At 34.1% G+C, this 144,179-nt stretch overlaps 7 protein-coding genes across 22 annotated transcripts in view; 3 read left to right on the top strand and 4 right to left on the bottom strand.

Moving 5' to 3' along the window:
• The window catches only part of LOC131945106 (ciliogenesis and planar polarity effector 2), a 5,402-nt gene extending 586 nt beyond the window's left edge, over positions 1-4,816 (bottom strand). Inside the window, exons 1-6 of one of the 2 annotated variants that reach the window (XR_009387109.1) lie at positions 4,729-4,816; positions 3,511-3,630; positions 3,233-3,385; positions 2,460-2,584; positions 2,117-2,253; positions 794-1,784 (exon numbers count right to left, since the gene is read on the bottom strand). Coding sequence is in view for 1 of the 2 variants with exons in the window: in XM_059306109.1 (XP_059162092.1) it covers positions 1,586-1,784; positions 2,117-2,253; positions 2,460-2,584; positions 3,233-3,385; positions 3,511-3,619 (723 nt within the window). In the remaining variant the exon portion in view is untranslated. Of the gene's footprint in view, positions 1-428; positions 1,785-2,116; positions 2,254-2,459; positions 2,585-3,232; positions 3,386-3,510; positions 3,631-4,728 lie in introns of those variants that run through there. The other variant, XM_059306109.1, reaches the window with a different exon arrangement.
• A 2,939-nt stretch (positions 4,817-7,755) lies between these two features.
• On the top strand, positions 7,756-43,472 carry LOC131945116 (uncharacterized). Its single transcript, XM_059306116.1, is given in 26 exon segments — positions 7,756-7,881; positions 8,259-8,316; positions 8,729-8,902; positions 9,480-9,616; positions 9,923-10,142; positions 10,856-11,032; positions 14,200-14,379; positions 15,522-16,034; positions 16,852-17,016; positions 17,603-17,655; positions 17,657-17,773; positions 21,688-21,831; positions 22,566-22,752; positions 23,141-23,274; positions 24,938-25,075; positions 25,601-25,763; positions 26,030-26,152; positions 26,320-26,558; positions 27,296-27,599; positions 29,012-29,166; positions 29,684-29,816; positions 37,209-37,307; positions 37,414-37,537; positions 37,849-37,923; positions 39,786-39,916; positions 40,074-43,472. Coding segments are annotated over 26 exon segments (7,455 nt in total). The 3' UTR covers positions 43,460-43,472.
• A 178-nt stretch (positions 43,473-43,650) lies between these two features.
• LOC131945102 (zinc finger HIT domain-containing protein 2) lies at positions 43,651-47,485 on the bottom strand. Its single transcript, XM_059306090.1, has 11 exons — positions 47,376-47,485; positions 46,829-46,978; positions 46,536-46,609; positions 46,181-46,225; positions 45,938-46,062; positions 45,490-45,594; positions 45,187-45,303; positions 44,826-44,918; positions 44,334-44,505; positions 44,091-44,243; positions 43,651-43,917 (listed from the first exon to the last, which is right to left on the bottom strand). Exons 1-11 carry the CDS (start codon positions 47,474-47,476, stop codon positions 43,790-43,792), a joined length of 1,263 nt encoding a protein of 420 aa, XP_059162073.1. The 5' UTR covers positions 47,477-47,485; the 3' UTR covers positions 43,651-43,789.
• A 14,381-nt stretch (positions 47,486-61,866) lies between these two features.
• On the top strand, positions 61,867-101,843 carry LOC131945103 (calcium-activated potassium channel slowpoke). Of its 10 annotated transcripts, none has more exons than XR_009387108.1 (28): positions 61,867-61,987; positions 63,368-63,991; positions 64,312-64,370; positions 64,584-64,686; positions 65,072-65,183; positions 74,112-74,263; positions 74,553-74,723; positions 74,866-74,957; positions 75,315-75,425; positions 75,715-75,820; positions 76,132-76,284; positions 76,490-76,645; positions 76,942-77,054; positions 77,163-77,321; positions 77,470-77,546; positions 78,505-78,540; positions 81,330-81,377; positions 81,855-81,939; positions 82,796-82,939; positions 89,423-89,555; positions 89,771-89,995; positions 90,269-90,467; positions 90,658-90,741; positions 91,026-91,156; positions 91,496-91,690; positions 91,824-91,991; positions 94,195-94,303; positions 97,571-97,683. XR_009387108.1 is itself a non-coding variant. In XM_059306095.1 (28 exons), the coding sequence occupies exons 2-28, from the start codon at positions 63,686-63,688 to the stop codon at positions 97,673-97,675; spliced, it is 3,354 nt and encodes a 1,117-aa protein (XP_059162078.1). In that variant the 5' UTR covers positions 61,867-61,987; positions 63,368-63,685; the 3' UTR covers positions 97,676-101,843. The 10 variants fall into 10 exon arrangements, 9 of the variants coding, with proteins under 9 accessions (XP_059162078.1, XP_059162076.1, XP_059162080.1 ...); XM_059306095.1 differs by lacking the exons at positions 82,796-82,939; positions 94,195-94,303 and adding exons at positions 83,614-83,646; positions 86,674-86,715 and having other exon boundaries at positions 97,571-101,843; XM_059306093.1 differs by lacking the exons at positions 78,505-78,540; positions 94,195-94,303 and adding an exon at positions 80,710-80,739 and having other exon boundaries at positions 97,571-101,843.
• On the bottom strand, positions 101,685-112,211 carry LOC131945104 (transmembrane protein 184B). 6 transcript variants are annotated; one of them, XM_059306106.1, is made up of 11 exons: positions 112,103-112,121; positions 110,870-111,137; positions 110,348-110,513; positions 110,099-110,189; positions 109,711-109,786; positions 109,465-109,556; positions 109,148-109,317; positions 108,554-108,825; positions 108,031-108,362; positions 107,346-107,401; positions 101,685-101,808 (listed from the first exon to the last, which is right to left on the bottom strand). In XM_059306106.1, the coding sequence occupies exons 2-10, from the start codon at positions 111,083-111,085 to the stop codon at positions 107,380-107,382; spliced, it is 1,437 nt and encodes a 478-aa protein (XP_059162089.1). In that variant the 5' UTR covers positions 111,086-111,137; positions 112,103-112,121; the 3' UTR covers positions 101,685-101,808; positions 107,346-107,379. The 6 variants fall into 6 exon arrangements, with proteins under 6 accessions (XP_059162089.1, XP_059162086.1, XP_059162087.1 ...); XM_059306103.1 differs by lacking the exons at positions 101,685-101,808; positions 112,103-112,121 and adding an exon at positions 112,166-112,211 and having other exon boundaries at positions 102,520-107,401; XM_059306104.1 differs by lacking the exons at positions 101,685-101,808; positions 112,103-112,121 and adding an exon at positions 112,166-112,211 and having other exon boundaries at positions 102,520-107,401; positions 110,870-111,134.
• A 291-nt stretch (positions 112,212-112,502) lies between these two features.
• On the top strand, positions 112,503-129,119 carry LOC131945097 (von Willebrand factor A domain-containing protein 3A). Its single transcript, XM_059306085.1, has 33 exons — positions 112,503-112,704; positions 114,336-114,488; positions 114,795-114,927; positions 115,222-115,349; positions 115,522-115,611; positions 115,925-115,979; positions 116,232-116,333; positions 116,477-116,583; positions 116,798-116,923; positions 117,301-117,409; positions 117,503-117,568; positions 117,795-117,926; positions 118,026-118,164; positions 118,551-118,654; positions 119,063-119,238; positions 119,577-119,696; positions 119,842-119,916; positions 120,153-120,247; positions 121,167-121,412; positions 121,781-121,899; positions 122,105-122,269; positions 122,362-122,452; positions 122,622-122,741; positions 122,891-122,988; positions 123,105-123,226; positions 123,621-123,763; positions 123,989-124,133; positions 124,258-124,402; positions 124,981-125,132; positions 125,312-125,438; positions 125,626-125,723; positions 126,032-126,090; positions 127,928-129,119. The coding sequence occupies exons 1-33, from the start codon at positions 112,631-112,633 to the stop codon at positions 127,981-127,983; spliced, it is 3,870 nt and encodes a 1,289-aa protein (XP_059162068.1). The 5' UTR covers positions 112,503-112,630; the 3' UTR covers positions 127,984-129,119.
• Positions 129,120-129,601: 482 nt separating this feature from the next.
• On the bottom strand, positions 129,602-134,682 carry LOC131945098 (dynein axonemal assembly factor 5). The gene is made up of 12 exons (XM_059306086.1): positions 134,040-134,682; positions 133,717-133,793; positions 133,372-133,537; positions 133,141-133,227; positions 132,730-132,962; positions 132,138-132,365; positions 131,885-132,010; positions 131,505-131,673; positions 130,999-131,297; positions 130,693-130,860; positions 130,228-130,408; positions 129,602-130,077 (listed from the first exon to the last, which is right to left on the bottom strand). Exons 1-12 carry the CDS (start codon positions 134,668-134,670, stop codon positions 129,929-129,931), a joined length of 2,514 nt encoding a protein of 837 aa, XP_059162069.1. The 5' UTR covers positions 134,671-134,682; the 3' UTR covers positions 129,602-129,928.
• Between the last annotated feature and the right edge of the window lie 9,497 nt (positions 134,683-144,179).

The raw sequence follows: 144,179 nt of genomic DNA, 5'->3' as shown, positions 1-144,179 counted from the left end.
ACGTCCCTGTACCACAGTTAGCTAGCCTCTTCTTTCAACACGTCCCTGTACCACAGTTAGCTAGCCTCTTCTTTCAACACGTCCCTGTACCACAGTTAGCTAGCCTCTTCTTTCAACACATCCCTATACCACAGCCTATGGTAGCCTCTTCTTTCAACACATCCCTGAACCACAGTTAGCTAGCCTCTTCTTTCAACACATCCCTGTACCACAGTTAGCTAGCCTCTTCTTTCAACACATCCCTGTACCACAGTTAGCTAGCCTCTTCTTTCAACACATCTCTGTACCCCAGTTAGCTAGCCTCTTCTTTCAACACATCCCTGTACCACAGTTAGCTAGCCTCTTCTTTCAACACATCCCTGTACCACAGTTAGCTAGCCTCTTCTTTCAACACATCCCTGTACCACAGTTAGCTAGCCTCTTCTTTCAACACATCCCTGAACCACAGTTAGCTAGCCTCTTCTTTCAACACGTCCCTGTACCACAGTTAGCTAGCCTCTTCTTTCAACACATCCCTGTACCACAGTTAGCTAGCCTCTTCTTTCAACACATCCCTGTACCACAGTTAGCTAGCCTCTTCTTTCAACACATCCCTGTACCCCAGTTAGCTAGCCTCTTCTTTCAACACATCCCTGTACCACAGTTAGCTAGCCTCTTCTTTCAACACATCCCTGTACCACAGCCTCTCACAGATCTAGTTAGCTAGCCTCTTCTTTCAACACATCCCTGTACCACAGCCTTCCACACATCTAGTTAGCTAGCCTCTTCTTTCAACACATCCCTGTACCACAACCTCTCACACATCTAGTTAGCTAGCCTCTTCTTTCAACACATTCCTGTACCACAGTTAGCTAGCCTCTTCTTTCAACACATTCCTGTACCACAGTTAGCTAGCCTCTTCTTTCAACACATTCCTGTACCACAGTTAGCTAGCCTCTTCTTTCAACACATTCCTGTACCACAGTTAGGTAGCCTCTTCTTTCATCACATTCCTGTACCACAGTTAGCTAGCCTCTTCTTTCAACACATTTCTGTACCACAGTTAGCTAGCCTCTTCTTTCAACACATTCCTGTACCACAGTTAGGTAGCCTCTTCTTTCATCACATTCCTGTACCACAGTCTCTGGTAGCCTCTTCTTTCAACACATCCCTGTACCACAGTCTCTCACACATCTAGTTAGCTAGCCTCTTCTTTCAACACATCCCTGTACCACAGTTAGCTAGCCTCTTCTTTCAACACATTCCTGTACCACAGTTAGGTAGCCTCTTCTTTCATCACATTCCTGTACCACAGTCTCTGGTAGCCTCTTCTTTCAACACATCCCTGTACCACAGTCTCTCACACATCTAGTTAGCTAGCCTCTTCTTTCAACACATCCCTGTACCACAGTTAGCTAGCCTCTTCTTTCAACACGTCCCTGTACCACAGTTAGCTAGCCTCTTCTTTCAACACATCCCTGTACCACAGTTAGCTAGCCTCTTCTTTCAACACGTCCCTGTACCACAGTTAGCTAGCCTCTTCTTTCAACACATCCCTGTACCACAGTTAGCTAGCCTCTTCTTTCAACACGTCCCTGTACCACAGTTAGCTAGCCTCTTCTTTCAACACGTCCCTGTACCACAGCCTCTCACAGACACAATTTAAAACAGGGATGATGTCAGTCAGTCCTGATGTGGACTCCTGCGATGGGTTGTTGCTGATCTTTAGAACCGGCATCTGCCACCTGGATTCAAACTCTCGCAGTTCTCGTTGGCTTACTTCACTGTGTGCATACTGGTCAAATATGAACAGCGTTAAGGGAAGATTTATAAAAATGTTATCTTATAATCAATAGGCCTTTATATTTTTAATATGTTGAATTTAGATTGTACCAACTGAAACAAAACAATTAAAGGTGATAGCATTGGTCATAGGATGTCAAATTAAAGTAAATGTAAATAGTAAATTAAATTCTCACATAACAACACACCAATTTTAAAACATTTTAAAATCAAAAGTTGATTTTTATGCAACATAGTAACCCAGCAAACAATACACAAATTATAAAAAAATAGGTTTAATGCATTTATTTAGTAATAGCAATATTCAGTTCATAAACATTTTGTTAAAGGATACTTAGTACCAATGACAATTTTTGCCAATTTGTCATTGAGATCTGTCAGTCGAGAAATCAAGTGAGGAATTTCTTCCCAACTGCCTTTGTCAACAAATGAAAACAAAAATAGAATGCCATCAACATCACTCTTGCATGCCTAGAAATTAAACAACAATTAAAAATAAAAAACTATGTCACAGTTGCCATAATGTTTTTATGATTTAAATTCTTTTACAATTATTTGTTTAATTTAATTTTTAAAAGGCTGATGTTATTATGGTAACAAAAAACAAGGAAACTTACAGATAAAATGTGATCAAATTGGAAACTTACAGGTAAAATGTGATCAAATAGGAAACTTACAGGTAAAATGTGATCAAATTTTTTGACAGCCAGCTCTCCTGTATCCCACAGTGCCAAATTCATCAGAACAATTTTGTTAAGGTGAGCAATTTTCACTGGCCAGTACATCCTTGTCACCTGTATACCTGGTTGATTCGCAAGTGTTGGGGCAGAAATTTAGAACAGTGATGTGCATACCACAAAACTCCAAAATAAAAAGACCAAAAGGTAGACTAGGCTCTAGTAGATTGAAGATGTGGAGACAGACCTACAACAGCTGGGAGTCAGGACATGAAATAGGAAGACAGTAGACAAGTCTGAGTGGAAGAAGGTGGTGTAGCAGGACAAAGCACTACATGTGCTGTAGAGCCACAGGAAAGGAATAGATGGATTGCGATGTAAAACATTTGAATTAGTATTATTTAAGTTGAAAATTTCATCTTGGTAACAGAAGTGATAAAATATAACCAATTGTTATACACATATTTAAAAATAAATAAAAATTTGAATTAGTATTATTTAAGATGAAAATTTCATCTTGGTAACAGAAGTGATAAAATATAACCAATTGTTATACACATATTTAAAAATAAATAAAAATTTGAATTAGTATTATTTAAGATGAAAATTTCATCTTGGTAACAGAAGCGATAAAATATAACCAATTGTTATACATTTATTTAAAAATAAATGTACCAAATTTGGAGTAGAAATGGTCATAGTTAGTTTAAAATAAATTCACGTTAGGGGTTAGGATTTAGCTTTCAATAATAAATTGTATAGGTTTATATTACCGGCTGTCTCACAGTGTACACTGGGTATGGGGTGGCCAGATAACTTGGCTATTGTGCTAGTCTTCCCAACACTGCTCTTCCCAACAACAACAAGCTTGTAGCTAGCATCTTCAACTGAAGAACTTGAAGGAAATGCTGGGCGTTCCAGTAACCCTGTTGAAATTTATCTACAGTACTCAGAAACGACAAACCTTTTAAAATATAATTATTAAATTATAAATTGTTACAATTTTTTATTACAGGCTGTTGAGAATAATTATTTGAAATAAATGGTTTACCATATGGTTTTAGGTGAAGGCCATTGACGGAAGAGAGGGATCGGAGAATTTCTGAACCTTCAGTTGTTTGTAGCCAGTCCTCTATCAGCAGACGAGAAGGTTTGAACATTTTTCTTTAACCTAAATAAAAAAAACCAGGAGTTTTTGAGTGGGTGTAGTGTATATGTATTGTTAAGCCTAGGTATTGTTTTTAGTTATTCAAGAGTTCAAGTCAGACCTACAATTTTGTAATGTACTGCTTCATTATTTTTAAATATTTAAAACATGTTTTTTTGGTAAGGCTTACTTTTTAGGCCCATATACATATATTATAATATAAAGGCTAATTAAATATAACTATAGTCTATAGTAGGCCTATATAGTACTATATACTTATAAATTTTATATAGGCCCTACAATCTATAGGCTTACAATCTATCATTATAATTATAATTACTAAATTAGATCTACAAGTAGGTTTATAATTGAAGCATAATACTATTAATACCACACATCCATTTTAATAATGTTTGTGAATAACTAATAGAATCATTACATAGAGTGAGTGCTTCTGTAAGTACTAGATCTAGTAAGTTTACTATAATAATTTAGGCTAAAAGTGATCAATATTATGGAGAAATCAATTTGAAATAGTTACTGGAATTAAATAAGCTTACTGTAGGCCTACTAATTTAATTACATTATTAATTAATAATTATATAATTACACAATAATTAGGCATATAGGCCTAGGCCTAATTATATTTATTTGGCCTAGCCTATATTATTATATTATATTTAACAATAATATTATAATATTAATAGGAAATACTAGGAAAATAGTTACTTTATTAATTTAATAGTTTAATTAGGCCTAATAGTATTTAATACTGAATCTAGTCTAGATCTAGATAATCTAGAAAAATAGCTTACTTACAATTTACATGCTTAGTACAAGTTAGTAGGCCTAGCCTAGTTAGTTCTAGTTACTCTAGTACTTAGCCCTATATTGAATTATATATTGACTTAAAGTTAAAAGTTATAACACAACAGTTGTAGTCTGCCTACTCCTACGGACCTACAGAACTGAAACTGCAGGTACAGTACAACTTGACTTAGACGAGACTCTTGTCTTAGAGTCAGTGAAGTTCAGTATGGAGTATGACCGTCCTGTAACTTATTAACTAGTTAATTAAGTTGATTCTAATAGATCCATCCCCCCCCCCTCGACTTTACTTACTGAGTATTTATTTGATATCATAATCAAAATGCTATCGTTGTTACCAACAAGAGCATAAGTTTAGACTTAATTTTGACTCAAAATTTAGAGAGCAGTCTCAGTCACTGTTTTTTTTTAAACACAAACATTCGATAAAGGTGGGTAAGAATGAAAAATAAATATTTTAATTACCACTACAGTTGCGTCCCATGAACCTTGTTCGCGCATAGTCCAATGCAACTTCGGTGTAATATTTAAGATCACATAGATCTAGAATTTAATTATGCATAAAATAAAAAGACTTTTGGCAGATTTTACTAATCAGTTCATTGGCAAAACACATGTCAGACCGCACCCCCAACTTGAAGGACACTACACGATTCGCGCAATTACAATTCACACTTTTCGTTTCGTCCAATTAGTGGACAATAATTTTTCTCAAAAGTCATGCGATTTGGTTTTCTTTATACTAAAACCTAAATAATGCGTAACAAGCTTTTATTAGCATACTGAAAAAAAAAGTCTTAGTGTCCTGACCCTCTAGTCAAGTTTGAAATAAATCTGCTGGGTACATGTAGTTGAAATTTTGCTCTCAAAAGACAAGAGGGCAAAAAAATTGAACGAAGGATCAAGTTAAATTCAAGTTTATAAAACAAAAACTTAAAAATCGAATTTCACAAATCGTCACAAACATCCGATCCGACTCCTGGATGCGTGAACAGTTAAACGTATGTGATGTTAAAAGAGGGTAGGATAATGTATGCTATTTAGGCGCCTGTTTACTGTTTAATTGGAATTCACAGTTTATAAATATATAGTCCTAATCAACTCTGTTATTAAATGTCATTAAATCCAGTCTGGGGCTGTGTAACTAATTGCACACTAAATGTCGAACCGCGGTTGTCTACAGTCATTCAGCACTTTTATAAAACGCCAATGTTTTTAAAATCCCACAAATAGTCCATGTTTATGTGGTGACGTCTGTGCACTAATCTACTTGATCATGTTTTATATTCACAGATTCAATTGTTTTTTCCATGTAATATTTGTAATCAGATGTTTTATATGCACGGCCGATGATCAGAATAAAGAAGGTACACACTAATTTAAAACATGTTTTTAATTGGTGCAGTTGTATTATTTAGATCTAGGTCAGGTTCTAAAAGCCTTTTAATAAAGTATTTTAAAGTAAATGGACTCTGGTCCAAAACTTAAATTATTAAAACGATGCTGGTTATATCTTTAATATTAAAATCTTAGAAAATGCCATTATAATATCAGTGTTTCTACCAGGCATCTCTTCGGGGGGGGGGGGGGGGGGGGGGAGGGGAGAGAGAAAGTCTACCGCCCCCACCCCCCGTACGAAATAGAATTTATAAATATATACTTTGAACAGTGTCTGACCCCCCCCCCCCTGGAAATTTAGTGTCCGCTTCCCCCCAGTGTTTCTTCCAGACTTTTTTCTCCGGGGGGGGGGGGGGGGGGGGCACTTGAAGTTTTCGGGGGGGGGGGGGGGCGGTAGACTGTTAAAAGTATATATTTTCTATATAAATTATATAAATTTCATTTCGTTCGGGGGGGGGGGCGGTAAAAAAAATTCTTTCAGAGTACCACGTAAAATAGTTATCAACCTCCTATGCTTAGTTTATCAAACATAAGTCGTTCTAGCCCTTTAGCTACTGAGGTTACTCATATATATATATATATATATATATATATATATATATATATATATATATATATATATATATATATATAGTTCCACCCCTAAGTACACAAATAAACAATAAGAAAAGAACATTGTATATAAATTATCATTAAGCGTACAGATTTGCACACTATAACTTTTGCTAGGCCTACCTTCCCCCACAAATTTTGAGCAAAGCTCCTAGCCACCCTTAAATCTGCCAGTCAAAGAACTTCTTCTTCTTCTTCTTATGCGGAAACCGGCTCAGAAGGGGGACTTCCATTAGCCAGGCAGGCCTCAATGTAGTAAGCCCCGGCCCCCGTTAAAGGGCCAGGGCTCCCCACACATTGGTCGCTAAAACCGCGGTTTTCTCACCAGGCTTTTCTTCCCCTCCCACCAGACGCAGGACGTCGTCCCACCGCCTGGTACCCGGCTTGATCGTGGGGGGCATCTCATCAGATCGAAAAACCTCTAGCGGCTGTTATCTGCCCCCGGCCGTCCCGCATCCACTTAACGTGGGTTTGGTCGGACCAACGACATTATTCCGAAACCTCGTCAGGCCGCCGCTTCAAGTCAAAAGCGATATCTGACTCTTTTTGTTCCCGACTGTCTTGCACCTCTCCTCCCCCACGCTGTTCTGTGGGGGACTTGGGAGACCGACGTGTCAGGCTCTTCAGAAAAAGCTGGAACCTGGACGCACACAACAGTTCCACCGACCAGAGCGAAAATCCTCTAGCTGCTGTTCACTCCACCAGCCATCCCGCTTCCTCTGTGGGACGGCCCCCCAGCCACCCCCCGAGGATTTGGTCCGACTGGCAGAGTTCGTCCGAAGCCGTGTGAGGGCCGCAGCTTTAAGTTAAACCGTCTGGTTAGGATCGCGAACAGACCCTTTTTAATTCCTAGCAGTCATGCATCTCTCCACCACCTCGCTATTTGGGACGATAACGGAGATTCACCTGTCCAATGCGGGCAGATCTCCTGGTCCCAATATGGGGGTTTTGGGAGTCCGACATACCAGGCTCTTCGGACCGGCATCCAAGCATCAACCAGGGGACGCTGGCTGACACGGATGCACAGACTAAAACCCCTAGCTGCCGTTCGCTACCCGGGTAGGGCACCCGTCCGTGGCCACGAGGAGACCGCAGCATTAGGTCAACATGTCTGCCATGGGGACGTCGGCCCCTTTCGTTCCCAGTTCCTGTTCACCCACACACTCCCAAAGCCCAAAAGCCTGGCTGCAGGGATCCGAGGACACCGGGCGGCACGGACAGTCAAAGAACTATGACCCCCCCCCCCCACCCCCTATACTTACAGTGGAGGAGCAGCTGATGAACTTGATGAGATCGCAGCTGACCGCCGTAATGCCAGAGGACAGGAACTCGTTCATTGACCTCTGTATCGTCAAGCACGAGGAGTGCTCCGAGGACCAGTTTAACGGCAGACGAACTATTTTTACCTGGCGACCTGGGCTGGTCCAGTCAGCTAAAGTAATTTTTTTTTTTTTTTTTTTGTGTAAGCGCAACTAAAAATTTTCGGTAAAAGCTGATTAATAGCTTGCAATGTTAACAGTTTGTTTACTGATGTTCTGTTATTTCTCTTATACTACTTGACTGATGAATGCGATGCAAAAAAATAAATTTATGTATTTCATCATATTTTTTTTTGGGGGGGGGCTAATTTAATTTAAATATCAAGCTTTTTATTTGGTCCAATTTGTATTTCAAATTAAAAAACGACTAAAATTTGCTTAGCTGAATTTTTATTCCAAGACTTTTATTTGGTAGTGATTAAATTGTTTTGATGTAAAATTGTATACGTATAATTTGGTACAAAAAAGCTTCAAATTTTTTTCTCCACATTTTAGGATCGATTCTGGAGAACTTACAGTTGTGTTTTTCACCAAAAATTAAACCAGTGTCCAAGTAAGACATGTGTCTGCTGTTAATTATAGGGAAGAAATATGTTTGCTGTTTATTGTATGAAGAAAGATATCTGCTGTTAACTGTAGGAAGAAATATGTCTGCTGTTAATTATAGGGAAGAAATATGTCTGTTTTTAATTGTAGGAAGAAATATGTCTGCTGTTAACTTTAGGAAGAAATATTTCTGTTTATTGTAGAAAGAAAAATGTCTGATGTTAATTTGTAGAAACAAATATGGATGCTGTGAACAGTTGTAAAAATTATATTTTGCACAGATACATCTATTGTTAGCTTGATAATAAATAAAAAGAGTAATTGGAAATGGTGTAAAGTGCATAGCAAGTACAGATTAGAATGTAAGCATTACACAATATACAAGCTATGTGATGGATGTTCTGTGATGTGGTCAACAGTTGATGGTGGGTGGACCGAGTGGACGGGGTGGTCAGTGTGTAAGGCTGATTGTGAGGACAAGGGCACTCAGCTCAGGACACGCGCGTGTGAAAACCCCAAACCTGCTTTTGGCGGGAATTCTTGTGACGGATTCAAACTTCAGAACAGGACCTGCGTTGGTCTGTGTAAAACAAGTAAGTTGAATGTTGGTCTGTGTAAGGTGAACGTTGGTCTATGTAAGCTGAATTTTGGTCTATGTAAAGTGAACGTTGGTCTATGTAAGGTGAACGTTGGTCTATGACAAATGTAAGCTGAACGTTGGTCTAAGTAAGGTGAACGTTGGTCTAAGTAAGGTGAACGTTGGTCTAAGTAAGGTGAACGTTGGTCTAAGTAAGGTGAACGTTGGTCTAAGTAAGGTGAACGTTGGTCTAAGTAAGGTGAACGTTGGTCTAAGTAAGGTGAACGTTGGTCTATATAAGCTGAACGTTGGTCTATGTAAGCTGAACGTTGGTCTATGTAAGGTGATGTAAGGTGAACGTTGGTCTGTGTAAGCTGAACGTTGGTCTATGTAAGGTGAACGTTAGTCTATGTAAGGAACGCTGGTCTATGTAAGGTGAATGTTGATCTATGTAAGGTGAACGTTGATCTATGTAGAACAAATAAGGCTTGGAATACAATTTATTTTGCCTCGCATTTAGGCTTTCTATAACCAACCGAATAAATTATCAAAAAAAATACATTCTACTGAGCCGTGCTATAATTTCTCGCTAGAATCTGATGGTCAGTTAGAGGCCGAGGAGTACATCACACAAATTCATGACGTGTTCCCGGACCTCCGCGGCATATGTTTTGATAAACATTGCATCTACGATGAAGTTTCTAAGATGATCAAAGATAAAAACAAAGTTGTAAGTCCAACAAAAATATAGACCTATATATTTACTTAAGATTAAAAGTAGAGACTTTTTTTTTCATAACAAAACGTCTTATTTGAATTCGAATTCTTTTTTATCATAGTAATTGTCTTTTAGCTTTGGCATACTGATCAGTTTTATTGTTCAGTAGTTTCAGTCATATACTTAAAGATCTACGAGTAGCTCTACAATCAGTTCTTGGCAGTTAAAAACTATTATTAATGTAGAACACGACCATAGACGAATGTTGCTGTTTTTTTGTAGGCTACTTAATGACTCGAAATCGTATTGTATTTCTAGGACAGGTACTGGTCAAGTATTAGCTGTGTCAAATATGGTGGGGCGTGTCCAGTCAACGGGGGGTGGAGCCCGTGGGGGGAGTGGCTGGAGTGTTCGGTGCAGTGTGGCAACGGGGAGAGAATTCGCATGCGGAAGTGCGACAACCCGTCGACAAAAAACGGCGGGATTCACTGCCAGGGTGACTGGTATGAGAAGACTCAATGTGTGGCCAGATTTTGTCGTAAGTTCATGTCATACAAAAATATTTGATGGATTTTTTTAATTATTTATGTTTTAAAACTTTGTATTAACTACGAATACGAAATGAAATAAGAACAATGTTTGTCAGTTGCCTAATAGATCGGATGAGGGCCCATGGACATAAAAAGACTGGGGACCCTACCACAGGGATGTACGAAGGTTTTTATAGAGAAAGGGGGGTGGGGGGTTGTCCAGATAAAGCGCATAGCCGTTTTTCGCTTCGACGTAAAAGAAATAAAAGTTCATTTTGAACTACATAATTACATAATGTAATGGAACACAAAATGTAGCACAAAATAACACATCACACACAACAAATATAAAACACAACAAATACTCGTCACAAAAAAATCACATCCGATTTTTAAACTCAAGAGGTCCCTGTACCTGGGGGACCGTGGACTAAAGTCCACCTTGGTTACATGGTTGTTACGTCACTGATGTTGGGGACGGGTTGGGTCCCTTCAGCATTGGTTCGTCTTTTAGCTACTTATTACCCAAATAAGTCATCATTTTTGCCCATAAGGAAATTTCGAAATAATTTTACAGAATTTTAAAGATAAAACACTATGTATTATTCTCTCCTACTAGTATTAAGCACTTATAACCAAATTAGATTCTGTTATCATAAATACGCTGGCTTAATTTTACACCAATCACAAGATATATAACAGCTTTTATTGATAATTACAGATCCTGACCCCGGACTCTCTGATTGGTCAGAATACTCGCCGTGTTCTGAGACGTGTGGCAAGTTCGGCATCAAAAGCTCCACCAGATATTGTCTGGAACAAAAGTTGTGTACGGTTGGAAACTCCGAGGTCAGCTCGGTCGTCCGGAGCGTGCCCTGCTACGGCGGGGAGTGTCCAGGTACACACAACACAGCAGCTCTTGGAGTTCAGTGTTTCTTCCAGACTTTTTTCTCCGGAGGGGGGGGGGAGGGTACTAGAAATTTTCGGGGGGGGGGGGGGACGGACTAAAATTTTAGGGTGGGGGGCGGGTGGACACTGTCAAAAGTATATATTTTCTATATAAATTCCATTTCGTTCGGGGGGATGCCTGGAAGAGATGCCTGGAAGAAACACTGAATAAGTTATATGGTGCTAGACTCTAAGGCAGTGGTTCTTAACCTTTTTGAAGGTACCAAACCCCACCAGTTTCATATGCGCATTCAAAGAACACTTTTCAAGACATGTGACGAAGCTTATTTTTCGTACATTAATTGGACAAACATTAGGACAAAGCTAACGATCGTTTGAATATTTTTTTACGTTAGGGGTGTGGGTGGGTGTGGAACTTTGTGGCGTCATGTTACTGGGGATCAGGGCTTATTCGGACAATATAGTGGGGGAGGGTAAAACATCTGTTAAACTTGCCGTTTTATAAACGACCATTAATCCACTGAGAAAATAAATAGACGTATTTCCGATTTTACACAAATCAAGTTGTGTTGATTGCAGGCAGAGCCGGCGTTAGGGGTACGCGGGGCCTATGGCCAACCATCCGCGCGGGGCCTTATATTTTTTCATTGGTGTATAATTAAATAAAACTGTACAGTGAGGCGTTTTTTTTCTTCTCAACGCGAATTAATATTTATAACGATATATATGGTATTTTAAGCTGTTTATCGATGTCGTATTAACATTAAGACACTGATTAACAAATAATTTGTTTACTTAGAAGTGCTTTTGAAACGTCGCTTGTTTCTGTTAAGGCTTTTTGTTTGAAAAGCAAAAAATAAAACAGATATAAGTTTTAGACACGCATTAAAGAGATGATGAACGTCAGCTTCAAACCTGATTTTTTTTACATTACTGTTTATTTATAAAAAAAACTTACCAGTACGTTCACAAACGAAGATCTACTTTTCTTGCCTTTCGTGAGGAAAATTCCAAGCGCCTGCTTGTGTTTTATCAAATTCTTCTCTTAAATTGCGTTTCCTCGCTTTTGATGCACCTGATTCATACTTGCGAAATCTATCTCTGTCTCTTGTAGCCATGGTGTAGAGGAAAAATGGTGAAATCACTTTGAAGCCAAACTCTAAAAAAAATCAGTTCTGGTACCACGTTACTGGATCTCTGACCGCAGCCATTCAAGAGAAGGTGCGTGTTTATAGAGCGCCCGCGTATTACATTACAGATTAAGACCGCGTTCTCACAAGAAAAGGTCCGTGTCTATAATTAGAAAGCGAACCATGTGACAGCCAGCTTCATGTTATTTACGAGTTTCGCGATGGCATGCTCGGACTGCCGGTAATTTAGACGTTTTAGAAATCAGGAGAACTTTACCATAAAACAGTCTCGGCCCGATGTATGAAACAGTATAGACTTTATAATTTGTTTAGTGTGCCTACACTATTTTAAACAAGAATCACTATGGCCTTAACTATTATACTGAATATACCTACACAGAGACGTAGCGAGGGGGGTGCGGACCATTTAGGGGGTGACACCAAGGCAAAAAATAGCAAAATATATAGAGAAAAACTTGAGGGGGGTGCAAATCGAAAGTTTGAGGGGGGCGGGGTGCAAATCGAAAACTTAAGGGGGGGGGGGTGCAAATCGAAAGTTTGAGGAGGGGGGTGCAAATCGAAAGTTTGAGGGGGGTGGGTGCAAATCGAAAATTTGAAAGTTTTTTCCCGGGAAGGGTCTCTACGCCTCTGGGGGGGGGGTGAAACCATTAAGTGCCGCACCGGGTGACACCCGACCTCGCTACGCCCCTGTCCCTACAATTACTTAAAATAAACATGTGCCCTTCAAAAATATAAAAATAAATACAAGTATAATGTATTTAAAGATGACCTGACAATATATAAAATAAATATGAACATTATTACTGTATGGGTGCATATCAAACCTATCGTGGTGAACATGCATAACTACACAAAAGATGCCCATACAGTGTATAAATTATGATTTTAGGGATAAATACTCTGGATTTCCGGGGCATGTCCCCATCCGCCCCCCCCCCCTCCTCCTCTGCAAGCCATCATCAGGTCACTGACTGTTTACTACAGGCACCCCCGCCTGCTCACTAAAAAAAAGCGTCTTCAACGGTCCGCAAACAATAGGGTATCTTTTTACGTTTTTCCCGATTTTACCTCCAATGTCAGGTCGGGGGCTAATTCGCGACCGCCATCTCCAGTCACCTCAGGACAATAGCGAGTCGACCGTGCCAGCGATGTGTGACACTAATGTCTTTCTTTAGAATAACGGTCTGTCCCAGTCCATGTAGAGCAGGGGTCTCCAAACTTTTCAGTCTGAGGGCCGCATTAACTATTAAATTTCAGTTCGGGGGCCAGTTTCTTCCAGGCATGTCATGACTTTCTGAGCAAGTTCCTCAGCCAACTCCAACAAACGTTTTTTTTCCGTGGACAAAAAGATCTCCGCGGGCCGGATGAGAGGGCCTCGCGGGCCGCATCCGGCCCGCGGGCCGTAGTTTGGAGACCCCTGATGTAGAGGATAACTCACTAACATCAGCCGTGGCCTCAGTTTTAACATCCAACAATTTCGGCCATGTAGTTGGGTTTTTTTTTTTAAATTTAATTCAGCAAAGATTATTTAAGTTTACAAAAACTAATTCAGGCAACAATGGCGTTGCTGAAGCGCGGGGCCCCTTCAAGCGCGGGGCCTGGTGCGACCGCCCCGTTTGCCACCCCCTAACGCCGGCTCTGATTGCAGGGGGGGGGGGAGTAAAAGTAAAGCTCCCTTTTCGAATATGATGCCCCATGGGGCAAGTGAAGTAGAGTTCACCTGTTTCTATGAACTCGGCATACGAATGGATAGTGTAGTCAGCACTTTGCCCAGCCGCCTTTACTTTCCCTAAAATGAGTTAGGTACCCATCAGAGCTGGGTGGACTAGGGACGTTCTACTGACTTGAACCCGGATTCGAACGCGAGACTTTCGGTATAGCAGTCTAGCGCTCTATCGATAAGCCACGCTGTCTCATGAATGGGGGGGGGGAGGTGGTGGAGGTAATTGGTGGAGGGTCATCGTAATGAGTGTTTAACTGAAGACAACTGTTTACAACTGAGCAGCAAAGGGCGGCTGGAGCAAATGGCTGGAGTGGACGGACTGCTCGGCCAACTGCGGGCTGGGCCGTAAGGTCAGGAGACGAGAGTGTAACTCCCCCTACCCCAACGGCGGAGAGGACTGCATGGGTCCCAGGCTCCAGTCTGTCACGTGTGATGGCAGCTTGTGCATCCAACTTCCAGAAGGTACAAGTCTCGTCTGTTGGTTTTTATGTAGGGAATCATAGTGTGTCTTACTTTTCCAGCCACATCAAGCCAACAGATATAAGTCTCGTCTTGTTGGTATTGATGTAGGGAATCATAGTGTGCCTCACTATCCTAGCTACATCAAGCCAACAGATACAAGTCTCGTCTTGTTGGTTTTTATCTAGGCAATCATGGTGTGTCTCACTTTCCTAGCTACATCAAGCCAACAGATGCATGTCTCGCTTTGTTGGTTTTTATCTAGGGAATCATAGTGTGTCTTATGGCTTCACTTTCCTAGCTACATCAAGCCAACAAAATCTCAATGTTCCTAATGGCTTTCCCAACTACACCAAACAAATCAATCATAGAAAACAATCAAATGAGAAAGAAAGAAGTGTCGAAGTAAAATACCCCTTCGAACCTTAAGTTCCTGTTTCAGTGACCACGACATGTGAAGGGATAGTGTGGTCAGTGTTACGGATCATTGTGAGGTCAGATTAGATTTAGAATAGGTTAGACTAGTCTAGAACTAGGGGAGAGTGCGTGTGTGAGTTGAGTTCACCCTACTGTGTAGTAACGCCGGTGTGTTTATGTATTATTATCCCAAGGTCGAATGCGGGTATAAAAACGCGAGTGAACGCGCTTTTACTTTCCCAATGTGGGCCAGGTATCCGCCAGAGCAAGGTAGAATCTATGAAGTCGTGTGAAATCCAGACCGAAATCCGAACTCGAACCTTTGGGTTAGCAGTCGAACGAAAGGTAGCACCTATACAATGTTGTCTACGGAGCGAAGGAATCATGTCAAACTAGCTATCTTGCTCCTCCAACCATTGATGTCTTAATGTTGAGCTTCAGCATTTCTTTCAAAATTAAATTATTTTTTAAAATTGTTTTTGCGTATTTTCTATATTAACTATTTATTAACGGCCAATTAGAAAAAAAATGCTACCATGCCTACCATATAAAATAGTTTCTTTTCAATAAAAAAAATGTTCGTAAGGTAAAGTTTCACTACAACAATAAAGTTAATAGCTAGGGTTAACACAAAGCTTTAGGGACTTTCCATCACTTGTGTTCTAAATATTATTTAGTTACATTTTTTATTGTTTCGTGACTAACATTCCGATTTAAATTTTTATAAGGACTAGAAGGAGCAGATGGAGACGAAACTCTACGCAAACGTCGATCACTGAACGACGACATGGCTGGTGTCCCAAGTTTTGGCTTACCTAGAATCAATATGGCGATGTCCCACGTTAGACAAACTGACTCACAGACGCGGGAGTCGGATTTTATGTACGAAATGTGCAAGAAGTCAGCCGCGGAGGGGACAGTGCAGATTTGGAAAGATTGTTTCCAATTTTCAAACAGTCAGAAAAAAAGATTTGACAACAGATCGAAATCCATCGTACAATACAAGCGCAGCAAAAGAAAAACTGCGATAGCCCAGTCTCCTACTGATCAAAAGAGACTAGCCAATCAGAACTCTGTTAACAAAAATTGGCCACTAGTTGTTTACCAGGATAAATCTAACACGCCGTTCCATAGGTTCAGCAATGAAGCCATGAGCTACTATCTGTCGAGACACCGCAGGCAAGCTGAGGAACCCAAGGATAAAAACGTAAGGACCACTGTACACAACTTTGTGTGCACGAGTGCTCAATGATGTTCTACTGTGTAATAAACTGACCTTGAACTTAGGGTTTCTTTAATCTATTTTTCTCAGGGAACGGGGGGGGGGGGGGGGTAGGTGCACTTAAAATTTCCGGGGCCGGCGGTGGATGGGGCGGACACTAAATAAAAATAAAGTATATATTTTCTAAATTTTATTTTTCTGTTTCTTCCGAGGGAGCCCCCCCCCCCCTTTCCCAAACCATAGAGATGCCTGCATAAAATTCTGCTCGAACTAGCGGTCTAAACATGCGCTTAATTTAAATGATAAATTGAAACTAGATTTGCATAGAATATTATTTTTGTTTGCTTCTAATATAGTAATATTTTTTATTATAATAATTCGAATAGTTGACTTGTGGCGTTCTCTTCTACTCGGTTGTCCCATGTCTTTAAAATGTTTGGGCGTGTGCACCATTGGGCGATTCCATGTCTTTAGTGTTGGGGTTGTACTATACAATGGTTGTATAAATTTGACTTTGAGCACTTCATTTTTTTTTACTACAATTTGTCTTGGAAATAGCAACCACAACACAACTATGTTAATGTTTTCAAAAGATTTTTTTTTTAATTTGGTGGGTGGGGGGGGGGGTGTTGAAGTGTGACGCCGTTTTAGGGGAGGATCTGACATTTTGTAAAAACGGGGGTGGGGGGGTGATAGAGTAAAATATCCCCAAAAAAAAGCTTAACTTTATTAAGGGAAGAACCCCCGTATCTTAATTATTGTCTAAAATAATGAATAAAACTACAGACTATGAAGCTTGTTTGTTTGTTATACACACTTTACTACATGTCCGGCAGGTTACCGGGACGCCGAAGATCCGTTCAACTTCCCCTTTAACCCCGACATGGAGAACCTGTACATCCGGTGGTCCCCGTGGACCCTGTGTACGGCCTCGTGTGGAGGGGGGGACGAGACACAGGAAGCGGCAGTGCAAGGACACAAAGTCCGTGTGTCGAGGGGAGGTGAAAAGTACACAGTTTTGTAATACGGAGCCGTGTGCAGGGTCAGTTAAGTGAAGTAGCGTCAAAGATTCTTTTTTTTTGGGGTACGTTAGTCTTCGGGATCAGTAGCTTCTCATAGTGGATGGCCGGGGTAGGGTCCGCACGTTTGTCATCATTGGGGGGGGGGGGGGGGGGAGACGCAATAATTTCTGTCAAAAAATGTTTTATCCAGTAAGATTAATTAAATAGCGGGGGGGGGGGGGGGGGGAGTTGTGATTAAATTGTTAAATGGGGGTGGGGTGACACCCCCTGTTACCATACAGGGTGATACTCGCCTAAGTGACGCCATTGTTTCGGACATTAAGTCTTTCTTCCTATCCTCGCCCACATTGAAATATTATATTCAGTGTTTGGTTATAATTTTTTAAAATTTCTATTTAAAACTTTTGGGAAAAAAACAACGAACTACAACAAGACAATTGGTGACATGTTCCCGGTATAATCTTACTTAAGTTTTCAAAAGCGCGCAATTTTCACAGTATGTATCATTGCAAATCACTACCTATACAGAGCACACGACTTATAAAATAACAACTTCCGTTTTCAGTTGAAGGCGGGTGGGGGGCGTGGCAGAGCTGGACGCCCTGCAGCGTGACATGTGGGACGGGGCAACTCCGAGAGGTACCGGGCGTGTGACAGCCCGTTACCTGCCTTTGGGGGGAGCTGCGCGGGCTTCAACTCCCCAGTCACAGACAATGCACAAACCCAAAGTGTCCAGGTAAGTCATGAAATCAGATGTATCTCGGGTAACTATTATAGTAAACTCGCATACTATTTCGAGCTTAGAGTAGATTTAATTTATTACTAGAATACCCGTCATCCGTTGGATAACTGTGGGTTTCGGGGGTCATCCATCAAAAAAACATCACGTCTGTCACTCAGAGGCATAGCGAACCCTTCCCGGCGCCCGGGGACCAAAGTTTTCGATTTGAACCCCCCCCCCCCCCCCCCCTCAAACTTTTGATGTGCAACCCCCCCCCCCCACTCAAACTTTCGATTTGAACCCCCCCTCAACCTATCAATTTAATTTTTTCCAAACCATTTTTGGCGCCCCAACATATGCCCCCCCCCCTTCCCCCTCCCCACCCCCCGCCTCCCCTTCCCCCCCCACCACCCCCCGCCTTCCCCCCCCCCACCACCCCCCGCCTCCCCTCCCCTACCGTCCCCCCCCCCCCCCTCCTCGGTACCGCTACTGCAGTGTCACTTATCGTCACAAAAAACAGACCCCACATTCAAATATATGTTTTTTATCTTTTAAAAACACCGAAAACACCGATTTCGGACTATCCCCTTCATAAACTGACGTCACAGGTGACCCTACTCAACTCTACTTCACCTGCCCAGTGTCCTGCCAAGTCTCAGACAACATGTTTTTATCGTTTAAAAAAACAATTCCAGCCGAGCATGTATCTGACCACACTATCCTTTCATATGCTTAGGACAAAGAAACAGATGAACTCTACTTCACCTGCCCTGTATCTTGCCAAGTTCAGATAGGCAACGTTATCATTCACATCTAAAAAAAAAAATTGAAAAAAAAAATTTCATTGACATATTGGTCTAGAACCCGTGGCCTCCCTGCATGAGAGCTGACTACGCTACCATTTTAGCTATTTACTCGTGACGTCACAAGTGAATTTTTATACTATACTATGTGTCTCCTTATGCAACTTGATTTACGCGTATAGATTCTAGATCTAGATCTAAAAATAAGTCTAGTAGTACTAACTTTCAAATTAAATTTTATCTTAAATAAGCCAAACAAAGATTTATATAAAATAATTAAGGCCTGAAATAGATTCTAGATGTAGAATTTACATTGAATCTAGTGACCTACATCTAGGCTAGATTTCCTTCGATAGCTGATCTTTAGATCTAGAGAAATTTATCGTAAAACTAAATGAAAAAGACAGTTGAAAATTGATATAAGTGTTGGAACGTAATAAATACAGCAAACGGACGTATTGTTAAAGTTATGACCGACAGAAAATTAGATTTAGAACGCGTTAAACTTTTGAATGGGAACACAATTTTCTTCAATAGACGCCGCCATTTTATTGTACTAAAGAGTAAACAAAAACCTGTGACGTCACGGTCCCGCCGAGTCTAGTGGCTTTTCAAATATTTTTAAAAAAAATGGGTTATTCTGCATAGGAATAAATCAATAAATTAATTAACGTCTTTAAATAAATTTGTGATCAACAGTCTGTCTGCATTAAAAAATTATTCTCTACCTGCATACCATTTTACAGCTTTCCAGATAGAGTCGAACATATCACAATTTTCGATCAGGCAAACAAATAAATATTCAAACATGTAAACAAAGTTGACTTTTAGTAGTATATAGACTAGAATACCCGTCATCCGTTGGATAACTGTGGGCTTCGGGGGTCATCCATCAAAAAACATCACGTCTGTCACTCAGAGGCATAGCGACCCTTCCCGGCGCCCGGGGACAAACTTTTCGATTTGAACCCCCCCCCCTCAACCTTTCAATTTATTTTTCCAAACCATTTTAGCGCCCCAACATATGTCCCCCCCCCTTCCCCCCCCCCGCCTCCCCTCCCCCCCCCCCCCCCCCCCCGCCTCCCCTCCCCTCCTGCCCCCCTCCTCGCTACGCTACTGCAGTGTCACTTATCGTCACAAAAACAGACCCCACATTCAAAAATATGTTTATCTTTTAAAAACACCGAAAACAACGATTTCGGACTATCCCTTCATATACTGACGTCACAGGTGACCTACTCAACTCTACTTCACCTGCCCAGTGTCCCGCCAAGTCTCAGACAACAAAAACTATTCCAGCCGAGCATGTCTCTGACCACACTATCCCTTAATTTGCTTAGGACAAAGAAACAGATGAACCCTACTTCACCTGCCCTGTGCCCCGCGAGGTCCTGATAGTCAACCTTATCATTCACATATAGGGCTTAAGAAAAAATAATTGAAAACGTAAAAAAAAAAAAAGTTCTATTAATGTTTATGACACTGACTTTAAAATTTAGCCTTCATTCTCCAAAGCAAATTTTAAAATGCTTTTCTGGCATATCTAGCCCTGGCCACCTATACAATGTTTAAATAATGTGAACACCCGCCATTTTGTTCGTGGTAAACATGGCCTAAAAATGATCGGCAGACATGCGTCCGGTCCGTACGCCATATTGTTGTTAGCAGCCGACCACGCCTCCAAGCTAGTGAGTAATCCTACTTTATCTAGATATAGAACGTAGATAACAAAAAAAGCCCATGTATTCTCGAATTAGATGATCATTGAAGCTAAACAAAGATTTATATAAAATAATTAAGGCCCGAAATAGATTCTAGATGTAGAATTTACATTAATCTAGATCTAGAATTTACATTGAGTCTAGTGACCTAGATCTAGATCTAGATCTAGGCCCTAGGCTAGATTCTAGATTCATAACTTTCCTTCGACAGCAGATCTTTAGATCTAGAGAAATTTATTGTAAAACTAAATGAAAAAGACAGTTGAAAATTGGTATAAGTGTTGGAACGTAATAAATACAGCAAACGGACGTATTGTTAAAGTTAAAGCCGACAGAAAATTAGCTTTAGAACGCGTTAAACATTGGAATGGGAACACAATCTTCTTCGATAGGCCGCCATTATCGATGTAAAAAAATAAACACATCATGTGACGTCACTGTTTCCGTCGAGTCTAGTGGCTTTTCAAATATTTTTTAAAAAAATGGGTTATTCTGCGTAGGAATAAATCAATAAATTAATTAACGTCTTTAAATAAATTTGTGATCAACAGTCTGTCTGCATTAAAAAAATATTCTCTACCTGCATACCATTTTACAGCTTTCCAGATAGAGTCGAACATATCACAATTTTCGATCAGGCAAACAAATAAATATTCAAACATGTAAACAAAGTTGAGTTTTAGTAGTATATAGATAGATATAAAAGTTCGAAGCAAATATGAAGAGATTAACTGAAAATTACATCGAATTATTATAAAATTAGCCAGTGGCGTAGCCAGGAATTGGTCATGGGATGGGTTCAAACATTTTTCCATATGTATACAATCATATATATATATATATATATATATATATATATATATATATATATATATATATATATATATATATATATATATATATATATATATATATATATATATATATATATATATGGGTCCATGGGAGGGGTTATAACCCCCTAACCCCCCTTGCCTACGCCACTGAAATTAGCATTCGTCTGCTAACCCGAAAGTCCCTAGTTCCGGTCCCAGGGTAGAGGTGTTGGACGTCCCTGAGTCCACCCAACTCTAATGGGAACCTGCCGTATAATAGAGAAAGTAAAGGCGGCTCGACGTAGTGCTGACCAAACTATTCCTTCATATGCCGAGGTTACAGAAACATATAAACTCTACTTAATCTACCCTGTGGGCCGCCAGGTCCGAAAGGAAACTTTAGTCTTACTATAGAATAAAGCACTGAAGCCAACAGGGATGTCTTGGGAGATGACAAAATTAATAGCCGGGGATAGGAAGAAATGGAAGGAAATGGTGGAGGCCCTATGTTCAATAAGGAGCAAAGAGGACTAAGTCAAGTCATAGAATAAAGCACACTGTATCAAACTTAACATTTTTTCTGTACACAGAAGGCTATTGGATATGGAGCGACTGGTCACTGTGGTCAGGTTGTACTAAAACGTGTGGGGGCGGCACAAGGAGCAGGACTAGCGGCGTCCAGGCGTTGTTTAGCCGGTCAGAATCAAAGTTATGTAACCCTCTACCTTGTCCAGGTGAGTTGTAAAGCTATGTAACCCTCTACCTTGTCCAGGTGAGTTGTAAAGCTATGTAACCCTTTACCCAGGTGAGTTGTAAAGCTATGTAACCCTCTACCTTGTCCAGGTGAGTTGTAAAGCTATGTAACCCTTTACCTTGCCCAGGTGAGTTGTAAAGCTATGTAACCCTTTACCTTTTCCAGATGAGTTGTAAAGCTATGTAACCCTCTACCTTGTCCAGGTGAGTTGTAAAGCTATGTAACCCTCTACCTTGTCCAGGTGAGTTGTAAAGCTAAGTAACCATTTACCTTGCCCAGGTGAGTTGTAAAGCTATGTAACCCTCTACCTTGTCCAGGTAAGTTGTAAAGCTATGTAACCCTCTACCTTGTCCAGGTGAGTTGTAAAGCTATGTAACCCTTTACCTTTCCCAGGTGAGTTGTAAAGCTATGTAATCCTTTAGCTATGTAACCCTCTACCTTATCCAGGTGAGTTGTAAAGCTATGTAACCATGTAACCCTTTAGGGGTAGGGAATTGGTGTTGTTAGCTTATAAGCTGTTTATTATTTATATATTTTTCACACACACGCGCGTATACACATACACATAAACAGCCATCCACCCCCACCCCCCTCCACACACACACACACACACATATATATATATATATATATATATATATATATATATATATATATATATATATATATATATATATATATATATATATATATATATATATATATATATATATATATTTGAAACGTGTAGAGAATGGCTTGTGGGCCATATGGGGAGGATGGTCTCAGTGTTCTGAGCCGTGTGGAATCGGCAACACCGTACGGGACCGCACGTGTACCGACCCGGCACCTATATACGGCGGGGAGCCATGCGACGGTCAGGGGTCGGAGGTACAAACCTGTTATGGGGGACCTTGTCTAGGTAAGTCAGGGATGGGGGCTTGGTAGAAGGGACCTTGTTTAAGCCAGGGATGGGGGCTTGGTAGAAGGGACCTTGTCTAGGTAAGTCAGGGATGGGCTTGGTAGAAGGGACCTTGTCTAGGTTAGTCAGGGATGGTTTTTTTTTTATATTGGTTGTTGTCTAAGTTAGTCTGGGGTTGGGGTTTTTGTAAAAGGGATTCTTTTTAAATATTTTATTATGTTTTTTTTTAATATGGAACGTCTTGATTAGTCAGAGATTGAGTTTTGGTAGACTTTTTTATTTAGAAGCGATTTACATAATTTACATTTCTTGGTTTTTGTACATTTTTTGTTAATAGTAATCATCATCTCCTATCTTTTGTCGCTAAAAGTCTAAAACATTTTTACAGATGAAGATGACTACGGCATTCATCTAAAAGGAGTTGGCTACCTCAGATACCCGGAGAAGGGGGTCCCCACGGGATTCTTCATGACCTTTCTACGATTTAGACCTTTGAAACTGACTGGAACGCTGTTCCACCATGTAAATGTTGTGCTGAAATTTAGATCTACTACAGCATCGTTTGTCTGTGTCTAGTGCTAATTAGAGGCGCGAGGTGTTACAGAAGTGTTTTATCTACTTGAATAAACAAGTTAATTAAAAAGTCTAGTGACAATTTTAGCGCAATTTCCTTATGTTATCTAAAAATAGCTCTGTCGTAGCGTAAATCAAGAGCAGGGTTAGTAAAACCATTGGTTAGTTATTAAAACGTTTTTTATTAAATAAACCTAACTACTAACTAAACTAAGCACCTTGAAATCAAGAGCAGGGTTATTAAAACCATTGGTTAGTTGAACTTGATTATCAACATGATAATCATTAAGATGATAGATCTCTACTTCCGGCATGTATATACAACCACACCACACGCGTCATCACGTTCAATAGATGCGTCATCGCGTTCCATGGCTGCGCCATCACGTTCAGTAGGCGCGCAAGTTAATTAAAAAAGTCTAGTGACATTTATGCGCAATGTCCTTATGTTATCTAAAAATAGCTCTGACGTATAATGATGGGGTGCGTTCAAGCTAGAAGAGCGATCGGTTTGTAGGTGTTTATGTAATTTTAAAATTTGTGACCGAACGAGAGGATATTTTTGAAAACTTTCTTCGGCAATATTGTTCTAAATTATGGCAGGAATCGATTGGTACATGTTTCAAGTCGCTAAGTGGTCTGGTTGCCGAGATATGGGCAAAAAACTGCATTTTTTCGAGGTTTTTTGGCTTTTACGGGAAATACATGAAAGAAACCCGGAATTTTTATGGCCTATGCTCATTCTCGTAACTTGCTTAACATAATTGCTTTTGGAACTAGTCATCGATATTGCTTCGTTGAGGAGGAGATACGACTTAAAGCCCGGACACACATTCATCCATCCATCCATTCCCAGAAATGACGAGTTAATAAACGCAATTCTCCAGAATGGAAATTGCGCTAAAAAATTAATATAAAGAAAGAAATAAGTAATTTTAAATTTAAAAACTAACATTTTATTTCCGGAACCTCGATTTGAAAACAATATTTACGAAGTGTTACCCATCGTCTGATGCTTTCATTTCAAGCAGTCTTTGTGTGTTTTTTGACCACTAATGCTTCTATTCCGGTTAGACCCAAATGATTTAGCTATACTAATATACTAATATAGGCCCGAAATATATGAAAAGAATGTAGACCTCATTATGTGTGAGGCAGTATGTTGGAGGAAACGCCCGGATGTTCTTGTAATGGATTCTTTTCTCCGGAAGGGGGGGGGGGGGGCGAGAATAGTTTAACTATATATTTTCTAGATTACATAAAGTTTGGAAACTGTTGATCTATAACGCTTTTTAAAATTAAATCTTTATTAAAACGTTTTTACACTCAAACAAAATACCCATTTATATCCTCCGATACCTATTGAAATAAATTATTATTAGCTAAACATTGTTTCTAGCACCATTACCTCAATCCGAACTTTTGTTTGTTTTCCAATGTAGACCTGAATCTAATTATATTCCTGAAGCTAACTCTAATTTAACTAACTGAACCGAAGCTTATTCCTGACTCTACTAATAATCGTTATTTTTTTTTAAAGATCCTTAAGTATAGACCTATTTTTTAATTTTTTTTAAAAATAATCTTCAATCCTGATCTGTTTGTCTTTCAGTCTAAACAGTGTAACAAGGGCCTCACTGAGTGCTCCATGAGCATCATGCTCACAATGACCAAAGGCATCTTAGAACTTACTGCCAGGATTTCCTCACAGAAAGACACCATCAAGATGCAGTACACTGACAGTGTAGAGGTAAATGCTAAACTTAAGCTCAAGTAGAGGTTCATGGTACTTAACTAGTAATCGTGAGTTCAAGTACTAGTTACTGGTAAACTTGCGGTAAAGTAGAGGTAACTGGTAAACTTAAGCTCAATTAGAGATTCATGGTAGACGTACTAAACTAGTAATCTTGAGGTAAAATACAAGTAACTCGAAAACTTGGAATAAAGTAAAAGTAACTAGTAAACTAATGGTAAAGTAGAGGTAACTGGTAAACGTGAGGTAAAGTAAAAGTAACTCGTAAACTTGAGGTAAAGTACAAATAACTGGTAAACTTGAGGTAAAGTAGAGGTAACTGATAAACTTGAGGTAAAGTAGAGGCGACTGTTAACTAGTTGATCTGAGCAACTTTGTTATCGTCGGCTAAGCAATCGCCTAATTGCCAATATAGAATGTGTGAGTTAACCAAGCTTCAATATTAACTATTGTAGTGTATATGTATGTTTGTATATCTATGTATGCTCTACCGTGCATAATGCAGACAACCAATTTCTACAGAAAGATAAGTGGCATGATGTGATCGTCTTGGTAACGGAAAACTGGGTTGAGATGAGAGTAAACGAAGGCCACAGAATTGAGATGAAATTCCCGCCCAAGAAAAAACACACCTTCAACTTTGATGGCGAATTTACTGTTGGAAACAACCGACTCATATCCGATGGTATTTTGTGTATTTATTTACATGTATTATGGGTGCAATTTGTCAAAACGGCACGTTAGGAAAAATAGGTTTAAATAATAGATCATAGGCTATCACCATTTTTTTTATACTTGTCTCTATGCTATTAACATAAAAATTTAGAGATAATTGATATCAAAATATAATGTCTAATACCATAAATTAAACATAGTTTGGTTAACAAAAAAAGTAATTTTAAAAATTGTAAATGAGAAATGTTTTGTTATTTTGAGGATATAACTTTTCAGGGTTTAATGGGAAGATAGCAGCATTGAGAAAAAACTTCAAGATTTTGTTGATGTTCAACATGAAGTCATGGGCTGGATATGGGGTGCCCAGTGCCATTCACAAGGTTAAAAAAATACAACTCAGTAAGCATATTTGAGGGGGCGCACACTGTTTGAAGTATATATCTTGTATCTAAATTCTATTTAGTTCGGGTAAGGTGGACGGGCTTCGATGATCGAGCGATGCCCTCACCCTCCTGGAAGAAATGCTTGAAAAAAAACTCTGATTACAAATACTCATTGATTTACAGAAACGACAGTGCGACACCCAGATTTTAACGGCATCTACTACTCACACCTGTTCTTCCGTGAGACCCACTACCTGCACGTGACCGTCAGCTTCCTCATCACCGGCACCAAAGGCCTGCTGCTCTTCAACGGCGGGAGGCTGGCTGTGTCCTTCGTCAGCGTGGCCATCCTCGACGGGTCCCTCCAGTTCTGCATGAGCTGTGGCTCCAAAAGCGTCTGCCGTAAGGGCTATGAGTTAAAGGTGAACTCAACAGTAGAGGCATGGTCGGGTCGCTGAAGCTCATAGCTGCTAAACCGTAAAGTCCCGAGTTTGAAACCCCGGGGCAGATGAGGTTATGTAGCTGGGGACAGCAGCCAATCTAAGAGAGAAAACTCCAAAATCAAACAACTGCTGCCTTGTAGATTGTGGATGGAAAAATCCAAAAAGAAAAGCAGGCTGAAATTGGAGTCAACGGTCTATACGGCACTTAATAGATTGACACGTAATACTTAATTGTGATGAAGGAAATTGCGTCCAACGTTACCGTTAAGAACTTAGAAAAGAAAAAGAGGCATTTGGAGACAGGAAATGTGCTCAGTATAAACAAAATCATTTTATTTAACTTCAGTGGTGTGTTTATGTACATATAAGTTATTAGTGCCACATATAGTTCTATAGATAACATACATGTTCTTAAGACACAAGAACATGGAATAATACAGAGTTTTAAAAGGTACATTTTTAAAACCAATTGTCGCCACTGGCTTTGTGTCTCCCTCACCTGTCACTTTTGTATGGGCCTCCTACCGCAGCCATTGTTAATTACTTTATTTTACAATCGGGAGGGGCATTGCTATCCCAAACTCTTATCCTTTATCCCGACAAGGGGCATGCAGGTCGTCAAGGCTTTCCATGGGTATTCCGGGGCTAACTCCACCCTCATAGTATTTCCCAAAAGCCCGCAATGTTCAAATGTAGGAACCATGTTCTTTTTATAGACAGGACAGTGGTACCTGCTACAAGTCGTCGCGAAGGAAGGTGAAGGCCAAATACGGCTCAACGAAGGAGATGCCCTGCAAATCATGTGCCAAGCGGGCGAGAAATACCAGCCCCGCAACTCGCTGTACGTAGGGGGCGCTGGTTCAAAGGACTGGGGAGTGATCATTGAACTAACGAAGAACAATTCATTATATTTCGGGGTCATTGACATGATGACTGTCAACGGCTTGCTCGTGACTTACAAGATGGCGACTCTGCTTGACTTTACTGGCATGGTTAACTCCCTTGGATACAGTCTATCAGGTTTGTGAATACAAGTTGAGTTAACCCGTCGTCTGCTTCCTCCGTCTGCGACACTGAGTGACAGGAATGTGTGCCTACATCAAGTCAAATACTAGCTTGAAGAATGTCTATAGGGCTGGTAAGTAGGTCACCAACCAGTTCTACGGCTCAATAAAACCTGCATGAGCCATAGAACTGGTTGGTGACCTAATTACCAGCCCTATTGACGGCAGAGGCGCCACTAGGTCGGGTGACACCTTGTGCGGGAACTCAGTATGTCCAGTGTTTCTTCCAGACTTTTTTCTCCGGGGGGGATGGTGTACATTTTCCGGAGGGGGGGGACACACTAGTAAAAGTATATATTTACTATATATATTCCATCTCGGTAGACTTTCTCGGGGGGGGGGGGGGGGGGGGGGCTCACCTTCTCCCTCCCCCCCCCCCGAAGATATGCCTGGAAGAAACTCTGAGTATGTCACCCTCCACCGTCAACAATTTACTAAAACTATGGGCTGTATTTCTGTCAACCCTACTCCCCTCACAGTTATCATACATACATTTTTACTAACTGGATAAAAAAGCAGAATTTCTCATTAAAATTAGCTTTTTTCTTTTTATTCACCCCTTGTTGAAATGTTATCAGCCGGGCAGTTCCGCGCCTTGTGATTCTATGGTTTAATCATTTTGCGTGACGGGGGTATACAGAAATGACAAAACCAGTGGCGTAGGCAAGGGGGGTTAGGGGGTTATAACCCCTCCCATGGACTCACACCCCTATATATATATATATATATATATATATATATATATATATATATATATATATATATATATATATATATATATATATATATATGTGTGTGTGATTGTATACATATGGAAAACTATTTGAACCCCTCCCATGACCGATTCCTGGACAAAACTATCCAATATTTTTAAAAATCAGATTATGTGAGGGTGGTATTGAGAAACGACAAAACTATCCAATAATTATTTTATTATTTTGCGTGACGGAGGTGTACAGAAATGACAAAAGTATCCCATAATTATTTAATCAGATTACGTGACGGAGGTATACAGAAATGGAAAAACTATCCAATAATTGTTTAATCAGTTTACGCACCGGAGGTATTTCGTGACCGAGGTGTACAAAAATGACAAAACTATTTTATAGAAATGACAAAAGTATTAAATAATTATTCAATCTGATTATGTGACAGAAGTATACAGAAATGACAAAAGTATCCTACATTTTAAAAAATCAGATTACGTGACCGAGGTATACAGAAATGACAAAACTATCCAACAATTATGAAATCAGATTATGTGACGGAGGTATACAGAAATGACAAAACTATCCATCAATTATGTAATCAGATTATGTGACGGATGTATACAGAAATGACAAAACTATCCAATAACTGTTTAATCAGATTACGTGACCGAGGTGTACAGAAATGACAAAAGTATAGCAAGCCTGCAGTGCGGAGTGCCAGATAAAATAAAAAATGTCCACAAGGTCCGGATTGTCTGGTTGGAGAGTATGCGAAGACTGGTGCCAAGTGAGGGGGTGGAGATTATTGATGTGGTAAGTTTACATGTCTATTTGTTGGTTTATTTGTGTTTGTGTGCATCTTTTCTCGTATAAGGCTATCCTTATTCCTTAGTCAGAGGGTATGGACATTGGGGTCATTAGGAAGGGCGACACTGGGCACGGTAGTCTATAGTGTCACTCCCCCCTCTCCGCCCACCGCTATGTATATGGTGTACTAAAACTATACGGAATTTTGTGTCAATCCCCCTCTCCCCCCCCCGATGGTGTAATTCTATGCCTAATTATGTATATAACCTTATTGAGCTATTTAACTTTTAACCCCCCCCCCCCCCCTGCCATCTTGCGCTACTTGGCATGTGCCTAATAATTTTAATATCTTAAAATTGGTGTGTTATATTTCTAAGCAATCATGGTGATGAAAACGTTGGCATATGTTTTTTTTTAAATCAGTAATAGCGCCCTTGATACGTATCTATCTATAGTCATTGTTATCAAATCTCAAATACCAGTCCCATGTCCGATTTGCTTGAAATAATTTGAATTTTAACAGGAATCCAGCAAACAATATGTAAGCAAAGTAAACCTGCATCCCGCACACACCAGCGAAGGCGTGTACGCGTGTCTATTGAGTCAAGATGGGTCGCTCTCTGTTCTGCACGTTTTCCTCGTGTTTCGTACACAAGGTGAGTAAAAAAATATATTTTTTTAAACAAAACAAAATAATCTAATCCGTTTTTAATTAATGAAACTGCAGCTATATAATATTCAGTGTTTTTAGAAAGAATTTTGAATTGTACATCCTAACTAGAAATATAAAAATCTATATAGGTCTTCTCAAGCATAAGTCTTGGTTTACGATTTTCTTCACTAATTACCAGTGGCGGAACTAGAAAAAAAAGGCCCCCCCGCAGAATTTTTTTTTGGGCCCCTATATATATATATATATATATATATATATATATATATATATATATATATATATATATATATATATATATATATATATATATATATATATATATATATGGAAAACAAAGGTCGCACTAAATTTTTAAAAAAAAATGTATCCGGATCCCGAATAAATCAGAGGTTTTCCAACACACGAGCTGGCCCCATTCAGTTTTCCATGTGAGAAGCACGGACTCTCTAAATCTAGTACAACACTCCAAACTGACGCCGGTTTTTATGAGGCTTTCATCAAAACGTTACCAACCGTGTGCCCTGTTTTCCAGAAGTTGAATTAAATGTTAACAGTGTCGGCAGTTCATTTCTTGGATCTTAGGGCGCGGGTTTGTCCACACTACCAACTAGACACGCCAAGGCATGCTGTAAGTCCTTCGGCGACGACCCAGGTGTCAGGGGAGTCACGGGGCTCTTGGAGCTACCGGTTACATTACTGCACGGGTGATGGGTGCAACACATTGTTTCTTCCGGCAGAGCTCCCCCTCCCCCACCCCTCCTCCGAAAACAGTCTACCTAGGAAGAAACATTGGTGCGACACCTAATTAGATTTAGTCATCGAGTGTTGTAGCGAGACTTATTCCTAGTGTTGTGGGAACTTTTAAACGACTGTCTGTGGGGGGCCAACTTGCTCATATGTGATGCGCTCAGGATGACACTGACGCCGGTTGTATTCAAGTAGTAACCTCATCCGTTTATGCAGGATCACGGGGCGCTAAATCACATATTTCCGTTAGGAGTCCCCACTCCAATATGTACAAATGTTAGGCCTATGACAGAAACTTTTGCGGGGCTGTACTCAACAGCTTCCCAAGTTTTCATGGCGATTGGGTGAATGATGCAGTAATGCAAAATAGACAGAAAAATGTTTTTCACATGTACAACTGTATGTGGCCAGGTCACGCGTTGGATAACCTTCTGATTTAGGGGAGGGGGGGGGGGGGACTAACAAAAAGCCAGACCCTCACACACCCCCACCTCAATGACGTCATTTATAAATAGTAATTGACTATTAATAATGTTCAATTAATTCTAAACGTAATTAATTTCTAAATAATTATATAAAAATAATCTTACCTGCCCTGTTTTGTGAATTAGATGTGCCTAATACTATGAAAGTAAATTAATATCTGTTGACTAGATCTAGATCTAGATCTAGTGCTGTCTAGTGTCTGACAAAATGTGCTGAAGTGTTGAATCGTACGGTTAGGAAGTAGTTCATAAACGATACATTTATCTCCTCGATACTTGTGAGGTTGAGAAAGAGGGGTGGGATAGGGGTCGGCTCGGGAAAAAAACTTGAAAGCGACATCAAAACGCCTTGATCTATGTACGTCAGCATCGCCCATTGTAAAACTTACTCAGGGGAGATTATTCCAAGTATAGACTTTAAAAGTTTACTATGATATTTCTCGTAAAAGCAAAAACAAGTAACCGTATATAAAACTGAAGTTTCTAGTATAGTATTATATTATTTTTTTATTATTTGTAGGATGCAAGATACAAATTCAACCACTATCACAAACACATTAACATTGAAAAATGTACAAAGGATTTCGGGTCCCTTACCAATGCCGCCCGCAAAGACGAAAGCCCACTTCATATGTAGCGGCTTTTCGTGCTATGGACTTTGTTGTTTTTTAAAAAGAATTTTGCCGACGACAGCGTGTGTTTGATTGTAGGGAAATAGAACTCGGCCTTGACAATGGTTAAAAAATACAACTATAAATAACTGTTTAAAATATGTAAAAAAATTCGACAATTTTTGAACCCCCTTTTTGGTCCCCATCCCCTGCCTAATCCGCGACAGTACACTTTGGAGGATCGGTTAAACAGTTACGTCCTCTATTTAGCTATTAAAGAGGTGGGGGGCAACGAGTCAAAGAAGTCATTCAAATTTGAAGAGTTGCCTATATTTTACACTGTAGTTTGTGTAATGGATTTTATCTGTTGCGGAAGAGCGTGGTATAGTGACTGTAAAATAAAGATAATCGTACCGCAGCTAGTGTTTTTCTTTTACAAACCAAATATTAAGGCAAAAATGCACGAAAATTAAATTCAAAATTTTTTTAAAAAATATTAATTTTGGTCAGCCGTGGGCCCCTAAACGGCCTGCCCCCCCCCCCCCCCCCCCGCGCATTGCGGGGTCTGGCGGGACTGTAGTTCCGTCGCTGTTCATCAGGTAAATGAACAACTACTGACTAGTGTCTTAAACTAAATGTGCAGGAGTGGTCAGTTTACAGTTCAGTAGTTCATAGACGGTTCGTTAATCTATGCATTACATCTTATTGTAAGATTAAGGGTGTGGTGAGGGGTAGAGGTGAAGGGTAGGGGTGAGAGGGGGCAGGGGAGAGAGTTGGGAAGGTTCATTGGAAGGGGACAAGAAAGCGCCGATGAACATCTACATTAATAGTGCCGACTTTTTCCGGTCGTCTAGAAGACCAGGATAGTCGCCGCAACATTTCCCCAGCCCGATTTCAAAGCGTGCCGGCACAGTCAAATTTCAGATGCTTCGCTGAAGGGAGATAACTTAAACTTTTACAAGTTTATTGATACAGTTGTTAAAGTAAAAATGAACGCAATTATAAATGTACGAGATCGAAATAAATAATTATATTTTTTGTAGAATTCAGGCCAGTAGTTTAAACACACAATCATAGATATGTATTTTAATAATGTAAACAATATAACAATGCTTTTTTGTTCTCCTAGTCGACGCCACTAAAAAGAACGGTAGGCTGCGTCTTTGAAGTTGACTTTATGTCTGGCGGTCTCTCGAGCTATAGTCTGTGCATTTTTATCAAAGACGTTTGCCGACTATCGTGTTTGTTTGTAACTGTAGAAGAAAGATAACTCGACCTCCACCTAATTTATTTTTTTTTTTTTATTTTTTTTTTAAAATAATTTAGCCAGGATTTTTGGGCCCCCAATCGGTCTGGGCCCCACCGCATTGCGGGGTCTGGCGGCACTGTAGTTCCGCCCCTGCTAATTACCCTTTGTAAACGTCCCTTCGGGATTTGTCGCAGTCGGGAAGACATCCATTTAGTCATGTCACATTTGGGAAATCTTCCATTCGGGCAGACATCGATTTAGTCAGGTGTCACACTTGGGCGGAGGCGTATCGAGGGGGGGGGGGGGGGGGCAAGGGGGGGACGGACATATGTCCCCGGGCGCCGACCTTAGGGGGCGCCAAAATGTGTTGGAAAAACAAATTGAAAGTTTGAGGGGGGGATGCAAATCGAAAGTTTGACGTGGGGGGTGCAAATCGGAGGTTGAGGGGGGTGCAAATCGAAAGTTTGAGGGGGGGGGGGGGTTCAAATCGAAAGTTTGTCCCCGGGCGCTGGGAAGGGTCGCTATGCCTCTGCACTTGGGCAAACGTCCATTCGGGCTAACGCTGTTTGGACAAGTGTCTTTCGGGCAATTTTTTTGGAGGGTTTGAGTCTTTTATCCACTTTAGAGCGATGAATCTGAACTTGTTTCCTGAATTCGGAATAAATATTTTGATGCGACAGTCAAGAAATTATATATAGAAGGTAGTGCAACAAACTGATTTAAAAACAAAGATACCAGATAAGCAAAAAGTCGTGAAGAGTTAGCTTTTATAAGAGATTATTTGCGAAATCTTCGTGAAAAAGTTGAAAATCTGCTATATTCCTGGCAAATTTATTATATATGAGCAGGGGTTTTGGCATGTATATTTTTTGTGCAATAACGCAGAAAATAGAATGATGTGCTCAGATTCATCATTTTTTTGGCACAATACAACTACAACACATGAGCTTCGTAAGTTTTGCTAAATAATTTTAAAGGATGTTGGAAAGAAGTGGGACAACGTGGTCAAATGAAAGACTGCAAACCGAAAGTCGCGAGTTCGAATCCGGGTTCAAGTCCATAGAACGTCCCTGAGTCCACCCAACTCTGATGGGTGCCTGACTTACGTCAGGGGAAGGGGTCGTCCATAAATGACGTCACACTTGTAGGGGGGAGGGGGGGTCTGTAATTTTGTGACGGTGTTTGATGAGGAAAGGGGGGGGGGGTTAATGGTGCGACGTCACACTTTTGCATTATAAAAAAGCAATGTTAGAAAACGGATTTTAGACGTTATTTTGCGTTGTAGAAAACTGTTTTAATAAATTGTAATAACAATTGATTAAAATACTCTATTTTGACAGAGTTCAGACAAGATTTTGGAAAAAATAGCTGTTTAAAAAAAATTGTACTGCTGAGGTGTGACGTCATTTTAGGGGGGGGGGGGTCTGGCTTTTTGTGACGACGTGTGACTGAGGGGAGGTAAAAATCGTCCAAAAAGCGTGACGTCATTTATGGATGACCCCGAAGTAAAGAGGTTGGACAACGTTGAGCGAACTATTATTTCCTATGACGAGGTCAAAGAAACAGGTGAACTCTATTTCACTTACCACATCAGGTTCTTAAGGGAACTTTATGTTGTAAAGAAATAAAAACGGTGAAAGATGTTGGAAATAAAAAGTCTCACATTGCCTGCGTTTATGGGACCAAAACAACCACCAATGGATGCGTCAAAATTTATATTTTAAAAGGATGCAAAAAATCTGGGTCACGATTGAGTGTAGGCTATTTTAGGCCGATGTATCATTTTGTTACGCGTGTATGTGAAGCATAAATGTTCCCATGCAGTAACAGGAAGACTGCATGAACTAGTCATAATTCCAGTTTGAACTAAGGAGAAATCAAATGGGAGCCGATGATCATGTTTTTCAATAGACTAAAAATGTAATCAATTTATCGCAACCCCTGCCCCCGTTTTGCGACACCTCTGCACAAGCCCATACATATATAATATAAAAATATGCAATCGACTCCTTTAAAAAAAAAAGTTAAAATGAACCATCTTGTTGCATATTTTGAAGAAAAAAATAGGTGGTAGGCCGATCCTATAGATTTACTTGATTTAGGGTTGATAATAATAAAATAGTGTTGCGTGTTCAATGAAATTCAAGACTTACTGAAGTGAAACCTATGTGAAGTAGAAATTTGCCAAATTGGCAAGAAAGTTATGAAGAATTATCCAGCCTAGTTTTTTTCCTTGGCTATCATTTGTAATAACTTGGAAATAATTTGAATTTTTTAAATTTATGTTGCAGTAAAAATAATAATAGTACATTGAATTCTAGTGAACTAATTTGACGTATGCATACATTTAATGAAATGACTATTTTCATTTAAAAGATATGACTACAAATTCGTACACGGCTCTGGTATATTATTTAAAGTAAAAATGTGTCATCTTTAGAAAAGAAACATTAAAATATTTTTAGTTTTTTTTTATTTTAATTTAGGCTAAAAACTTATAAAATATAAAATGCTTTAGAGTTTAGATTCTAGAATTCTAGATGTAGATCTAGAATATACTAGGCGATCTAACTACTTGCCTCTTATCACATTAGTCCACATTTTTTGAAAGGCTTCTGAAGTTCTGTGTTCAGTGTGTTGTTTGTTTCTAAAACTTTCTTCTACTCTTCAGTTAGAGTTAGAGTAGTCTTAGTCTCTTAGAGGACTTAGACTTAGACCTAGAGTGTCTTAGACTTTAGACCTTAGTGTTGAGCCCTTGCCACAAATAAGTTAAAATAACAGAGGGTCGGGTAAGGGAAGAAAAAGTGTTAAGAATTTTAATTAGTATAATAAAATTAATATAATTAATAATTAGATTCTACATTGATAAATATTATAATTTAAATTAATATTAGATTCTAAATACTGCTATTTTCATTTTAGATATCTGTATATTGAAGTATATTGTATATTTAACTTATTTATTATTTATATATAATACTAAAATAGTAGGTTGTAAACTATACTACTAACTTAGTAACTAGGTATATAGTAATATACTAAAAAAAAGTTAATAAACTATTATTTATAAGAAGGCAAGAGATGGGGGGGGGGGTGGCGCAGTTAGTGTGGCTAACACTTTTTGTAAGTAGAATAAAGTAAGGGGTCGTCCATAAATAACGTCACACTCGATGGGGGGAGGGGGGTCTGTAATTTTGTGACGCTGTGTGATAAGGAGGGGGGGGGGGGTTCAGCTGGTGCAATGTCACACTTTTGCATTATAAAAAAGCAATGTTAAAAACTAATTTAAGATGTTATTTTGCGTTTTAGAAAACTGTTTTTAATAAATTGCAATAGAAATTGATTAAAATACTCAGACAAGTTCAGACAAGATTTCGGAAAAATATTGATGTTATAAGAAAAATTCAACTGCAATTTTGAGGGGGGGGGGGGGTTGTAGGCTGAGGTGTGTTGTCATTTTAGGGGTGGGGGTCTGGCTTTTTGTGATGATGTGTGACGGAGGGGAGGGGGGAGGTAAAATTCGTCCAAAAAAGCGTGACGTCATTTATGGATGACCCCTAATAAAATTTTGATCATTATAAATCTAGATCTACCTGCCTCTGCTCATTTAGTATTTTGAATTTTGTGATGATTTGGGAGGGGGGTAAAATTGTCAAATCAAACAAGATGTCATTTTTGGATGACCCATCAGTGAAGAACAAAAGAAGGTAAATTGTATTAATTATAGGTCTAGGCCTATTGATTAACTAATATAATATATATTACTGTTGGCCTATAGTAGGCCTCCTATAATATATGATAAGGCCTATTCAAAGTTGATTTTTAAAGTGAAGAGAAGATGCATCATTTTTTCATTTCATTTCTGACATCCAGTTTTAGATAACTTTTACAATAGAGATAAGAGTTTATAAAGTGGCATGTAAAACACATATAAAATTGAAAGATTTATTTTAAAAAATACATTTTAAATATTAATGAAGATGAGAATACCATGTGAAATAATATTCTATTAGTAACATTGCAACATTTTTCCTGTCATGATATGAACTCTATTTAATAATATATGAAACAACTTATGATTTTGTAATTTACTAGAATTTTTTTTCTTTTGAACAATTTTAAGATTAAATAAAAATAGGAAAATATTGAATATATTTCATAATTCAAGCCACTGCATAAACAATTATATTTACAAATAATATTGTAAACTGAGAAATTTTGAGTAATGCTGGAAATACAGAACTGTATGAATTAAATGATGCATATTTCCAAATTCACTGCAGGCCGCACCAAAAGAGATACGGAAGATATTGATGAAAATGAAGATGAACTTAATTTCGTAGAGGTAGTAACTGCCAGGAGTAAATATGAAATGACAGAAGGTAATACTAATACAAGTGGAAAAAAAAAGGAATTTTTTTTAAAAAACTTGACTGAAAGTAGCATCTTGTATTCAAAACTTTTTACTCAATGACTTTTCTTTTGCAGATGAAAAGGCCTCTCATGCAGAGTGGGTGGTATTAATCGTTCTCCTTGTTCTTATTCTCTTTTGCTTCTGCCCTACAGTATGTTACTGTTGCACCAAAGATCATCCAATATGGGATCCATGCAGGTTAAAAAAAAGTTTACTTACCTTCTTATACTGGTTAGTTAGAAAATCAGTCTAAAAAGTTTTATTTGCCTATAAATAAAATGGTTCTGAATTAATTTTTGTTGAAATTCAAGTGGAAAAAAATCATAAAATTGTATCATGTTTTTGTGCATTTATCTTATTAAAAACTAATTTCTCTAAACTTTTATTACTTTAATTAGGGTAGTCGTATTTATTAAGAAGCCTTATAAATTGCTTACATTTTTATTTTAAACTAGTAAAATAATGCAAGATTTGTTTTAAATGTTAAAAGATATGTAATACATTTTTAGGAGGACCTTCAATACATGGTATTGCAAAATATCTGGCAGAGATTGTGATGATCTTGTGGAAGACGATTACCTCATGTAAGTCTTATTTGCAAACTACAATATCATTGTCTTGATGTGTCCCGAACCCATACCACCCGCATGGTAGCCATTCCACTACCATCTTAGCTATAGGGACGGAGTGGTCTAGCGGTAGTGAGCTGGATTGCTAACCCATAAGTCTCGAGTTCGAATCCGGGTTCAAGTCAGTAGACCGTCCCTGAGTCCACCCAACTCTGATGGGTACCTAACTCACGTCAGGGAAAGCTAACTCACGTTAAGGAAAGCTAAGGCGGCTGGGGATAGTGCTGACCACACTATCTCTTCATATGCCGAGGTCACAGAAACAAGTGAACTCTACTTCACTTGCCCCATAGACCGTCAGGTTTGAAAGGGAAACTTTACTTAGAATATCATTGGCACGCTTTCTAGACTCTCAAAATATATATTAAAATTTTTTTTTTTTCACGGTTTTGAAAAATATAAACTACAAAAGCTATAATGATAAAGCCTATTCTAAATTGTAGTCTCTTAGAAAGGGTTATATTATTTATGGGCAGTGGAGAATTAAGCGGAAGTTTACAGTTCACTAGGCAACAATCATTAGCCCTATGAATATAAGGGTCCAAAATGCTGTTCTACAACTATTTTTGATCTTGTTGTTAATCGTCAAAGGAGGATATGGGTACTTTTCAACTAGCAACCCAAAGCTTAGGCCACTTTAGTTCATGGGTTGTAATAGTCCCAGGGGGTGTTAAACCATCTGGAGGAAAAGAAAAGTGTGCACTCTAACAATGGAACTGAGATAGTATAAACAGGTTAAGTCCGATAGTGGAATCATAAAACCCTAAGAAAATATTTTCAATTTTGGATCAACATTTTCATTGAGTTGTTTCATAGGTTTTGTTTATAATAACTAAATGAAATTATATAGGATTGCATTAGCTGCCATTCACATTGTCAAAAATATTTTTATGTTATGTTAATTTGCATGTTACATGAAAGTATTAGGACTCTACTTTGTTGTACCTTTCATAATATTGGAGTAAGTATCTGTACATTTATCCCTGCCCTCTGCTATAGCATCAAGTTTTTTTTCATATAATCTAAACAAGGTAATTAAAAAGTCTAGTGACAATTTTAGCGCAATTTCCTTATGTTATCTAAAAATAGCTCTGTCGTAGCGTAAATCAAGAGCAGGGTTAGTAAAACCATTGGTTAAAATACATGTTTTATTTACAATAGAGTTACATGACTAAAAACCATTGCGCGCCTAGCTACCGAACGTGATGGCGCAGCTATTGAACGTGATGACGTGTGTGGTGTGGTTGGATAAAAATGCCTACTAATTCGGTCAAAATTTTAATTAATTCAAAAAAATGTTTGTGACCGAACGAAAGGATATTTTTGAAAACTTTCTTCGGCAATATTGTTCTAAATTATGGCAGGAATCGATTGGTACATGTTTCAAGTCGCTAAATGGTCTGGTTGCCGAGATATAGCCCAAAAACTGCATTTTTTTGAGGTTTTTTGGCTTTTCCTGGAAATACATGAAAGAAACCCGGAATTTTTTTGGCCTATGTTCATCCTCGTAACTTGCTTAACATAATTGCTTTTGGAACTAGTCCTCGATATTGCTTCGTTGAGGAGGAGATACGACTTAAAGCTGCGGACACACATCCATTCATACATCCAGAAATGACGGGTTAATAAACGCAATTCTCCAGAATGGAAATTGCGCTAAAAAAATTTCTTACTGTTTTAAAACACAAAAGAGCGCTATAAAAATAACTTTAACTGTTTTTTTTTTAAGAAAATTTTCTAAAAAGTAGCTTTTATTTTATAATTTAGTTGAAACCATTAATTTTCAAAGAATAGAACATGAGCTCAATATTTTACAGGGAAGAATCTGAAACAGAACCAGAGCCTGACAGTGATGAGGACCCAGTTCCAAAAAGTAAAAACAACATGAAGAAAAAAACACCATCTCCAGCTAAGAAAAAACCAAAGCCCCAGAAAAAAACTGTAAAAGGTAAGAGAGCAAGGTTAAATTTTGTATTACAAATTATTAAAAATTATTTAAATAACAATATTTACCAATAAAACAATCTTTTTCAAAGTGTATAAATAGTTACAGATATCGTTACATTCTTTTCATGTGTCAGTTTAATGTGTCTTATTTAAACCAGTGAAAGAAGGGAAAGCAACCCCCCCACCAAAAGCTGCTGTAGGAAAGCCTGAGAAAAAATCAGCACTCAAGGCTAAGGAAGAAGACGTTAGTCCAACACAAGATGGTAGGAAGGGGCCTAGAAAATTATATGTCTGCAAACAAGTCCCCTATCCTTGTATGCCACCGTGGGCTAGCCCCTGTATGCCACCCGGCATGAGACCCTGTATGACACCATGCATGACACCTGCTATGAGACCATGTATGACACCTTACATGCATCCTTGCATGCAACCTTGCATGCAACCTTGCATGACACCTGTTGCAAGACCATATATGACACCTTGTATGACACCTTGCATGCAGCCTGTTATGAGACCATGTCCAACACCTTGTATGACACCTTGCATGTCACCTGCTGTGAGACCATGTCCGACACCTTGTGCGACACCTTGTGTGTCTCCTTGTGCGACATCAATGGTCAACCCTTGCAGGTCACCATGTGGTTCACCATGTATACAAGGTTACTCACCATGTATACCTCAGCCTTGCATGCCTCAACCATGCATGCCTCAACCATGTATGCCTCAACCCTGCTCACCTCAACAATATATGCCTTATCCATGTAGACCTCAACCTTGTATACCACAACCCTGCACACCTCGACCCTGCATACCTCAACCGTGTAGACCTCAACCTTGCACACCTCAACCGTGTATACCTCAACCTTGTATACCTCAGCCCTGTAGACCTCAGCCCTGCATACCTCAACCCTGCATACCTCAACCCTGCATACCTCAGCCCTGCACACCTCGAGCATATTTTCCTCAATCATGTAGATCTCAACCCTGCATACCTCAACCAAGCCCACCTCATTATTTTCCTCAACAATACAGACCTCAACCATGCAGATCTCAACCTTGTGTACCTCTATCTGGCTCCCGTCCTCAGTCTCACTCAGGTTCTCCTCCACCACGCAAATCAAGACAAAACCAAATGAACAACCCTCAAGCTAGCCAAATTAACAACCCTCAATCTAGCAGAACTCGCAACTCTCAAGCAAGCCGATCTCATAGCCCTCAAACTGGCCACATTAACAACCCTCAAGCTAGCCAAATTAACAACCTTCAATCTAGCAGAACTTACAACTCTCAAACTGGCCAGATTAACAACCCTCAATCTAGCAGAATTCACAACTCTCAAGCAAGCCGATCTCATAGCCCTCAAACTGGCCAAATTAACAACCCTCAATCTAGCAGAATTCACAACTCTCAAGCAAGCCGATCTCATAGCCCTCAAACTGGCCAAATTAACAACCCTCAATCTAGCAGAATTCACAACTCTCAAGCAAGCCGATCTCATAGCCCTCAAACTGGCCAAATTAACAACCCTCAATCTAGCAGAATTCACAACTCTCAAGCAAGCCGATCTCATAGCCCTCAAACTGGCCAAATTAACAACCCTCAATCTAGCAGAATTCACAACTCTCAAGCAAGCCGATCTCATAGCCCTCAAACTGGCCACATTAACAGCCCTCAAGCTAACCGAATTACTAACCCTCAGTCTAGCAGAAATTACAACCCTCAAGCTAGCCAAATTAACAACCTTCAACCTAGCCGAACCTACAACCCTCAAGCTAGCAGAATTAACAACCGTCAAGCTAGCCAAATGAACAACCCTCAGGTTAGCCATACTAACAACCCTCAAGGTATCCAAATTTACAACCCTCAAACTGGCCTAGTTTACGACCATCAAACTGGCCAAACATACGACCCTCTAACTGGCCAAACTTACAAAACTCAAGGTAGCCAAAATTTCAACCCTCAAACTAGCCAAATTTTCAACCCTCAAACTGGCCTAGTTTACGACCCTCAAACTGGCCAAACATACGACCCTCTAACTGGCCAAACTTACAAAACTCAAGGTAGCCAAAATTTCAACCCCCAAACTAGCCAAATTTTCAACCCTCAAACTAGCCAAATTTACAACCCTCAAACTGGCCTAGTTGACGACCCTCAAACTGGCCAAACATACAACCCTCTAACTGGCCAAACTTACAAAACTCAAGGTAGCCAAAATTTCAACCCTCAAACTAGCCAAATTTTTAACCCTCAAACTGGCCTAGTTTACGACCCTCAAACTGGCCAAACATACGACCCTCTAACTGGCCAAACTTACAAAACTCAAGGTAGCCAAAATTTCAACCCTCAAACTAGCCAAATTTTGAACCCTCAAACAAGCCAAATTTACAACCCTCAAACTGGCCTAGTTTACGACCCTCAAACTGACCAAACATACGACCCTCTAACTGGCCAAACTTACAAAACTCAAGGGAGCCAAAATTTCAACCCTCAAACTAGCCAAATTTTCAACCCTCAAACTGGCAAAGTTTATGACCCACAAACTGGCCAAACTTACAACCCTCAAATTGGACAAATTTATGACCCACAAACTGGCCAAACTTACTACCCTCAAACTGGACAAATTTATGACCCCCAAACTGGCCATACTTACAGCCCTCAACCTGGCCAAACTTACAACCCACAAACTGGCCAAATTTATGACCATCACACTAGCCAAATGCACAACCCTAGAGCTAGTCAAGTGCTCAGCTCTCAGGCCAGCCAGATGTACAATGCTTATGGTACCCAAACTAGCAACCCTTATGGTACCCAAACTGTCAACCCTTTTGGCACACAAACTAGCAGCCAATTTGGCATCCAAACTTGCAACCCTAATGGTACCCAAACCTGCATTCCTTATGGGACCCAAACTAGCAACATTCAAGCTACCCAAACTAACAGCCTTCAAGGTACCCAAACTAACAACCCTAGGGGTACCCAAACAAGGAAACCATTAACTAGCTCAACAGGTGTTAATCCAGGTTGGTCACAATCTAGGTCTTTGTCACCTGGTGTCACCCCTCGCCCACCATCTAGTAACTTTAACTTCAACACGTCTTCTGCAACACCCAATGTACTGTCTAGTGTGAGTGCTCGCAGACAGAAAAACTACGATTTTGTTGATCAAATCACTGTAACTATCCCTCCAGCCAGAACCTACAAACCGAAGGTTGAGCGACATAAAAACATGTGCAATTTCTCACACTTTCCATGTCAGCCCTCATACAATCCTTATGCCTTGTGTGCACCCTACAACACTTCAGGGTCTATTGAAGCTGTTGATTTGCTTCACAACCCTTACTTCATGACCCCTTTTGTCAACCAACCAAGGCCAGCTAAAAACAAAAGTCAAAACAAGGATGAGTTGAATTTTTCTGAAAACAATTCCACTCTGGGAGTTAAAAGAGGTCAGAAAAAGAAAGCGAAACAAATTTACCTACACACCAACACAACTTTAATTAGCACAAACCTTTCTGAGTACTCACAAAGTGAAGAAACTGAATGATCTAAGGAGCTATAAATATTTGGTGTGAAGATAGAATATTGTATACATAAGAAACCATGTAAACCACACATTGTTAGATATTATATATACTGTTTATATTATATTTCATCAAAAGTGTACATAGTGCTCATAATTGATGAAATGTTTACACAAATTTACTGATTTCATAATGTGAAAGTTATCAATGCATTCATACAGCTTCATGTTTTATTTTAATATGAATAAATTTATGAGGCCAATGTGTTATGTTGTTTTTCTTTTATAAAAACAAATGCATTTTTAAATTAAATTTTGTAATTGTTTATTACTTTTTACATGTGAAAAAAACCTTTAATTAAGTTCAACAATTTTATCACAAATTCCATTATGGACCTGCTTATCTGTCTTGACAGTAGTCAAATTTTCTTCAATGAAGGACTTGACTGTATTCACCTCCTCATATTCTGAATGTTTTGTCTCTGTATAAAAGTCATTTTTTTTTAAATAATTTAATCAGGCAACAATAAAATAACTCTTTTTTAATAAGCAGTACTGGTTAAGATAGCTCAAAAAGTTAACTTTATTTTATAATGTATTAACTAGAAATACATTTCTAAAATGTACACATTTCTGTTACTAAATTAAAACAAACCTATTTCAAACTGTAATATTGGCAAAAGCTGATGCATTCCCATTCCATACCGCTGAAGCCAGCTCAGTAAGAAAAGCAATTTCTTCTCTGCTTTAAAGACAGCTGATTTTAATGATTTCAAATCTTCCGATGGGTTTTCTTGATCAAGAAGCTCTAACAACAAAAAGTTTTAATATAAATCAATAATTTATGAAACAAATAGTGTTCAGTTTACGATTCTGCTGTCTATAATTAGAAACCAACCTGCTTTAATCACAGTAAGTGATGACTTTAATAATACAACAAGGTCTGACAGGGCAGAAGACATAAATGTGAGGTTTGGTACCCTGCCTGGACCAGATATGATCATCTTCACATCCTCCAGAAGTGTAAAAAAGAACTTAGTTGATGCTTGATCTTTGACTTCTTTTCCTTTCTGCAATTTTTTAACAGTAATTATTTGTACCTTGTAAAACAAAATATATTGGTATGTATCAATAAAGTATCTATGTGTGATAGTTTGTCCATTGCAATATTTCAATTGAAAACAAATCTAATAGTTCTAAAAGCAATAAATACAAAAAAAATAATATTACATAAGTATAAGTGAAAAAGGTAGGAATTTTAGGTTGGATTTTGATTAGCTATTCTATCTTCTCTCCCTTGTACATTACTGCCCTTTCCTACAAAAAGGTAAGTATACTTGATCACCACTGTACTATTTATATTGTTCTAAAGAGAAAGTCAAGCTCTTACTTTATGAAGAAATTCTATTCCAGTTTGAACAGCTTCACCAACACTAGAAAAGTTACTTTGATCTTTTAGAACCTGACACGACTCCATCAAGTCCTGTGATACAAATGTACAACTGACTAATCAATTGCAAACATTTTAAAACAGTTTAACTTAATTTGATCTAATCAGATCTCACATCTTAGTCAAATCAAAGTTTTCTATACATCAATACATATAAGTAGAGCTTATCTAATTTTGTCTAGGCTGTATGAAGCCATTAAAAAATATTACACAGTCAGTATTCAAAAAGGTACCAAAAATGTTACAACTGAGTAGGTATTAATTTCATACTTAGCTATTGCACTTAAACAAACAAGATTACCTGAGCACTATCAAAAGGGCACTCTAAGTGATTTCCATTGTGAACTCTTGTTATATACGCATAAGAAAATAAGATGTTTATCAAGTTAAATCTTAAATTAGCAGAAGGTTTATTTTTCTGTGAATGAATAAAACATACTTTAGTTTGAAAATATTAAAATAATATTAATTTCATTTTATTAAGAAAGAACTATTATTATTCAGCATTGTAATTGTAGGTAATATAGATGTTAAATTCACCTTAATTAAAATTTGAATCATTGCTAAAGCAAATAAAAGGTAGAATTTTAAAGAAGTTACTCACTTTAAGAATATCATTTATGTCAGGCACATCAGGTAAACAGGTGGGCATTTGTTCTTTAGCACTTTTATTATTTTTTTCTTGTTCTGAGATGAGGCTATGATTTATCTAAAATGGGTAAACCAATGTATTGTTTCTTTACTACGTGAAATATTTTTAAAAGCCTATAAATTTAAGCGCCAATAATACTTTAGATAAAATTATTAGACTTATATATATTTAAATATATATACATATATGTATATACAAAAAACATACACACACACACACAAATATATATATATATATATATATATATATATATATATATATATATATATATATATATATATATATATATATATATATATATATATATATATATATATATATATATAAACTACATCAATATGTTAGAGTTTAAACTAACTAAATATGTGACATTGAGCATACACATTTATGCAAATTTCACCTCAGATCTCCACCAAGGTGTCCAAATTTCAATCAAATGAGACAACCGTCCATCTTGAAGTTTGCGCGCAAAGTCCTCTTTTTCTTTTTGAGTTAGTCTACTCCAAACCAAGCTGTATTCTTTATCTATATTGTCAAATAATAATTATTAAATGATTTAAAATATTTTTAAAAATATAACTAATTTTTACTGTTTTTCTTGAAAGATAGACAAAACTTTTTATGAAGTAGCACCAACACTTACCCAGATCTAAGCCAGAAATTCTTTCTGCAAGGTCATCTTCAAGATCTGGAAAGATGTAACATGTCATTTAACTTTAAGTAATCATAATCAGGCTTCAATAACTTTTCACCGAGTTTTACCCAAAGAATCTGGAATTTAAACTCAATGTATACTAACATCTGTTTTAATTTGAATTATTCTTTGAATATTACCTGTGGTTGACTATTGGTATTTACAATGAAGCCAAGTACTAATGAAAGTATTTTAGGTTATAAGTTCCAAAATCTAAAAATCCTAAAAGCATGATTTATAAAAGAGATTTTACATTAAGGAGTAGTAAAAATATTCATTTGACTTGAACAACGTTATTACATACCTTCATCTGATTCATCAGCCTTTTGTTCCAAATCTTTGTTAAGCATGTCCAAAACTTTTTGTCTGTCTTCTGGCCTTTTAAAAAAAAAAAAGAAAACATTAGAAAATATAGGCTATGTATTTTAATAGTACTTTTACTAGCAACAAGTGATTTTAAATAGATACTATTTGATCAAATGTCTTGATAAATGATTTTTAAAATGGTATCAAACTGTAATAATAGCTTTAAAAACTGATACAAACAATTATTGTTATATCCATTATTTTGCCTAAACAGATCTTGAGGCTTATTACCCATTGGTCATTTCTTTAAGCTCGTTTAAGACCCAGTCTTTATAAAAGGCTTCAGAGCATCCACCATGTTTCTCACTTTGATAACATTGAACAGAACAATAACTGATGTTGCAGCGTGGACAAGTGTACTTTGCATCAGCATTTAAACACCTAGAATTTTTAAAAAAAAACATGATTTATTAAACATTTTAGTGCATTACTCAGAATTTAGTTATTGTTTTTAATTAAAGTTTACTTCAACAAAAAAAAAGAAATTACTAGTCTCGGCTGATATTTTACGTACCTAAAACGATAGATTACCCACACTACTAACTAATAATCAAATACCAGAATATTGGAAAAGTAATGTTAGTGGCTCTTTAAAAACTGGGAAATTTTGTAAATTGTAACTTTTGGCTCTTTCGTCTCAAAAGGTTGCCGACCCCTGATCTAGATTCAGGTCTAAGTCTAACTATTACTATAGTTTACTATAGTCAATAAAGATGGATGAGTTTAAATTAGGCTTATGTAAAGATTAGGCTATAGATCTTCGAAATGATTATCATACAATTTGCAAATTATAGATGGCGAGGATGAACTGAATGAGGAATTATTCGCATCGCCTTGAGTAGCCGAAATTTGTAAACAATGTACTTTGTTGTCTGCCATGATGTAGTCTATAAACTAGATCTAGATCTAGAAACTAAGTACCGGAACATAAAATGTATTTTTTCTTTGAAAGGCGGAAATATTTTAATTTATTTTTACAATATAAATTCGACATCACTCGTTAAATCACAATGCATTGATCATAGATAATTCGAAGAGCTTAAAAGTGTAACATTCATTCAGACAGTATTTAAAATTAAACGCTGAACACCTTTCGTTCATTTGCATCTTTGACAAAAGCAGTCGGTAAGTATAGTATAATTAATATTTAATTGGCACAATTTAGTGGGATGCTATTAATATTAATTTTATAAGACAGTATGAAACTATAATATTAATAAACCATATAAATAGATATAGGCCAATAGGCCAGGGGCGGAACTACAGTGCCGCCAGACCCCGCAATGCGGGGGGGGGGCCCACGACATTTAGGGGCCCATAGCCGACCATAATACATTTTTTATAGTAAAAAAAAATAATTTTCTTGGATTTTTGACTTGACTGTAAAAGCTTTTGTAAATAACAAACAGATCTACTACATTAGCGATGTTATACAGTAGATAACAAATGCTGTTGCGGAAAAAAATATATTCGTAGCTGTAATGTGAAAGATAGGCAAACGTTTAAAGCACTTCCATGACTTATTTCCCTTTTTTAAATAGTTAAATAGGGGTGCTCATAAACTCCTTTTAATATATGTGTACTAAACAAATTAAAAAGCAATTACTTCTCTTTCTTATTATTTTTAAAAAAATACATACTAAACATGACAGAGCATAAAAATGAAATATATTTAAAACAAATAATAAAACTACAAAAAACATTAAAAATAAACATAACACGAGAAACCATTACACCTACAAAGCTTTCATGTTTTATATTCTTTTGACCGGATAAAGGATAAAGAGTAGGAAGTATTACATCGATCTAGTTCTAAACCTAAAAAAATAAATTTTTGAAGCAGACTAATGCAGTCACACACATTATTTGTTGTAATTTGTTTAAATTGAAACAAAAGACACTTTTTTTTCAAAAAACGATCAAGCCATTAATGAGTATCCAATGTTTGTATTCTGTGTTTGTATATATATATATATATATATATATATATATATATATATATATATATATATATATATATATATATATATATATATATATATATATATATATATATATATATATATATAGGAGGGGGCCCAAAAATGTTTTTGCGGGGTGGCCCTTTTTTTCTAGTTCCGCCACTGCAATAGGCACCCTCTCTCTCTATATATATAGTGATATAATTATATATATGTTATATATATATATATATATATATATATATATAAATATATATAGGGAGATATAGGATAAATATATGGGCACATGTGGGCAGAGTTTCTTCCAGGCATCTCTTCAAGGGGGGGGGCAAAGCCCCCCCCCCCCCGAAATTTTTTTACCGCCCCCCCCCCCCGAACGAAAGGAAATTTATATAATTTATATAGAAAATATATACTTTTAACAGTGTCCGCTCCCCCCCCCCCCCCCCGAAGAAAGTTTACCGCCCCCCCGAAGATTTCAAGTGCCCCCCCCCCCCGGAGAAAAATGTCTGGAAGAAACACTGCAAGTGGGCCTACACACAGACATATATGTAGGCTATATTTATATAGGCCCTATATATACATATAGCCTACCTATATATATACGCCTATATATATATATATATATATATATATATATATATATATATATATATATATATATATATATATATATATATATATATATATATATGTGTGTGTGTGTGTGTGTGTGTGTGTGTGTGTAGGCTCTCTCTCTCTCTCTCTCTCTCTATCCTCTACTTATATCCCTGTACATATATAAAAAGCCATATAATGATAACTTAGGCCTATATATATATATATATATATATATATATATATATATATATATGTATATATATATATATATATATATATATATATATATATATATATATATATATATATATATATATATATATATATATATGTATATATATATATATATATATATATATATATATATATATATATATATATATATATATATATATATATATATATATATATATATATATATATATATGTAAGCCCTGCTAGGGGGGATAACTATTCTACTGCACTTCTAGGCTTATCTAACTAATCTGGTCAGTGCAACCGTGGAAAAACAAAAACAAAACACTTTAACAATTTATTATATTTATTAAACAAATGGAACCAATAATAAAAAATGAAAAAACGAATAGATTAAATAAAAACTACATACACAAAACAAAACAGAACTTAAAACACGACTAAACAAAACAGACTTTAACGTTAACAAAACACCCAATTTCGGACTACCGTCCAAGCTTAAAAGAAATAATTTCACAACGTTCGACTTTTTGATGGTGCTGCACCGACTTATGATGTCTAGGATGGTCCAGGCTCTGACACACAGAAACCTCCCTTCATCCGTTCTCGACATCCAAAAGTCCACACCAAACAAAACACTACGTACAACCACTACGTACAACAACTACCTACAAAACATTACGTAAAAAACATTACATACAAAACATTACGTACAAAACAATATATACAAAACACCCAGCCATGTTGCACAAGCAACCTCACTCCACGCACGAGGTGCGCCCACAGAAAACTGACCCGACCTACATTATCGCCTCGGGTCAACAAAAAAAAAAGATTACTAGCGGTCAGTAAGTTTTTATACCCGCTCAGGCGGAAGGGGAAACCCCATAGCCGCTGTCTAGTGGACCATTCACGCACAGATTCGCACACAAAAATATAATACAAAATAAATCATCCATTCACCCGCACACACACACACACACACACACACACACACACACACACACACACACACACACACACACACACACACACACACACACACACACACACACACACACACATATATATATATATATATATATATATATATATATATATATATATATATATATATATATTTACAGTGGCGTAGCGAAGTCGGGTGTCACCCGGTGCGGTACTTAATGGTGCTTTGGTGTCACCCCCCTAAATGGTGTCACCCGGTGCGGTCCACTCCCCCCCCCCCCCCCTCGCTGAAAGTATGTTTGTTTGTCTGTCCTTTATGCATTACTACATCCTTCATGCGATCGCCATGAAACTTTGGGAAGTTGAGAATACTCCTGGGGAGGTTTATGCTGGGGGGGGGGGGGTAATTTAAATTTGTAAACGGTCGGTATTCGGGCAGGGTGCGATTTCGATTTGGCACATATTTGGACATATTTGTTTTAAAAAACTACGTCTACTTTTTGAAAAAAAATATAATTTTTATGTCACAATATTATCTACCCCCCCCCCCCCCCCCGGCATAGTTATCTCCATATCTCTCACAGATCCTATCGCTTTTTAATATAAAAGACTTCATCAATTCTTTTTGGCCAGACAGACCAAAGTTGAAAAAAATATAGCATTCGAGTACTCCCAGTTGCTAGTTGATAGACCGATTCCAGTGGGATTTTGCCGTTTTTTTTTTTTTTTGTTTTTTTTTTATAATCCCACGTAGTTTTGATAAGGGGAACATTACGGTCGTGATGAGAGGATCTAAAGTCTCGAACCAAAGTATCGAACTCAGGACTTGTAGGTTAGAATTCACATTTCCATTTACGTCACTACATGGGTTAACGCAGCTAAAAAAGGGTTAATCGTAAAATTAACTGAAAAAGATAATGTTTCAATTAATAAAATTAATGAAATATTAGGGAGATGGGGGACGCTAAGCCAAAAATGCAATGTTAATACGCCTTTAGTTCTGTTTCCTATTTAGTTTAGAGCTAGGTTTCATAGATGCCACACAATATGCTGTATGGTATACTTCACTGTGCCGAATAATACTTATTCTTCCTACTAATGTTTGCAGCTTACCTTTCGCGCCCGAGTGACATCTTAACTTTACCAGCCGAGTTTCTTTCAGGCACCTCTTCATGTGAGGTGTGTGTGTGTGGGGGGGGGGGGGGGGGCTGGCTTAATATTTAACATATTGATCGCTCATAAACGACGTTACACAATTCCATTCCAGATCCACCAGTCTCGCGTTGACATAAACAGGAATAATTCCTCAAAAGAATTTTGATTCCACCCCGAATTAGGGATTTACTGTTAACTGTTTTTCTTTAAGTAATGCATTATGAAATGTATAACCAGTGGCGTAGCGAGGTCGGGTGTTACCCGATGCGGCACTTAATGGTGTCACCCCCCCAGAGGCGTAGCAACCCCCTTCCCGGCGCCCGGGGACAAACTTTCAATTTTCGATTTGCACCCCCCCCCCCCCACCCTCCACCCTTGTCGGGATTAGTCAAATTGCCCTTAAAAGACTTTTTAACACTCGAATTAATCACTTAATTAAGTGGAATTATCATTTTTCTCTATATATTTTGCTATTTTTTGCCTTGGTGTCATCCCCCTAAATTATGTCACCCCCGTCCCCCCCCCCCCCTCTCGCTACGCCTACTACATAGGCCTACTACATAGCTTTCCTTTTACCCTTTTTCAAGTAGCATATTGTCATAGAAGTAGACCCACCCCCGTGATGTGGCATCATTTTGAATTAAGCTGCCTACTCAAGATTTAAAAAAAAAAAATTAAAGTTTGCAAATCACCTTGAAATAAGTATTGATTTCTTAAGGCCTATCATAAAAATCATATTTGTAAGGCTGCGGCTGTAAGTTTCAATGTGCGCGAGCTCATTGCAAATATAACTATGGCCATCTAAATTAGTGATGATTCAACATAACTGTTGACAATGCTGAGCGCTTTTTTCAATTCGCTATCCAGGCGGACTGTATTCCAGTCGTTTCATCGATTTTGTTTTTCGATTTGTCCGGCAAGCAATTTCTTGCATTGACATTCTATTCATGAAAATCATCAATTATATATCTACGTCCGTCGTTGGCTCTCAGTTTTTGAAACTGAATTTTCCCCCATTCTAATGGGTTGATATCGTTTGAATACGGTAGTCATATCGGAGTTTTAATATAAAGACCTATGTCGTAGATACATAACTTCTCTTAAGGATCGTAAGCCATTGCAACAAAAGTCAAAGTAGGAGTACAATTTAGTAGGCTAATAAATGAAAAATGTATTTTGGATATGTGGTCCAAAATCTTTCTTTGTTTGTTCTTGTAATTTTTGCTTGATATTAAAAAATATTTCAACTTAGATGAGTGGGTTTTTTAAAGAGTTTTTTTTTTTTTAAATTTTTTTTTTGCTTACTTTACTTTTTTTTTCTTTTTACAAATTGTAAGGGTATCCATAAGGATAACATGCCGGATTTAGAATGTTTCCCCTTTGATTTGTGGTCTGCAGATTACACAGGAGAAGGCTATGACTGACGAAATGGTTTAAAACACCGATAAATATAATGCTCATGTTACTAGCACAGGTGTGAGCAGATCATTATTTCCTACCAATACACAGTCATTTCCTCTCTCCGACATTACCCCCACCCCAGTGGCGTCGCTAGGACAATTTATGCATATATTATTTTAATCCACCTATTAATTCAAGTGGGAAAAAAGCAACGTTTTCATAGTAAATTATTAGATATGTGTCATCATTACCCCGGTCATTAACTGACTAATCAGTTATTGAAAATATTCAACTACAGTTTTTTCCCCCTTTGTAAGCTTTGTAGTTGGTGTCACACCCCCCCCCCCCTTCCCCCTCCCTTCCGAGTGATAGCTTTGAAGTGTGCACAACTAATAGTAACGATGTATATTTATAATCGATTATTAATACAGCCGGGTGTAGCATTGTCTTCTCTATAGTTAGCAGGATCTGTCATGGTGCCACCCTCACCCCCCTTTTCGTGACCGTCAATTTGCACTTAAATGACTTTATGAACTCAAATCAATCATTAATTGGACTGCAAAAATCATTTTACTTCTAAATATTTTGCAATTTTTTGTCTTGGTGTCAACACCCCCCCCCCCCACCCTTAAAGGTGTTAACCGGTGCGTTCCACACACCCCGCACCCTCCTTGCGACGCCTCTACCCCAGCCTTAGCCCTAATTCTAACCCTAACATTACATTTTGGTTAATGCTATGTTTATTTTAAAGATTTGAGTTACAAAGTGGTAACGTCGCACTTCAAGTAATATAACCCAGGGATAATTAAAATTAATGTTTATTTCAAGCCTCTCTCCGTGGCTGTGGCTTTACTAGGGGGGGGGGTGGGGTGCAGGGGCAGCGGCCGCTCGAGCATTTTGAGGTTAGTGGCGCCTTTTTTTTTGGAAAATTAGAAAAATAATATAATTAATTTAAACAGAGCAGTAAGTGACGGAAAACTGAAACAACGAGGCTAAAATTGTTGGTTACTAAAGGCGCCAATTCTGTTATCAGCAGTTGTACCTTACAGTTGGTTAATGAAGGCGCCTATCCCGCTGTCGCCATGATTGCTTAACTCTTTATTAATGAAGGCGCTTATCTTGTGGTCGGCGCCTGTACTCAACTGTTGATAAACAAAGACGCATGTCGTATTGTCGACGTGGGTACCTTACAGTTGGTTAACGAAGGTGACTAAAACGTAGTTGCTGTCATTAATTAACTATTGATTGAAGAAAGAGCCTAACTGTTGATTGTTGTCATTACTAAACTATTGATTGAAGAAAGCGCCTAACTGTTGATTGCTGTCATTAATTAACTATTGATTGAAGAAAGCGCCTAACTGCTGATTGCTGTCATTACTAAACTATTGATTGAAGAAAGCGCCTAACTGCTGATTGCTGTCATTACTAAACTATTGATTGAAGAAAGCGCCTAACTGCTGGTTGCTGCCATTACTAAACTATTGATTGAAGAAAGCGCCTAACTGCTGGTTGCTGTCATTACTAAACTATTGATTGAAGAAAGCGCCTAACTGCTGGTTGCTGTCATTAATAAACTATTGATTGAAGAAAGCGCCTAACTGCTGGTTGCTGTCATTAATAAACTATTAATTGAAGAAAGCGCCTAACTGCTGGTTGCTGTCATTAATAAACTATTGATTGAAGAAAGCGCCTAACTGCTGGTTGCTGTCATTAATAAACTATTAATTGAAGAAAGCGCCTAACTGCTGGTTGCTGTCATTAATAAACTATTGATTGAAGAAAGCGCCTAACTGCTGGTTGCTGTCATTAATAAACTATTAATTGAAGAAAGCGCCTAACTGCTGGTTGCTGTCATTAATAAACTATTGATTGAAGAAAGCGCCTAACTGCTGGTTGCTGTCATTAATAAACTATTAATTGAAGAAAGCGCCTAACTGCTGGTTGCTGTCATTAATAAACTATTAATTGAAGAAAGCGCCTAACTGCTGGTTGCTGTCATTAATAAACTATTAATTGAAGAAAGCGCCTAACTGATGATCGCTGTGTCAATGTGTCAGTCATCACTCACTAAACTGTCGATTGAAGAAAGTGCCTACGTTGCTGTTTACTAATGCAACCGCCGCTTACCCTAAGTTGATTTAATTGTATAATTTTTCGAAAAAAAGCACCATCGCCTGGTAGAGATAATGATATCGGGAGAGGGAGTGGTGTTTCTTCCAGACTTTTTTCTCCGGGGGTGCACTTGATATTTTCGGGAGGGCGTTCAACATTTTGCGGGGGGGGGGGGAGAGAGCGGACACTAGTAAAAGTATGTCCCCCCCCCCCCAAAGAGATGCCTGGAAGAAACTCTGAGAGGGAGGGGTCAATCGCTCCCCTTTTCACACGCCTCTGACCTAACCAGTATATAACAGCTTGAAGTTGTCGACCATAAAAAACAACCTCACGCTTCTTTTAGTGATTTTCACACATACCCTTCCCCTTCAGTTGACGTCTTATTTCAGCCAACACTCACCTCCCATATTGCATTTCTTATTTGTGAAATATCGATTTCTGTTTTAAAATATTAATCGAACTCGGTCATCATGTTTATTGATTAGCTATAATACAAGTTTATCCGGAAATCTCTTTTTTTTTTTAAATTTAAAAAAGCTAAACCTCTGCTTGAAAAAAAAAAGAAAAAAAACTTTTTAATGCATAAGTGTGACGTCACACTTTCTAGACCAACCCTACCCCTCGTCTCACATCGTCACAAAAGTCCGAACCCCCTCCCCGAATGAATGTGACGTAATTTTTTAGACGACCCCTTTAACCATAACAACACAGACATGAACACACTAACATCAGTGGCGATTAATTTACTACTACACCTTTGCCATTGCAACATAACGTCACATTTACATCCAAAATAATCAATAGCAACCTAGTAGTTACGGTCTGGCGCTTGTTGCACGGACTCAGGGGAGACAAACAAATGCACAGTTTTGAAAATGATCAATAAATGTTAGTTGTAGCAACGCGAATGTCAAGGGAGGTAAGAATGTTAAGTCGTATCCCCATTCATTCACAGAGGGCCGCGTGTTGACACTTGATTAAAAATTCTTTCGTTTCTTTTCTTTGCAATATAAAAAAAAAGCCACTACAAAGCAAGTAGTTACAGGGAGCTAACACTAAGGTTAAGCACCTCGAACGGTGTGAACTACGGTCGATACTCGCGCAGATGTTTTCAGTCATCGTTCCTGCTACTGCTTAAGGGCATCCATAAATTACGTCACCTGTTGTTGTTTTTTTTTTTGACGATTCTTCCCCCCCCCCCCCCCCATTCTCATAGTCACACATTCACAAAACGCAAAATAACACTCAGTTTTCTAAAATTACTTTTTTTTTAATTCAAAAGATTGTCGTCACACTTTCTAACCGCTCCCCCCCCCTTTCCACACTCGTCAAACACCGTCAGGAAATTCTGAACCCCCTCCCTCCCCCTGAACGACCCTTTATTGTTCATGTTTAAAATGTATTTATGTAAACTGTACTCACTAGAGATGTATGTGAGTGTGTGCGTGAATTTAAAAAAAAAATGGCATTCTATACGGGGGGGGGGGGGGGGGGCAACTCCTGAAGTACGTCTACCACCCCCACCTTCTTCACCAGTGTCCTTTCCGTGAAATATTTGCTCCGTCCCCACCTTCCCCTCGGAAAAAACCCCACTGGCTTTATAGTACTGGTCGCGTGGTTTACGTTTACAAGTCAGTTTCGACCCTCTGTTTAATTTTAGGAAAGAGGATTTTGAAGGCCGTATCTACCATAAACACAGGTCGGCTCGGTCTTAAAAAACACGTAGTCAAGACATTAAGCCTCAGGTCTCTATCAACATTTTCTTTCCTCCAGCACCTTATGCCATTATCTCCCCTTGGCCAGTGACGCATTATCTAAACACGTACTTACCCCCGGACCCATTGTTTTATTTATAGCTGTTAACTTTATCCTGGAAATGTTACCAGTAATTGTTATTATTCCCTGTGGCCAGGAATTAAGACGTTGTCTGGCCAGCTAATAAAAGAATATGCCAAATATATTTAATAAATATATACCCACCGCCTCAACCCCAGTGTTTCTTCCATATTTTTTTTCTCCGGGGAGGGGGGGCATTTTAAATTTGCGGGGGGGGGGAGAAGGGAAGGGACTAAATTTGGGGGGGGGGGTGACGGTCGGACACTGTTAAAAGTACATTTCATTCGGGGGGGGGGGCGGTAGTCTTTCTTTGGGGGGGGGGGGGGGGGGGGGGGGGGGGAGAAACTCTGCTCAACCCTAGCCACTGCTGTCTTAATGTATTCTATAATTTCTTAACTTCAGCCAGAAATTTTTGTCAAAAAAATATAGACGGTGCTTATAAAAACTATCTTTCAGTGCACTAAGAAAACAACAAAGTGAAATAAGGGGGTTGGGGGGGGGGTACATTTCATGAATGTAAAAGAATTTACGCAAGCTTGTGTGTGCCTATCCAATAATGCAACTCTAAAGCGTTCGGTACTAAGGCCCAAAAAGTTTTTGTTAAATATCGATTTCGATACGGCTCAATAGTCATACAAGTGCTCCCGCGTTTATTAAAGACTTAAATAATTACAATAAATCAGCTTATATGACCTTACTCTAGATACAACGTCGTTGCACCCGCCACATGTCGAAACGCCTGCTGGAGTGGAATCAGGTATGTAGGCCTCCCTGCTTAGCAATTACTTTTGTAATGTTCAAATAGTAAATGTATAGTAGCCTATCTAATATAGTTCGAATTAATCATGTGTTTGGAGTTAGAAACCGAGTGCATTTAATATATATATATATATATATATATATATATATATATATATATATATATATATATATATATATATATTTGTATGTATGTATGTATGTATGTATGTATGTATGTATGTATGTATGTATGTATGTATGTATATATATATATATATAAATAAATAAATAAATATATATATATATATATATATATATATATATATATATATATATATATATATACATATATATGTATATGTCGTTTTATAATTAAGGGGCTATTAACTACAAATGATCAGTAGGTGAATCAGATTAGAAAAAAAAGAAGTAGAATCATACACACACATATATGTCAGTTAAGGGCATACAGTTTATGGTATGACTAAAACAGAGTTACGGTTAAGTTAAGGTTCAAGCAATACTAGCCCGAAATATTTTCAGGCCTTCTCTCTCCCCCACCCCAATTTAAATTTTAAAATTTCATTCGTAGTTTTTATTCTTCCTTTTTATTTACCTGTAAAGTTCAGGTGAGTGAAGATTACACGGCTCAAAACATTTTCAAGAATGCCGCAACACGTGATAAATCCATTATGGGAAGGGTGGGTGTAAAATTTAAAATTTTCTTTAAAAACGCTGTTACTTGAGGCTAGTTGGTGCTTTATCTTATTTCTCGGCCAAAACATTTTAATTTAAGACATTTTTACAGTCGGGCTAACCTCAATAGTTAAACATAAGCCCCTCTGTCCCTAAATTCACTGCCCCCCCCCCCCTCGGAGTGTCACCCCTTTAAGTCATGTTGACAAAGAACGATTTTGAAAATCAAATTAGGTTTCGAAAAACTTGCAAAGCAATTATCAATAGGCTACACAACACTTCTTTTGACTGTCTTTGTTTTTGCAAAGTTTTTTCTACATAGAATGGCTGGATTAATAAGGTGATTTACTGGCCTACACTCTATGACTCCATAGGGTGCCTTGACGCTGACCTCTGTACTAATGTGATAGTTCATTTCAAGACAACCGCCCATTTTGTTGAACTTTAAAAAAAAAAATCCTTACCCCCCTCCCAAACGTCAATACAAATTGGTTTTACAATATAATAATAATTATAATTAAAAATAAGAATATTGAAATTACATTAAATAATTTTAATAACTAATAAAAAATGGTGATTTTGTTTTTCAAAAAAATAAATAAATCTAAATGTTTTTTTTTTTAAATAATTAAAAAATGAGGAAAATAGCGGCGTTGTAGGCTTATTATTTTGCTCAATACCACCGTCAAAGCACCATCCCACTACATATAAGCCTGCTACAGTTACAATATAACAAAACAAAAAATACCCCCACCCGGCTCTGTTAGTGTTCTATATTCACTATGCGTGTGGGTAACAGGTGCGTAAAAATTGTCTCATTTTGAATTTATGTAAATACATAATCCAGGGTTGTTTTTTTTTTTTGAAAGGTTGCAGGCTTGGTCATGAGGCAAGGTTTAACTGAGGGTCAGGGTTATAACACTGCTCGTCTCATGGATTAGGATAACAAAAAACATAACCCTTCTGCTAGACGTTCACTGCACAAAATGAACGGCCTAATCTCTAAGAGAACTTGCTTATTCCTTAGTGACATTTATTTAAAGGCACTACTAAACTAATGTTATAACTATTGCAAGGTAGGGTATCGTCCATAAAATGTGTAATTCGATTTTTAGAAGACTTAGCAGTTCACCTCCTCTCGCTATTGGCATACTTGATCGCAAAAAGTCAGATCCCTCTATCAACTGACGTCATAGTTTATGCCCCCCCCCCAAAAAAAAAACAAAAAACAACAACAAGCAAACAAAAAACAACAACCCATAAAAAAACCCACAAACATCGACTGCTACTGCTTGTTTAACCTTACTTATAATCAGTAGCGTCACAAGGTGGAGCAAGGGGTGCAGTCCCTGGTGGTGACATCAGGGGCGTAGCCAGGGGGGTGGTGGTGGTGCGGACCGCACCGGGTGACACAATTTAGGGGGGTGACACCAAGGCAAAAAATAGCAAAATATATAGAGAAAAACTTGAGGGGGGAGGTGCAAATCGAAAGTTTGAGGGGGGGGGGGGGGGGAGTGCAAATCGAAAACTTGAGGGGGGGGGGGGTGCAAATCGAAAGTTTGGGGGGGGGTGCAAATCGAAAATTTGAAAGTTTGTCCCCGGGAAGGGTCGCTACGCCTCTGGGGGGTGACACCATTAAGTGCCGCACCGGTTAACACCCGACCTCGCTACGCCACTGGGTGACATCATTTAGGAGGTTACACCAAATCGAAAAATTGTAAAATTTACTATCAAAACAATGATTAATCTAGTTAAAATAATGAAATAGTCGGGGAGAGGGGTAACACCAAAACAAAAAAAGCAACATTTTTGGAGGGTTGGGGTGATACCCCCATTTACCGCACGGGGTAACATCCTGTCTTGATTCGCCCTTATTTAAAATGAGGAACATAAAACCGAGACGACACTTCAATACGAACCAGAGTTTCTTCCCGGCATCTCTTCACCCCCCCCCCCCCCAAAACGAAATGGAATTTATATAGAAAACATACGTTTCCCAGTGTACACCTCGGAAAATAAAATGTAGTCCGCTCCCGCCCCCTAAAATAACAAGTGCCCCCCCCCCCCCCCCAGGAAAAGTCTGGAAGAAACACTGCAACGAACTCAATTCGTGTACACTTTGGTAAAAGTTAAGTTCCCTTTCAAAACTGACTCTCTATGAGCTAAGTGAAGTATGTTTTACCTGTTTCTGAGACCTCGGCATAAGAAGGGATAAAGTGGTCAGTACTTTGCCCAGCCGTCTTTTTTTTTCCTAGCGAAAGTCATGTGCCCAACAGAGCTGGGTGGACTAAGTGATGCTTTTACAGACTTGAATCTGGAGTCTACTTTTGTAAAGCCATGAAAATTCAGCCTCCCTTTTATATCTCTCTTTCGAATGATGTCCGCCACGACATATTGTTAGCCCCCCCCCCCTCTTCTTACTTTTTGTTTATTTAGCCGTGACGCTTGTTTTCTGCTTTCTGTGTTACCATATATACAATATAACACTTTTTATTTGTTCTAAGGATTCTCGGTTATGTTTTTCTTACAATGCATTTGTATTCCACTCAGGCCTTAGCAATTTAAACAGCATGTCGTCCTTGTTGGTTTTTACCGGTTTCCGGTACCATCTCAATTAGACCGGTTAAGACTACTTCTTCAAACAGTAGATTTGGTCTCCATTTGTTGTTGACTATATGGGAGAAGACAGAGATCATCTACGAAATTACATGTCTATGTCCGTCACAGAGTTATTCTTCGCGGAGGGGGGGGGGGGGGGGCGAAGCAAGTCAGCCGCCCCACCCCTAGAACAAAATAAAATGTGTTTATTATATAGAACATATACTTTAACCTGATTAACCAGTGGTCTCTCTCCCCCCCCCCCCCCCTCTTCGAACTCCCCGGAAGTTTAAGCGCCACCCCCTATGACAAAAACCCACTGGTCTGTTGGATATGAAAAAAAATATTGTGAGAGCATCCTTTTTTGTGTTACTCTGATTTACACTTTAAAGATTTCTGATAACTTGTCAGTGTGTATAACAATTAACATTTTGAGTTGTGATATGATTGTTTGATAAGTGCGATAAGTTTACGTGCAACTGCCCAGCCTACAATATGAAATGCCTTTTTCATAATCTATAAACTATACAAATAGTATGGAAATCATTATGTGTAGGCTTACTACTACTGCTCGGTGATAATTCTGTTTTGCTTTGCCATATATTATATGTGCAGGAATAACATTTTCTTAACATGCAAGCTCCTAAGTAAATGTCCAAAACGTCCTTACCTATCTAACGATTATGATTCAATGCAGCACTCTGCTAAGTATTGATAGTTAGCCTAGGGCGCTGGTACGGATAATTGCGCCTCAGTGTACCAGATGCCATTATGCCAAAATTTAACTTTCTGGTTTAAATGAAATATTGTGAATATAATGTAAATAACCATACTCATGAAAATTTCATTAGTTTTCATATTCTTGCAGGTTAATGCTCACAGAAATAGGTGGGGGGAAATATTACAGCGAACAGTAGCCTATACTACTTTTACTTAACTCCCCTGGAAACGGATTGTTTATTATCGATTAGTTGCGTGTTCGTGAAAAGTGAGCGGAAACAAGCCTCGCGCGCAGAATTGTAGAGACTACTCACTGTTGCTAAAACGAGGTTCGCACAGTATGGCTGCCAATTGATAGAAATAAGGCTGTATTATGTATAACTTTGATATATTTCTCGCAGATCAGATACTAGTTAGAATAATCAAGGTGTGTTAACTGGAAGTGGATATAAGAACTCTCATGTTAATGAAAAGTTTTACTTTATCTTTTGAAATTTTTGCGTATCATAGCTTACTTTTTAACATAAATAATCGAAGTGAATCTCTCACCAAGTCTCATCAGTCTCATCACATCACACCCATTTCTTAGTGAATAAAGTACTATTTCGAAGATTTAAAAAAGAGTAGGTAGACTATCTAGATCTATACACTAGTCTATATTTTTAATTATCAGTTAGATCTAGATCTAGATCTAGAACTAGATATTTAATATTTTAGATAGACTATGAAGATAGTGAGTAGACTAGCTAAATTTGCTGTTTTAATTTTTATCCTTCTTGTCTGCAACATTTTTTTTTTAACCTTTGCCTTTAACTTTAATTTTTAATAAATGCAAAATATAACATTATAATCTAGATTCTAGATCTATACCTCTTTCCAGTATAGATCTATTCTAGATGTAGACATATAGATCTAATAAGATTCTAGATCTAGGCCTAATTAATTAATATTAAATTAAACATTTTTAGGCCTAATTTTAATTACATTTTTTTAATGTGGTCTACTGATGGAGTTTAATAAAGTTTAATTATCTAATCTAGATCTAGATCTTAGATCTAATTGCAAATTCTAGGGCCTTCAAAATTCTGGCCATATTTATTGTTGAAAATTTTAATTGATCTTTAGGGCTTAGGGCCTAAAATTTCTTTATATTATTGGTATAGGCCTATAGTACTTTTTTTAGTTTATTATTTGAGAATAGTGTAATTATTATGGTAGTATAGTTTAATAGTAAAAAAATGAAATATAAGCGATATAGGCTATCTATTTTAGTATTATCAATTAGATCTTGGTCCTATACAAATCTAGAAAGAGGATATTAACTTAAATAGCTGTACCAATCATTAACTAACTTGTAATTTTGGTTAGTTTATTTTACACTTCATGGACACTGGTTGTTTGCACAGGGATTCTTGATCTAAGTTTGATATAACATGAGCTTTATGGATTTTCAAACTATTATATCTGGTTAATTATAATTAATGTATTCCACGGTTTGCTAAGGTTGCATGATGCTCTTTAGCAGTTTGAATGCAAGTGCCACCAGTTAACATAAAAACTGATTTTAACACTAATGATGAAAGATGATAATAATGACTAACAAAATATAATCAAACACACCCTTTATTTTTATTGTTAAATAAGTCAGTTTAGCTACATCGTGTAGGGATTTTTAAAAATTTCTATTTTAAAAAAAAAACATCTTTAATTTAACATTTATTTTTGTTAAAATACTCTATCATATTATGCACTTTAGTAACTGTATAAACATTTTCCCACAAAATTATCTCAAATTTTTATATTTCAGGTCATGTAGACTGCAAATCAATGTAGTGTGTGGAGTATAGAAATTGTGCTGTTGAAGTCTATTGAGTGTGAAAATAACTTCAATTTTATCAATCATAACTAATGATGCTTAAGAAGGATAGGCATCTATAATAGGATTCCATCTTTTTATTTTCTTAAATGATAGATGGTAGAAATTTAAAGGGTCTTAATACCCTTTACTATACATGCCCTTCCATATGGGTATCTGGAAAAGACTTCAGAACAGGGCATACATTGTCCTAGCTATTTAAAGCCGAAGATTCAAGCAGATTGCTTACTCTAGTACACAGCTATCATAATGCCATCAATATCAACAGAGAGCGCCTCAAGTTGTAAAGTAGGAGATAGAGAATGGTATTCATTCCTTGCCTCCAGCTTGGTAACTTTTGGAAGTGGTTTTTTTGTGATTCTGATCTACCGTATTGTGGTGTGGCTATGTTGTAGGAAGAAAAAATGTTTGAATGTAGCCTCATCTAGTGCAAAGGCAAATTTGGATCAAAAGCACTTTCTGAAGTCATCAGATCCAGAAATAGGATGGATGACAGAGGCAAAAGACTGGGCTGGAGAATTAATATCAGGGCAGACAACAACAGGACGAATACTTGTAAGTGGATTACATTTTTTACACTTAAAAAGTGTTTATATTTAAATTAAATTAAACTAAAAACCTGTCTGTTAAATTTCCAATTTAAGCTGTTCCTATTTTTAAAACCTATTTGCTTTTTTAAACTATTTAAAATATATTATTATATTATTAATATACTTTATGAATACAGATTAGTTGTTGTGATGAGTGCTAATGCAATGCACAAAGTAATTCTTCAATGAGACAAATTTCTTTTTGACTACTTTTTTAAATGAGAAAATTCAAATTAAATAAAACATATTTATAGAATACTTATTCACACTTTGCTTTTTCTGTAGGTAGGACTGGTGTTTTTGCTGAGTATAGCATCTTTGATAATATATTTTATTGATGCATCGTAAGTATTGTATTTAAGTTACCTGTTCAGAATTGTAAAAGCTACATTGATTAGTTTTTGTCCCCTCATACAATGTATTTTGACTGAGTGCTAGGTTTAGTGTAATTATTAAAACAAAAATCTAATAAAAATAATTTCAAATTTCATAAAGTTCATTATTTTGTATTGTATTGCTATTAATCCAAATTTTTACAACTAATTTTTTTCCCACAGTACGAACACAACAGTTGAAACGTGTCTCCCCTGGTCTTCCAGTACTACTCAACAAGTAGACTTGGCATTCAATGTTTTTTTTATGATTTATTTTTTTATTAGGGTAAGCTGTTTTCTTGTACTCAAGTTTATTTTATCTTGTTTATGCACACATAATTACTAATACATAAATTCTACTTTATAGCTAATATTTTAAAGTTTAACTCTTAAAAATAAATTAAATGTTATGAAGTTGCTAGTTAATATTAGTATATGATATTTATAGATGATTACTTCCTCCCTTTTACTTGATAAATTAGTTTGTCACCAAAGTGGGCTTAAATATCTCAAAACTTTCAACACATAGATGGATTTTGCTTTTGAATGGAATTTCAAAGCTCTGTCATGTATGCTTTGAAATTTAGGAATTGAGATACATTGCAAACTTTAAAAATGTTAAATGTTCAGTTCATGCTAATTGTAAAATAAGATATCAATTTTTTTTTCAGTTTGTTGCAGCTAACGATAAATTGTGGTTTTGGGTAGAACTTTTTTCATTTGTGGATTACTTTACAATACCACCATCCTTTGTTGCCATTTATCTTGATAGGAACTGGCTAGGTAAGAGCTCCTTTTCATGTTTCACTGTTGATTTTATTCAATTTAAACTAAGTTTCATGTTCCAGTTTTTATTAATTATATATTATTTATTTTTGTGTTTAAGAAAATTAAGATACTGCACATTGTTTTTGATACCTTCATTTTCTAGTCATTTAAAAAAAAGTATAACACTAAAACAAAAATACAGACATATCTAATGGTGTTGGATTTCTATACATTTTTTAAACTGACTTACACAAATTTTGTTTAAATGCAAATTACAATCATTTTTATTGTTAACCAACTAAGGTTACTTAATCATTTAATTCCAATCTCCTGCAGCTAATCAAACTAAATTTGTCTGTTTATTTATTTATTGAGCAATAAAACTTCAAATGTTTTAGGATGTCATATCCTAATATTATATCAAACAGCTTCTTGGATTAGCTAAAACTTAAGTAGACGTGAGTAGTAGTTTTCTGCCATCCAGAACACAACAGAACACCATACTCAATCACTATATTTTATTTGTAGAAGAGCTATAGACATACTCATACAACACACTGCATTGCATTCTGTTTGAGCACTTGTATTTGTATGCCATTTTGCCATAATGCACATACTGTATAAAAAGTAAATAGGACATTTTCTTTACTCACTTCCTACAGCTTATACTGATAAATAACATTTTTTAGACCACCATAAACATATTATTAAACCCTCCCCTCCCATCCACCCTACAAATCACAACACAATTGTTTATAAGGATGCAATCTCAATGACACCCCCACTTCAAAGTGCATTTTATGAGGCATGTAGCTTTTTTGGGAGCTTGATCATTGTGGATGTTGATTCAAGTCTGCTAATACTATTAGGCAGTTGCCAGTCTTCATCTTAACTGTCTTCCTCTGTATTTGGGGAGAAAAATGATAGTTTTTCTCACCAGTTGTTCAAATTTGTTCAGCTAAATCCTGCTTCCATTCTTTTTCAAATATGAAAATCCACTGCTAAGCAAATACCACACTTGTAGTTAACAGTTTTGTTATGACATTTAGGAATGCAACCTTTGCACAGAATAATTATTTCCTATAAATATCAGAAAAAAAGTTGTTTTTTTCTCCCATAATAATGTTGTTGAACTAAATTAAGTAGGGCCAAGAGCTTATGAATGGCTATAACCTACACAATTTAAATAGTCATGACTCAGGCCAATTATTCTGTGGCAGAGAATTTCACTTCCTCACTCTAATTCAGCACCGTTTGTATGAAAAAGAGAGAAAGGGAGATAATTTCTTGTTTTACTGTTATTCGTGTTTATCACAGCAGTAGAGGTGTAAGCTGAATCTAATTGATGGGGTTGTTTAAGCTAGCGATAGGCGACAGTAGGTTTCTTTTTAGTTGTTTTTTTTTGTTTGGATATAAATTTGGGGTAAATGATGGGGGGAATTCGGATTGTAGACTACTAATACTTTTGAAGTCTATAAAACACTTTAAAGGAGAATACTGTTCCCATAAATATAAATACTGACACAATAAATGTTTACGCTATTTCACTCACTTTTGTCTCTCTTCTCCTACCCCTCCCCTGCTCATTACACCGTAACCTGTAACCTATCACCTGGCGCAAAAGCAATGCTTTTTGCCCACCTGTTCAACCTTATTGTGCTCTACTACATTTGTATTAGTTGTCGGTGAGAGGGTGTGTGTATTTTGTTTGAATGACGTGTTTTTTTAAATGGTGCTCTAAGCACTTTACCTGCCGCCTTTTCAGATTTTCTGTTTTATCAGTGTTAAACTCATCTTCAATTTCGTTCAAAAAACTGTATCGTATCATTTTTTTAAAAGCCCCACCCACATACTCTCGATACCTCTTTACCCATGACTTTTTTGTGGAGTCTGATTTGCTACACCTTCTGTGCGATGTTTACTTTACTTGGTTAAGAAATGATCAATATCTAGCCGCAACACTAAAAATAGAGATCATGTTGAAATCGAATTTTAGAAATGCAGGTATTTGTAGAAAACACTGTACGACCTTCGTTATCTATAAGATAACGTTCTGTCGGCAGAAAATCTATCACGAAATTCCCCGGACTCTCGCTTCACCCTGCATATTCCATCCAGTCCCTCACACTCCCGCCCCTCATCTTAAAACTTTGCCCCGCCCAAATCTAGACCCATTAATCACAGCTAAACCTCCCCTTCCTCATTATCCCCTATTTCTTACTTCAGTTAAATTTAAAAAAAAAATTGAACGTGTTATTTATGAAAACATGTTTATAAGCAGGACATTACACATAGACACCCCCTTGACACCTTAGCTCCATTATGTCAATGAACCAAAATTACATTTTAATTCAAAACTTTAAAGCCAATAATAATTGACTACTGTCTTCGATCAAAATGCCCATAGTAGGTGCATTTTTAAAGTTGGCAACTTGTCCTACAGCAGCATCAAATTAAAAAAAAAAATGGTTAAAGATTTGAAGTATCGTTATGCCTCTTGCCAAATCCTTTCATTTAGGCCTACCGTTTAACAGGGTTTAAGCGGCCTTTTAACTTCTTCAACGTTAACGTAACTATCAAATGCAAGAGATGTACCAGTTACACATTTTTTAAATGGGCTGGCCCATCTCACCTAGAATGTATCGTATTTTCTTTTATAAAGTGCGTCCATAAACACGGAAATGCCCTCCTTGATACCATAGTTACAGCACTGCTACAACCTTCCAAAGTCACACCTAAAATTTGCTTTCTTATTTTTAAAAGATGATTTTAAAAAAATAGTGTATTTTAAATTTTAATCGATATCTGTTGATTTTAAAAAACAGTGTATTTTAAATTTTAATCAATATTTGTTGATCCTAATTGAGACTTTTATTGAAAAAAAAAGTCCCGATTTGATAGCCATTTAGAATAGAAATGTAAATGATGGACACGATCATGATTGTTGGGAATATATTTTGTTCACAAAAAAGTAGTCTCATACAAAAACAATTTTCAAGGCTAGCGATACAAGCCAATATTCCCCTCGTCCTTTCAACTGTTAAATAAGTAGGCGGCCGCGAATTATTGTTATGGCTTTTAACCCCCCCCCCCCCCCCCTACAACTATTGATTATTTAACTATTATTGAATGCATCACATATGGTGCGATGATAAAGAGGAGTTTAATTCATTAAAAAAAATTATTTGATGTTTGTAATAGATCACCTTAAGTTGGAAAAATTCGACTGTTTACCGTGACGATAGAAGCCCGATCTTTAACTCTAAGTAATTACTAGAACCCCTGTTTGAAAACCACCGTTTTATCATGATGTCAAAAATTTGTTTTAATGAAATAAAAGTGTTTAGGCTGCTATCAATGCCAATTTTTAAGAATATGCTAACTTTTTCGTGCGCATATTTATCTTAAAGCTTTATAACAATAACATTTCTGTGATTTACCACATTCCCACGCCGTTACAAGCAATGGCACACTTTTAAGATTTAAAAATCTACGAATAACATAACTATATACGAAATAATTTTCATAAGTTTTCATTAGCAAACATGGCAAGCCATATTTTGCGATTAAAAGAAAATGTAAGACTGTTGTGACAACTTCATTAAACAAGCATTGCTAATGGTAAATTTAAAAGATAGAGTACAGAAAATCAAATGCAGTGTTACATTGCTGTATATCTCACTTCCCATATAGTTCTAGTATAAGACAATATAGGCTAATAATTGATAAACCACACCCTTCCCATTCGTGTTTTATAATATGCACACGATCCCTGACAAATACGTGGGCATAGTAGTAGTTTTCTTGAATTACTCGGCTATTCGTACGCCACTGCCCCCTCCACCAAAACTGCATACCTAAGATCATACCCCCAAAGATTACTGTTTATTTACACGATAACCTATTAATAAGATAAAACGTATGTTCTTTAGCTGTCCAAAACGTATACGTTAGTGCGTTCAATTTGGATTGTCGTTTATTTCTACTGGCTATTAACCAATTATAATTGTTTTTTAGATGCTAGAGTTAATATAAAGATAATAGATATAGGTATGTTTATATTTTTCTGTTTCCGCCGTCACGAAATCCTCAAAAACTTCTCAGTGACCATTGTTTATCCTCGCTAATAAAGATGGCTCACATTAATTGATAGTCGTTATACATGATGGATTGGCATTTATAAACAATTATTTTATCTGGTAAATAAACGGTTTTGTATAAATATAATGTGCTTTGGTGTATGAGTATTGCCATAAATACTGAGAGAATTGCTTTCTATCAGGCACTGTTTGTGAGCCCTATAACTAAGAAAGCACGTCGTGAGTGCCAGTTACATTATTTTGGCAGAATTCCGACATTTCGCCCTCACGTTTGGCAGCTCTATAAAAAAAAGTAGGCCTATATAGAAATGTGGGGTTTCTGAAACAAACGGTGCTAGAGAAAAATAAATATCTCTCATCTGGTGTATGTTGCTCTTATTGAAGTCTTTAATATCTCAAGGCTAATATTGGCGATTTCTCCATAAGTTTACTGTATAATGCACTTACGTTAAAAATAGGCTTACTTTAAAATTCTAGTTGTAGGCCCAAGTGTTAGTCAATACGTATCCGATGATAATTCCTATTGTGTATTTGGCTATGCATTTGTGTGTGTGTGTGTGTCTATGTGTGTGTGTGCGTGCGTGTGTGTGTGTGTGCCTGCATTTTATCCGAGAAAAGCCGTTTGCCAAATAGCTAATTCGTTATGTATTAGGTCTACTTATAAAAACTCAAATAAATAAATAGTTTCTTTTATTTTACACTACCTCGCGCCATTCGTCAGATAAGTTGTGTAAAATTCACGCGAATAAAAAAAAATCTATACTCATCAGTTGAAATCTCCTAGCAAGTAAATGACATTAAATAAATACTTGCATAAAAATCAATACACACACCGCCATTATAGAATATTTCTGTCTGCTTCTAATCGATGCTTCTTTTTAAAAATACATAACTCTTGCTGAGAGCTTCACATGATATAACATTCTAACAAAGAGTATCAGTTAATGCTTATTTAGGAAGATCGTTATCACGTGCTTATATTCTTGAGTAAGATATAGTAAATGGGTAATTTTAAAAGTTTAATATTTCCGTTTTATATATAACTGATTTTCAAGCACCCCGATCCTGGGCCAGTTTCTCAAACTGTCTCCATTGATAGTCAGTCTTCCTAGTACCACTTTCAAGGTCGACCTCCAGGGACTTACTTAGCAAGGCTCTTTTTGTTTTGGTCGACCTTATGTTGCAGGCTTTCAGAGAGTAGTCAATCCATCTCAATCTAGACGGAAAATTTCTCTTTGGCAGTGTCTTCCAATGTAGATTACTAACAAGGAAGATAGACTGTTAGGTAACTTACGTTAATGCTTTTGCCTACATTATCTGGTTAATGGTATAGTGTGGTCACGCAATAGTGCGCTTTTTAGTTAATGATTACCTAGTTAATACTATGCGATATATCAATAGTGAGGGGATTACTTTTGTATAAGTGTGTGTCTGTCAGGATTTCTTTCAGACATTTTTTCCGGGGAGGGGGTGGGGGCGCACGCGATTAAAGTAGCCCTATACATTTTCTGCATTATATATTCTCCTATTTCGTGCTCCGGATACCCCCTCCCCCCCCCCCCCGTCCAAATAGATGTCTGAAAGGAACTCTGGTGTCTGTGTATGCGCGCTTATGTGTGTATGTGCATAAACAATTCTATAATAGCAAACAGGTAGCTTATTGTATTGATTAAATAGGAAACTTGTTACGTACTGTCTTTTAGGAAGGGAAAGGTGTGGGGTGGGTAGAGTGAGAATAGCTTTTTAAAATTTCCGCTTTATCCATACTCCGAATGGTACACATATTACATCATATGAATGGTGTTTAACATTAATTTGTATGGGAAGGTCTTCAAACGCCGCCATTGATTATTTTTATTATTTTCAAGAAAATAAATGCTGCATAGAATGATTATAGGAATAAGCTGACATCACTGGCTTACCTGTGTTTTCATTTAACTTAATGAATACGTGACAAGAGATTTTCTTAAGAAAGATGTGATTACTAAAATCAATTTTTAAAATAATATTTTTTTATTTTTTAGTGACACATTGTGTCTTGGTCTAAGGGGAGGGGGTATGTTTTAAATATGGGGGTTAAAATTATACATAGAAATATAAAATAAATGTGATTGTGGTCGGTAAAAGCGTTTATTGAGTTTATCAATTTGTTTTAGTATTCCTCTACTAATTGTAAAGGGAATGATTTTTAAGAGAATAGTTTGGCTAGTGAACTGTGAGCATTCCTGATTTGGATAGAGTAGGCTATGATTTTCATTCAAAATATTTTGAAATCTAACTTATTATCAGTTTTTTTTACACAGTTGTGTCTTAATTTTAACATTTTGACACCCCGGTGACGGAATTACGATTGTGCCGTAAAGGTTACACTTTTGCCTCCAGTATACACTAAAATCGTCCTTAGCGTACATTGTTTTTTTTTCTTCTTATGATAACTTTTAGTTCTCGATCTAGTTTAATATTTAACTGTAGCTAGAATCTTGTTCAAAATTTTGCTGTATTATCCGGCTCTGTTTACAAACATCTTAACGACCCCCCCCCCCTCCCTCACCTCTTCCCGTCCAATGTCAAGGCAGGCGGGAGTCGTTAGACCTATGTTGAACTTTTATTGACCCCGCGAGATGTTCAGTGAGCATTGATGGCAATTATAAATCTGAATAGCCTCTTTTTAAATCTAGATTTAAAAAAAAAGGTTCAACAAAAAGACCAATTCTAAACAACGTTACCCGTGTGAGCGGGAGAAAAATACCGACACGTTTGAGGTCACCGTGAGTTCACTTTGGTTTAAACAGCAGCTGTGTAGGCGTATAATGTAGCGTACGTCATAGCGTGAACAATTTCTGATTGAGATTGTCGCTTTACGTTCTGAATTTTTTAAAGTTATTACCCGAGGATCTTGCTTAATATCCAGATTCAAATCACGCTTAGTCCATTTCTGTAAAATGAATCTTTGTAGCCGATTGTTATCGTTATGCTGATGTATTTTGTGATAGTATAACATTAGTCTCTCCGGAAAATATCTTGACCCCCCTCGAAAATATCAAGTCTCTCCCCCCCCCCCCCTCTCCCCCGTCGGCAGCCCTGGATATCTTTAAACCATTAAAGACGGCAGTAATACTGATACTGCTTATAGTAGTTTCTTTTAATAAATTGGCTAACTTTCTAAAATAATTTGATGACGATGAATCGAAATACTTTTAAAAGTTGTTTATATTAAGCGCCGCCTCTACTTTGGGGCCTGTTGTAGGAAATATGTTGACCTATATAGCCTATTGTTTTTTTTTCCTTAAAATAGGCCTATATTTAGAAATGGAACGAGGTAAATGAATAAGAATTTTTTAAAATTTTGTTTGTGACGTATGACATGACTAATATATGTAGGCTATCCATTCAATGCTGTCAAAATTGTACTAAGGGGTCATCCATAAATGACGTCACGCTTTTTTGACGATTTTTACCTCCCTCCCTCCCCTCCATCACACCTCGTCACAAAAAGCCAGACCCCCCCCTAAAATGACGTCACACCTCAGCCTACAACCCCCCCCTCAAAATTGCTGTTGAACTTTTCTTAAAACAGCGATATTTTGCCAGAATCTTATCATAACTTAGTCAACATGGAGTATTTTGATCAATTCCTATTAGAATTTATTAAAACTGTTTTCTAAAACACGAAATAACGACTAAAACTCGTTTTCTAACGAAGCTGTTGTATTATGCAAAAAAGTGACGTCACACCATCTGAGCCCTCCCCCCCCCCTCCCCCTCATCACACACCGTCACAAAATTACGGAACCTCCTACGTGTGACGTCATTTACAGAGTTTCTTCCAGGCATCTCTTCGGGGGGGCTCTGCCCCCCCGAAAAATTTTTACCGCCCCCCCGAACGAAATGAAATTTATATAATTTATATAGAAAATATATACTTTTAACAGTTTCCGCCCCCCCGAAGAAAGTTTACCGCCCCCCCGAAGATTTCAAGTGCCCCCCCGGAGAAAAAAGTCTGGAAGAAACACTGGTCATTTATGGACGACCCCTAAAGTAAAAATGGCAGATTCTACTTATTAGGTTTAATAATTATATTTAGCCGTGTCATTAAGTGTATTTGCCGCTATTTTCGTTTTAAAATGTAGGCTTACAGACAAATAAAATAATTCTTATTTACAGGCCTGCCGCTGTGCGAATGCGGGTTGATAACATTAATTAAATGTAGACCTATAGGCCCTATTAAAAATGTCCGCTATATTGGTATTTAAGTAAACCTACACATTAAAAACATTGTCTTCAAATGGCAACGCATGAGGCTAATTTTATGTTCATTGTTAAGGGGGAGGGGGTGTTGTTGGACAAACTTTCTATACTGTTTACCTTGCGTGCCTATAATTTTTTAACAGGTGTTTTAGATTTAAACATCTGGCATAGTTTTCTAAATGCCCAATTTATGCAAATAGGAATATTTGACCTAGAAATTTTGTTGTTGTTTAGTGATTTAAAAATATTTCTGGCGCATTACAACTATTTAATGTAGTAGAATAGTACTTTCAGTGTGATCAGAAAATATATTAAATTTATGGATATCCACCACTTTCCCATTGGTCCACTTAAATTTTACCCCACCCCATGCATGGATGTAATTCATGAACACAAAGCACAAATTTATAAAATTGTACTAAGTTGTTAAAAGTGTGTAAATAATTGTCAACATTAAAGGTATACAATGTATTTCTGTTTTTTTTTTTAATTATACATTTAAAATTATTTTTTTTTGCAGGTATTATTTTAAAAAAAAATTAAATGCTGATTGTTGTATATGGATAATCAGTTTTTCTCTCATAACTATCTATAGGACTCAGATTTTTGAGAGCACTTCGGTTAATGTCAATCCCTGATATTCTCACTTATTTAAATGTATTGAAGACCAGTACATTGATAAGGCTTGTTCAGCTCGTAGTTTCCTTTGTTTCATTATGGCTAACAGCAGCTGGATTTTTACATTTGGTAAGTAGATTTTCCTTGGCAATATTTTTTTTTAATTCAGTAGCTAATAAGTAATTAATTTTATATCATCTCTTAATTAAAAATAAGTACATTCAACTTTTTGCAAGTGCCCATTTAAAAATGAATAAAGAGATCTTTGTCAATTTAGTGTAATTTGTTTAGAAGAGTTAACAATACTTTTAAATTTATATTGAAAAAAGAATAAATGCAGGCTTGTGTTAAATGTTCAAGTATGCCTACACACTCTTTAATGTGTTTTTTTTTAAAGAAAATCATTTCCCTCTTGCAGCTGGAAAACTCAGGTGACCCTTTTTTTAACTTCAGCAATATACAGAAATTAACATATTGGGAATGTCTCTACTTTCTTCTTGTAACTATGTCAACTGTTGGCTTTGGAGACATTTATGCTACTACTGTGCTTGGCAGAACATTTGTAGTCATCTTCATCATGATATTTATCGTGAGTTTGAAAACAATTCAAATAATCATCTTTAATTACCTATTCCTGTCAGGATACATTACTTTTTCCGAGCATTAAAAATATTGATTGTAAAATTGCATTAAAATATTGATTGTAAAATTGCACTAATTTACATTTACAGGGTTTGTTTGCCAGTTTTATACCAGAAATTGCTGAGATATTAGGTAAAAGGCAGAAATATGGCGGCTCATATAAAAAAGAAAGAGGAAAACGGTAAATATAAATATTTTCTTTTAAATCTGTATTTTTTATGTCACTTATTAGGATGTTATTTAAAAATTGTAATCTTTTTTTAAATAGCCCATTTTCCCAAGGTTATTTACATACTTTACTTAGCATAGTCTGTAATATTTCTTATCATAATTTAACAATTAATTTTATTATCACTTCTGAATTTAAGAACAATTTGTTTTCTTGTTTTCATAATAAGTCTTTTTATTTATGAACTACCATTATGTTTACACATAATTTTTTTAGTATAGTATATATAAATCTACACTGAATAACATTATATTATATTCTAGACTTTGTCTATACAGCTGCCAATTAAATTTCTTTGTTCTATTTCAGACATGTTGTAGTTTGTGGATATATAACCTATGACTCAGTGTCCAACTTTTTGAAAGATTTTTTGCACAAAGACAGAGAAGATGTTGATGTTGAAATTGTTTTTTTACACAAGTAATTATTTAATAAATTTTATATGTATTGTATAGCAATAAGTCTAGACTCATGGTTTGTTTATGTATATTTTTTATCATTGCTTTTGGATGAGACATTTTTAGAAGTTATGATTGACTTATAGACCTAAAGAAGTAGATCATATATTGGTTCATAGATTAAAGAGATAAAAATTCTCGAACCTAAACAGAATATTTTAAACTGTTATTTTTTTTAGGAACCAAGTACTTTGAACACAAAATAAGTCATTTTTAAAAACAGTAAACCAAATATTTATTTTCCTATTTAGGGGTTTACCTGGATTAGAATTAGAAGGGCTGTTGAAACGACATTTTACACAAGTGGAGTATTTTTGGGGTTCTGTAATGGATGCAAATGATTTAGAACGTGTGAAGGTGAGTTAAATAGATGTTTCTGGATCTAATAAAATTTTAATTCCTGTGTAAGTGATTACACCTACAGTAGAAACAAAGATATAGTCTTAAATCAATGTAACACCTTGATATATTGCTGAAGTTATGTGTACATTTTTTTGTCTATTCTTATTTAGCCATTTATATAAACATGCATTTATTCTTTAAAGATACAAGTTTTTCATGCAACAAAATACTTTAATGATCCTTATTTTTATTGTAACCATATTTGATTCCACAGGTAAACAATTGTGTGCACAAAATCATGTTTGCCTCTTTTTTACTCTTTCAAGATACAACAAGCAGATGCATGTTTAGTTTTAGCAAACAAGTATTGTCTTGATCCTGATCAAGAAGATGCTGCAAATATTATGAGGGTTATCTCCATAAAAAACTACCATTCTGATATTAAAGTAATTGTACAACTGCTGCAATACCACAACAAAGTAAGTAATGAAATTTATAAACTTAAAAAACTCAAGATATAGCATTTTTTTTTGCATTTAGATTGAACTGCCTGTGGCTGTAAATAATTATACACTTGAAAAATATAATACTGTTTACAATCATGAACATTTGTTATTACAAGAGATTTTAGTCATTGTTTATATTACTGATATTTACTTGCATGCTTACAATTTCAAATATCAGGCTTACTTACTAAACATCCCTAGCTGGGATTGGAAAAGAGGAGATGATGCTGTTTGTGTGGCAGAATTAAAACTTGGGTTTATTGCCCAAAGCTGTTTAGCTCCAGGATTTTCCACTTTGATGGCTAATCTTTTCACAATGCGATCTTACAAACCAGTATGTTACTTTAAAATAGCAAATTATTCTGTCACAAATTAAGACCTGAAGTAGTATTAACAAATTGATTATTATAATTTTTTAAAACATTCATTTATTTATGTGCTTCTATGTACAAACATCTGTAAGTATTCTTTTCCATAGGCATATATATATATATATATATATATATATATATATATATATATATATATATATATATATATATATATATATATATATATATATATATATATATTAGTTCTACTGTATGAACCTATCTCTACCAAATTGTAAATAATATTGTATTTGTACAGACACCAGAAATGGCACAATGGCAGACAGATTATATGAGAGGCACTGGAATGGAGATGTACACTGAATATTTATCTAGTGCTTTTAACTCATTAACCTTTCCAGAGGCAGCTGAGTATGTTTTGGATTTTAAAAATTAGCAATAACCCTAATATTAGCTAGGAAAATATTTTATTATGCATTTTTTGTCTTCGTTAGATTTTACATAGATTCTTTATTGCAGGCTCTGCTTTACCAAACTTAAACTACTATTGTTAGCCATTGAAGTCCGTCAGGAAGATACCAGAGAAAGCACTTTGGCTATCAATCCAGGGCCAAAAGTAAAAATTGAGAATGCAACACAAGGTTTCTTCATAGCAGAATCTGCAGAAGAAGTAAAAAGGTTTGTATTTGAGATAAGGATGTGCATTTAAACCAATATATATAATTTTTATATTTGTGTAATTCTAGCCTAATGAAATATTTTTACAGAAGAAAGTATACATTACAAATAATGTTTAAAATGTTTGTTTTTTTTTTTATTCATGCAGAGCATTTTACTACTGCAGAACTTGTCATGGAGAGGTAACAGATGTAAGGTTAATTAAAAAATGCAAGTGTAGACCACGTAAGTTTTCCTCATTATGAAAGAATATTATTATTACATTTAAAAAAAAAACAACTTTTTTTTAAAACTAACTTTATTTTTAGTTTGGTTCTTCATTTTATATCTAAGGTTTTGAGGAAGATGTACTGTTAATGCATAAACTTGCTGCAAGGGTAATTTAAAAAATATACTTATTTCCTATAGTTCTTTAAAATCGAAAACAGAATAAATATGTAAAAAAAAACATGTTGAAAAGGTGACAAAAGCGATCTAAATGCTTATATAAAATTTTAAAAACATAAGGTTGGTAAAACATTTTGGGAAAAGTTAGTCTTATCTCCCACTTCTAGGACTACATTTCAATTGTAACTTCAAAAAAAAATGCTTATAAAATGTGTTTTGTAACTGCACCTTTTTTTTTTTTAAAAAATTTCTATCCTAAATTTTCCCAGAGGCTTCAAGAGGTTGTACTGCAAAGGCTTTTGAAAAATAAAAAAATATGGGCATTATCAAACTCTTCTTAGGCACTTCAATTTATTTTTTCATCACATTAAAAAAATTAAAGTTTACTGGTATTTAATGTAGCAAACCTTATCATTTATTTTATATTTAATGTGGTAACTAATGCAAAATATAAGGAACTAAAGAAGAAGCTTACTGAAACATGTTTTATGTATTGTTTTATAAGCAGATACATTGTTATATAGTCTATGGGTCAGAAAATTTAAACCTTGTTAAAAAATATTGTAAGTTCATACAAAAATAGCAGCTGTGTTGATCTTAAACAAATAATATTTTAAAAAAATCAACTTTCTTTAAAAAAATGTGAGAAATGCAAAATATTACAAATCTTGTGGCAAAAAAATAAAACTCAAAAATTAGCAGCTAAAATATTGCTTTTCTTAATTTTTCAAAGATTTATACCTAGATTTATATCTTCATTTCCTTCTAATTTTCATTTCTGAATTTCCTTCATAAGTTGCAATGTTCAAGAAGGGAGCTGCAGCAGTTCTAGGTAGTCTTTCTACACCTCTGTCACTCTCAGTGTTACAGGAAACAAATACTCTGCTTTCTGTTTTATATATTAAATGTATACTCCTGTTAACAGAAAGGGATTTTCAATAGTTAGAATTGTTAGGATCATACATATATGATCCTCTGTTTTTTATAGATATAAAAATGTATACACACACACACACATACATATATATATATATATATATATACACACATGCATATATATATATATATATATATATATATATATATATATATATATATATATATATATATATATATATATATATATATATATATATTCAATTTTTGTTTTTATCTACATACATTTTTACAACTCATTTTATGTTAATTTTTAGCTTCTTCCTCATTGCTATATTGAAAGACATTTTTATGAAAATATTTGTAAAATTATTCCACTGAAATTAAAGTTAAAAGAAATACAAAAATCAAATCTAATATGTTAGTTTGCAAAAGTTTGGCTATTGAATGATCCCTTTCTACATATGCACACTAATTCTAATGTATGCACCATTATTTCTCAAGCTTTTAGAATCTCTTTTTTTATTAATCTAATCAATCTTGTTGTACTCATAAGCATTTTTGTATTAGTTGTCAACAATGCAGTTGTTATAGAGAGTAAAGTACTTCCACAAATTTTTAACCTCTGAGAGTTCAGTAACTTCAGATTTACCTTTGTGTCACTTATCCATTTAATTAAAGTTTAAATATTTAAAGCATTTAAATTTTGTAAAATTATCCTACAACGCTAACTGGTTTACAACTAACAATGATTATAATTAAAACAAAGGTCTAGTCCTACCCCACTTCTTTTTATAATAATAAGCATTTTAGGCTTATTAATTTTCCAAACATTAACTTTTAAAAATAATCTCTGTTAAATATTTTTTTTTTTACAATGGAACCCTTTAAATATAAACATTATTCAATTGAGCTGCAAATATAACTATTTCTTAATTATAATAAATAAATATATATACTTCTCTCTCTCTCTCCCCCTGTCTGCAACATATTTCCCTAGGCTATGAGATCAGTATCTTCAGCAGTATATGTAGAACTTAATGATACGGTTTTTGTTGAAAATATGTTGGTTGTATTAAATGTTATAAAGTAAATTTATTCAAAGATGGAAAATGAAAATAAAGGCATATTTGAATGTAGAAACACAACTTTAATAATGTAACCGGAGAAATGTTTATGGTTGTGACATAACACTCTAGAGAACATAAAAGTAGTTCCAAAATATGACTGGCAAAAAGAATGACTTCACTTGAAACAAATAGAAAAATATCTTTGATGTTTTGTTAATAGAAAGTTTAATTCTATGGAAAGTACACAACACTCACAGCTTCATTGATTGTTGGATAAATAAAATTAAAAATCATATGTCGAAAATGATACACAATGCACAATGATGTCATCTTTTATAAGATTCGCTTCCCACATTATGAAATTTATACAATTTTTTAGGCCAAAAATAATAATAATTAACCTAAAAAAACAAAAAATACCATTGATCAGCCAGCTTTTTTAATGAATCATTTAAGTCACTTAATCAGTGTGGGCATTTAATATGCTGTTGACTAATATTGTATATTATTTGGTTTTAATTTTACGAATAGGTATTAGTAGCCTATGTTATATTAAAATGTATAGGATTTTTAGCTATTAAGTTATTTTTTTTGCTTCGTCACTAATGTCGCTAACGTGTACTAAAGCACATTGATCAATTAATATTTTATAAAATATTTTTCTCAAACAAGTATAACATTTAAAATATTTAATGGGTACCGATGGGTAGTATATATAAATTAATAAATAGATAAATGAATAAATATATAAAGTATTGTTTACGAGTTTTATAAACTGTTCTTACAATGTGATTGATTTAACGACCAAAGAAGACTTGTTACTTTTTAAAAAAAAACATAAATCTGAAAAAGCCTCCTCATGTTTTTTATCTGAGTTTCCACATTCAAAATATTTAAATGCTATTGTATTTAAGTTAATTGATAGCAGAATGCTGAAATTTAAAAACATGTTTTTCAGATAAAATTGCAACTACTGTTTTTGTTCACTTCATACAAAAGCATGTCATTTTATTGCACGCATGATTTATCTCCCTTGTAATTTTCTTGCTTTTTAGTCCACCATGTAATGCGAAAAGTCTATTCAGGTATTTTATTACCAACGATTTATAGAAAAACTACTTTTGTTTGTTATTAGGTTGTAAATTAATTTCTTTTTGTTTAGCTCATTATTTCACAATTAAAAAATTCCTGTCTTTTACAGTTAATGTTATAGTTCATTCTTTCTTTAAATAAATTATTTCTAACCTTGCTTTGGCATGAAGAAAATAACATATAATTAAATTTTTTTCGTTGTACTGACATTGAAGAATGATTCATAAAGTTATTAATTAAAAAAAAAGTGTACTTTATATTATTATCATTGCTACTTTTAATGATATCTGTAGGTTTAGCTTTAACCAGATAAGCTGCTTTTAGCAATTACCAGTAAATTCATATGTTTGTACCTGATAGTTTTGTATGCCTCTGCATCAGTTTGTAAAATTAAATGCAAAATTGCAGTAGTGTGTACTTGATACAATATAAAATAATTGATCCATTTAAGCTAGTACTTTTAAAAAATTAACCTTTGTAACAAATGTGAGGTGGATTTTTGGTATTTTTACTTCTGCTTTTTCATTAACTATAGATACCTTTATACTAACTGAATGTGTTTTATTCCTTCTAACTCCTGAAGCACTTCAAAGAACACCAGGTCTATTAACAGAGCAAGAAGCTGAAACTGGTAAAACTTTATATTTATTTTATAAATAGTTGGTATAAGCTTCAAATTTCATGAAAAAGGTAACATTTCTATATCCAGATGTAAAATTCCTGAAGGCATCAAGAATTCAAACAATAAACAACTGAGAAAGAAAGTTACATTTATTTTGAATATACTTTGTGCTAATCTAAAAGTATTTTGCTAATTGAAATTGATTTCTGCTTTTTACTTTCCTTTAGTTTGCATGACTTTTGGGCCTCTCAAAATTAGTGCATGTAGTTTTAAGAGATTGTTTTTAGCTTTAAGTAATATTTTGTTTTACTGAAGTTAAAAAAACAATTTGCTTGACTTTTGCAACAACGGCTGTTTTTTTTTACAAAATTCAGTAGTGAGTATAAAAATCCACTCCTTGTTTCTCTGAATTTCACCCTCAATTTTCAGAGTAATTAATTGTAGTTCAATTTTATAAACTTGTAGCAAAATTGTTTTATATTTTAGATAAAGATAAAGAAAAGAAATCTAAAGACTCTAAAGAAACGAATATGAATGTAGTCACAACAAAGCCAACAACAAGCTCATTTGCGTAAGTACAGTGTTGAGTTTTTTTTTAAAAAAAGGCAACCGTTTTTTTTTTCCTTTTTATTTACTAAAGGATCCATGTTACTGTATAACAAGTAAACTATGTCTTCGTCTTGTATATTGGCTTTTATCTTTGGAAAACTAATGGCTAAGTAAAGCAAATTGATTGTATAAAGGTTTTAGTCACAACAAAACCAACAACAAGCTTATTTGCGTAAGTACAGTGTTGAGTTTTTAAAAAAAAAGGCAACCGTTTTTCTTTCCTTTTTATTTACTAAAGGATCCATGTTACTGTATAATAAGTAAACTATGTCTTCGTCTTGTATATTGGCTTTTATCTTTGGAAAACTAATGGCTAAGTAAAGCAAATTGATTGTATAAAGGTTTGGTATGAATGTTGATCTCATATAAACTGTTCTCTTTGAAACATCAGAAAACAAAACAATTTTGAAAACTTATTCTTTTGAAACTCACTTAAAACATCAAAACCAACTTGTAACATTGTAATTGTTTTATATCAATAATGAATTGTCCAATGTTTGTTTTATGAAACAAATAAAAACATAAGTAAAATAATACAGTTTCTATCAATTGAAAAAAAATATAAAATCTATACATTTAGTTAAATGTATTGAATTCTCTTGTCAGAGAAACGTGTGATTTATAATCAGAATTTCAAAACTGAACATTTTTGCTTAACTGCTCATATTATGCAGTGAAGAATGCAATGGAATTTTTGACAATTTAGTGTGTTCCCCTCACCTCTAAATCACTTTCAACATCCATTTCGTCCGATTGCTGTTAAGCCATCTTATTGTCACTTTAATATGGTGATGATTGGATAATTGCGGTCATTTCAGCTCTAGTGATGATAGCCAGTCAGGCCTGAGTCTTGACCGGCATCAGATGCGGGATGAGAAGAATTATCTTTTGTTAAAAACCAAGAAAAAGGAGAAAGAAACTGTACTGGTTTTGGATGCACCAATGAAGTCTCGACTTTCCATGTAAAAACATATTAAAACGATATTCTGCAGTGGCATTCTTATTTGTGTTTGCTCCTTCCATGTCACCAGAAACCTAATTTATTGATTTTTATACCCCTGCCTATCTATTTTTTTTCCAAATCTAATTTCAGCATGCAGAAAGTGAAGCCACTCCCAAACAATTATATTGCTGTCTTGTCTAACTGTTAATAGTTGATTTTATTGTTTGTAAGATCTATGCCTATTTTTAGCCTTTTGTAGTTTAAAAATATTTTTTTTTGAGTTTGCATCATTCTGATATATTATTAAGGTTTCATTACTCAGAAGTAGTACTTGTGACTGATTTCTTAATTTGATTTGGCTTAAGTCAGTGATAAATAAATGCAGTCATAACATGTTTTGTGTAGGCAGAATTTAACATCAAGTTTGTTGACACGGTTTCAGTGAGTAGTTTTTAAAAGAAATATTTTTCGTTTGTTTTTTCCTCAAATTATGTTAATAGTTTCGTATTTTTTATTTATTTGAGGCTAAAATGGAGATTTTTTTTTGCTTCCATTTTATAATGCGTTTTAGTTTGTTAATGAGAGGAAAGGGGACACACTCTATAATCGGCACTGTATTTAATTATGACTAGTTATAAAACAATAAGTTCCAGCTATTGTGGTGTATTTACAAAATATTTCCCTTTCTCCCAGACAAAGGAAGAAGAAAAAGAGTAATGGATGGAAGTAAGGAGCATGTAAATCTGTTATTTATGCAACCAACAAAAAATTAAGTGCAAAGCACTATTTTCTTTCCATCCCCAAAAAGTGTTAATCTCGAAATCCTAACTTTCTAGTATGAATGCACTAAGATCATACTCTAACAAAATTATAATAAACTCATTGTCTTTGGCTAAAAAGTATTGGGAATGCTTAAAGAAAACATAAAATACAATTAATTTGTTTGTCATCATGAATATTCAAACATTGTATAGCTTTTTTTATTTTGCATTTATAGATCTAAAACAAAATCACTTTCAAGTTGTCTTGCTATCTTGCTACTAATATAACATGTTTACTGCTGAATTTCTTTTGTCTTTGTTGGTTTTGAGTATCATGGGTATTTTTGAGGATTTTGTAATTTCATGTCTAAACTTGTAAACACTTCATTGTCTTCTTAGTAATGTTGTTGCTAGATTGATATAAGTTAACTAATCACATCTTTGTTAATATTCTTTTCTTAGCTCAAAATAATTTACTGCAGAATGATTTATTATTTGTTTTTTTCTTGCTAGTAAGTGCAGTAGAAATCCTCTGCATCTAAATATATGAGGTTACAAGACTTATTGGTTCCTGGGGTAGATAGTAGATAGTTAATGTGTCAGTGTAAACATTGAATCTGTACATATATAGACTTTAACATTTACACCTTCCTTCTCTTTTTACTTTTTCCTTTAAAGTATTTCAAAAGTACCCATTTTAATTTAAAAAACGATACTTTTAAATCTAGTTTTATTCTGTCAGAAATGTTATAGGCCTACAGTTAAAGGCTACTAGATGCTTTCGTTACTCTGGGTCTTTGGATTAAGTACTCACCTGACTTTTGTAGCCCAAAATGTTTTGTTTTATTGTTTCAGTGTTTTATTTATCCAGAAAATCTCTCTGACTAATGGGATACTAGCTGATAGAGCTCTCAGAGCAATTCGTACAGAACTTTGTTTTTAAAAGCCAGATCTAAAGGAAAAGTTTAATATTTCAAAAAATGTCCATACAATTTTGTCTCTTATTTGTGATTATAGAAGTTGTAAAATTATATGGAGAAACATGTACCAATCTGAGAAACTGACAGTGTACTGTCAACACCACCATTTGCTGTGATGGCATAAGACTCAAATACTTTTAGAAAAAATGATGGTTTTAAAGCTGCACATTATTGTCTGTTTTATTATCAATTGTTAATTTTTATACTGTTTTCCCTGTTTATGGGGAGGGAAAATTGCAGAGAGTTCAACCTGTTATAATTTTCTGAGTATCGTATACAGGTAATAAACAGTTTGCTGGCTTACAGACAAGTAATTTTATGAATACTGTCTAGAAAAGGTCTAGAATGTAATGAATTAAAAGGCAGTACTTTAACTGTATAGTTATGTGCTGCCCCAACTACATTACCTTTTAACTCTTATAACCCACTGACAAATGAAAAAAACCCAATGTTAACAGTTTACAGCACGTTTCTTTTTTTTTTTAAATTAAAAAAAAATTATTTTCTTTGTATATTTTCTGGTATGTAATCTCAGTCAGATCTGTTATGTTTAAATTGCTCATTTGACTGTTTTAGAGCAGAATTTCTTAAATAGATATACAGTCTAAATAAAACCTATCATGAGAATATCTGGTGGAGCTCGATGGCTTTTTATTATACTGAAGATTGCAAGTGGAAGCTAACAAAGTAATAACTATTTGGAGCCTTGTCAGATTCCCTAAAGTATTTTGATCTATATTTATACTTTTTATAGCCTGTTTTTTACAGTAATCTTTATTAGATACATTACCATTGTCTTTGTTAAATCTACCAACTAAAAAGTAAGAAAATATTATTTTAATGAATACTTTCTTTTTGTCTTTAAAAGCTTGTGTTTTAATCAAGAAAATTGCATTACAAAATGTTTTTGATCTGTAAGGAATGTAATGCTTAATACTCAGTTAAACATAATAGTATTTTTTTTTTTAATTTTAAGTAATTTATGTTTGAAGGAAAAATTTGAACAGGCAGTATTTCTTTGCAAAATAATCCCCCCCCCCCCCCCCCCCACAATTTATTTGTGAAAAGCCATATGGAAAACCATCAAGCATTATGAATCAGAGGGCACTTACATAATTGAAAGTTTTATTTCTTAAAGGTTAAGTTTTTGTTTCAGTTATCTTAAATAATTTATTTTGTCATATTTAGCAACAATACAGGATAATTTTTTCTTGGCTTAGCTGTTGAAAATTTAACCGTTACAGAATCCTGTCTAATTTAAAAGAACATTTTGTAAGTATAAACACTGCACCTATGCAAGCCCTTCTGAAATCACTGAAAATAGTGCTGAATCTTATATCAGCATGTAATATATATATAAACATGTATACAGTTATGGAAAGCTTTACACAAACAGTATTGTCTTGTCAATATCTTTACAAAAATCAACATGAGCTTCTTTTCTGAAACATCTTGCATGGCTTAATTAATAGCAGAAAATATTATTTCTCAAATGTATTGCTAATGATTCAAGAGCTTCTCTATAATTTATAAAGACATACTTTAACGAAAAGTTTTTTCTATTGCCATATAATAGTTTTTTTTTATTATCTCCATTCTAACCAGCTTAGTTTTGGTAATATCATTTGTAATACTCTGAGAGTAAACAGTGCATTTGAATTAGAACAATTTTGCAAACAATAGTTTTAATACCTAAGGTCTATATAGTTCATGGATTGTTTCTTTGGTATTGTAGTAGTAGTTCAACTGAAATGGAATAATACAATCTTCTGATTGATTCTGCTAGTACTACCTGAAAAATTTCCTTTCATCTGCAAGTACATTTATCATACAGTTGCTCTTTGTTGAGTCAAAATATTTTTATTTAGCTGTCAACTACTCTTCTAAGTACTTGTTTTCAAAATCTTGGGTAAGTTTAATGTCATTTGAAAATAAATTTGATTAAGGATGTAAATAATGTGTAAGTTATTTCTAGTGTACCTAATTATTACCATCAATTGCTACTTATGCAGCTCTGGCCCACTTATATGGCAGATTGCTCAAAAGGCTAAGGAGTAAGTTTGCCAAAAAAAACTGACTTCATTGGATAGAATGTTACTTTGAGCCAATATTACTAATAATAGGCTTTCAATTTTTAAAATGAAGGAGGAGTTTATTTAATCTTTATTCCACTTTATTAAAAATTGATAAAGTATACAATCTCCTGTGTAATGTGCTGAAAAATAAAAATAATGACCTTCAAAAGCCAACTTTTTATACTGTAATATTTCATTTTGTGTTCAGTATTTTCAACTTGAGAGGGCTCAAAGTAATATCTTTTTCCTAATATCGTAATCGAATTATTCTATTATTTCTATTATGCACATTCTTTCAAATATCTTTTTCTTTATATGTGGTAAAAAATGTTTAACCAGCTGCATTTTTATTGCTAAAAATAACAAATCTCTTGCACTGCAAAGCTATATACTAAAAATATATTTATTGCTCAGTTCAAGTGAAAATGAATAATTCTTGGAAAAAGTTTATTGTTATTTATTTTGCTGAGCTAGGTCCTTAAATTTTTTAAACTTTATATATATATATATATATATGAATATCATCTAGCGCCATACATACATTTTAAAGTTAAAAGGATAAAAGTTAATGGGTTTTGTAATAACAGAGGTTTCAACAAAACTAATCATGTACAGAGCTTGTCCTGATTCTAAGTTTATGCACTTGTATAATTTTGTCATCTATATTTGTCTGACTTCACTGTAATGCTTTGCTTGAACATTTATTAAAAAATTCTTTAAAATTAGTTTACATGAATGTTTATCATATTTCTAATTGCATTTAGGTCATTCTTGGCTAAATAACACAAATTCTTTAATTGAAGTCCTGTTCATAATATTATTACACAGTTTAAAAATAATATATTTAATACATTTTATAGATACAACAAGCAACATAATTTTCCTTCTGTACTTGTTATTAAGAACAAAAATCTTTTATTTTTACTAACAAAAATAAACATTTTATAATAAAACATGGTGATTACAATACATTTATGTAAAATACAATTAGTTAATAGACAACAGGAGTTTTTGTTCAGGAGTTTCAATTCATTATGAAACAGCATATTATTGTCTAGATATATGACACATGAGTGGTATAGTTTTCTTAAATGCAGAATAAAAGCATGCTTTTTATTTATTTTTTAAGCAAAGAAAAGCATGGTATTAAATTTTTGCATGATGGGATCAAGAATCATTTCTTCAGAATCACACTAATCACAATTATTATTTTTGTTTTTCTAATTAAAAAATATCTCTAAATAAAATATAACAGTATAATATTTTATTTCTTTTAATTTATAACAGTCATTATAATTTATAATAGTCATTAGTCATTGTTTTAATCTTGCAGGGTTATAATAAAGCTTTAAAAAAGTTAAAAATTCGACGGCCTACACCAATGTTTTCATCAAGATAAATATATATTTAAGAACTTCCTTTGTAGAAACAAATGACTGCTGAACCACCACATTGAAACAGATTTTCAAAAGAAAAAGTAATGTTGCAGACTATTTTCTCCCTTGTCTAAAATGCTTAAAAGTATTTATTTTTAAAAATGAAATTTTAGTTTGCAAATTTTTTTTTATAGCTCTTGAAACTAGTAAAGACAAACTAAATATTAAAATAAGTAATATTGCTGGATACATATTTTTGTGTTGATGGATGATTATTCTATCACTTATTAAATACAGTTGCCAGATAAGATTTATTACTTGTTACAAATACTGTTTTGGTAGCCCCTACCAAACACTATAAACTTTGAATTCTTTATAAAGAGTGGAAGCAAAAGGAAAAGAAATTTTTTTAAACTTGCTTTTGTCAAAAATAAATTCTAATTCATTTTAGCTAGTTCATTAATTTTATGCATGAATGTTTAGCCTTTTTATTGATGTTAATTTAGTTTTAAACAGTTATTTCATATTATAGATTTATATTGTTGCTTTTAGTACTTTTGTCAGTAAATTTCAAATTATTTCTAATTTGCATGATAGCAAGGAGATGTCTGAAAATGTCAATGACTTGATATTTTTTTTATAAAGCCACATTTAAATTTTCTTTTTATGTAGTTAACCCTAGATTTATACGACTTACTGAGGTATACAGTGTTCAACTAATTAAGGTTTATTCAATTTCAAAAGTTAACTCTTTAAAATCCTTTTCTTCATTATTATAATTACCTTTGTTGATAGATAGTGAAACTTATTTCTTTACTAATTTGCACACCTTCATTTTAATGCACATATGCTTTTCATTATTATCAGCAGATAGCACAAAAATAGTATTACATGCACATTTCAGTAAAAACAAAACTGCCTGTTGTAGAATAAAATACAATTTATATTGGTACAAATAATACAATTCAAAATAGATTTTTAAAATGCTTCTATAATGATGACTTAAAAGATAGTAGTAATTGATTTATTTATGTATTTATCATCTGAAGCTTTAATTAAAATAATAATAGTATTGAACATCTCTGAATAGACCTCTAGTTTGGATAACTTAAAAAATGGTGTCTCTGCATTGGGTTGATTAAGTTTCATAGTAATAGTAAGACCTGTCTTAAGTAATAACAAAACGGGTTGTAATAGAATAAAAGAAATGTTACATTAAGGCCACATGATATGAAAAGTTGAAAATTTTAAAATGTTCAACTTATCTAAAATCAAGGTAACTTAATAGCTAAATATTACATCAACAACAGGCCTGCTGCTAAGCCAAAGCCACAAGAAGAGCCAGCACCAGCACTACCTATACCAATGGATGAGCCAAGAAAATTTGATTCAACTGGCATGTTTCATTGGTGCCCAGACAGACCCCTTAATGATACATTATTGGTAATTAACATGTTAAAATGTGTGCACACACCTACATTATTGGTGCCAGATAGACCTCATTATGATACTTTATTAATCAAAGTAACATCGTATCATTATCTATGATTTAAAGATTAAATAAATTTATTACGCTCTGTTTTTGTAATCAGTTTTTAAATCATAAGGTTCAGTTTTTCTAACATTTGTCAATTTTTTTTTTTACAAATTTCTAATAGGACCGAAGTCAGGCATCGTCTAGTGGATTACGAAACCATGTCGTTGTATGTCTCTTTGCTGATGCAGCATCACCTTTGATTGGTCTTAGAAATTTAGTGATGCCTTTACGAGCAAGCAATTTTCATTACCATGAGCTCAAACATGTAATTATTGTTGGCAATTTAGAATACCTGCATAGAGAGTGGAAGACACTGCAAAATTTTCCTAAACTTTCCATCCTACCGGTAAGAAAATAAATTTGCCTAGCTTTTAGAGTTGTGTTGAATTTGTTATCTCCAATTTCTTAAAATGAATAAATTAAGTAAAAACATGATATGAAAAAGTTTTGAAAAAGTTTTTATTATTATAATGCAGATTTGAATTTCAGTCTTTTAAAAATGGACTGGAGGAAATAATTAACAGAAAAACAGAGTCAATATAGGCCTATATAAATTAACCTTTATAATAATTTTTCTTCATACAGCTAATATTTTAACAGCATATGTTTGTTTTTAAAGGGCTCACCTTTAAATCGTGCAAATCTTCGAGCTGTGAACATCAACCTTTGTGATATGTGTGTAATTGTATCTGCAAAAGATCGAAATATGGAAGATCCCAATTTGGTTGATAAAGAAGCCATACTTTGTTCTTTGAATATAAAAGCTATGACATTTGATGATACTGTTGGTTTAATACAGTCTTCAAGCAATACAAAAAGTAATTGTTTTAAATTTTAAAAAAAATTAAATTTTAAAATTTTATTCTAGTTAAGCACAATTGATGCATTTACTGTTTCTTTTCTTGCTGCTTAGGGGAGGAACTTTGGATTACCTTTTTAGTTGTTTTTTTATGGCCAGTATCATTTTCTCCCTGTACCAATCATATTTTTTAAAAACTTTTTATTTAGCTTTTGTACCTGGAGGATTTTCACCCCTCTTAGAAGCAAAAAGATCACAAGCAGGTGCAAATGTTCCACTTATTACAGAACTTGGTAAGTTTCTTTTAATCTTAGACTATCTAGATATAGTTGTTTGTACATTTTCTAAACTGAATAAATATTTTACTCTCTTTAGCTATTTAAAATATTTAGTAATTAAATTTTAAAAATTTCTCAAATTGTTTGCATATCCTAGTCAAACATTTGCTGAATTTAAAAAAAAAATAGCTCATCTTAATTATGAGATTTATTGTGCTGAATAAAATTTCAGTTCATATGTTATTCCAAATATGTAGCTATTTTGAATAATACATCTTTTGCCTTTATTCTTCTATTAGCCAATGACTCGAATGTACAATTCCTTGATCAAGATGATGATGATGACCCTGACACAGAACTCTACATGACTCAACCTTTTGCATGTGGGACAGCATTTGCTGTCAGTGTCCTTGATTCTCTAATGAGCACAGTAAGTTTAATGACAATATTACAATAGAAAAAAATAGGCCTATAAATCAAATTTTAATATAATTATCTTCTTATTAAGTCTCACCTATTAACTCCTGGATTATTTGTGTGACCTTAATCTAAAAATTAATGAACTGTTGTACATTGTGTTCTGTAAGCCAATTGGTCTATATCATCACAGGATTTGATTCTTTATTTTACTTACAAACTCTAAAGAAACATCAGAAAACTGCAGTATAAAATCATCACTGGAGACATTATACCGTTAAATGCAAAGAAAAAATAGGCAATTTAAAACTCCCTGAACACAAAAATTCAAATGAAAATTGTTTATTTTCAGAGCTATTTCAACGACAATGCCCTCACGTTAATAAGGACATTGATAACTGGTGGAGCAACACCAGAACTAGAACAAATCTTGGCCGAAGGTGCCGGGATGAGGGGAGGATATTGTTCTCCTGCTGTATTAGCTAACAGAGACAGATGTAGGGTGGCCCAAATATCATTATTTGAAGGGGCATTATCTCAGTTTGGGGTATGTAAAGCTTTTAGCAATCAATCAATCTTTGTATTTATTAAAAATAACAAGAAATATAATGAAAATTATCATGTAAGTAATTTTTAGATTTGTTATTTGTTTCCTATTAGCTATTATTATTTTTAAATAGGGTGGAAAGTATGGAGATTTGTTTGTGCACGCCCTGCGCAACTATGGAATTCTATGCATTGGGTTGTACAGATTTAGAGACACAAATGAATCAGTGCGTAGTCCATCTTCCAAGCGCTATGTTATCACTAATCCACCAGAGGACTTTCTTTTGTTGCCAACAGACCAGGTAAAGTATTAAGAAAAATAGTTTCAAAGTCATTTTGACTTTCATAATACTATTATTTCAGCTATTTTATTATTTTTTTTAAAGCATGCATTTTAAGATTTTATTTAAGAGCAGCAAGTTAATTATTTTCTAATCAATATTTTCATATTTACTTAATATATTTTTCTACTAACATTTTCTTAAAAGGCTTTAAAGTATTAATAGCTTGTTGTGGTTTAATTATTTCTAGAATACTGTCCACAAATTTTTAGGTTTGGTTTTTTAAAGTAGTCAGCTTGTTTTGTTTCTACAAAACAATTAACTTATAAATTCTTAACACATTTTATGTGTTTAATAGTCTTAATCATACTTACATATTTTGAAAACTACAAAATTGTTTTGTTATAAGTATTGTAATAAACATCTTAAGGAGACTACATTTAAATTAATTAAATGGTCAACTAAACTAAACAGATAAAACCAAGTTTATTATATTATATTTTAATTATTCAATTTCAGAGCAATTAACACATAGCGATGCACTTAAAAAATATTGCGGTCTCTGTACAACTGATATATTAGAAATAAGTTAACCCCTAAATATATACAGTGCCTGTTGTAAAAAAATTTCAGCATTATAAAATTTTTGCAGGTGAAAAATACATCTCAGTTAGATTGTAATAAACTACGCTATTTTGTTTTTTAATGGATAGTTTTTGCAGTTGCTATAAAATGAAAAATCTTTGATAGATAGACTAAAATAATTCTATTATATTTAAATTTTTTGGAAATAAAAATGTACTTTTAAAAAACTAAGGCAGAAAACTTTTTCATGTTTAAATATACTATTTCTTCACATTTTCATCAAATAATTTAAGATGCCTGAATATATAGATTTATGCAGTGACGTTGCAATATGTTTTTGCTCTATTTCAATGTTTATAAAATTTCAATCAATATCAAAATACATTATATTTTAGTACCTTTTATCAAAAGTTTATATTTTTTTTACTTTCTGCAATACAGTGAATAGACATAAAAAGTATTCACAGTTTTCTATTTGACTTTTAACTCTGACCAAACATTCCATAATTGGTTTAGGAATGAGGTTATGTGTGTGTTGGGGAGGTTGTTGCCACCACTTCCCTCATTATAAGTTTCAACAATTGGTGATGGTGGCACTGAATGCCATAAAACCAGTTTCATATTTTAATACTTTGAAATAAATACATAAATAAATATATACATATATACACATATATATATATATATATATATATATATATATATATATATATATATATATATATATATATATATATATATATATATATATATATATATATATACATTTTAACCACTCCCCATTGACAAAATCCTGCCTATGCCACTGAATTACATACTTTTGTGTACAAACCAACAAAAATCTTTTTGTGCCCAGGAACAAAGAGAAAGCACAGCTAAGATTTTTGGTTTTATTAATAAGGCAAGAACAACAAATAAGTACATGGGATCCCTGCATAACTTAAGATTTGAAGGAAACTTAAAAATTTCAAATCTTGTACTGCTATTTACATTGGTGATAAAAAGACTATACAAGATGTTAAAATTTGTACTTAAATTTCTGTCTTTTACATGATGCTGTCAGCAACAGATTTTCTAAAGTAACCTGTTTAAAAAAAAGGAATAATTATTAATATTTTTTTAATTTTAAAAATATAAAAAGCATTAAGCATAGAAATTGAAACAAAAATGTTTATCAAAATCAAGAGAAAGGGTGATTTAAAAAAAAATAATAACAGTGAAATTAGCTTTTTCTAACTGCAGATTAAAATTTAGCAATCATGTTACTTGCTTAGCAAAAGTGTAATAATAATGGTAAAAAAATGGAGTGTAAAATTTGATAAGCAATATGATGACAATACTAATATTGTTTTTATGCAATTAGAGATTTGCTTGGTGTGTGGAGTCTTGACTTCAGTCACTCTCTTTTTTTTTTGGAAATGCTTATTGCAGTTTTAAGTGGAAACACAATCCTTGGTACTATTTATAAAGGGCACAAAATGCTGTTGAGATTTAATAATAGAAAGTATTTTTAAAATGTCACTTGTGTCTGAAATAAATTTCAGGATTTTGTTTCTTAAGATTTTTAGTGATGCAATTGTTTTGATTGACAAATTGTATTTTTCTTTTGGTTCCTACTTTCTTTCCCTCCCGAAAACAGGTTTATGTCCTCACCTACAAACCGATAACAAATCTATAGGTGCTGCAGTGTGAGAAAATAAATTTCAGGGGCGACTTTTCATCTATGCAGCTGGTCCTTAGTTGTTAAAGTGAGTGCCTTGCATTGACAAAAAAGGTTGGGTGTTGCAGTAATAGACTGGCTGATGATATTCTCATTGTAGTTGAAAACAGAGCTGTTATTTTTCATGTTTCTTTTTCTTTATGTTATATCAAGTTGACATTTAAATTGATTATTTTAATTCTATTTTAAAATAATCACTTTAGCAATTGAATAGGTATGTCTTTCTAAGTAAAGTCAAGTTTATATATTTATACACAAATATATAGTAAGTATATGTAAATGAGTAGATACATGTCAATCTATCTATCCATATATATATATATATGTATATATAAATGTAATTATAAAGGTAGTCCTCAATTTATGGGATAGCTGCATTCCTGTAGTAGCCATGTCAAAGTGAATTGATGTGGGCCCTAAGTTGTAGTGTAGCTGCTCAATTTGAGTCCCAATCAATTGTTAGTCTTTATTGTGAATATGTGTAAATCAGCATAAAATGAAGGCTACTTGTATAAATATATATTAAAAATGTATGTATGTATATGTATGTATATGTATATATATATATATATATAATATATATATATATATATATATATATATATATATATATATATATATATATATATATATATATATATATATACATACATACACACATATATATGCATGTATGGGCATTTCTTAAAAAAAGACACTATGTAGCATATGCTGAATCACATTTTCCAGTCTCCATGGTTGCATCCTACTAACTTAGCCCAATTTGTTGTTACCTATGGGAATGCTACCTAGGTTAAAATAGTGCATGCAGTTTTTTATGTGACATGTATAACTACCTCACAAAATACTAATATATTTAACTATAATCTTTCTTAACAGGTCAATGACATTAGAATTTGCTAAATTTTTAATATCATTATCATTTGACAATAATTATTAATTTTTACAGTATTCTTATTCATGTAATTGATATTTTAAAAATTTTGTATTCTGTAAAAAAAAAAAAAATAAATAAAATTGAAATTATTGCATACACTTTAAAAATTTACTGTTTTTAATTCTATTGCAAATTATATCATATTCTCTGCATTTGGGGGTTAATGTTTCAATGTTTTATTTTTCCTGTATTACACTTGTTTACTTTTATTCTAATTTTTAGGTAGTGTCAGTGACATTAGTTTGATGGATTTACAGTTTAGTGTGTAATGTACATTATTAAGCATATTTGAGAGTAACACACAAGTTTAATTGATAAATATAAGTGTTATTAATTAATAAATTAATTAAAATTTCCTTCAACCTTAAAATTCATCTAATAACTTGATATACAGTATTATAGCTTCACAATACTTTTTATTTTATTTTTCACTTGTAATAATTTAAACATAATTAGTAAATTCTCATTAGTTGGCAATTTGATTTCACAAAAGTTACTAGAGGTTTTTTATTCTAAACTAACCGAAATACTTGTTTACGTTATTTCTTACTGTTGCTGACAATCACTTTTACAAGTGGTTATTACATAATAAAAATGACTAGGTTAAGTTTTAACACTTTGTTTGCAATATGTTAATACATTTATCATGTTAGTTAGATAACAATTAAACAATTAACTGCCTATTATTTTTAGTTATTTTTATGCATGTTTAAATTTAAAAAAATAGTGTTATTCAATGTAAGATGGATTTAAAACTTAAGTCATTGGCATCACACTTTCATTTTCTTTGCAGTTCTGTGTGCTAAATATAGGCTAAATTTAAAACATTCCAATTCCCTCACACACAAAAAACTAATTTTATTTAAAATGATAGAAATCTTTCTCCTACCATAATTATCAGCATATAAGACATTCATTTTTCCTAAAACATTTCCTTCACCATAAAATATGGAGTGGTAGATTTTCTATTTTAAAAAAAAAAGTTTCCTTTAAAAAAAGAAGTGTGTGAATTAAGAACTACAGTGCCCTAACAGTTTTTTCCGTGCTGATTATTTGTTTCTCTCTAATTCTCTTACAGTTCAACTGCTGCCTTATCTAAACATAAATAACTGTATTTGCATGAATGCAAATTTAGTTTTCTATTGTGACTTATTATTAGTAAACATTTCAAAACTTTTAAGAATGTTTAAAATTAATATAGAAACTACTTTAAAAAAGGGTTTAATATAATTCAAATAGGGACAAAATTGTAATTTGTTTATTACTTCTCCAATTTAACTTCAGTAGAAGCTGGAAAATGCTTTCTTTAATAAAGGACAAATGAAAGAAAAAGCTTCTCACATTTACTACCAAAAAAAATTTTTAATAAATGAGAGGACATTGAGTGCATTCCTACTGTATACTTGTGCAAAAATATGTGAACTAGCTATTGACTTTTGACAAGGTTGCACTATAAGTTAACCAAGTAGGTTCATATACATAAAAGTTTTGCTTTTACTAAAATGAACTGCATAATTATTTTTTTTTTGCATTGCTAATTATGTTTTAATAAATGGCTGCCATTTGCTGTACTTGCTGTTGGGGAGTGCAGAGGAGATCTTCCTCTTACCAACACTTTCACTTATTTTATGGTCACACTAAATTTAGAATGATAAAACTCACACATAAGCATTACAATTGTAGCAATTTCCAAGTAGTTTCAGTTTCTTGTGCTCACACCACTTATTTCCAATTTTTGTCACAAGGTAGGTATTTTCACATGAAGAACATATTTCGAAGTATAATAATCATCCATTTACAAGGAATAAATCGCATCATTTGTTAACAACCTGGCAAATGTAAAATATATTCTTTTTGGGCCTTAAAGAGCTTTAAAAGCTGTTACAATATTTTCTTTCCATTTCTTCTCACAGTATTGCTCCTATAAACATCTATCTTTTATATAAATCTAATATAAAACTTGTGCAATTATAGTTACTATTTAAACTCAATGAAATCTATGTATTTACTTTATATTTCCAACTATAAAAATAATATTCTGTTTCTAATTTCAAAATATTCACTTGCTAAACTACTTTTAAAATGAAACTTATTTTTAGATAATTCCAAATCCTTTTTACAAATCCTTATTTTAACATTCTGTTATGAAATGTAATTGTGTAAAATGTACTGCTTGTTTGCATGTTAGAACAAAAAATTGCAAACTGACACGTAATTATATTTAAAATTACTGTGTAAAAATTATTCTTATTTAAATTCCAATACTAGATATAATAATAATTATTGTCTTCTAATGCTATGAACCAAGGAATTAAATGGAAATAGAAGCTAATCATTCGTTTTCTATATTCATTTCAGGCCTTCTGTCTTCAGCCTTTTAACTACAATGATATTGTAAGAAAGATGAAACGTCGTCCCAAGAGTAGTGGGCAACGAAGTGAAAATAGTGAAACCGATATCTAAAATTCGATCAATATAATTGTAGTTAATCACTCGTCACCATTCATTTTACTGACATTGAAGGAATTTATTGGCTACCATTGGTGGAATAAAATATATTTTTAAAGAGGTCTTTAGGATTAAAGTTCTATTTTTTTAAACTATTGCTGCAGTTAATGCGCTATTTTTTGTTACCAGTTGCTGTGCTTACTACATCTTTCTTTATTTAAAGAAAAGAAAAAAAAATTCTCATGATTATTGTTTGGTAAAGTTTGCTTTTGCATAAATTTCTGTTTGAATTCCATGATTTTAACTAACAAAAGCTAATTCCAACATTAATTGTTTTGAATCAATCAGGCTGCAAAAACTTAATTTTATTTATGTTACAAAAAAAGTTTTAAAGTGGTTTACATTGTTCTTAAAATGAACATCTGCTTTGGTTTTGTGTTGACAACTTATCAAATTATAAATTTCAAAAGCAGCTGTCAACTTTTTATCATGACTTGAACCTGGTTACGTTGATTAAATGAAAGCACTATTTGAGACCTAATACCACCATTTTAAAACAATGTTATCGAAAGAAGGTGATTTCAATAATTTTTTTAAAAATCCACTGGTGGTAGCCCATAATCAAACAACTGATTACTTTATTTGTATATACATAAATCAACATAGCCATCTTTTTTAGTCTGTTTTAAAGTTTTATTTTCCACTTGAGGGTCATAAAACTTTTAATAGATATTATCATATAAATGCCCTATTTCTTTTCATACATAATGCTTTTTTGTTTGTTAGTACTTACTTTTGTAAAATAAAATATAATTGAGTTATTTCAATTAAAATAAAAATAGGACTAAGCTCTAGAATTTTATGCAATAAGATTTCAATATCTTAAAAGTAAGCAGTTGTCTTTTCTTGTAAGTCTTAGGCAGGGTATAATGAAAATAGACATACACTTTTTCAATATATGAAAGTGTGTGGACCATAATATATACATCATAGCAACCAGATAAACATCTCACTGATTCCTAAAAAAATGTTCTTTACTATTACTGGTTGAAATATATAATAAGTATATGATACCCAGGGTGCTGTAAAGGTAATGTTTCTATTTTGTATATTGAAATTTTTAAAACAGGACATTTAAATAAGAAACTATATGAAGAGAACTGAAGACTTAAGATCATTTAAAAAATGTATTACCTGCTTTTTACAGAAACAGAAATGGAAAATTATCAACATTGAAATACATTTATATTAGCAGTGTTTAAAATTATTTTTTTTACAGATCTATGTTTTAAAAGTATAATTTTAAAAATAATTTTCAATATATTTATATAATTTTTAGAATTTAATATATGATGTGTCCATAAATAATTATATCACTGAAAAGATTTTAGTTATGATTATTCATATATTTCAAGTGCATATTAAAGCAAACATTATTGAAGGAAAAGATTCCTTAGAAAATGAGGAGATTAAAGATAAAATTTTGTACTGTTGAAGTACTCTTCAAGACATAAAGATTTAATTAGAAACTGGAAAAGTGTATTATGCTATCAAGATTGCATGTTTGTTCATTAGTGGTATAGACTGCAATACATCTGTTAATTTCTGAATTTACAAACATTTTAATACAGCAACTTTCAGGCATAGCCATGTAATAACAATTTATCTTTGTAGCGTCCTATTTGTATGTCATAAATGGCTGTAGATTTAACTATTTTTAAAATGAAGAAAAAAGTAAGATGTGAATGTTTATTGCTCTATATATTCATTATTTTATCATGTGAAAGATTTAATTTTCAACTTAATTTTCATTTTCATGATTCAGTCAACATTAATCATTTAATTACATTTTTAATTTTTTAGTCCTCATGTAAAGTCTTAAAATGGTGATTGACTTGTAAATATGTTTGATAGAACTTGATACAGTATTTGAATAAGAGTTTTTAATAAGAGTCTGAAAGAATGAATTACTGGTTTTAAATCAAAATTTGTTTACCAATTATTTTTAATGTACAAGTGCACAGCCTGTTAATTATCAAATGTTTGGTATAGATTACTTGCTGTGCCTTCAGATTTATTGTGCTTGTGAGTTTTTTTTTTTGGTACATAGCTATCGACAGTAATTTCACAATTTAACAAAAAAAATCACATTTGTAAGTTACTGCACTAAAATAACTACTTGAAAAGGTGATTGTTTTGTTTGTAAATAGTATGAAAGTGATTTGAAATATTTTAAAATGATTTTTCCTAAGTTCTCCCATGTATTACCTATATGCAATTGATTCAATAAATAATAATTAGTGTTAACCAAAATCTTGAGGTTGATGAATTGACTAACATTTTGAATTTAGTTTTTTTTTTTTTGTTTGAACCCATGTGTTACTGTACTGAAAGGTGTGTAGCTTGTGTTTGTATAAATGTACAGAAATAGTTTGTGGTGTGCAACAGCAAATTTACTGAACTAAAGTAGATGGTAACAATTTGTATATCTAGTTTAGCCTGTGATTAAAAATAAGTAAATATTAAGTAGTTCACCCAGTCTGTTTATCATCCAACATCTTTTACCTTATATTTACAAATTAAATATTTAGATGTAAATAGGTAATGTAGGCGCTCTGCATGAACTGTGATATGTACAAAAACGTTTTAGCAAACACTTGTTTACTTATATTCTTGGTAAGCTGTTGATGTAGTTCACTTTTGTCTCCCACTATGGGTTTTCTTATGTTGGTCTGTAGCACACACAAGTATTGAAGTAATACAATTACTTTCTTCCAAAGTTGATTTGTTTATATAATATAAATTATAAATAGCTATTTCCATGAAAATAAATTATATGTGGGCTTGAGATTTTTAAAATTGTTGATATAAATTACATGCCTCTACACTTTGCTTGAACAGTGTATCATACTTTTTATATCACCACTTTGCATGTTATGCTATCAGTTTTAAATATGCAGATCAGTTATGAACAATAACGTTTATCTTTAATTCCCATCAGTTAAAATTTAATTAACTGAAAAATAAACTTCTAATTACTTTTCATTTTTGAAAACTACATACACAGCAAGCCTTTAAAATACTGATAGAAACATTGTTAAAAATTAAACATGAAAGTCAATTTAAATGTCACACCAGTATTCAGACATCAATGTTTTTTATGATAAAAAATTAACTACATTAGGGTCCATACTGAAAATAATTTGTATCCTGCTAGAATAGCTATGTTATGTGTCTGTTCACATTTTTAATAATGCAGAAACATTTAATAAAAACTTGATACTACTAGAGCAGTATTTGCTTATGGTGTGAAGTTTGCTTTGGAATATACTCTTAATTAATAGATAGGCCTACATACTGTTGCACCTTGAATATTATGTGTTAAAATGTGTTTTTTTTTGTGAATTCAAGATAAGTAAAATTATTTTAACATCATGTAACATCTTGAAACAAGTAGTAGAAAGAAGTCGGTGTCCACAATGTGTATTGTAGATCTAGAATCTCGATATATTTGTATGTTTACAGTATTCATGCTACAATAGAATAGTTAGGTTCTAAACTGACCTATTAGAATGTTAATTTCCTCTCTAACTTGTCAGTATTATATTTTAAATCTATCAGCATTGCTAAAAATATTATCCACTACATTTAATATTTCATTTTATCTGGAAACATATTATTTCATAAAAAGAATGCTGATGCGTTAATTTTAGCTTCAATTTGATAAAGCTAATATTTCATTTAAGCTAATGACATTTTTTTTATTAATGCTAATCACTAGCCTTTTCAACAAAGGTATTAAAATATATCCATAGATAAAATCAAAACAAGTAGTGTTTATTGTAACAAGATATGTAAAACTTGTTTCATATCCTTTAAACCTCTTGCACAGCATGCTTACAATATGAACATGGTGTAATTCTGAACTAATGAATTTCAATCAAATATAAGCTTTACTTTATTCCAATAAATCTGTACATACTTTTTCCAAGATAGTCAGTTTTTAGCAAGTTGCATTTTCTGTTTTGGATTGGATTTTGAACAAACCTTTATTCATTGTCTGGATTGTGTTATCTCACTTGTTTTCCCAGATTTATCTGTTCTTTGCTCCTCATTTTCAACTATTTGCTCCCATTTTTTTACATGCCCTATTTTAAAAAATAAAATTTCTTAAGAACAAATATATTCTTTCTTCATTGTTTAAAAAAAAAGTTTTTAACCATAGATCTGAAAGATAGTAAGGGTTTATTTTTAATTTTTGTTTTTCTTTTAATAGAAGGGTACAAACTTAATTTTGATCATTTTTACCCATTGCACTATGCAATAAGCATAATTAAGTAATGGAGTCATACACCATTGACAAAAACATTTTTTTGCTTTTCTGACTTGCAATAAATCTGTAGTTATTCTTCTTCTTTCTTCTTCGTTCTTAATTATTAGTGTTGATGGGGGTCGAGATTTATCTGCCAGTGAGTTTGAACTAGAGACTTTGTTCGAATTTATCAACCATGACCTTTTTGCAGACTCGACCACGCCTCGAACACAATTAAGCGGTATGTGTCAACTGGTTATGCGCCATTGAGGCCATTGACTCCGATTTCAGCCTGCTTTTCTTTTTGGATTTGCTTCCATAGCCTTTGTCCAACCAAGAACAAACTACAAGGCAGCAGTTGTTTAATTTTGGAGTTGTCTCTCCTAGAAGAGTGGCTGTCCCCAGCTAACGAGCCTCATCTGCTCGAGGGTTCGAACCATGAGCTTTACCGACGCGACCACGCCCACCCCTGTAGTTATTCTAAAAAAAGATAATGTTTACATCTATTGTATAGGGAAGGATGTGAAATAAAAAAGTAATTCAGAAGTTGACATCACAAAAAATTTAATGATTATAAGTTCACTGACAATAACACTGCACTTGATGGTTGCCATCTTATCACTGTACAATACATATTCAATACATTACATTACAATACATAAATCATTTCAGTATTGAAAATAAAGAAAAATGTACTTTTGAAAAATAAAATCCAGTTATTAATATTAGTGTAAGCTGTTGTATTTAAATACCAAAAGCTTGTAACAGGAATTTAAATCTTTTGATCCGAAAAGGGGTCTTAGTTACAAAATGTGGATTCATTATTTGAAAGTAAATGCATCAGGCGAAAAACAATAAAGTAGGTGATTTCTAAAATAAATATAACTTATTGCAAAAAAAAGTTTTCGTTTAATGTTAGTTTAAATTTTGTGAAAGGTTCTATGCTAACATGACTTACAATTTATTGGAGATCTTTGCAAGAAAAACTATTATTGCCTACCTTTTCTGTAAAAATTTGACAATAAAATTTAAAGTTTTTAAAAATAATCATCAAGTAAATTAAAATTGTAGTAGCATTTACTACAACTAAAAAAAATTGAAAACAAAAACTGCTAATTTTGTCCTCATAAATGCAAAAAATAGTAAAACTATAAATTAGTCCATTACAAATTGAGTGCACTTTCATAAAGCCTAAAATTTGGGGATTCGACAGAAACTATTGTCTAAAATAAAACAAACACAACTGAAATGTGCATAAAATAATATCTAAATATAACAAAGGTGTGAATCTCCCATTAACTTTCAGCAGATAGCAACAGCATTCCGTTGTGGCTTGTTGGACTTTAACATGATGTATTGAGATGCAGCACAACTTAGTAGGCCCATTAATCTTAAATTCTATCCTTTCAAATATACCCTTAAATAATTCTTCAAAATATCTGCATAATATATATATATTTATATCAAAGACAGCAAAAAAATGTCAAAAATGTAAATACATTTAGCCTGGTTATCAGGCTCTTACAATACATGATACACTGTAGGACAAATAGTTACTAAACAGGAGGCCTACTACAAGAGACAAGTAAATACAGAAGAATCACACCAATTTTTAAATACCACTATACAACAGCAATAATACATTTGTTCTTTATCACATTCAGTTGTATGAGCTGATAGATTCATTCTCAAGACAAAAGTGTTTATGTTAAAAGGTTGTGTTAAACAATTCCAGATCAACAATGTGTACACGGAACAAACTGATCCATGTTTTTAAAAAATTTCACTCTTGATTAATCCCAAATATTTTAACTTGAGAGATGTGTTGACTAACAATAAAAGCAGGGTGGAGATCAAACACACACAGAAAAATATTTTGTAGATTGGTTTTAAGATGGATAGAAAGAACTGATCTACTAATCAAGAGGAATGGGAGTTTCAACATGTGCACAAACTGTATAGCAGATTTTTCAATATGTATATTTGACTAAATGACAGATGTAAGAGGAGTGTAATTTGTACTTCACACAACATTTAGCATTATTTTAAATAAAAGCCAGCATTCTAACAAAAGGTTCATAATGCTATTTACCAAAAAAAAAGACCAAAACTTATAATTACTTCGAGTAAATTAAAATAAATTTGATTTTTTTTCCTGTTGTGTTGACGGAGAAACAATTTTATAATTAATTATTAATTAAGTAAAGAATTGTAAAACAAATATTATGAGACACAAGACTAGATACATCTAGTCTTTACAACAAGTTTGTTTTATAACACAATCAAATACCAGTGACTATACCTGATGTAAATTATCAAAAAACTGTATAAAATATTTGTAAACAAAAAAATAAATTTTTCCTAAAGTTTTTTTTTATCTACAACAAAAAAATATCATTGTAATCTGTGTACCCAAATATGTATATATACAATGATTAAAAATATTCTGGGTATTTGAATTTTTAATAGAGGGTGTAAAAGATAGCAATGAATTTGGCAGAGAATAAGTTGTTATCAACTACTGTCATGATTAGGTAGAATACATACATTAGGTATAATGTAACAAAAGAAACAACTAAAAAAAACCCCACCTACAAATTAAAACTAACCAACAAACCAAGCCAATGTCAGAATACTTTTCTCTTAAAAGAACTGTTCACCACCCACAAATATTTATAGCATTAAAAAAAATAGTACAGGATAAACAATGAATAACAACATCTTTTCTTTTATTATTAGCAAACTACATACACTTTGACTAGTTATACATAAAATTGGGCAAATTATATATATATATATATATATATATATATATATATATATATATATATATATATATATATATATATATATATGCAAATACATACATGTGTTCATGTTGTAGCAACATTACAATAAAATCATATTTCATATTACTTTAAGTGTGGTTTAATTTAAAGAATTTATTACATTCATTACATAAATTGTTACTATTTCTAGTAGATAATAGTTTAAGTAAATTGCCAGAGGAATAAATATGAAGATTTTAATTTCATGATTAAGTAGTTAGATCAACAAAATTTTATAAGCAACACCTAAAATAGCAGAACTATGATTTTGGTTCAAATAAAAAAAAACAATTATTAGCCTGTCCATGGGCTATTAAGTAGATAATATATATTAAAAAACGTTTATGATGGATACATTTTTATGATATGAAATATATGGCAATAAAAATTTGTAACTAAGTTCCAAAATTTTCTCACATTGTATTTGTTTCAGGGAATTCTAGTAAAATTTATTAAAGATCATAATTTAAAAAATTAACATGCATCTTTGATTTCTTAGTTTTCTTTTTTTTTTTAAAATAATGTTAATTATTTTTATTTACCTACATATACATCTGACTTATACTTAGAAACAATTTTATTCTTGTAAATTCAAGATAAAATCCTGATATGAATTAGAAATTTGAAAACAAAAACAACTTAAAATTTAGGTTGTAATTTCTCAAAAATATTGTAAATATTGATAATTTGATATGAAATAGTATTTATAACAGTTTTGTGAATTGGAATGGAGAAATGTGCACAAGCAGTGGCAATACTAAAATTAATTAGTTTTTGGATAATTCCATTAGGAAAATGTTTATAACACAGAATATTAACAATTTTAAAACCAAGTTGCTTTATCAAAATAATGCTTGATTTTAAAAACCTTATTTTGATTTACAGCAGGTTATTAACTACTATCACAGTATCATTTTTCTTATATACTAACTAACTCTAGAGTGTTTTTAAAGTCTCAGGCTCTAGAACTCAAATTTCAAACAATAAAAATACACAGCATTAGCAAATGTGATCAGGTGAGTTATCACCCATGCAACATGCTACAAGACTAACAACCAAACAAAACCCAACAAGCTACGAGATACACTGACAAGTTTAAAAACTTGTGATTCTCTTGACTAAAAGCTAACAGACGTCACTGAAAAACCCTTGCTAAAACACACATCTGAACTCAAGTGCTACATCAGAAATAAAACTTGCCCCAGTCGCCTGGGTTTTAGGAAGACAGAATGTTTTGCTATATGAAAAGAATAGGGTAAAAGGGCGACATTCTTCATCACGATTTGTTTGACAGTTTGAGATTTTAAATATCACACTGGAACCATTTGTCCTAAGAACTGTAACTTGATGTTATTTATAACATTTTTTATAGTAAAATGTTTACCTTAAAGTAAGAGAGTTGAAAGAGCCTAAGCAAGATCTTGAATCAGCCAAACTTCAGGGACAAAGATGACAAAATGGAAAGAAAAGCCTTGCCTAGCGCTCAAAAGTTTTTTAAGAAAAAAGTATTAGAGTAGATTTTCTGTTTGATGTTGATGAACTTACTATCCAAAATATGTAATTAAAATCTAACAAAATTAAGAACTTCATTTAAATTTTTAAGCTTTAATAAAAAGAAAATAGCAAGTCAAGCTTATATAAAATTTGTATAGCATTTATTGACATAAAAACATTTAATAATAGTTTACTTTATGATTTATATTGAATCTTTGCTTAAGCAAATGTTAGGACTAAGTGACATTGTTAAAAAATGTATGGGCTTAAATGAGAATATTAATTTAAAATTACAATGATGATACAGATCTTCAGAATACATTTTATGAAACCATACATTTAGATTTAGCATTAACAAATAATCAGTTAATATTAAATATTTATATTTTTAATCATTACTTTTGGATAAATTACTTTCTGAAATAAAACTGATTGCAAAAATTTAAATTAGATTACTGATTTCATACATGCAGTTGTTTAAAAAAATGTGAGGACAGAATGATATAGCCTGGTGCATGTCATTGCAGAAAGCAAGCATGATATTGGTCAAAAGGAATGTTAAACAAATCTCTTCTAGAAAACAAGAAGCAACTCAAGAGATTAATCACCAGAAAACAACAAGAAACAAACTAATTCAAGGAATGGAAATTTCAAGAACAAAACAGGATTAACTAGTGCTAGATCATTGAATTTTTATAATACAGAAAGCAAACCAATAAAATAAATAAAAACATGAAATTCCTGTACATTTTCTAGATATGCAGTACATTCCAAACAGACAACAACAAGTGGATTTTATCACTTTGGAGACTTTTCTTCAAAGTCTTTGATAAAACCAAAGTGAGGTTTTATTATATCAAAAAGTAAAAGCAAACAACAAGATGCTTTAAGTGCCTGGGTTATTGAGAACAGCACAGTACAAGGAAACACAGCCTGGAAGTTAAAATCTCAGTACACTACTGATAAAATAGGAGAAGCATTTCATCATGGTATTTCAACAACGGGCAGGCAAAAAAAAAAATTGTTTTAGGAGAGTTTACATTGCACTTACGCATAACGTCTGCAGCTCAGAAAAACTTTGAATGTTAAAAATCTGAATCAGAGTCCCTGAAAGCAACATAGTTAATCATTAAATGAAAAAAAAAATAATTGTGTACAAGTAAAAGGTGCCAGTTTAAGTACCTATTCTATAGTCCATCCCTTTGACCAAAGAAGGGACAAATAAACATGAAGTGCTGTACCTGCAGATCTTAGATTTCAACTCTAGTGCATATAGGTTAGATGTGCTAGAAACTTTTGTACAGCTTATTGGAAAAGGAATGTAATGGCCATTTTAAGTAGTCATCGTATTTGATTAGTTGTGCAAATAAATAAATAATCTGGATATGTATATAATTTTAAGTAAATGATATGTTGAAAGGCGTGTTTATCCTGTATATAACACTAACAGTTTTTTTTAAACAAGATATAAAAGACTAAATATTTTTTCAATGCACAACCATATGAAGAAAAGCAGTTATATCCAAAGAAAGGATATTTTAGAGATTCAACAATCAGATTTTTAACCACAGGACAAAGTAATATAAATGTGAGACAAACTGTCGATTAAGGGAAATGTGCTGCTGGGAAATGACTAATTATTATCCAAATTAAATTTTTAAAGTAGATTAGTTTGTAAGCAAAATAAATTTAGTCATAACAAGCACACATAATTGATGAACATTAAAAGACATTACTGAAACTCTTCATCAGAGTTGAGCAGAGTTGTCTTCTCATTGAATCTATTTTTCTTTGCGGCAGGAGCCCCAGAGCTGGTGGCGCCCTGAGCTGGAGGTTGTTGTTTGCTTTGTTGTTGTGCTGCTGCTGCGGCACCACTAACTGCATTTCCAATGCTGTTAGTTATTGGCAACGGTGATGTTGTCTGGGGGGTTCCATTGGATATGGGACGTTGTTGCTGGTACTGATAGTGGTCATTATTCCAAGGTCCATCTGGGTGGTCTTCTTCTGAGGGCTTCATCCCTTGCTGAGTATATTGTTGATATTGGGGATGGAAGTTATGAATGGCATCCTAGAAAAGAAAAATATTTGTTATTCAATACTAAATCTTTAAGATTCAACAACCTTAAATAGTTACCAATAACATTCTTCTTTACTGGTAGCAAAAAAAAAAAAAACACAATAAAAAAACATAGCAAAATGTAAGATAACCAAATGAAATAAAAATTCATAAGCATTCAGGAATAAAGATTTTGCCCTTACCTGCATGATATCTCTGGGGTTCATGGTTTCCTTGAGACTGCTGGAGATAGACTGCAGTGAAACAGTTCTGCCATGAGTGCTGGTAGGGCCCGTGCTGTAGACACTGTGTGGAAATGCAAACCTTAAAGCCACAGAGGCAAGAAACATTTCCATGCAAATGAAGAAGTTCTGCCAGCCAGCTGACACCGTACCCACATTCACAGCTTTGGATCCGTTTTTAGAAAATATGGGGTCAATGACATTAGCCTTTTCCAGGACAGCAAGTACCACACCTAAAAATACATTGTCAGAAAACTTTTCATGTAACTAACAATAATAAAGGCCATTGATGTGTGTAAATTGTTTAATTATATCATTATTGAGATTAAATAATACATTATATCATTTAGAAAATTTATTATAGATATTACAATAGTATAAGAAGTCAATTAAAGATATATTTATATGGAATAGTAGGATTTTAAAAATCTGCAAAGTATTAGTTAATTATTAACATAACAAATTACTAATCAAAATAGTAAAACATCACTAAGAGTCTTAAAAATTTGGTATCAGATGAATAACAAACACTACTTCACTGTGTCATAGACTAACCTTGCCAAAAGGAGAGAAAGATAACAGATTTAATGATGCAGAACTTGAGGATAGGATCAAATGGACTAAGGAGATCCCTTGTGGCCAGGTAAAACATAATGAGAGCATACAAAGCTAAGCTGACAGAAATGTTGTAGATAATCGTGATGTACAGGTAACCACTTGCTGGACTGTGAAATGTGAAAAATACATGTGAACTATTATATATTTGCTAAATCTTTCAAACTATTAGCTTAAGTAGTATTATAATAGCTATCAAATGCTATGTTATGAATAAAAAAAAAGTTTTATACATTAATAACTAAGTAAATGCTCACGAAAAGTTTCCATCCTTATAATAGCCAAAAGCTTGCAGCAAGAGAGTTAGTATTGCCATGACTGGTTTTATAAAGCAAAACTGTAGTGTGGCCTGTGGCATGGATTTGGAAACAAAAAATATTTACTAGGATATTTAGTGAAGAAAATAAAACATGGTGAGCTAAAAATTTTAATTGTTTTAAAAATGAGCAAGTACACTGGGGCACTTGAGTGTGAACAAATGGGCAAGATAATTTCTATATCACCTGTTTACAGAAGCGTAAAAATCCAATGGTGTACTGTCTACCAGCAAAGCAGCATGTACAGTGTAGCCAGCTGGACCTAACGGAGACAGGCAAACAGCTTTCAAATCACAGGAAAATAAATTTACCCACAAATCCATTAACCAATTCTTTTACACAGTGATCAAATCACTTTCCATGATTGTAGTTTAATAGTTTTTTATTCAATAACTATATAGTTCGGTCACTGTTTGTGTTCTAGAAATAACAATCAGCAATATTAATTTATCAAGTATACTAGAGTAATAGCAAATAATTAAATCCAAACCATATGTTTCATAACAAGGCAAAACACATGTGGTTAACATTCCTCTACAAGGCTTTAGATTTCAGCAAGTAAATTGTTTCTTACTGTATTGGTTTGCCTCTAATCTCAGACATGATAGCCCCTTCTCCTCCAAGATATTCATAGCATAAGCTTAGGAAACTATAGATGACAAAAGCTGTAAGAACAAAAAAAATATCAACTGAATAAATAAAAACAACCACAAGAAAACAGATATCAAAAAGGGTTTTAAATAATTCTTAAACATGTTTTAAAAAAAAACAATAAAAATTTAAAGCTCATGTTTCAAGGATAAAGTATAAATAAAAACCAAACCTTCATAGCAATCCCTGAGACTGTCAAAGTAAACATAGTAATTGTCTTTGTTGAAGAACATTAGACTGAGAAATGAGTCGAATGAGTAAATTGGAACAATAAACAGCACTCTTACAATCCATCTCTGCTCATTAGGACAAGTGTAATACCGAAGATGTAAGTAGATCTGAAATTTAAAAATTTCATATTGACTGACTTGTGCTACCTACCGACTGAGAGTGTACTATAAGTCAATTTCGTGACAGTTTTTACTCTGTGAACATAGTTAATATTTATTTATTTTTTATATAATATAGATAATTATATAGATATTATATTATATAAACAGATAAATTATGTAAGTTTCAATTCAAGTTTTAAAAAAATGAAAAATAGAAATAAAATGCTATTTGAAACTGAGTCTTTTTCCATTTATCACAGAAATCAGAGAATAAAAATGGATTTGCTTTTACAAAAGTACAGTGTTTCCTTTCACTAACAGATCATAAACAGATACGAATAATGTAAATGCAAAGTTGTAACCTGATGAACAGTGATTAAAATTGCTGCAAATGCAAATGTTCCAGCAATGCCTTGAGCTGCTGCTGTCTGCAAGAAAATGAGTGGCTGGGTTATGTTGTAGTCAGGAGTACTGTTCGTTTCAGAGGCTGTAGAGATGATCGTAGAAACAATTGTAGATGTAGAGGTGGTGATAGAGATTGTTGTTGTCTCCTCTGGAGTTATTAGTTTCTCTGCCATTGCTGGTTTTTATAAAACCAACAAGCAACTAAATGAATTCATCCAAAACCTGCTGAATTAAAAAGGTGTTTAAAAATATGAAAGAATAGAATGTTAGATATGATGGCAGATAAGTAAAAATTTTACTAGCAGGACTAGAAAAGTAAACAGTCAATTAGAGCAGTGACAGAAGAATATTAAAAAGACCTGACTGGGAAGAGTGAAAAAAAAACCTCCTAGCCTCACTTAATCAAAATCTAATAATTATTTTGTGAAACTACAAAAAAATGAATGATTTTCCATTTTGTGCCAGAGAAATTTGCAATCTTTTAAAATTTAGGCCCTATAACTATAATAAGAAATACCTACAGGTCTTTTACAAAATAGGCCCTAATCTTAATTACAGTTTGAACATGCAATTTGAAATAAAATTCTGAATTTGATGTAGGCCTATGACCTAAACAAAGTCACTAAAGTGTCCTAAAGCATAGCCTGATAATAAAATACTAAAAATACTATAGCCTACTTGATTTTATACTACTTCTGACAATTATGATACAATAATAATAGGCTAATAATATTAATAATAACCTACACTAAAGATTAAACTTCACTTGACTTAAAGATTGATAAAGTTATTTAAGTAAATTAAATAGTAGCACTACTACTACTGATACTCAGACTATAACTAATTATTAACTACCACTCAATAACAGGACTTCTTATTACTATTAGTCTATGACATGTTAATTAAATGTTAGCAGTGTCGAAAGAACTGTTATAAAACGAACTGAAACCTGCCCAACCCCATTCAGATCAGCAGATCCATTCAATGGCAATGACTCAGTCACCAGTGGTCTGTCATGTCTATGGCACAACTCAAAGTTACTTTTCGTTGTGTCTGTGTTGCTATTTTTAAGTTTTTATTTTTATACTTAAAGCCAAAAATTAACTAATCAAGTTACTTATTAATTAGAATCCTACTAAAATATGTAACAGGATATAGATCTAGACCTATACATCACTGGGGAATGTTACCAAATATAGCGTAGTTGATAAATTAACAATCTGTTACTAAATTTAAGAGAAATATCAACATACTTTTCATAATGCTAAGGAAATAATAATAATATGGCGAATACGGAAGTGACGCGCGTAAGCAAATCGTAAGTAGGGTATCAAAAAAGTAATTTTAACCTATTCCTAAAACAAATCTGCATTAGAAGTATTCTAAAAATAATTTAACTCTATCATTGAACGTCTTTTAAGTGTTTATTTTATAAATAAATTTTGTTCTCTTTAAATAATGATGAAAATAGCTCAGTTTTAAGTCCAAGTACGGTTTTAAATCGTTATTTATTCTGATAATTTTGTGTGTAACTTTCATTTTGTTTACATTGCGAAAATAATATTATCCAATGAAATAGAGGCGAATTGTAAGTGCAGGACTAAATTTTATATGGCAACAACAAAACAATAACAATATGGAGGCATTCTAAATAGTTAATAGTAGATATGAGCATTTAAATTGTAATTATATAAAGGCGTTTTTATTTGCTTTAGAAAATGGATTTTCTGGGATCACTGTTTTCAAGAAAACCCAAAAATGCACAAAAAGAAAGTGAATCAAATGACACTAGGTAAACAGTAACAATTAGATCTAGATTCTACCTTCAAATTAAAAAATAAAAATTATAAAATTAAAAATAGTAAAATAATCTAGAATCTAAGATCAGATCAGATCTAGTAATAAAAATAAAATTAAACAAAACTTGTGACTTGTTTATGTATTGGAAAATTGGCCATTAATTTATATTTTAATTAAAATTTTTGATTTAGGCCTAACATTCTATAGTATAGGGCAGGCATAGGGCATTGACCTAGAATCTAGGATTCTATGTACATTTTTAAAATTACTCTTACTAGGCCTAATTGAATTCGTATTAGTTTCAGGAATCTAATAAGACACATTTAGTAATCCCCCATCCTAAAATATATTGGATGAAAATGAAAGTTATGATTTCTTAGTGCCCCTGTTTCTTTTGTGGCTGTCACATTTGAGACAAAAAATAAATATTTGTATATTCTGATGGGTGGGCAATATAATAAGCCTCATGGTTTTTTTATTTTCTGTAAAGTTAAGTTCAACCTGATTGTGACTACAACCAAGGAGACCAATATATTATCATTTGTGTTTTTTCTTAAATCTATTATCCAAAACCAAATACACATATAATAGTGTAGGGGGAGCTTTTAATGAGAGGTGGCGATCTTATTCTCTCATCTGTTCATCCTCGTTGGGACAAGGAGGTTTACCGAACCCGAGGAAATCAATTACACACTTAAACACAACATTAATTTTAAACTAAAAGTAAAACCACAGCTCAATACATTGGTTTACATACAACAGACGATACAATAGGTTTACAGGGTTACAATATCAGAACGTATAACAATGACAGGAACGAGCAACAGAACAGCTTCTCGCTGACAGCCTCAGGCTGGTATCACAATAGGTACTGGACCACATCTTGCCAACTGTTAAAGCGGTAACATCTCTCTGATAGTTAGGAGACAGCTTCTCCACCTTCACGATAGGAACTGGTCAGCATCTCACAGGACAGGTACAGGTTGACACCACAATGATAGGTACTGCATAGCATCTTGCTGACAGGTACAGTGACAGCCTCTCTCCAACAATTACATGGCAGCTTAGACAACAGGAACTTTACAGCATATCACAGGTTGACATCTCAATGACAGATACCAGACAGCATCTCACAAGACAGCATAACATCAGGCCATTTGCCCATGACTGCAGCTTGGCCAACAACACCAGCTCGCCTTTGTGACCAGTTTTAACACTCTAAAGCATGTCTTCTTCATCCCAAGCCTAGCTCTCTCCTAGAGATAACCTCCTTTTCATCACCAAGTTTGTGACCTAGGGTAAACAGAAAAAGAGGGGGGGGGGGAGCACAATGCATTCATTCCGTGTTGCATCTGACTTGCTAATTAGACCAGGCTGGAGGAAGGGGGAGGGTCATTAAATGGGGTACCAGCCAACAATAGGAATCACCAATTTTTTAATTCAAGGTTTATGTTTAGGGTCAAATTTGGTGAGGAATTCCTCAGATTTTAGTAAATGAAAATGTACTGCTTAGTAAGTAAATGATACATTAATATCTGCATTTAAGTAATACAATATGTGATTGAAGGAAAAATGTATCCTGTATTATATTTTAATGTTCTGTTATAATTATATTTTGAGCAGAGATGAAAAGGAAGTAGTTGAAAAGAATGATAAACCTAAAAGGGAAGAGAAGTCATCATCAAGAGAAAGTATCATACAGCAGAATGATGATAGTAATGATGATAACAATGAAGTTGATGAAGACTTTGAAGCAGAAGTGGATGACCTCATTGAGTATGTTGTAACAAGCTTAAAAAAAGTGAAAAAATATTGAATTTACAGATTTCTTAACTCTATATCCTCTTTTTATTAAGTTTGTGTTAAGCTTTCATGTATAATTTATTTAAAATATTACTTTACTGACTTTTATGATAAAATGCTGAAACATTGTGGTCCTTATTTTAAAATCTCAAGGTTGAAGAATTCCTGGTAGGTTTTGTATCTCCAGGATTTAAACATAAATTTCAGTTGGAGATAATCTCTGTTACACATTTACATCATCCCGCTGACACTTTTATTTTACTGTTTTATTAAAAACAGAGATAGCGATGAAGAGGATGAATCAATTTCAAGTGAAGATGAAAGACCTGAATGGAATCAACCCAAAATAAGAGGGGCAAGACCACCTCATCCATTGACTGTTACACATGTCAATCAGACTTCAGATTTGCAGGTTTGCATCGTTATGTTTAGGAAGTATTCCTTCAACAGTGCCTAGTTTTCTTATTTAGTAAATACATTAAACTGAAAGTACATTTTCAGAATATGTTTTTTAATGACTGCCAATTTTGCATTCGCTTATTGCATTTTAAAACTTTAACAAATTTTATGTAAAATCGTAAACAATGTCACAGCTTACTATTATAATATAATTTGTTTTTCATTAAAATATATTTTTATATTGTTGTTAACATGGCTGGTTATAAGTAATAACATTTGATTTTGTGTCTCTATTTTTTTTCTCCAGAGATTAAAAAATATAGCAACAACAGGTGATGCAGAGAAGCAGAGTTCTGAGGAATGGCTTATCTCCCATAGCATCTCACATTTAAAAATTAGTTTAAAAGATTTAGTGGATAAAGGAAAAATTGGACGGTAAGAGAGAAATATTTAAGAACATAGTTTGTCAAATATGATTTAACAACTTTTTTTTAATGTTTAATAAAAAAGAGCTTATGTAGGTCTACTTTGTATTCTCTATAAATTGAAAAGTTCTCTAAAAAAATGTCATTGTGAATATAAGCAACAGTTTAAATATTTGTTTTAGCCTTCATCCTGATCAGCAGACTGGCAAAGTTACACACCACATTCAGTTTGATGCTTATGATGTTAATGAATTTGAATATAAACTAAACCTGTAAGTTATTTCTATCAAGCCAACATCATAATTAAATTTTTTTAAATTCTTTTATTGTTATTAATGTAACGAAAATAAGTAAAAACCATTTTACTAAGTCGAATATAGATGTATACATGGTGATATATAACTAGCATAAAAATAGGGCTAACTTGAATAAAAAATTTCTTGCATTGAATTGGCTTTATTTTGACTCTCAATGCTTTTTGCTGTTTCCAGTGTGTAAAAAAATAATTACTGATAAAAATTCAACATTCTTTCATTGATGTGTTTTTATTTTTATAAATACATATTTCTTAATTGTGAATTAAAGGGCAATAGAAATGTATACAAACAGAATCAAATGGTTGTTGCAAGGAAGTAAAAGGGTAAGCGTTTTGTTCCCTACCTTCAGATGAATCTACAATGTAATCTCAATTTTTTAAAGTGTGAAATCTAAATGAGAACATTTCTTGAAATTCTATTTTTATAAAACATTCTGTGGATAGAGACATTATATAATTATTTGATCATTTTAACCAATTAAAAATAAAATAAAAATTGAATCCTTACATTTATTATTTCTGTTAAAATTATAAAATGCAGTTTTGCTTCTATATTTAACCTATATTTTTATGTAGATGTTTGGTAATGTAATGGGTAAAAGAGTGGCCTTATGTGTGGATACATCAGATGCCAATTTGGGATTTGGGAGGCAAACAGCTTTTCAAGAGTCTCTTCTTGTAAGATGTATTTGTTTTTCTGTATGATTTCAAACCAGTTTTTAAATAACTCCTAAGATAAAAGAAAGGTTACAGCCTTGATGATTCTTGAAAATTATATTTGAAGTACATGTTTCATTAAACATTATTTATTTTATTTACAGCACTTAATAGATGAGCAGCTGTCCAATCGAGGAGGTATTTACTTGGCCAACTTTGGAACGGAAGTTGAATCCTTGTGGCCTGTGGTTAGAGATGTTAATTTTTATATGTAAGTCAATAGTTTTAAGGACACATACATAGTTCACAGGCTGTTTTGTTTTGTTTTGCCCAAGTCAAGAAATAAACAATTGATTCCCAGGAGCTGAGTAGAAATTTTAATATTTCATCAATTAATAATAGGAGTAATTCAGAAGTGGGTGTACTGTTTTTATTACTTAAACCTAGATATATTTTAAATTCCGTTTGAAAAATGTTACATTCAGTGTGGAAGAGGCCAAAGACTGGACCATGAAACTCCACAGCTCAGGTGGCACAAATCTCCTGAAGGCCATGAAACATGTGATGAAGATACCAGCTCTTGATTCTATTGTTTTAGTGTTAGGAAGTGTGTAAGTATACTCTTTGCATTTTTATTGTATTGGAGTTATGTAAGTAAAATACACTTTGTTATTTTTAAAAAAATGTTTGAGTTTGAGTATTTTAATTTCATGAATCGTTTGTTTAAAAGTTGTCAGTACCATTTCACTCTAGGTTCTATATCTCATTGTTTTACTTATGACTGTAGTAATGTACATATTTAATTATCCTACTTTGGTACTTGGGTTTAAATTTCTACCTGTGAGTTTGACGATTACAATGAAAGAAATGATTGTGTTATGCTCATAATTTGTTTACTGCCAGGTTTGAAATAACCTGTTAAAAATGTAGCTTTGTAACTTCTACAAATATATTTTGTGATTTGAAAATGACAATTTTAAACTTTCAGCCCCGATCAACCATCTGATATACTGTGTGACTTTATATATCAGATGGGAGTTGGAAAGGGAATAGTTCTCCACACAGTGGCATATGATTGTAGCAACAGTCAAACTAATGTAAGCAGTAATTTTAGCTTTTTTTTGTGTTGTTTTGGTAGATCTTTTACCAGATAAACAGTGTTAATATTTGTTAAAACTTTTGTTTTGCAGGTTACCTTGAAAAAATTAGCAGAATCTTCAGGTGGCAGATATCATTGCTATGCTGCTAGTTCTGAGGTTAGTAGGCTTTATGATGTACACAAGTTGTTGTTTTTATTAAATAATAGTTAGGCTTTTTCTTCGTGTATAATGAAAAGAAAATAATGCTTACAATATTATATCACAATCTCCTAAAACTTCTAAAATTGAATTTTTAGGTATTATTTCTTAGAAATTAACTTTTAGATTTCTGTTGAAAAAAGTTTAAAAAAATATTAAATACAATTTGTGTCAAATGTTTCAGGAACAAATCTACACCAGTACAGATATTAGTCTGCTGCTGGCTGAGATAAGAGAAGCCCAGGAAATTATCAATAAGATAAAAGAAATGAGACAGGGAATGATGGGAAGTGCTATTATTAGCATAATGAATGAGGTTTGTTTTATATAGTTTAAAGTATTTTTTTGTAACTGACTAAAATCCCACACAAAAAACATAAATATTGAAACTGAAATACCTACTGGTTGTTTCCAGATAACAACTGAGGTGGCCAAACTCCCACACTCACGCTTCCTGCCTCGGCCACCAGGCCATGACCTTCCTCTCAGGCTGGATGTGCCAAATTTTCACCCCAGAACTTCTCAGGAATGGCTGAATCAACATGGTCTCAAAGGTAAAGCCATAAGTTTAGCTTGTGTTGGTTATAGAATACCTTCTATACTCTAAATATGACAGGTTAAAAATGTATTTGTATGATTTTGTGTAATAACCTTTCATTGCATTCCAAAAATTCTATAGCCTATACATTTCTCTTTCATCACACCACTAAAACAGCATTAGCTTTGGTTAATAGTATCTATGGATGTAATATTGCTTTAAAACAAAGAATTGAAAACAGAGTCATTTAACATGTTTTGTTTCAGTAAAACTAAATCAAACATTATTTTCATTGTTAATAAGAATTCCAGATCTTCAACATACTTGAAACCAAATTGATATCATTTGAAAATTTTTAAAAATTAAGAAAAATTAGCTGAGATTTTTACTATTTGTCTACAGCAAGAAAGCTGGACCTTTATCAAATTCTAGCTCCTAATGCTTACTCCTACAGAGAAGAGTTTATTCCAGTGATTAAAAAAGCTGTACAATCACAAGTACATGAGGTATAAGAAGATATTCTAATATTTTATGTAGAAATGACACATCCTTATTCAGTCCTTAGACAATTTTATAAATAGTGATAAACCATTATGATAATTAACTTTGATTAAGCATATTTTCTTGTAATTCATCTTCTTAACCCTTTTACCATGTGTAATAAATATTAAGGCCTCAAAGACAAATTTGTACTATTGAATTAAATACAAAGTAAATACTGTATTAGAAGTCTAGTGTTATACTCAAACAATATATTCTGTTATTTAGAAAAGTATTACATAAACAAGCAATTTAAATATTTTAATGAAATATTACACAGAACAATCTAGTGTTATACTTCACATTTTCTACTGCTAATTAGAAAAAATAATACCAGCATGCATTTAAAATGTATTTGATGAAATATCAAACAGAAAGCCATGGTCCAGTTTACTTGGCATGACGGGTCACTAAAGAATCTTCACGTAGACATGACTCAGTTGTTTGAGTATCAGAAGCAGCTCAGTGAAGCTGTGACCCTGTATGAGAAGAGAATTGACTGGCTGGCTTCTGGCAGTCGCAGGCTCTTTGGGTCAGTCTCTGAGCACAAGTAAGTACCCAGTCTGGCACAAATTTTATTTTTTTAAGTGGCATCATCATCATCTTTTCCTGTTTGTGCCCAAGACACATGGGGCAGATGAAGTAGAGTTCATCTGTTTCAATGACCTCTGCATGCAAACGGATAGTGTGGTCAGCACTAGCCCAGCCACCTTAGTTTCCCTAATGTGGCATCATGCATCTAGTAATCTCACTTATAAAATTAAAAAAAAATTATTTTAATAATTATTATTTTAACCCTGTAGATTTAATTTGATGCATAAAATTCGAAAAACATATACAATAGAAGTGTTAAGAGTAAAAGGAGGAATTTCTTTCTTTCTCCAACAGCGTTGTTATCCTTGTTGACACCTCAGTGAGTAACCTCAATTATCTGATTCACATTCAACATTCACTTCGTCTGTTGATGGAGGAGCAGATCGCCAACAAAGATTACTTTAACATAATTGCGTAAGTAAAACAAAAATCAGAATCTTGCAATCATTTATGATGCACCTATGAATAAATATAATTGCCTGTTTTAACATTTTTTTGTGTGTACAAATGGATCAGATATATATACGAACCTTTTAAAAAAATATTTTCTGTTTTATAGATTTGGCAGTAAGACCAGGGCTTGGATGCCAACTATGGTTCGACCTACAGCAGAAAATTTACAAAAAGCTTGGAAGTAAGGAAGAAATAGACATAATTATTTCATATTACTATTGATGTTTGTTTTTGTGCTAATTGTTTATAGTTATAATGTGTCACCAGTATTATTTATTGAAAGAAGCCACTTATTTTTCAAATATTTAATTATGTGTTGAAGCTCAATATAAGTATAATTAAAATGTTATGAATAGAATAAAGCCCTGATAGATATATATCAAGTTTACTCTAAGCCTTCAAACCTGTGTCCAATAGGTGGGTGCTTGAATTACAATGTGGAGGCAGTCGCAACTTTCTGTCTGCGTACAGAACAGCTGTAGAGAACGATGAGGAGATCAAACATAACATTTGTAAGTTTTTAAACACATTCACAAAACATATGCTCAGTAGCCATCTTCTGGGTTTTCATAGCCCATAGTCCCATTTAACTGTAATTTGATACATAGAGTAAAAAACAGAATGGTAATGCTGTTGGTTAGATGGTGTGTAAGAATTATGTGTAATGTTAAATGAGAACTTTTAAAAGTGAGTGCCTAATTTTTTTATTTGTCAAAATGCCATAATGAGAAACTGCAAAAAGGCATGTGGAAGATGTTTAGGATATTGATATTGGTGTTATCATTATTTCTAATTATTTACCTATGTATATAGCTGAAAATATGAAAATTTGAGTTCTATGAAAAAATCTAATAAGGGTAACACCTTTTAGTAAGAAAATGTTTCTCAGATTCACCTTTCAGTCTGGCATAAATTGGCCCTAGCTCAGACTATTGTCCCCATAAAAATGTGCACACATCTAAATAGAGCTTACAGATCAGCAAAATTACTTTTAAGTGCAAATTTACCAAACAATAATAAGTTTTTACATTTTAAATCTCACACAAATAATCTGATTTTATAAATTAATGTTATACATGTTTATACATTTGGTTGTGTTTTTTTTCAGTTGTGCAAGGATTTTATTTGTTTTTTTTTTCAGTTGTGCAAGGAGTTTATTTATTTTTTTCAGTTGTGCAAGGAGTTTATTTATTTTTTTCAGTTGTGCAAGGAATTTATTTATTTTTTTCAGTTGTGCAAGGAGTTTATTTGTTTTATTTTTTTCAGTCGTGCAAGGAGTTTATTTGTTTATTTCAGTCGTGCAAGGAGTTTATTTGTTTATATTTTCAGTTGTGCAAGGAGTTTACTTGTTTATTTTTTTCAGTTGTGCAAGGATTTTATTTGTTTATTTTTTTCAGTTGTGCAAGGAGTTTACTTGTTTATTTTTTTCAGTTGTGCAAGGAGTTTACTTGTTCACCAGTGGCATCCCTGACCAGGTGCCTGAGGTTGTCACAAGCTACATAGAAGAGGCCAGCTCTGGGAGGAAAGTCAAGCTGCACACCATTCTGTTCAATGTGGATGACTATGATGCTAATGGGGCAATCCCTGGTCGCTATGCCAACATCACCCGCACAGCTGAATGCCTGAGGAATATGGCCCATATCAGTGGAGGAAGATTTCATTGGTTCAGAGAGACTGGTATGTCTAACAGACAAATTGCATGATTAAAATGTAGTTCTATTTTTTGTTATTCCAAAAATATTGAAATAATTAAATCTTTTTTGTCTGTACCCCACATTACTTATGCTATCACTCTAAAAATAAATGTGTGTATGACCAGTGCTATTGCTTACTTTTATACACGTTTCCCTCACACTTAAACACAACAATATGAGTTTCCATTTCCTGCCTAGAGCCAGCACTGGGTAGTATTTTCAAAATTATGTTTACAATATTTGAGAGGTCACTTTGCTTACTAATTTATTGTTTTGAAATTAAAAGTTACAATTTTTTAAAAATCAGAGATAAAGAAAAATCCATTCCATTTATTCCATTTCACTCCATAGGCATCATAGAAAATGATGACATACAAGCTATAAACTCAGAGATAGACAAGGCTCTGAATTTCTCCCGCAAATGTGCAATGTTAGTTCAGTCAGTCAAGAAAAAGTACAGAAACAGATATGTCAGTTTGAATATTGTAGACTGTTTTTTAGTTATGTCTTGAAATACTTAATAATTCAGTTTATGTGATTGTATGATACAGTATTGCTAGTCCACATTGTTATATTCAGCCTATAATATTCAAATGTATTTCAACTTCTAGAAATTACTATTTGTTACATACATAAAAGTTTGAATATTTACACATTTTTTTTTACCCTTTGCAGCAAGGTCAGCCTGACATGAAAGCCATTCAAAGCAAATCCTCCCAGAGACACATGCACTGCATACCCCAACCAGAAACACCAGCACCATTCATGGCACTACCAGCCCCATCACCACCAACAGTGGCACCAACAAAATATATTTCTTATGGTAGTTCCAGTCAGCAGGTTTGGCACATGTTTGTCTCTTGGTTTTTTATCTTCTATTGTTGTGACAATTAGTTTTTATCAAACTAATTCACCTTTTTTTAATCTCACAGGCTGGAGATTCACCAGACAAAGTTACACACAGGGCCATTTCTTACAGACCTTCTAGTGCTTGTAATAATGTCAACCCTAAAGAAGGAAAATGTAAGACAAGATTTTGAAACCAAATCTTTTTAAAGTTTTAAATAGTTGTAATTTATATGCAAGGTGATGCTAACAATTCAGCATTCATAACACATTTTATACTAATGTTTGACTCGAATTTTTAGTTTTATTTAATTAAGTCAGTCATTAATTATTATAATGACCACAGCAATCAGTTTACACCAAAGACCATCCTCTGCAAGAGATCCCATGCTGAGAGTTAGAAACTTACAGCGAGGTCAAATGTCAACTCAGCACTTCTTTTTGGAAAATAAAAAACATGACACAGGTATAAAACACTGAGATTGATTATAAATTTTTTTTTTGTACATCTTAAAATAATTAAATATGGAGCTCGGTTAAGAAATGTAATGTTATATAGACTCAACACATTCAGCTATGTGAACCCAGTAAAAACTGATCTTAAAATATCTGCAGGGGCTGTGATAAACAAATATTCTCTGCAAAAATCTGTCAGAAAAAAAATTCCCCACCTGACTTTACCAGAACAAGAGGATTCCATCACAACAAAGGAGGTGAGTTTGTTTTATTTCTCTTAAATCTTTGATTGTTAAAATAGGACATTATTTGTAATTATCAGCTATTTTTAAGCTTGAAACTCTGTGATTTTAAAAAATTGTCTCCCTTCTAGTGGCTTCGTGTGTTTAGTCTGAACAAACTGAAACTTGACCTAAATAAAATGGTGTCAGGACCAGATTGTAAACATGAAGAGAAAAATGTCAAAATTCTAAACAAAGCTATAGCAGCCAAAGTGTAAGTAATGCAAGTGGTCAATTATTTTAACATGTGAATGTTCTAGGTGAAAATAATCCACTGTTTCAGTTAACTGTTTAATCAGGACATGAAGTGAACTATCAGTATAGATTTATTTGTTTCTTTTAATATATATAAAATTTGTGAAATGCAAGTAAAATTTATTATTTGTTGTCATTGGTTACATATGTTTAAAAAGACTAAGTTATCATTCTGGCCTATGCCTTAATGCAGCAGCCCTTCTTTATGGGATATGTAAAAACAGCTGAACACCACACGTTTCTGTTGGCCACACAACCCAGAATATTGGCCATAAGAAACCTATGAACTCATCAGAATGTAAACCATCACTTGTTAACTAAAGCGCTCCTAAATTTTGTTTTACCTGTTACAGATACCCTGATGTCTTTCCAACTGTAAATGTGAAGGGAACAATGAAGTACATGCAGCTCTTACCCCATGAGTTAGATGAATATGAGACACAACTAGAGAAAGTTTTAAGGCGCTATTTAAAGAGACTTCAGTGGCTCCTAAGTGGTACAACAATTTTTAGCATGATTTTTGTATCTTAAATATGTTGATTGATCTAAATCTAAATTGATTTAAAAAGATCTCAAACATTATTAATAACCATAAGACTAATTAATCTGGTGCTAATGTAAGGTTAAACTTAAAAGAGTAGATTCACAACAATTCTCTCATATTAATAATACAACACATAATTCATGTAAAGGAATAACGTTTAGACTACTCTATTTATAGGAAGTCGTAGGGTGTTTGGCACAATAGTTCACAAGCATGTGGCATTTTTAATAGACACATCCGGTTCTATGGAGCCAAAGATTGGGGAACTAAAAAAAGAACTGGCTACTCTAGTGTGGGACCAGCTACATAAACTTGATGTTTCGTAAGTCTTTCATTTTAAAAATCTTAAAACAATATAAAATTTATTATTTTCAGATAATTTTTTTGGTCTAAATTCTATATAAATCAGCTTTAATCTGACTGGAATTTTTTTTATATTTTTCAAGGTTCAACTTAATCAGTTTCTCCAGTAAATGTTTAGTTTGGAGAGATGCTGTTCAGAAACCTACAGAAAAGAACTGCCATGACGCCATTAGATGGGTGTCAGAGCTTTTACCCAATGGCAACACCTGTACATTAGAAGCTTTACAAGTAAATCTATTTGTTGTGTCATTCATTTTGTTTACATTATGATCTTCTATTTATTTCACCAACAGTCCCAACCTTGATGTAGATTCTCTTCATTGATACAATTTGCTAGAATGTAGTATAAAATAACTTGTTGTCTATATTTGATATCAGTGAATCTTAAAATGGGTGTAAATGCATCATTGATCTAGTAGTAGTTAATAGGCGTGGCTGTCTCAGTTTAAAATCTGTTTAACAATTAGAAGCATTTACAGACATAGCTAGAGTCTGTGGGGATTCATTATGTCCTCCAAAATATGATGGGTACCTGAATAAGCTGGAGAAGATAAATGTGACTTGCACTGGCCATGTAATTCCATGTATATGCCAAGATTTTGTCACAGAAACAGATGAACTCTACTTTAATTGACCTATTGATCACTATAGGTCTTATTGGGTTGTTAAATGTTATTTTTTTCTGTTTTACCAAAACAAAAAACAACCCAGAAAGTTGAATACAGCACTTTTACTTTGATATTTATTATCTTACTTGTATATTGTTTTTAACGTTGTAAGAAAATTTCATTTTTTTTTTATGACAGCTTGCATTCCGTGACCCTGACATCGATGCTATTTATATACTGACGGATGGCAAACCAGACACAAGCACATCCCTGGTCTTGAGAGAAGTGGCAAAGATGAATGAGAAAAGGAATTTAACTGTCAATACAATATCTTTCAACTGCACTGACAGGTTGGTGTCCTGAACTCTAGCCCCTATTTTAATTTATGAATTCAACAACTTTCTATATAATTTTACTTTATAATTTTGTAAAAAAAAACATTGAAAATATATATGTTTGAAGAAAAAGATAAAGGTTTGCTGTAGATATTTTTAAGCCATTATATTTATTCAATGTTTTTATAAAATAGCACAGCAAACAACTTCATGAGGCTGCTAGCCACTGAGACTGGAGGAAGGTATCATCGCATCCATGAAGATTTTGATGCTCAACTTTTTATCCATAAACTTCTGTCTGAAGGTTTTGATGACTGTGAGGTGAGTTGTATAATTTAAAAAATGATAACCTACACCATTTTAAAATTATTTTTGAAGGTTTGAACCTATTTTACTGTAATAATTTTTAAGCTGGCAGTGAATATGTATGGTTTTTAGAAATGGGGTGTAGTCCCAAAAATTGTGTTTAATGGTTGATTTTGTAAAAATTGCATAAAAATATTTTCAGTACCCTCACTTGCCAACATTTGAAGGAGACGATCTAAGGAAGTTGGGGGCAGAAATATCACAAGCTCGCAAATATTTGCAGCAAGCAAGAGTTTACAAGTCTGTATTTTTTAATAATGTTCGGCACACATAAAATAACTACATGTAAAATCTAGAATTTTTACCTAGTTTAATTTTTCAAGAACTTTTTACTTTTACTTGTGTTATGTTAACTTTCAACTAATCTCTCATCCCATTTTTAACCATTTAAATCTCCTTATTTTCAATCTTATTTAGGGTTTATAAAAATTAGCGCTTATATTTTCATCAATTGAAATGATAAAATATGTTAACTATCTTCTTACAAAAGATGAATAGTGTTAACTTTCTACTAAAGATTGTAAACATGTTAACTTTCTCTCTACCAGAGCACTGTACAAGGCTAAAGCCACTCAGGGGGCAGAGAAGGCAAACACCATCAAACCTGGTAGGTTCAAGTAATCTTAGAACTGTATCTGTGTTATCTGTCACACATCAGTGGGATCATACAACTATATCTGTGTTATCTGTCACACATCAGTGGGATCATACAACTGTATCTGTGTTATCTGTCACACATCAGTGGGATCATACAACTGTATCTGTGTTATCTGTCACACATCAGTGGGATCATACAACTATATCTGTGTTATCTGTCACACACCAGTGGGATCATACAACTGTATCTGTGTTATCTGTCACACATCAGTGGGATCATACAACTGTATCTGTGTTATCTGTCACACATCAGTGGGATCATACAACTGTATCTATGTTATCTCTCACACACCAGTGGGATCATACAACTATATCTTTGTTATCTCTCACACATCAGTGGGATCATACAACTATATCTGTGTTATCTGTCACACATCAGTGGGATCATACAACTATATCTGTGTTATCTGTCACACATCAGTGGGATCATACAACTATATCTGTGTTATCTGTCACACACCAGTGGGATCATACAACTATATCTGTGTTATCTGTCACACATCAGTGGGATCATACAACTATATCTGTGTTATCTGTCACACATCAGTGGGATCATACAACTGTATCTGTGTTATCTGTCACACACCAGTGGGATCATACAACTGTATCTGTGTTATCTGTCACACATCAGTGGGATCATACAACTGTATCTGTGTTATCTCTCACACATCAGTGGGATCATACAACTGTATCTGTGTTATCTGTCACACATCAGTGGGATCATACAACTGTATCTGTGTTATCTGTCAACCATCAGTGGGATCATACAACTGTATCTGTGTTATCTGTCACACATTAGTGGGATCATACAACTGTATCTATGTTATCTCTCACACATCAGTGGGATCATACAACTATATCTTTGTTATCTCTCACACATCAGTGGGATCATACAACTGTATCTATGTTATCTGTCACACATTAGTGGGATCATACAACTATATCTTTGTTATCTCTCACACATCAGTGGGATCATACAACTGTATCTGTGTTATCTGTCACACATCAGTGGGATCATACAACTGTATCTGTGTTATCTGTCACACATCAGTGGGATCATACAACTGTATCTGTGTTATCTGTCACACATCAGTGGGATCATACAACTGTATCTGTGTTATCTCTCACACATCAGTGGGATCATACAACTATATCTGTGTTATCTGTCACACACCAGTGGGATCATACAACTGTATCTGTGTTATCTGTCACACATCAGTGGGATCATACAACTGTATCTGTGTTATCTGTCACACACCAGTGGGATCATACAACTGTATCTGTGTTATCTGTCACACATCAGTGGGATCATACAACTGTATCTGTGTTATCTCTCACACATCAGTGGGATCATACAACTGTATCTGTGTTATCTGTCACACACCAGTGGGATCATACAACTGTATCTGTGTTATCTGTCACACATCAGTGGGATCATACAACTGTATCTGTGTTATCTGTCACACACCAGTGGGATCATACAACTACGTCAGTGTTAGTTGTCTGTCACACATCAGTTTGTTGTATCCTAATATTTGATTGTGGTACAATTTCTTTATTGTATGGTAAACATTAGTTGTAAGTTTAATCTAGTTTATTGTATAGTGCACACTAGTTTTGCTGTATGCTACACACTTGCTAGCTTTTATAATAAAAGTATAAGCTGAGTCTTACAAATTAGTTTTTTGTTACACATTACCTAGTTGTTATATGTTAGTTAATCATATAACAAATATCTGCAATAACTAAAAAAAGATGACATACAAAGACAATGTTGTTATTTTCAGGGCCAGCACCATTTCTAGTGGGCAAGCCAAGAGTGATTCCAGCTTTAAAATGTTAGCCTATGCTTCTGTACATGCTCAATGTTTCACATGTTATTTATTTTTTGTAGGATTTGATGTTAGATTTTTAAAGCCAAATTATTAAAAAAAAAACAGAATTGTATAAGTGAATGTAAAATGTTTTTAAAGTGCACTAATATACTGCTCAGGCAGAACTTCGTTAATTTCTGGATACAATTCTTATTATCCTTTGTTGAGTTCATGTAGGCCTAATGTTTGTATGTAAAAAAATCATTTTACCATAGTGCACAACAAAAACACACCTAGTAGTGTCTGATTGGAGAAATAAAAAAAAAAATAGTCTAATTATCATTCCTTCAGAGGTTTAGATTTAAGCCTATAGACAAATAGTGGGGCAGTGAGACATTTCTGCAGCCTTATTTTTAACTCTATTGGTTTTAGGTTGTGATACATGAGAAAAAATAGGTGGATTGTACCACCTGAATTTTTATGGCCCTTCTAAGAAATGGTCTTTTCCATTAGTGGTTTTACCCTTTTGACATGAAATAATTTTCTTTGACAAATCTTACATTATTACTGCAGTTATGTAGATAGCATTTTAACTTAATTTCTCAAGTAATGCCAAGTGTGGTGGCATAGCTTGTAGGTGCAGGGTCACCTACAAGCTATGCCACCACACCAAGTGCCAATATTTACTGTTGTTACTGTACAATGCAAATTTTATGTTATTTATAATACCTGTTATTTAACTTCAATGTCAATTTATGCTAGATTTTTACACATTTTAAAATAATATATTCTTTTAGTAATGTATGTTTTTAAACAATTATATAAAAAACAAAAAAACTATAAAATCATTACTCTGCACAGCTGTTAAGCATATGAATGACAATTTTAACAATTATTTTAAAGTATTTTCATGTTGTGTTTGTCTCTATGTTAATACTTGTTTTTTTTTACAAGTGATACAATTTACCATTGGTGTAGACTACATAGTGGTTAACACAATCTGATCCATTGGTCAGTTTCTTATTAGTGTATTTTTTAATGGAAGATCTCATTCTAATCTTGGTGGATTCTAAGTTAAACAAAGAAAATTATATAACACAATAATGTTTTTATGAATGTTTTTGTCTGAAAGAATCAATAGGCCTACATTTTTCTTCAAACATAAAAAAAGCTCTAAATCAAAATGTTTTTTGTTGTTTATTAAATGAGTAAAATAATGATTGAACTTACTATAATATTGATATAGGAAAAGATTTTATGCTATAACTAAGCAACTCATAATAGACCCTATGTGTACCCAGCCTAGCAGTGAGCTGCTGAGCAAGCCTAACACAAGGTTACAGTCATGTAGACAGGAAAGTAAGATATTCTCCATACCCTGTATTGAAATAATTAGTTTTTTCAGTAAAAATACCATGTTGAGTGACTATCTTAATGTAAAATAGAAGCTTGGCACTGTTGTATGCAGCAGCAATCTGAACTACAGCTACACACTTTTAAAATTATTTGAGTAGCCTATTACTAGTATACCTTGTTACAACACTTTCTGTTTTATTATATTTTTGTTATGTTTATTTAAAAAAATATCTTTTTGGAAAGCCAAAAACAAAACAAAAAATAATATAAAAGTTGAAAAAAGTTTTTAATTATTAAAAAATTATTAAAACTGCCATATTTTATAATTTAATATTTCACAGAAAAACAAATTTTAAAATACATTTGAATATTGTTGTCAAAACAATCTGCATAGTAAAATTAATACAAATTAAAACCAGCATTCAAAAAATCATTCGGATCAAAAAACTCTGAACACAGTATTATACAACTGGAATTGTAAATATATTTCCAGAGCTTTGAGAAACTACTCTGTATCCAAATCACTCATACTCCCATCTTATTATAGCTTAACTGAGAATCTTAAATTGGCAGTTTGTGTTTAAAACATGCATTATTTAGCTTGAACAAAACATTTTTTCAATGGCCATTAACTTTTTGGCTGCTGAAACTCTGAGCAAACTGAATGAGCTCATCACAGTATTTAGTGTGCCGATGTTTGTGCTTGACGCTCTCAACTTCTTGAATTATCATATGTGGAGCAAGCTCTGCAGCTTTCTTTAACACTTCTGAAAATCAAAATTATCATGTTATTAAAGTTGTGAAACAGATCAACTCTACTTCACCTGACCTACATGTCTTGGGGCACAAAAGTAAAAAGATTAAAGTTGTGAGAAAGATTCCATTTTTTGTACAAGAAAAAATGTAGAGAAACTTACCCAGCACAGCCTCCTGTATTTTACTCTCTGGATCATCTAAATGAACCAACAAGCCACGATAGATTGCCTCTAAGTGGGCACGGTACAGGCTAACATCATAACCTCCTTCAAAGCAGTCAAAGTAGGCCAGCAGTGTGCGGGTTGTTGTCATTCTGATCTCATCACTGCTGTCATCTAGACGCTGTCAACACATAATGTATTCATGATTTATTTACCTAAACAATGCATTCATCCTGTATTCGGTTTTAAACTATATATTCGTCCTTTATGCAGTCTTCAAAAACATATTGTTCTTTATAGATTATACATTCAGTATTTATTCAACTTGGTATAATACATTAAATTTTTTTTAAAAATCTGAATTATTTTTAAGTTAAATTGATAAATTACATGCAATCAACATTATCAATAAAGCACAATATAATTATTAAATGATTTTAAATAGCTCTCTACTAAAAGACAAACCTTCAGCAGCTCAGGATACATATTATGCAGCCTGTCTTGACCTAGACTTGTCCCCATCAGGTCAAATGTGCGAGTCATCACACGACAGGCAACCAGCCTCGTGCTTTTGTTGTCATCTTCAATCAAGGAAATGAGTTGGGTCATGGCTGACTCTACTACAGGCTCCATCTAAAGAAAAAGATTTTTGTCATAAAATTTTACTTCGTGAGATATTAGTGGAAAGTTTGGGAACGTATAAGATGTGAAAGAAAAAAAAATTGATGTGAGAAAACTTTTGTCTGTAGTAATAAAAATCATTTCCCTCACCTTTTCTTTAGTCAAGATTCCACTCTGCAGCAAAGCCCAGAAACAGCTGACAGCTGTGGTACGGATGGCTCCTGCTGTCCGGCCAGCCTTCCAGACACAATTGGGAAGGATCATATCCCTGACAACTATGGTGGCAAAATCTGCAAATTTTTTCTCTGAGTCTAAAGTTGTTGGAGCTGCCAGTACTAGACGAGAGAGCAGAGAGAAAAACTTGAGCCTTAGCTCTGTGTCTTTCTCTGGTTGTAAGTTGGTGACTATGATGGGGATGATGTCATCAAGATGGCGGCCAACAACTGGACCTAAAATACACAACAAAAAACCCCATCATTTGAGAATAATGACGATGGTCATTAAAATAAATGAAAAAAAAAATACAATATGTTTCATCCAGATGCTTCAGATATCTAGTTGGAGAAATAACACACACATTTTGACACTGAGATTTTATGTATGTAGATACTAATTATTTGTAGTAACAGCAAAGGCTATAAAGAACAAAACATTACCAGCTTCAATAAGCAGAGCATCAAAAATCTGGCGTTCAATAGAATAGTTGGTCCACATATTTATACCATCACCAAATGAGTCAAGAAGTGGCTTGGTATGGTTCTCAAAAAGCTGTACTTTGCCAGTTAGGTTCTGTGCTGTGGCCAGCTGTTCTAAGCAAATATTGGCCTGTATTTGGAAAACATTAGTTTTTTATTTAACAAAAAATATAACCAAATAGGATCATCATACATATTCAAAAAGGGATGTTAAATAATATTAATATATCCTTCATAATTTAAAAAAAAAATCTTCATAAATTTAGAATTAAGTTATGTGAAGTAAGCTTTAAAAAGGCACCATGCAAAAATTATCTGATAAAGGGAAAACAAAACATTACCTGCCCAACCACATCACTACTTTGTGTCAAGGCAATAACAGTCAGCATGAGGTTAAACATCTGCTGGCTGATCTCCTTAATATCTGCTCCCATAAGGGTTAACATCGACTGGCAGAAGTTGAGCATCTTGTTGAAAAGCAAGAATAAACTTAATTTTTTCCAATATTTGCTTGATATTTTTTTATAAAATATACAATGTCATAAAATTGAAATAAAATTAAAAAGACAATTTATGAGAAAAAGACAATTATACCTGGGTATGCATCTTTGCTTCTATTGTGTGGGAGACATCTGGGTTAATGAGTGCATTAATCAGATCCACTTGGTGTGGCAAAAGAGCTGTTTTGGGCGTGCCTCTCACAATGGCAGCCATGGTCATGACAACACCATATGAAAGAGATTGTTGAAGCCCTGTCAGAAGAATTTTCTTCCAAATCTCAGGTTTGACAAAGTAACCCACAAGTTGAGCACTTCTCTGAACCTGGTGAGAGAAAGGAAACATTTTACTTTATACTTACAACAGCCTGAAACAAAAATAATAAAGCTTTTGTTGAAACATTAGTTAAATAAAAAAAAAAAAGAAAAATATTCAACCATATATTTATTAAATAATTATATTACATTGAATACTAATTTGTTAATTTTATAAAATAGAGTTAAATAAAAATTTAACAGTAAGAAAACAAACTTGAGCCTTACAATACAAAAATTTATATTTTACTTGAAAAACAACTGATTTATACATGGATTAGGAGTATGCAATTTTAAATAAGAACTCTGCATAATTAGACTTGTATAACACCACAGCCTCAAAACGAGTAGCTCTAACAAACACATAAACTTACATCAGTAACAACTCTAGGCTCCTCATCAAGGCAAGCTTTATATAAACCATTAAGTAAAGGCTCAATATGCTGGGTGGTGTACTCCTCAGCATTGATCAGTAGCCAGTACAGAAGTGAGGCACATTTTACGCGTGTTTCCACAACCCAGTCTCCCAGATCACGCACCAAACCAGGCAGGATCTTTGACAAATGACGATGTACAAGCTCTCTACAGCCAATATTTGGTCGGTCCACTGAAATTTTTTGAATTATTTACAACCAAACATGTAAGCTATTTAGAAACAAAATAAGAAATGACCAAAGCTTACAAATTATATGAACATGTTACATGAATACGTTAATACTGATAGCATACATGATGTATAGGTATTATGACATAAGGACAAAAAGATGGTAAATGTCATTTCTCACCTCCTTGAGGATAATGACTAGGACATGGTCGTTGAAAATCTAGTTTATCTTTCAAGTCATTTTCATTTTCTCTTTCATATTTCAGGCCTGTTAAATAGAGAATGGTATAGATATATAGAACAATAGAAAGAAATTAAATTAACTTTGGCATGAATTCATCCAAAATAATTTGAAAATGTATTCTCAAGTTAATAGTACAAACAGTTTGATATCTGATGACTACATACAAACCTATGTCATGCCAAAGTCCTTCTGCCAGCTCAACTATATCCTTCTGGTCATCAGATAAACTGGTCAGTAGGAGTGGGATAAGCTTGTGATGATAGGAATATCTGTCAGGTAAATCTAATAACCAATCTCCCACAATTTGTGTAACAGCTTTACGTACTCCAGGTGTCTAAAAGAAAAACATAATTTTATTGAATAAATATCCAGTGAACTGTACAGTGACTAGTATTTTGTTCATGATTGTTTTTCATAACTAAATTAATATAATCTTACAAACATGCGCTAAACAGTAATAAAATAAATTTTACCATTGTATCTGCAAAAAAATAAAAAATCTATTGTTCTTACTTGATCAAAAAGACGCTGTGCTAAATGTGGAATTACATCTTCAACAGCTTTTCCATTGCTGCACTTCAATACTGTACCTACAATTTTATATAAATTATTAATTCAACAACAAGTTGATTTTAATACTGAATGCTTATAATTAGTTTTATAAATATTACTGATGGATTTTCTCAAGTTAAAAGAAAAAATAGCTTGTTGAAATGATGGAGGTGGTAAAAAAAAAATAGGTTGAATTTTTAGACCAACTATTCCACAGTGCTTGAAATCTTTTAAATTGCCTAAGAGAATACAAATTAAAAAACAAATAAAATATAAATACTCACCTATTGTTTCAACAACAGTTATTCTTACTCTTGAGTGCTGGTGTGTTATTGACATTAGTAAAGGTTTTACTAAGCTTTCTGATTGCATGTAAAAATGTCTTGGGCAAGATACAGGTAACAGTGAGGCACATTTGCAACTTTCTTTTTTAACCTCTGGAAAAGGATCATTTATGGTCCTTTGAAGAATTTTTACACAATCATCTGTGTAAATTCCAAATTTCTCACCACTTTTCTCAACTAGAAATGTAAGCAACTCCAAGAGTTGTGCCCTTATTTCTTCTGCTGTCTCTACTATTTCTTGTTGTCCGAGACGTTGAACTAAAATTGGTATTGTATAAGAGAGGTAATCCTCTGGATTCTGAACACATTTTAAGTAAGAAAAAACGAGATCCAAGGAAAGTTCTCGACATTTTTCCACTGGATCAAAAAATGATTTGAGTAAAGGTTTTAATAGTTCAGTAAATACTGCTTGAAGAACTGGAATATCTAATGGTGGTGTTCTTTCAACAGTTTCTTTTTTTATGTTTATCAAGGCATTTCGGCGAACATTTCGGTTGTCCTCGCCTAAACAATTTATATATCTAGCAAGTCCCTGAACAACAGCGTTGGAATTTTCATCCATGGCAGCCATGATGTTGATCGCAACGCCTCGTTTTGGAAATAGCATTAAAAATAAGTTTCGGAAAACGAAAACAAAAACTATAGATTGACTTCGAAACGAAACTTACTTTGAACTCAAAATTAAAAATAACAAAAGAATTACATAATAAATTTTTTAATAAGAAGCGTTTATGTAATAATGCACTAAAAAGGAGAAAATATTTTTTTCTTTAAATATATAACAATACACTAGTATTTAAATAACTATATAGAAAAGAGTGGATCACTATATTATGTAATATTTAGGAAGAGATTAGGCCTATAATCTAGATCTATATTTTGTAGTGGCTAAATTACAAATTTAGATGTAGACTGATCTGTATAAAGATCTAAATGGCTATTTATTCTAATTAATGAGCACATAGATGACATTGACTAGCTTATTTAATTTAAGTTACCTTCGTCTACACCAGGGGTTCCCAACCCCGTGCCCGCGGGCGCCATGGCGCCCGCCGAACGATTCGTATGTGCCCGCCTCTCACTATTCGACAGAGACAGATTTTTTTTTCATAAACATTATTGAAAGGTTGAAGGGGATGGAAATCGAAAGTTTGAGGGGGGGGGGGGGGTGCAAATCGAAAATTTGAGGAGGGGGGTGCAAATCGGAAGTTTGAGGGGGGTGCAAATCGAAAGTTTGAGGGGAGGGGTGCAAATCGAAAGTTTGAGAGGGGGGGGGGTGCACATCGTAAGTTTTGTCCCCGGGTGATGGGAAGGGTCGCTACGCCTCTGGAAGGAGTTTGTCGATTTAAAATAGGTGGTGCCCGCCACCCTACCGTTATTTTAGAATGTGCTCTAGAGCACGGGTTCCCAACCTGGGGGTCGCGACCCCCCTGGGGGTCGCGAAGGTCTTTCTGGGGGGTCGCCAACTGGTATACTAAACCTTAGTAATTTGAAACAAAACATAAATATTTAGAAGAATTTTTGAAATTCGGCTTTATTAACATCACTGGAAATGTAATAGAGAAGAAACAAAGCGCACTGTACAAAGTTGTACACAGTCACGAATCTATGAAATCTTCAAAACTAAAACGTCATTTGAGACGAGTCATTCGGAAACACCAAAAAATATATGGAGTTCTTTCGTCGGTAAGAAGCTAGTAGCAAACGCCAGAGACTTGATCGAACAGGAAGTTTTCACCAGCATTAGTGCAAGCATCAAATGAAGTCGCGATAGAAAATGCCAAGCAAAAAAAAAAAAAAACAATAGGAGAAAATCTCATCAAACGCTGCATGTAGCCTACGTACATGTTAAATAACACATTTTTATTGAAATTAAGCTTTCACCATTGTTTGCTATTCAAGTTGATAAATCAACAGACGTGAGTTCGTGTTCGCATTTGCTGGTCTGTGTCTATATTCATGCGGATGAAAGCAAAGAAGAGTTGCTCTTTTGTGAAGATAGCATGGAGAAAATAAATACCTTTTTTGAAACTGGGTGATTAAAATGGGTTAGAACGGCTGTGGGGTTTTGTACGGATGGTGCGCCATCTATGTTTAGCTCAAAATCGGGCTTTCAGAAAACAGAAAAGATTTAGCTCCATAACCACTGCCCTAACCAATCGACATCAAGAGTCCATTGCTAGTATAAGTCGTAAATTATATAAAATCTGGAGCCTTCAAAGAACTGAGCAAAAACATTAATATAGATCACGAGGTTCTGCTCTTCTACACTACAGTATGCTGGCTGTCAAACGAAATGTTGTAAATTGTGTTTTTGAATTGAAATCTGAAATCAAATTGTTCTTGGAAGGAAACAAGACTTTTTGGTATACTTAAAACGACATAGAGTGGTTGGAGAGAGTATCATACCTAGCAGATGTGTTCGAACATCAAGATAAGCTTAACCTGAAGCTTCAGGGAAAATGAACGAATATTATAACTTTCCATGATAATCTCTGGGCATTTTTATCAAAGCTGCACAATCGGTAAAGAAAATAAATCTTGGAAATATTGTAAATTTGAGAAACTCTGCGGTGTGGTAGATGAAACTGATTGTGAGATAATTAAAATTTTGAAAGAAGCGATTTCTGGGCATCTTGAATCTCTTGAAAACGAACTGCATCGCTATTTCTCTGAGCTGAAAAAAGAAGAATCTGCATTTACGCATTACCCATTCTCTTCTTCCCTTGATGTTGCCAGCATTCCCGATGAATTACAAGATGAATTCTTTGATTTGCAGAATGATTCCGATTAAGATGAAAAACTGCAGACACAATTTTGGTGTAGTATTCACCATTCATACACAAACGTAAAATTGATTGACTTTTCGAGAATATATTTTCAACACTATTCTTCGATTAAAAACAAAATTAAGATAATTATAATGACATAGGTTGGCGTTAACAATTTTTTTTTTTTAATTAAAAAAAACTTAACCACGAAGGTTTAGTGAATAGTATGCAATTTTACTCATGCTATTAAAACAGTTATCAAGAGTAGTTCATATCGAAAGTCTACTAGAAAATCTTATTTTAGTGCTTATTAATTTCCATACTAGTTTCGGCTTTTTAATTCTATGGGGGTCGCAGGTCACTTACTTTTTATAATAGGGGGTCGCCACTCGAAAAAGGTTGGGAACCACTGCTCTAGAGTAAAAAAAGGTTGGGAACCCCTGGTCTACACACTGCGGGCGTTAGGCTATTGGTCTAAATACGTTCTTATTTTTTCAAACATCATAGACCCACTTGTTTTGCCTAAATATGATTTGGCATTATTATGTATACGAACGTTGTTTGCACAGTTTTTACCAGCATTTAACTTACAATTACATACAATAAAGAATACGTTTTTCAAACATATAGGCCTATTTAGTCTACATAGGTCAACTAAGATTAGGGGTCGTCCATAAATGACGTCACACTCGTAGGGGGGAGGGGGGGTCCGTAATTTTGTGACGATGTGTGATGAGGGGGAGGGGGAGGGGGGTTTCAGATGTTGCGACGTCACATTTTTGCAATATAAAAAAGCAATGTTAGAAAACGAATTTTAGACGTTATTTCGCGTTTTAGATAACTGTTTTAACAAATTGTAATAGTTTAGACAAGATTTTGGAAAAATATCGATGTTTTAAAAAAAATTCAACTGCAATTTTGAGGGGGATTGTAGGTTGAGGTATGACGTCATTTTAGGGGGGGTCTGGCTTTTTGTGACGACGTGTGACGGAGGGGAGGGGGGAGGTAAAAATCGTCCAAAAAAGCGTGACGTCATTTATGGATGACCCCTTTAGCATCAATAAAAAAAAAATTAAATATTATTATATGATCCGAAAATGCGACGACGATACTTAAAACTTTTAAATGGGGAGGGTGGGGGGGACGACGACGACGACGACGACGACACTGGTTATAGTATATAATATTTTATTATATCTATTTCGTCCTTGGGGGTGGGGATCTGTAGACGCGCTTCAGGGTGCGTGCACCCCCCCCCCAACGGAAAAGATATTACTGATCACTGTACTGTGACGCAGTGGCGTAGCGAGGTCGGGTGTCACCCGGTGCGGCACTTAATGGTGTCACCCCCCCCCCCCCAGAGGCATAGAGACCCTTCCCAGGGACAAACTTTCAAATTTTCGATTTGCACACCCCCCCCCTCAAACTTTCGATTTGCACCCCCCCCCCCCTCAAGTTTTCCATTTGCACCCCCCCTCAAACTTTCGATTTACACCCCCCCCCCCTCGAGTTTTTCTCTATATATTTTGCTATTTTGTGCCTTGGTGTCACCCCCCTAAATGGTGTCACCCGGTGCGGTCCGCACCCCCCGCCCCCCCCCTCGCTACGCCCATGCTGTGACGAATACTGGTAATACTTTATTTCAAAATAATGTTTAGAAAAAGTCAACTGTTTCAAGGGCTGATTGCAAAAAAAGTAATCGTACTTTTTCTGCAATACGATGAATCCCAATGTAACAATTTTACATCCACCCCCTACCCATAACTAAATTTTCTCGTGTGTATTTATGTTTTCCCAGTATTAAATAAAACTCATCATTTCGTTGTGATGAATGTATTTAAACCATACAGTTGCCGACTTTCTTGACCCCCCTGAAGTTGAGCGAAAATATTTTTCTGTAAGTTTATTCAACTTTTTCCCTCATATATGTGTATATGTATTTTTCTAAAACAGTAAACAAAAAAATTATGTTCACCTGTACAAGAAAGAGATGACATAATCTCATCTTCCTACTATAAAACTTGAAATCGATAGAACAGAAAACGATTCCTAGTTCTTTTTTTCCCCCCTTAAAAATAATGAAGAAAAAAATAGATATAATAATATCAAGTTTCCAGATACGTCATTGACGTCATCCCCTATGAAGCTTTTGCTATCTAAATCCTAGTCCTAATCCCAATCCTGGCCAGAGCCCTAACAATGTTTCTTCCTGACCTTTTTTTCCGGGGGGGGGGGGGGGAGAGCGGACACTGGTAAAAGTATATGTTTTCTGTATGAATTCCATTTACTTCGCAGGGGGGGGGGGGGGGGGGGGTTAGACTTTCTGCCCCCCCCCCCCCCCCCCCCCGAAGAGATGCCTAGAAGAAACTCTGAGCCCTAACCCTAATAGCTGCAGAAAAAAAAACCCCCACCCGCTTAAAGATATTATTGGGTTGGTTACATTTTTATTTTATTTACAAGAACTCACATAAAAATCGGGTTTACATTTCTTTTTATTTCTTCCCACCTGAATGTAAATTTAACAAAAATCTCCCCCGGAAAAGTTTTTATTCCTACCCACACCTGAAAGTAAATTTAACGAAAATCTCCCCCGAAAACGTTTTTATTTCTACCCACACCTGAATGTAAATTTAACAAAAAACAAACAAACAAAAAACAAAACCTCACAGGAAGATTTTTATTTCTCCCCTCACCTGAATGTAAATTTAACAATAAAAACAAACCTCCTAGGAAGATTTTTATTTCTCCCCTCACCTGAATGTAAATTTAACAATAAAAACAAACCTCCTAGGAAGATTTTTATTTCTCCCCTCACCTGAATGTAAATTTAACAATAAAAACAAACCTCCTAGGAAGATTTGTATTTCCCCCCTCACCTGAATGTAAATTTAACAATAAAAACAAAACCTCACAGGAAGATTTTTATTTCTCCCCTCACCTGAATGTAAATTTAACAATAAAAACAAACCTCACAGGAAGATTTTTATTTCTCCCCACACCTGAATTTAAATTTAACAATAAAAACAAACCTCTTAGGAAGATTTTTATTTCCCCCCTCACCTGAATGTAAATTTAACAATAAAAACAAACCTCCTAGGAAGATTTGTATTTCCCCCCTCACCTGAATGTAAATTTAACAATAAAAACAAAACCTCCCAGGAAGATTTTTATTTCTCCCCACACCCGAATTGAAATTTAACAATAAAAACAAAACCTCACAGGAAGATTTTTATTTCTCCCCACACTTGAATGTAAATTTAACAGAGACAAACAAACAAAAAACAAACCTCACAGGAAGATTTTTATTTTTCTCCACACCTGAATTTAAATTAAACAATAAAAACAAACCTCACAGGAAGATTTTTATTTTTCTCCACACCTGAATTTAAATTAAACAATAAAAACAAAACCTCACAGGAAGATTTTTATTTCTCCCCACACTTGAATGTAAATTTAACAGAAACAAACAAACAAAAAACAAAACCTCACAGGAAGATTTTTATTTCTCCCCACACTTGAATGTAAATTTAACAGAAACAAACAAACAAAAAACAAAACCTCACAGGAAGATTTTTATTTCCCCCCTCACCTGAATGTAAATTTAACAATAAAAACAAACCTCCTAGGAAGATTTTTATTTCTCCCCTCACCTGAATGTAAATATAACAACAAAAACACAACCTCACAGGAAGATTTTTATTTCTCCCCTCACCTGAATGTAAATTTAACAACAAAAACAAAACCTCACAGGAAGATTTTTATTTCCCCCCTCACCTGATTGTAAATTTAACAATAAAAACAAACCTCCTAGGAAGATTTTTATTTCTCCCCTCACCTGAATGTAAATTTAACAACAAAAACAAAACCTCACAGGAAGATTTTTATTTCTCCCCTCACCTGACTATAAACGTAAAAAAAAAACCTCACAGAAAAAGTTTGCCCAGGACTCAGCTATCGTGAGTCACCTGGCCCGGCATGATAAACGATGACACCATTAATGCTGCCAGCTCCCCTCTCATGTCTGGCATTTACAGCGCACGTGCGAGCCGTGAGCAACAAAGCGATGTGAGCAGAGACAAGCCCATCCCCCGGGGCATGGGACACCAGGGACAATTCTAAAGATTTTCTCGCATTGCTGTCGGGGGAGGCGATTTGATAGGAGTGACTATCTCCCCTTTCATTGGTTTGAAATGAGTAACTGACTTGTATCTTCTTTGACTGATTAAATCCACGCAATCAATCTTTCTCTTTGACTATATCATACAAACAACAGCAATCATCTATCTTTTTGTCTTAATCTAAAGTCACCTTTGACTATATACACTGTCTATGTAAGTCGATAGTAGGTTATCTGTCGATGACATGACCCAGTCTTTTTGCTCGACTGGTTAAAAATAGACTGAAAGTGAGCTAGTTTAAGGGATAATTACCTTTTAATAAATGATAGTCAGAGATGTAATGAAATATGACGATACAACAATCAAAATAAAAAGAACAATCAGGATTGTCTACAGTACCGGCGCCAGGTTATTTAGCGCCCTAGGCAAAACTTATAAAAACGCCCCCTTTCACACACATTAATTACTAAAACATATGTATAGGAAAACAATTAATTAAAAGCAGTGGCGTAGCCAGGAATTGGTCATGGGAGGGGTTCAAATTTTTTTCCATATGTATACAATCCTATATATATATATATATATATATATATATATATATATATATATATATATATATATATATATATATATATATATATATGTTACGGTCAAAGCCCGAAGTCGGCCAATGCTAGGATTGGCCGGCCAATCCGCGCATTGGCCAATATCGCCTCCCATAGGTCGGTCAAAGTCCGAAACTTTGCTTGATTTCGGCCTTTGGCCGGCCAATCCGCTGACTGGCCATGGTGGACCGGCCAAAGTCTTAATTAGAAGATCATCTGGCTAGGAACGACCGGCCAAAGTCCGAATTAGAAAATCATGAGCAGATTTTTTTTATGCCTTAAGGATCATGAAATTAAGTCTTTATTGATTATTAATTAAAGTAAATGACAGAAACATTCAAATTTTTTATTGTACTATAGTCTCAATCTATCAATATTATCACTTGTTACAACAAGTTGCAGCGATTTGTTGTGCACTTAGTTGTGCAATTGCAGCGAGTGTAGCCTTGGCCCCCAGTCAATGATTGTGAAGATGCGATGGTTCGTAGTGATTTTTCCTCAGTGCCAACTGACGACAATAAGAACAGTTTTTTCGTGAAGAATTGAAAACTCACTTCTAGCATACAGTTGTTTTAGAACACCATGTTCTGTTCCTAATTTGTAGAAACCGCCCTCGACGCCCATGACAACTACAATCACGCTTCGGGGATCACCGTGACCTCTGTCAACATCTGGAAAATGGATGCGTACATTGTCACCCACTTCGCCATCTTTAAATTTTGTATTTGATGTTTTAAGCATCTTAGCACCTTGAGTTTGCAAGCCAGTATGAGCTGCTGATCTGTGTTCCATGATGTCTTGTTTGTTGTGACACAATCTATACAGAATCTGTTGGCCACATTATTGTCACGCAACTGGTCTGGGCGTTCCGCCACGGCAGTAGATGTGTTAGCTGAGGATGTCGTAGCATTTATGGCAACCTCCATTTCTTGTTCAATGTTCTCAAGATCTTCCTCAGTAACTATTTTATCGAGAGCCCATATATGGAAACTAACATGGATTTACATTTTTCTCTTTTGACAGCCATCTTTCTATGTCTGTCTCATGGTCTGACGGCCCTTTTGATCAATGTCGCCTTGCATATAGAATGCTATACAAACAAGAGCTAAACAATACGTTACTCTCAATGAAAACGCACCCAGAATAATGAAAATGCGATCACAACTTAGTCTAGATAGAACATTGGCCAGGACACCCCGGCCAGTGCGCGCATTGGCCGGCCAATGTACAAAATACGCTGTCATGTTTAAGCGCTTCGGACTTTGGCCAAGAGAGCCGGCCAATGCGCTGATTGGCCGGCCAATCCGCGCTTTGGCCGCACTTCGGGCTTTGACCGTAACATATATATACATATAGGCTGTATATATAGTATATATAGGCTATATTTATTTTGCCTATGCCACTGATAAAAAGTGACATATTAATTTATTATCAATTGCATAAACGTTATAAGTAGACATCAAAATCAAATTTTACTTGCCTCCTTCGTCTCAAAAGTTGGTACTAATTCCTTCAATTCCAGTTTGCAAGCGAAATAAAGCCCCCCCCCCCCCTTTCGAAAATTTTAAGTTTTTCCCCCTCCCTCCCGGGGGGAAAAAGTCTGTAATAAAACCACTGAAAAAAAAAGCGTTGTAGCGTTGGGCTCTCTGCAGTCCTCCCAAGGTGAGTTCCGAAACGGAACTTACCTGTTTTAAGCTTGACTGTAATTAGTTATAATTGTAAAATGTCTATATTATGTGATTATGTAACGATTTTTTTTGTTTTTGAAAAATAAAAGGTTATAAATAATATAGATTTCGGCCTAAAATTGTTATATATGAATCCTTTAGGAGAGGGTGAAAAATATGAAAAGACAATTAATTAGATGTTTAATTTACGACTGAGACTGTATGTCTACTAGATCTAACATTAAGTATTGCATTTGCAATCTACAACAGCTACTAATGTATTTGTTTTTCAACTTGTTAATGCTAAGAAAACCTACCAAACTATTTTGTTTAGAATGAATGCTCTATGTAATTTTTACAATAGAAAAAAATATTTGTAGGTAAGCGGTCAACCTTAGGTGTAGAAATTTGAAATGAATGTAAAGTTAAGCAACGAATTTCCCAATTGGAAATCCAAATACCAAAATTTTATTCAAGGGAAATAACTTTCACAAGAACATCTAAATTAACCAAGTGTAACTAAGACATGATTGAAAAACACAATTAAAAGCTCTAAATTTCTTTACGTAATAATTCTAACAAATCTTTTATATTAGCTAGGTAATCTTGAAAAAACAATATATTTTACCTATTGAATACATAACTGTGGGTTTTGTTTGAAAGTCTAAAAACGGTAACTTTACTATAACATACTTCTATTCAATTTTGATGACATTACTTACATTGTATTATCCATCTCTTTTCTCAACAAGTTGAAATTTGGATTCCCCTTAATAAAGGGACGTCTTTCTAAAGATCAAACACGGGGGACTGCTAGAATTATTGATTAAAATATGAAAAAAATTAGTATTTGAAAAAACAAAGTTTACAGTTATAAATTCCATCCTATGTAATATTATATATTAATACTTTAAGAGTG

Source organism: Physella acuta, unplaced genomic scaffold (assembly GCF_028476545.2).
Source record: "Physella acuta isolate Inbredline_101_S28 unplaced genomic scaffold, ASM2847654v3 ptg000524l, whole genome shotgun sequence".
Taxonomy (NCBI): Eukaryota; Metazoa; Mollusca; class Gastropoda; family Physidae; genus Physella; species Physella acuta.
Note: the sequence above shows the minus strand (reverse complement) of the source record. Positions and strands in the feature narration are given on the sequence as shown.

Coding starts and splice junctions, on each gene's coding strand:
- LOC131945102 (XM_059306090.1), bottom strand. CDS start 47,476: ATGGCAGACAACAAAGTACATTGTTTACAAATTTCGGCTACTCAAGGC. Junction 46,610..46,828: donor CTTAAAGAAATGACCAATGG/GTAATAAGCCTC, acceptor TTTTTTTAAAAG/GCCAGAAGACAGACAAAAAG. Junction 44,506..44,825: donor GAATAGAATTTCTTCATAAA/GTAAGAGCTTGA, acceptor AAAAAATTGCAG/AAAGGAAAAGAAGTCAAAGA.
- LOC131945103 (XM_059306092.1), top strand. CDS start 63,686: ATGCCATCAATATCAACAGAGAGCGCCTCAAGTTGTAAAGTAGGAGAT. Junction 74,724..74,865: donor TCTTCATCATGATATTTATC/GTGAGTTTGAAA, acceptor TTACATTTACAG/GGTTTGTTTGCCAGTTTTAT. Junction 78,541..81,329: donor GGGAGCTGCAGCAGTTCTAG/GTAGTCTTTCTA, acceptor TAACTCCTGAAG/CACTTCAAAGAACACCAGGT.
- LOC131945097 (XM_059306085.1), top strand. CDS start 112,631: ATGGATTTTCTGGGATCACTGTTTTCAAGAAAACCCAAAAATGCACAA. Junction 114,489..114,794: donor GAAGTGGATGACCTCATTGA/GTATGTTGTAAC, acceptor TATTAAAAACAG/AGATAGCGATGAAGAGGATG. Junction 117,927..118,025: donor TTATTAGCATAATGAATGAG/GTTTGTTTTATA, acceptor GGTTGTTTCCAG/ATAACAACTGAGGTGGCCAA.
- LOC131945098 (XM_059306086.1), bottom strand. CDS start 134,670: ATGGCTGCCATGGATGAAAATTCCAACGCTGTTGTTCAGGGACTTGCT. Junction 133,538..133,716: donor CACAGCGTCTTTTTGATCAA/GTAAGAACAATA, acceptor TTTTTCTTTTAG/ACACCTGGAGTACGTAAAGC. Junction 131,298..131,504: donor TGCTCTGCTTATTGAAGCTG/GTAATGTTTTGT, acceptor TGTGTATTTTAG/GTCCAGTTGTTGGCCGCCAT.
- LOC131945104 (XM_059306103.1), bottom strand. CDS start 111,085: ATGGCAGAGAAACTAATAACTCCAGAGGAGACAACAACAATCTCTATC. Junction 110,514..110,869: donor TTTTAATCACTGTTCATCAG/GTTACAACTTTG, acceptor TTTAAATTTCAG/ATCTACTTACATCTTCGGTA. Junction 109,318..109,464: donor TATAAGGATGGAAACTTTTC/GTGAGCATTTAC, acceptor CACATTTCACAG/TCCAGCAAGTGGTTACCTGT.